Genomic DNA, 127,392 nt, shown 5'->3' on the forward strand with positions numbered 1-127,392 from the left:
CAGATGACATACACACACATAGAAAGTCCTAAAGATGTTACGAGGCAATGACTAGAGCTCATCAATGAGTCTGGTAAAGTTGCAGGATACATAATTAATAACAGAAATCTCTTGAATTCCCATACATTAACAACAAAAGATCAGAAAGAGATTAAGGAATCAATCCCATTTACCATCACGGCAAAAAGAATAAGATACATAGGTATATTCCTACTTAAGGATGGGAACTTTTAAAGGGAAAAACACTTCAAAATTCAGTAACTGAAAACATTGGCTTTGATCATCTTTGGCCAAGGGGGATAGGTCTTAAACAAGATCTGCCTCATGCCTCTCCCACCCACCTTGCTCAGATTTCCAGAAGAGCCTCTGTTGTGTCTGCCTGTTTGGGGCTTCCCTGATGGCTCAGTGGTAAAGAATCTGCCTGAAATGCAGGAGACCTGGGTTCAGTCCTTGGGTCGGGAAGATCCCTTGGAGAAGGGAATGGCAACCCACTCCAGTGTTCCATGGACACAGGAGCCTGGCAAGCTACAGTCCGTGGGTCGCAAAGAGTCAGACACGGCTGAGCACATGCAGCTCTGAGCTGTAGTGTCTTCAGTTCTGTGTGTGGCTGATGCAGTGCTTCTGATGTCTGCATGGGTCCAGATCCAGAGACAGAGGAGAGCCCAGGTGGAGGAAGCTTGCAAAGGCACGTGGCCCTACTGCTCAGGAGAAAAGGATTGTTGCCTCCTGTTTAAACAACCCTGTGCACTATAGTCCTAGCCCACAACTTGGGGACCAGGGTAGTCAAGTTATGAACTGGTATGAAGATGCTTTTGCAGGCATTGATGGTGGAGGAAGCAATGCCATTGTGACAGCTGTTCTTTAGGTCTGTCGTCTGAGAAGTCAATACTGCTTTTTCTGGTTGGGCAATAAGGTAAAGATGAACTTGGCTTTAGGAATGCAAAATGGTTAAGTACATGACCTTGCTGTACTGTGCTCAGCTAAGTTGCTTCAGTCATGTCTGACTCTTTGCAACCCTATGGACTGTAGCCCGCCGGGCTCCTCTATCCATGGGATTATCTAGGCAAGAATACTGGAGTGGGTTGCCATGCCCTCCTCCGGGGGATCTTCCCGACCCAGGGATCCAACTCTTGTCTCTTCTGTCTCCTGCATTGGTAGGTGGATTCTTTACCACTAGCACCACCTCAGGTTCCAATCTGGACTCTTCTTACAGTACGTGACCTTGCATAAATCTTTTCTTGGAGACCCCTGGGGTTCCCAGATATAAAACTCTTGGATCAAAGATAAAGTTTCCTCTCCATTACCATCATTGCTTTTATTATAATTATCATCATCATCACCATCATGATCAAGGGATAGTACTGAGTGAATACCCAGTGGATTCCTGTTGGACACATATCTCATACTGTGAAGGCTTGTAACAATCAGTGGCCAAGCCTTGGAAATCTACTCTCTGAATGGGTGGACACAATATAGTCAAAAACTACTGGCTAGTTTTGAATCCTCTAATAATAAGAAGCATGAGGACAGATTGGTTCATTCATCTGTAAAGGAGTATAACCCACAAGATTGTCATGGGAAGTAAATGCAGAAAACGATGAAATTCCTGGCATATAATAGGCTTTCAGACAATGTTAGACCTTTGATCATCATTATCATGTGTTGTCATTATCATTGTCATCATCATTATCATCAGTTCAGTTCAGTTGCTCAGTCGTGTCCGACTCTTTGCAACCACATGAACTGCAGCATGCCAGGCCTCCCTGTCCATCACCAACTCTCGGAGTATATCCAAATTCATGTCCATTGAGTTGGTGATGCCATCCAACCATCTCATCCTCTGTCGTCTCCTTCTCCTCCTGCCCTCAATCTTTCCCAGCATCAGGGTCTTTTCAAATGAGTCAGCTCTTCGCATGAGGTAGCCAAAGTATTGGAGTTTCAGCTTTAGCATCAGTCCTTCCAATGAACACCCAGGACTGATCTCCTTTAGGATGGACTGGTTGGATCTCCTTGCAGTGCAAGGGACTCTCAAGAGTCTTCTCCAACACCACAGTTCAAAAGCATCAATTCTTCGGCGCTCAGCTTTCTTTACAGTCCAACTCTCAGATCCTTACATGACTACTGGAAAAACCATAGCCTTTACTAAACGGACTTTGGTGACAAAGTAATGTCTCTGCTTTTTAATATGCTGTCTAGGTTGGTCATAACTTTTCTTTCAAGGAGCTAGCGTCTTTTAATTTCATGGCTGCAATCGCCATCTGCTGTGATTTTGGAGCCCAGAAAAATAAAGTCAGCCACTGTTTCCCCACCTATTTGCCATGAAGTGATGGGACCAGATACCATGATCTTCGTTTTCTGAATGTTGAGCTTTAAGTCATCTTTTTCACTCTCCTCTTTCACTTTCATCAAGAGGCTCTTTAGTTCTTCCTCACTTTCTGCCATAAGGGTGGTGTCATCTGCATATCTGAGGTTATTGATATTTCTCCCGGCAATCTTGATTCCAGCTTGTGCTTCCTCCAGCCCAACGTTTCTCATGGTGTACTCTGCATAGAAGTTAAATAAGCAGGGTGACAATATACAGCCTTGACGTACTTCTTTTCCTATTTGGAACCTGTCTGTTGTTCCATGTCCCGTTCTAACTGTTGCTTCCTGGCCTACATATAGATTTCTCAAGAGGCAGGTCAGGTGGTCTGCTATTCCCATCTCCTTCAGAATTTTCCACAGTTATTGTGATCCACACAAAGGCTTTGGCATAGTCAATAAAGCAGAAATAGATGTTTTTCTGGAACTCTCTTGCTTTTTCCATGATCCAGTGGATGCTGGCAATTTGATCTCTGGTTCCTCTGCCTTTTCTAAAACCAGCTTGAACATCTGGAAGTCCACAGTTCACGTATTACTGAACCCTGGTTTGGAGAATTTTGAGCATTACTTTACTAGCGTGTGAGACAGTGCAACTGTGGGGTAGTGAGCATTCTTTGGCATTGCCTTTCTTTGGTTTGGAATGAAAACTGACCTTTTCCAGTCCTGTGGCCACTGCTGAATTTTCCAAATTTGCTGGCATATTGAGTGCAGCACTTTAACAGCATCATCTTTTAGGATTTGAAATAGCTCAACTGGAATTCCATCTCCTCCACTAGCTTTGTTCATAGTGATGCTTTCTAAGGCCCACTTGACTTCACATTCCAGGATGTCTGGCTCTAGGTGAGTGATCACAGGTGATGTTGCTGCTGCTGCTGCTAAGTTGCTTCAGTCATGTCCAACTCTGTGAGACTCCATAGATGGCAGCCCACCAGGCTCCCCTGTCCCAGTAATTCTCCAGGCAAGAACACTGGAGTGGATTACCATTTCCTTCTCCAATGCATGAAAGTGAAAAGTGAAAGTGAAGTCGCCCAGTCGTGTCCAACTCTCCGTGACCGCATGGACTGCAGCCTACCCAGCTCATTTGTCCATGGGATTTTCCAGGCAAGAGTACTGGAGTGGGTTGCCATGGCCTTCTCTGCAGGTGATGTTGAGCAATACTCAAATTGGAACCCAAAACGTCTGTGCTTCCTGGACTCCACAACGTGTTTCTGAAGCAAAAGTCTGTGCTTGTCCCTCTCATCCAACCTTCTCCCTTGCCTAAAGAAACAAATAGTACATAAACTAAATGCAGTAAGTGCCATTCATTTGGAGTTATAAAAGAAATAAATCATTTATAGACTCTGGTGCCATTTCTCTATTGTATGATGAGAAAAAATTCCCTCCACATTTCCATATTTAGTTATGTGCCAGAACATGTGAAATCATCAGGAAAGTCTTATTGTTGTGAATTACAAAATATAATCTAGAAATGCCTCTTTGGCATGAAAAGCTGTTCCTTACATATTGTTTTATGAAAAAGCCAGCTGCAAAACACACACAGGTTAAAGATAAATATCAAGACATTTGAAGTGAGTATTTCTAGATGACGTTAATACTGGAAACTGCAACTTCATCTTTATCCGTCTCTGTATTTCCAATTTTAACTTTTTCAATGAGCATGTGCAGTTTTTATAATTAGAAAAAAAAGTTCGTGAAGGTGAAAATAGTAAAATTATTTTTCTCCTTTCTTTTTAGTTGAGATAGGGGCTATTGGATCTTGAAATTCCTCATTTGCTTTCTGTTCCCTCTTACTTCTGAGAAGTACCTGGTATAAGTGTCAGAACTCCGTGGATCCTGGCTGAGAAGCTTTCCCTCTCTATGCTACCTCCTTGCCACTGTATCTTGTTAGGCAAATTTATGCTGTATTTCTATCTTTGGTCACAGGTGGCATTTCATAATTATTGATGCTTTTTAAATATTCTCCCATGAAAATGATCTTAATTTTTCAAAAACGGCAATAAACAAAACTTTCAAAGAACATTATTAAATGAATTCCTAATTCTGCTTTTAAAATGTACAGGTATAAAAAATATAGGAAGGATATACCCTCAGTTGAATTTGCTGCTGCTGCTGCTAAGTCGCTTCAGTCGTGTCCGACTCTGTGCGACCCCAGAGATGGCAGCCTATCAGGCTCTTCTGTCCCTAGGATTCTCCAGGCAAGAACACTGAAGTGGATTGCCATTTCCTTCTCCAATGCAGGAAAGTGAAAAGTGAAAGTGAAGTCGCTCAGTTGTGTCCAACTCTTCTCAGCCCCATGGACTGCAGCCTACCAGGCTCCTCTGTCCACAGGATTTTCCAGGCAAGAGTACTGGAGTGGGGTGCCATTGCCTTCAGAGACTCACAAATTTACATTTCATTTATTTATTCATTTAACAAATATTTACTGGTTGCCTACTATGTGTCAGCCAAAATCAATTTATCCTTCTCAGCATCTCAGACTTTTCTCCTGAGACTCTATTTTCAATTGCCTGCTGATATTGACCATTTGGACTAAGACAAATCATTGTCCAACCATATGGGCATAACCCTGCATAAACACATACTCATCACTTTTGACCAGTTTATCCTTTAATCCTGGAGGCTCACCATGTAATGTGGAGACAGTATGAAAACACAGGAAAAGTGAAGAATTAAAGTCAGAAAAACTTTTTCAGTAATAGCCCTTTTCTTATTTCAAAACATTTGTAACTGATCAAAAGAACTCTTGGTTAGGTAAGAAGTGGAATAATAATATCGCTTCAAATGCAAGACATACCTATACCAACTAAAGTTGAGAGTCATAATAGCCATTGTGCATTTGACAACCATTGATGTAGGTGATTTCCAAGGCCTGCTCCTTTTTTCCTCAATGTTTATCAAGCTCTTGCTAAGAGCCCTGGCCCTTGGCTAGTTCCTGAGACACAGCAGTGAACAAAAAGTTCCTGTCTTATTGATGCTTATATTCCAATTTACACACTTTAAAAAAATGAGACAAAATTTGTGTACAGAAATTCACAGATCTTAAGTGTGTACAATTGAGTGTAAAATAGGACATTTTCATTACTCCAAAAAGTTTCTTGTTCTCTTCTCAGCCCCCCTCCCACCACAGGTAATCATTCAGCTTATTTCTATCAATTTATATTATTTTTGTCTGTTGTAGAATTTCATATAAATGGAATCATACAGCATGCATTCTTTGGTGTTTAACATCTTTCACTCATTTTACTTGATATAATGTTTTTTAGATTCGTCCTTATAGTTGTGTGTATTGGCAAATGATTCTTTTAAAATCATTGCTGGATAGTATTCTGATTCTTTGTGACCCCCATGGACTGTAGCCCCCCAGGCTCCTCTGTTCATGGGATTCTCCAGGCCAGAATACTGGAGTGGGTTGCCATGCCCTCCTCCTGGGGATCTTCCCAACCCAGGGATCAAACCTATGTATCTTACATGTCCTATATTGGTAGAGGAGTTCTTTACCACTATCTCCACCTGGGAAACTGTCAATGCCTTGGAAGAAGGCTAGATAACTGTTCTCGATTAAAAGAAATTAGAAGACATCACAACTAAATGTGATGCTTGAATAAGGACTATAGTTTAGATAACAGTATTAAAGCAATGCTAAATTTCCTGAATGTGATCATTGTATTGTAGTTGTTTAGGAGACTGTCCTTGTTGTTAGGGGACAAAATGTTGAAGTACTATAAAGTCTGTTAGCTTAGTCTAAGTTAGTCTAGCTTAGTCTATTAGCTTAGAATATTAATAGTTCAGTGTTGAAAAAAAGAAAGAAAAAATATATATTTCTCTCTCAAGAAAGAGAAAGAAAATATGTATTTATATATTTCTCTCTCTTGAGAAAGAGATGGTAGTTAGCCAAATATTAATTGGTGAGTCTAATCTAGATGAAGGATTAAGAGTATAGAGGCATTCACTATATTATTCTTGAAATATTTTACAGGTTTTAATTTTTTAAAATAAGAAGTTGATGGTGGGGCTTTCCTGGTGGTTCAGTGGTTAAGATTCCATGCTTCCGCTGCAGGGGGCATGGATTTCCCTGATGAAGGAACTAAGATCCTGCGAGTCATGTGGCACAGTCACACAAAAAATGTTCTTGGTAGTGGTGGTGGGGGCGGGGGGAAGAAGAGATATCTTGTCAGTCCTCCAGAAGAAAAGGTGGCAGAATGAGAATCTAGAATCGAGACTGACGAATTTAGTCATCTTTAAGCATGAGGTATGTCGATTAAAGAAAAGCAACTTAAAAGTTGTGAGTTTTATTCAGAGCCCTTACTGAGGACAATAGGCCAAAGAGACAGCCTATCAGATAGTTCTGAGGAACCGTCCTGAAGAGGTGAGAGAGGAGCCAGGATATATAGGAGATTTTGCTGAAAAATAAAACATGTAGTCAAACCTCAAAACATTACTGCTAATTGCAACAAGACAAGACAAAACAAATTCAGACATTTCAAGTTAGTGATTTTAGTGCTTTCTTATGTATGGGAAGATGTAAGAATCTGGGCTTGTAGAAATTATTCCGGAGATACAAATCTTAATTATCTAGGGCCTATATCTTGTTATCCTTTTCCATCCTGAATTCCCCTCGGGCTGCACTGTTGAGAGGTGGCTGCACAGGGCTTGTTGGCAGCAACATTCTTTGTTTATTGAAGTGACAGGAGACATTCTTTGTCCACAGGTGTGACAGGTTATTCAAACAACTTTGTGTGAAGTCGCTCAGTCGTGTCCGACTCTTTGTAACCCTGCCAGGCTCCTCTGTCCATGGGATTCTCCAGGCAAGAATACTGGAGTGGGTTGGGTTGCCATTCCCTTCTCCAGGGGATCTTCCCAACCCAGGGATCGAACCAGGGTCTCGTGCATTGCAGGCAGACGCTTTATCCTCTGAGCCACCAGGGAAGCCATAAACACTAATTATAAGAGATACGTGGACCCCAAAGACCCCATGGATTATACACTCCATGGATTTCTTTAGGCCAGAATAGCCTTTCCCTTCTCCAGGGGATCTTCCTAACCCAGGTATTGAACCCAGGTCTCCCACATTGCAGGCAGATTCTTTACCAGCTGAGCCACAATAACTTTGTGGGGAACACAAAGACAGGGATATCAGGTTGAACTCTGCTTCTGCAATAGTATAAGAAATCATTCCATAAGTCAACTTGTTGGGACAGACCACCACATGTCACCAAAACTTTGTGTGAGAGTTAAAATAGCAATATCTATACACCATGGATATGATCACACTCCTCTAGGAGGAAGAGAGCTAGGGACTTGAGAACATTTACGTATCCAGTTAAAGTGGTCTAGGAGCATCTGTAGGCTTAAGACAAAAAGAAGCATGTAGTTGAATAAGAAAAACTTATAGTATTATATCAGATTTTGATGTGGAAAGACCATGTGAGCTGCTTTGCCAGCAATGAAAGTATCAAAAAGAGAGAGAGTCACAGGGATCAAGGTTAGCCCTGTTCCATTAAACCCCCATCCAGTACAGGAGGAAAGCAGTGGTCAGGAACCCCAGAGCAAGTATTCAGAGTGAGTGGAAGGAAATGTAGGGATGCTCAGAATGGAGTAATAGGATATGAGGATGTAGCAAGGATGAGAGTAGAGCAAAAGAATCCAAAGCAAGAGTAACATAATCCGTACTTACACAAGGCCCAAAGGTTCAGACTACAAATATGCCAGAGCTATAGTACAGTAGTTTTTCAGGACATAAAGTTGCCTAGCAAGAGCCACATTTTGCTTTTACTCCAATCTTCTAAACATTACACAAATGGGGCGCATCTCCAATGACAGCTAAAAGTTGCCATGAGAATACATGAAAATGTTCTCTACATGTTAGGTTCTTCTTGCCTTTGAGAATTCTGCAAAAGCAGATTGAGAATTTCCCAAGAATATGCTGACTTCATAGGGTTGTTTTAAGGATTATTTAATGTGACATCTTCCTGTATATATGGAATTCTGGAACCATCCTATTATGGGATGGGGCAATTCTTCAGGTGGGGAGTGTGAAATAAAATTTGTATTTTATGGCAAGACAATAAAAATTTAAACATAATTTTTTTTTTGCCTTTTGGCCTCCTCTTTCCTCACTGCTGTGCCTTGTGTATCTACATTATGGATTGCCCAAACATCCCCATCGACAGAAATACCTGCAAGTCCATAAAGAGCAACATTCTCCTAGAACCAACAAGATAGCTCCTTAAAGGATAACATTCCTTCTTGATCTAATAAAGGGCCATGAAAACGCATGACCCACTACTCACTTTGTACACTTAGATCTGATTTGTGTAAACTGTCAATAATATGTCATCTAATGTACAGCCCTCTGTCTCGAAAACATGTATAACCGCACTTTGACCTCTTAATAGTGAACAGTTCTCAAAGCTTTCTGAGAGGCTGTTCCTGAGTTATAATCCTCAATTTGGCTCAGATAAAAATTTCCGTTCCTTTCTTAGATGGACTGGCTAATTTTTCGTCAACAGGAGGACAGAAAGGAGGCAGTTACATTGGTTTAAAGGAGAATAAGCAGCAGGTGTTGGTGACTGATTGCATGGGGGAGACACTAAGAGAAAGTCTAGCACCCAGAACTGGTTGAATCCTGATGCCATTAATTTAGCTATAGACCCCAGAGACAGATTTGGCTGTGGAGAGAGAAGAACTGAGAAAACACTTAGTTTAGGGTAGGACATTTAGGTGGAAAATCCGAAAGTAAAGTAAAGTAGATAAAATAATGTGGAGCTCAAAAGAGAGATATAGGCTAGAGAAACAGCTTTAAGAGTAAATGCTTATGTGAAAGTAAAAATCATAAGATTATTTGAACATTGTTGTAGGCTGAACAGTGTTCCTCAATGGTATCTAGGTCTTAAATCCCTGAAACATTTGAAATTGATGAAACATGAATTTCACCTTAAATGGTAAAAAGGACTTGGCTGATGTGATTAAGTAATAACCTAAATGGGAAAAGAATTTGAAAAAGAATAGACACATATTTATGTATAGCTGAATCACTTTGCTGTACACCTGAAACTATCACAACATTGTTAATCAACTATGCGTGTGCATGCCAAGTTGCTTCAGTTGTGTCTGACTCTTTGCGGCCCTATGGACTGTAGCCTGCGAGGCTCCTCTGTCCATGGGATTATCTAGGCAAGAATGCTTGAGTGGGTTGCCATGCTCTCCTCCAGGGATCTTTCCGACTCAGGGATCGAACCCGCATCTCTTATGTCTCCTGCGTTGGTAGGCGAGTTCTTTACCACTAATGCCACCTGGGAAGCCATAATCAACTATACTCCAATATAAAGTAAAAAGGTTTTTAAAAGATCTTGAGATGGGGAGATAATCCTGTATTATTCAGGTGGCCCCGAATATGTAATTGCAAGTGTCCTTGTAAAGGGAGGCACAGGGAGAGTTGGCTTTAGAACATGGAAACAGAAAGTGTAGAGGTGCGACTGCAAGCCGAAGGCATCTGGCAGCCTCCAAAAGCCAGAGCCTTCGGAAGGAACCAGTCCTGCCAACACCTTTAGTTTAGTCCTGTAAAACCGAGACTCTGGAGTTCTGCTCTCCAGGACTTAAGGAGAATACACTGCTGTCATTTTAAGTCACTAAGTTTGTGGCAGTTTGTTACAGTAACAATAGGCAACTAATAACATTTAGAGAATAACAAAAAAAGGTCCAGGAAATAACTGTTGTTGTTTAGTCACTCACTCATGTTAGACTCTTGTGCAACCCCATTGACTGTAGCCCACCAGGCTTCTCTGTCCATGGGATTTTCCAGGCGAGGATATTGAAATTGGTTGTCATTTTCTTCTCCAGGGGCATCTTCCTGACCCAGGGATCAAACTCACATCTCCTGCATTGGCAGACAGATTCCTTATCACTGAGCCACCTGGGGAGCCCAAAAGAACTGTAAGGGACACCAGTATTTCAGGGGCCTACATCCAATCAGTCCATTCTGAAGGAGATCAGCCCTGGGATTTCTTTGGAAGGAATGATGCTAAAGCTGAAGCTCCAGTACTTTGGCCACCTCATGCGAAGAGTTGACTCATTGGAAAAGACTCTGATGTTGGGAGGGATAGGGGGCAGGAGGAGAAGGGGACGACCCAGGATGAGATGGCTGGATGGCATCATGGACTCGATGGACGTGAGTCTGAGTGAACTCTGGGAAATGGTGATGAACAGGGAGGCCTGGCATGCTGTGATTCATGGGGTCGCAAAGAGTCGGACACAACTGAGCGACTGAACTGAACTGAACTGAACAATATAACTTATTGGCTATGACCATAAGTGGTGGTGTCAAACAGATCTGGATTCAAATTCACCTCTTCACTTAAAAGCTGTGTGACTCTGGGTGAATTTAAAAAAACTATATACCTAAGTTACACTGTCTGTAAAATTATACAATAATAAACGATGTATTTCAAAGGACATTGTTGAGGATTAGAGGTGAATATCCAGTCAATGTACCTGGTACATTAAATACTTCATAGATAGTAGTTTTCAAGAGCCACATGTATAAGCATGATTTATAGCTATTATTGTGTACTTTATGTTTTTAATGTGAAGATAAGCCAAACCTCGAGAGTTGCATTAGATTGTCCAGCTCAGTTTAGCAATGTAAGGGATTATATGAGGTTTGATGCCAAGGCCTGCACTTTTTAAAAATTTTATTTATTTAATTGGAAGATTACAATATTTTGATGGTTTTTGCCATGCATCAACATGAATTGGCCATTGGTATACATGTGTCCCCCTCAATCCTGAACTTCCTCCCACCTCTTTCCCCACCTGATTCCTCTACAAGGCCGGCACTTTTAATAAAGAATGCATCCATCTGGACTGCTATATGTGTATATGTGTATTGCATACAGGTATATCCAGGTGGCGTTACTGGTAAAGAACCCACCTGCCAATTCAGGAGTCATAAAGAAGTGTGGTTTTAATTCCTGGGTCTGGAAGCTCCCCTGGAGGAAGGCATGGCAACCCACTCCAGTATCCATGCCTGGAGAATCCCATGGAGAGAGGAGTCTGGTGAGCTATAGTCCATGAGTTCTCAAAGAGTGGGACATGACTGAAGCGACTTAGCACAGCACACATACATTGGGAACAAACAGGTAAAAATACAGCTTGTTGAGGATGTGAGATGGCAGAAAAATCTTTTTCTACTTTAATAGTTACTTAATGACTGTGTCAATGACACCACATTCTCTATTAAGGTTGTTCTCTCCTTCCTGATCATTTACATAGAAGTGAATTATGGTTACAAAGTTAATAAATTACCTCTTTGAAGGAACATAAACTTGAAATGGTTTTCAAATCCCTTGGTTCTTTCTGAAGTTTCTAAAGTAAGCTGGTGCAATATTCAGTTCAGTTCAGTTCAGTCACTCAGTCGTGTCCGACTCTTGCGACCCCATGAATCCCAGCACGCCAGGCCTCCCTGTCCATCACCAACTCCTGGAGTTCACTCAAACTCACAGCCATCTCATTGGTGATGCCATCCAGCCATCTCATCCTCGGTCGTCCCCTTCTCCTCCTGCCCCCAATCCCTCCCAGCATCAGAGTCTTTTCCAATGAGTCAACTTTTCGCATGAGGTGGCCAAAGTACTGGAGCTTCAACTTTAGCATCATTCCTTCCAAAGAAATCCCAGGGTTGATCTCCTTTAGAATGGACTGGTTGGATCTCCTTGCAGTCCAAGGGACTCTCAAGAGTCTTCTCCAACACCACAGTTCAAAAGCATCAATTCTTCCACAACTGGGTATTGTTTTGGCTTTGGGTCCATCCCTTCATTCTTTGTGGAGTTATTTCTCCACTGATCTCCAGTAGCATATTGGGCACCTAATGACCTGGGGAGTTCCTCTTTGGTATCCTATCATTTTGCCTTTTCATACTGTTCATGGGGTTCTCAAGGCAAGAATACTGAAGTGGTTTGCCATTCCCTTCTCCAGTGGACCACATTCTGTCAGACCTCTCCACCATGACCCGCCCATCTTGGGTTACCCCACAGGCATGGCTTAGTTTTATTGAGTTAGACAAGGCTGTGGTCCTAGTGTGATTAGATTGACTAGTTTTCTGTGAGTATGGTTTCAGTGCATCTGCCCTCTGATGCCCTCTTGCAACACCTACCATCTTACTTGAGTTTCTCTTACCTTGGGGTTGAGGTAGCGGCTACCCATTCCAATATTCTGCCTGGAGAATTTTGTGGACTGTATAGTCCATGGGGTTGCAAAGAATCGGACATGACTGAGCGACTTTCACTTTATTTTTGGTTGCATTCTCTAGTTATAACTGTGCTTATCTTATTTTTAAAATTCTGATGTTACTGGTTTTATTTTTATTAAAGTATAGTTGAATTACAATGAGTTAATTGTAATTAACTGTACTAATTAACTACTACTTAACTGTAATAAACTGTACTGCTATATGGCAAAGTGACTCAGTTATACATATGTATATATTCTTTTTCATATTATTTTCCATTATGGTTTAACGCAGGATATTGAGTACAGTTCCCTGTGCTATACGGTAGGACCTTGTTGTTTATCCATTCTATATATACCAGTCTGCATCTGCTAATCCCAAACTCCTAATCCAACAGTCTCCCACCATCCCCCTTGGCAACCACCAGTTTATTCTCTATGTCCCTGATTCTGTTTCTGCTCCATAGATAGGGTCATTTGTGTCATATTTTAGATTGCACATATAAGTGATATCATATGGTATTTGTTTTTCTTTTTCTGACTTACTTCACTTAGTCTGATAATCTCTAGTTGTATCCATGTTGCTGCAAATGTCATTATTTTATTCTTTCTAATGGCTGGATAATATTTCATTGTACATATGTACCACATCTTTGTCCATTCACCTGTCAATGGACACTGAGGTTGTTACCATGTCTTGGCTACTGTGAATAGTGCTGCTATGAACATAAGGATGCATGTATTTTTTTTTAATTACAGTTTTTTCTGGATACATGCCCAATAGTGGGATTGCTGGATCATATGTTAAGTCTATTTTCAGTTTTCTGAGGAACATCCATATAGTTTTCCACAGTGACTGCACCAACTTACACTCCCACCATCAGTGTAGGAGAGTTCCCTTTTCTCCACACTCTCTCCAGCATTTGTTATTTGTACATTTTTTAATGATGGCCCTTTCTTGGAGAAAAAGGAACCCTCCTACACTGATGGTGGGAACGTAAGTTGGTGCATCCACTGTGGAAAACAATATGGAGATTCCTCAGAAAACTAAAAATAGAATTAATGTATTATCCAGCAATCCCATTCTCCAGCACCACAGTTCAAAAGCATCAATTCTTCGGTGCTCAGCCCTCTTTATGTTCCAACTCTCTACATCCATACTGGAAAAACCATAGCTTTGACTAGATGGACTTTTGTCGGCAAAGCGATGTCTCTGCTTTTTAATATGCTGTCTAGGTTGGTCATAGTTTTCCTTCCAAGGAGCCAGTGTCTTTTAATTTCATGGCTGCAGTCACCATCAGCAGAGATTTTGGAGCCCAAGAAAATAAAATCTGTCACTCTTTCCACTTGTTCCCTCCATCTTCCTTCCCAGAAGTTCATCCTGTTTGGTGGAACGGTTACAAATGTGCTTGGAAAATTCCCACTTAGAAAAGGATAGAAAAAGGTAATATATAATGACTTTTTATTGGTTCTCAGGTCTGTCCTGATTGAGCACTTCTTACAACTCTAATGCCTAAAGCAGTGCTTTTCATACCTTAGAGCACATCATAATCACCTGGCAGACTTGTAGACACAGATGTTTGAGCCCTAACTTCAGAGCTCTGATTTAGTCTGGAGTGAAGGGTGGAAATTTGCAATTTTAACAGATTACTAGGTGATGCTGCTGCTCTGGCCATTATACTTTAAGAACTACTGACCTACAATAGTAGTTGCTAGCCATTCAATACATTTGTTAAATAAATGAATGAATGAAATTAATCTTAACAACAAGTATTTGAAATACATTAGAATTACTTTTTTACAAACAGAGCATCTGAGGGACAAAGAATTGAAGTGAATTGTGCAAGGTAAGAATTGTACCCAATTTTCTTATATCTTAAGTTCTTCAAACTTAAGGTTGCTAGTGGGGGCGGGAAAGGCATAGTTAGGGAGCTTGGGATGGACATGTATATGCTGCTATGTTTAAAATGGATAACCAACAAGGACCTACTGTATAGCACATTGAGCTCTGCTCATTGTTATGTGGCAGCCTGGATTTGGGGAAGAATGAATACATGTAAATACATGGCTGAGTCTGTTGTCTGTTTACCTGAAACTATCATAACACTGCTAATCAGCTGTGCTGCTGCTGCTGCTAAGTCGCTTCAGTCGTGTCCGACTCTGTGCGACCCCATAGATGGCAGCCCACCAGGCTCCCCTGTCCCAGTGATTCTCCAGGCAAGAACACTGGAGTGGGTTGCCATTTCCTTCTCCAATGCATGAACGTGAAAAGTGAAAGTGAAGTCCCTCAGTCTTGTCCGACTCCTCTCGACCCCATGGACTGCAGCCCACCAGGCTCATTCGTCCATGGGATTTTCCAGGCAAGAGTACTGGAGTGGGGTGCCATTGCCTTCTCCATTAATCAGCTATACCTCAATACAAAATAAAAAGGTTCTTTTTTTTTTAAAGAATGTAAAAAAAAATAAAGTTACGATTCTTAACAATTATGTTTTGCTATGGCCTCTGGGTCAATTTAATGGTTTTAACTTTAAGATATTAGAAAAGTTATTACCACATTCCAGTGTTTGGATGTTTTTCCTAGTAGCATTGTTCAATTGTTTTTTTTTTTCTTTTCTTTTTCTGCTATAAGCATTACTATAACCAGAAAATTCAATAAAAATATTATAAATGCCTTAAAACAAAATAATATCATAAAGTATGTTAAAAATACATATAAACAATGCTATGCAATATTTACAACATGTATTACAGATATGGAGTTTTTCATAATATTTGGGTGGCTCTTACAACTCAATAGCAAAATGGACTTGGATATGAATGGAAAACTCAGAATAAGGGAAACATGAACTCCGGGAGATGGTGATGGACAGGGAGGCCTGGCGTGCTGTGATTCATGGGGTCGCAAAGAGTCGGACACGACTGAGCGACTGAACTGAACTGAACTGAACTGAAAGCGCCAATAAACAAATGGAAACTCAACAACAGAAAAAATACAAATGAAAACAAAAAAATCCTTCCTTTGTTTAATCAAATCATAAAAATTAAAAAGGCTGATAAGATTCTGTGTTTGTCTGGGTGTCAATAAATATAAGTATCATATGCTGTGGGTAGGAATAATATATAAGCACAACCTTTATGAAGTAGGGTTTATATACAGATGTCAATTAGAACAATAAGGATAATATTAAAATTTGGAAACAACACAAATATCCATGAGTAGAGAGGACTGGTTCAATACATTATGATACACATACTGACAAGGAATACAGGCATACTGTGGAGACATTTTTTGGCTTAGTTCCAGACCACCACAATAAAGGGAATATTACATAAAACTCATCACACTGGTTTCCCAGTGCATATAAAAGTTATGTTTACACTATACTGTAGTCTCTTAAGTATGTAATAGTATTATGTCTAAACAAAGTATGTACCTTACTTTACAAATACTTTATTGCTTAAAAAACACAAACTATCATTTCAGCCTTCAGTGGGTCACAGTAGTAACAGCTATGTTACTGCTATGTTACTAACAGTAACAGTAGTAACATAGTAGTAACAGTAGCAAAGATTACTGATCACAAATCACTATAATAAATATAATAATAATGAAAAAGTTTGAACTATTAAGAGTTACTAAAATGTGACACAAAGACATGAAGTGAACAAATGTTAGAAAAGCAGTGCCAACAGACTTGCTTGATGCATGACTGCCTCAAACCTTCAGTTTGTAAAAATACAGTGTCTTCAATACACAGTAAATTGAGGTATGTCCCCTATAGATGTAAATATGTGAATGTATGTATATATATGAATGAGTACCTATGTCTGTGTGTGTACCTATACATATACAAGTATTGCCTAATTTTTTCCACCCTAATTCTAATTCACTCTAGTTTTCCCTCCCAGAGAGCTTGGGAGCCCAGCACCCCAATAGCAATAAGCACAACTAGAGTCCATATCTTGTCTTCTAAATATTGTTATCCAATAAAAAGAACAAGGACTCTTTGGAGAAATGACTGATTACATGGACAGGGCAGATAAAGAATACAGCAGGCCTGGAACATTTTGCTGTGCCAGAAAGTAAAGTGCTCAAAAAATGACGGGAGGGGAGCATACCAAAAGGACAAAAAGGTCAGTCTGAAAAGGCTCTTTAGAAACCTGATAAGATAGAAAACAGAACAGCTACACTTCCGTGATATTCCTGCCAAATATGCATAATCTGAATCCACTTAAGAAATATTAAGCAAAGCCAAATGGAGGGGCAATGTAAAAAATAACTGAGCTACAATGTTGTGAGAGCCAAAGAAAGTTAGGGCATATTTTATACTGAAGGAGAAGAGACATGACAACTAAATGCAACTAGTGATTCTGAACTGGATCCTTTTGCCATTGTTAGAATAACTGCTAAAAACCTACTGGGAAAAAAATTTAAAAAAAATAAATAAAAACCTACTGGAATCTGAGTTTAGATGATAGTAATATATCAATGTTAATTTCTTATTTTGATAATTGTATTTTGGTTGTGCTGGAAAATGTCTGTTTGTGGGAAATGTGCACTGAAGATGCTTGGGGTTATGTTTATTTTCTATTGCTGTGTAATATGTTACCATGAGCTTTGCAGCTTAAAACAATGCTTGTTTATTAGCTCACAGTTCTGTAGGTCAGTAGTCTGGGAGGGCTTGGCTAGTTCTCTGGCTAGGTCTCATGAAGCTGACATCAAGATGCCGGCTGTTCTGTGCTCTTATTTACCTGGGTGATCAGGGGAAGAAGCCCCTTAGAAGCTTATTTGGGTTGGTGGCAGAACTCAATTATTAATATTTTGTACTGATAGGACTTATTTCCCCATCTCCTTGCTGGCTTTTGACAGAGGGTTGCTCTCAACTCCTAGAGGTTTCTCTCTGTCCTTGCATTTGGCTCCTGACATCTTCAGAGCAGCAATAGTGATGCATCCAAGCCTTATCATGTTTCCAAATTCTTTGACTTCCCCTTCTGCCAAAGGCCATATAAAACTTTCTCCTTTTAAAGAGCTTGTGTGATTAAATTAGCCCCACCTGAATAATCTCCATTTTTCCATATATGTAACATAATAGTAAGAGATGAAAGTCATAAGGGCCCTCTTCAAATTTTGTGTACCATGGGGTTAATGGGGTGTCAGGCTGGCATTACTCTCAAATAATTCAGGGAAAAAAATTCTTGGTACAGCTTTTGCAATTTTTCTATAAGTTTGTGATTTTTCTTCAAATTAAAAGTAAACATAAAGATTTATACAGTGAAGTTCTGGTCCCAAGTAACATAGAATAAACACTTTCTAACTCTGCAGCCTTGAACAGAGCTGTGAAAAACCAGAGAGATTGTGTGTTGCAGCTATTTGAATTCTCTGTAAAGGAAATGTTAAATGGCAGATGTCCTGGTGAAGAATACCAGAATCTCAAATGGATAGATGTAAACAAGACCCAAAATTTCATAACATCATATTCAATGTCCAAAATACAAACCAAACTTCTATACTCAGCATAGAAGAAACCATGAAAATCTCCAAAAGTATGGGGAAAGGCAATCAACAGACATCAATGATAGGTTGCTATCTGTAAATATTTGCTAGTCTTTTAAGCAACTATTATAAAAGTGCTCAAAAGAGCCATCACCGTTGAAAAACTAATTAAAATGGAAATTATCAGCAAAGAAATAAATATAAAAAAGAACTTAATGGAAGTTTTAGAACTGCAAAATGCAATAACTAAATTTTAAAACAGACACAATAGATTTAACGCAAATAGGGAGATAACAGAGGAAAGAGATAGCTAATTGGAACATAAATCAATAGACATTGTCCAAATTGAGCAGCACTCAAGATAAAATAGATAAACTCATTAGCCCTACAACTATTAAAGAAATCATGTTCATGGTTTAAAAACACCCAATAACAAAACTCTACACCTAGATGGTTACACTGGCAAATTCTACCAAACATTTAAAGAAGAAACAACACCAAAGGTACACACTCACTTTCAAAAAATAGAATATGTCGCGGGCAGGATGATGATTTCCAAATATCCGCACCCTAATTGCTACATGGCAAATGCTACATGGCAAAAGGGACTTTGCTGATTTGATTAAGAGTTTGGACCTTGAGATGAAGAGATTGCCCTCATTATCCATGTGAGGCAAATCTAATCTTTAAACTCAGAGAACATTTGCTATCTAGGTCAGAGAGATGAGATAGAAGGAGAAAGAGAAATTGAAAACGTGGCAAGCACTTTACCAGTGCTGGTTTTGAAGATGGAGAAAGAGAGTCATGAGCCAAAATATACAGTTGGCTTCTGGAAGCTGGGAATGACCTTTAGTTGACAGTCAATAAGAAAATGGGGATTTCAGTCCTACAATCACAAGGAACTGAATTTTGCCAACAGTCTTTGAGGAAAGAAACAGATATTCCCCTAGAACCTCCAGAAAGGAATACAACTCTGCTGACATCTTGATTTTTGGCAGATGAGGCCTATGAACCAGATAATTGTAAGGTAATATATTTGTATTGTATAAAGCTCTAAATTTGTGGCAATTTCTTATGACAGCAATTGAAAACTAATACAAAAAGGAAAAAATACACTCCAACTCATTTTGCAAAGGCTACATTACTCTGATACCAAGCCAGAGAAATATACTACAAATAAAGAAAAGTAAGACCAATATCTCATATCACCAAATTAAATTTCTCAATATAGAGAAAGAATAATCTACTGCAACCAAGTGGGGTTTATCCCAAAAATGAAAGGTTAATTCAACAGTTGAAAATCAAGCAACACAATCCACTGCATTAAGAACCCAAAGAAGAAAAACCACATGAGCATAACCATAGTTGCAAGAAATTTTTTGACAAAATACAATATCTATTAATGATGAAAATTGTGAATAGAAGTCAACGTCCATAACCTGATAAAAGGCTTCTACAAAATCCTCCAGCTAACATATTTAATGGTGAGGGACCAAATATTTTCTCTCAAGACTGGGAACAAAGCAAGGATATCCATTCTCAGCACTCTTATTCAACATAATAATGGAAAGCTTATTCCGTAAAACAGGAAAAAGGCAAAAAAAAAAAAAAAGAAAAAAGAAAAGAAATAAAAGACATAGAAATTGTAAAATAAATTTTTCTTCCATATTTGTGGATGACATTATTGTCTATGAATAAAACCCCAAGAAATCTATACTGGAAAAGAAGAAACAAAACCAAAATAACTGGACATGAATAACTAAAATATGGACTTCAGCACATACCTCACAACTTATAGAAAAGTAACTCAAAATGTAATGTACTTAAATGGTAATTTACATTTAAATATATAAAAATGAATTAAATATAAATGAAAGCATAATGTAAATCATAAAATGTAGATGAAAGACATAAGAAAATAAAGATGAACTCCCCAGATCGGTAGGTGTCCAACATGCTACTGGAGAAGAGTGGAGAAATAAATCCAGAAGGAATGAAGCGGCTGAGCCAAAGTGGAAGCACTGGCCCAGTTGTGGATGTGTTTGGTGGTGAAAGTAAAGTCCGATGCTGTAAAGAACAATATTGCATAGGAACCTGGAATGTGAGGTCCATGAATCAAGGTAAATTGAAAGTGGTCATACAAGAGATGGCAAGAGGGAACCATCAACAGTTTAGGAATCAGTGAACTAAAATGGATGGGAATGGGCAAATTTAATTCAGACCATTATGTCTATGACTGTGGGCAAGAATCCCTTAGGAGAAATGGAGTAGCCCTCATAGTCAACAAAAGAGTCGAAAATGCAGTATTGGGTGCAATCTCAAAAATGACAGAATGATCTCAATGTGTTCCCAAGGCAAACCATTCAGTATCACAGTAATCCAAGTCTATGCCCCAATTGCTAATGTCAAAGAAGCTGAAGGTGAATGATTCTACAAAGACCTACAATACCTTCTAGAACTAACACCAATAAAAAGATGTCCTTTCATCATAGGGGACTGGAATGCGAAAGAAGGAAGTCAAAATACCAGGAGTAACAGGTAAGTTTGGTCTTAGACTACAAAATGAAGCAGGGCAAAGGCTAACAGAGTTTTGCCAAGAAAAGAACTGGTCATAGCAAACACCCTCTTCCAACAACATAAGAGATGACTCTACACATGGACATCACCAGATGGTCAACACCAAAATCAGATTGACTATATTCTTTGCAGCTACAGGTGAAAAAGCTCTATATAGTCAGCAAAAACAAGACCAGAATCTGACTGTGGCTCAGATCACGAACTCTTTATTGCAAAATTCAGACTTAAATTGAAGAAAGTAGGGAAAACCACTAGACCATTCAGGTATGACCTAAATCAAATCCCTTATGATTTTACAGTGGAAGTGAGAAATAGATTCAAGGGATTAGATCTGATAGACAGAGTCTATCATAGCCTGAACAACTATGGACGGAGAAGAAAAAGAAATGCAAAAAGGCAAAATGGCTGTCTGAGGAGGCCTTACAAATGGCTGAAAAAAGAAGAGAAGTGAAAGGCAAAGGAGAAGAGGAAAGATATAACCATTTGAATGCAGAGTTCTAAAGAATAGCAAGGAGAGATAAGAAAGCCTTCCTCAGTGATCAATGCAAAGAAATAGAGGAAAACAATAGAATGGGAAAGACTAGAGATCTCTTCAAGAAAATTAGAGATACCAAGGGAACATTTCATGCAAAGATGGACGCAATAAAGAACAGAAATGGCATGGACCTAACAGAAGCAGAAGATATCAAGAAGAGGTGGCAAGAACACACAGAAGAACTATACAAAAAAAATTCTTAATGACCCAGATAACTACAGTGGTGTGATCACTCACCTAGAGCCAGACATCCTGGAGTGTGAAGTCAAGTGGGCATTAGGAAGCATCACTACGAGCAAAGCTAGTGGAGGTAATGGGATTCCATCTGAGCTAGTTCAAATCCTAAAAGATGATGCTGTGAAAGTGCTGCACTAAATATGTCTGCAAATTTGGAAAACTCAGCAGTGGCCACACGACTGGAAAAGGTCAGTTTTCATTCTAATAGGAAAGAAAAGCAATGTAAAAGAATGTTCAAACTACCCCACAAATGCACTCATTTCACTTGGTAACAAGGTAATACTCAAAATCCATCAAGCTAGGCTGCAATAGTATGTGAACTGAGAACTTCCAGATATTCACGCTGGATTTAGAAAAGGCAGAGAGGAACCAGAGATCAAATTGCCAACATCAACTGGATCACAGAAAAACCAAAGGAATTCCAGAAAAACATCTATTTCTGCTTCATTGACTATGCTAAAGCCTTCATTGTGTGGATCACAACAAACTGTGGAAAATTCTTAAAGTGATGGGAATACCAGACCACCTTACCTACCTCCTGTGAAATCTGTTTGCAGGTGAAGAAGCAACAGTTAGAACCAGACATGGAACAATGTACTGATTACAAATTGGGAAAGGAGTACGTCAAGGCTGTATATTGTCACCCTGCTTATTAACTTATATGCAGAATACATCATGCAAAATGCCAGGCTGGATGGAACACAAGCTAGAAGCAAGACTCCCAGGAGAAATAACAACCTCAGATATGCAGATGATACCACCCTTATGGCAGAAAGCATAGAGAAACTAAAGAGCCTCTTGATGAAGATGAAAGAAGAGTGAAAAGCTGGCTTAAAGCTCGGCATTAAAAAAACTAAGATCATGGGATCCAGTCCCATCATTTCTTGGCAAATAGATGTGGAAACAGTGCAAACAGTGACAAACTTTATTTTCTTGGGCTCCAAAATCACTGCAGATAGTGACTGCAGCCATGAAATTAAAAGATGCTTGCTCCTTGGAAGAAAGTGAAAGTGAAAGTCACTGAGTCATGTCTAACTTTTCGAGATCCCCATGGGGTATACAGTCCATGGAATTCTCCAGGTCAGAATACTGGAGTGGGTAGCCTTTCCCTTCTCCAGGGGATCTTCACAACCCAGGGATCAAACCCAGGTCTCCCGCATTAGTTATGACAAATCTGCTGCTGCTGCTAAGTCACTTCAGTCGTGTCTGACTCTATGCGACCCCATAGATGGCAGCCCACCAGGCTCCCCTGTCCCTGGGATTCTCCAGGCAAGAACACTGGAGTGAGTTGCCATTTCCTTCTCCAATGCATGAAATTGAGAAGTGAAAGAAGTCGCTCAGTCGTGTCTGACTCTTAGCGACCCCATGGACTGCAGCCCACCAGGCTCCTCCATCCATGGGATTTTCCAGGCAAGAGTACTGAAGTGGGGTGCCATTGCCTTTGCCAACAAAGTTCCATATAGTCAAAGCTATGTTTTTTCCAGTAGACATGTACGGGTGTGAGAGTTGGACCATAAAGAAGGCTGAGCACTGAAGAACCGATCCTTTCCAACTGTGGTGTTGGAGAAGACTCTTGAGAATCCGTTGGACTGCCAGGAGATCAAACCAGTCAATCCTTAAGGAAATCAACTCTAAATATTCATTGGAAGTCCTAATGCTGAAGCTCAAGCTCCAATAATTTGGCCACCTGAGGCAAAGAGTCAACTCACTGGAAAAGAACCTGATGCTGGGAAAGACTGAAGGCAGGAGGAGAAGGGAATGGCAGAGGATGAGATGGCTGGATGGCATCACCGACTCAATGGACATGAGTTTGAGCAAGCTCCAGGAGATGGTGAAGGACAGGGAAGCCTGGAGTGCTGCAGTCTATGGGGTCGCAAAGAGTCGGACAGGACTGAATGACTAAACAACAACAAAGACAGAAGGAAATCTTCATAACTTCCAGGAGAAAATATAGGAGAATATCCGTGATACACAGGTTTTGGCAATGAGTTTTCAGGTATGACACCACAAGAAAATATGTATCAGTATGACACTAGTAAAAAAATGATAAATTGAACTTTATCAAAATGAAAACTTTTGGTCTATGAAAGACACTGTTAAGAGAGTAAAAAGGCAAGCCATACTGTGTGAAAGTATTTGCAGATCACATGTCTTACAGAATACTTATATTCTGAATATTTTAAGAACTCTCAAAACTCAGCAAAAGAAAAAAATTCAATAAAAATTGTCAATATAACTGGACTTCTCTGGTGTTTCAGTTGTTGAAAATTCACCTGCCAATGCAGGGGAGATGGGTTTGATCCCTGGTCCGGGAAGATTTGACATGCCGAGGGGTAACTAAGCCCACTCACCACAATTATTGAGCACACATACTGTGACTACTGAAGTCTGAGTGCCCTGGAGCCCAGGCTCTGCAACCAGAGAAGCCACAGCACTGAGAAGCCCACGCGCCACAACTAGAGAGTGGCCCTTGCTCGCTGCAGCTAGGGAAAGCCTGTGTGCAGCAACCAAGACCCAGCACAGCCAAAAACAGACAGTAAATAAACAGACACCATTCTTAAAAATTGTCAAAATGCCTGAAGAGACTTAACTGAAGGAGATATCCAAATGGAAAAAAAAAATAAATGAAAAAAGGCTCAATATTGAGAGTCATTAAGGAAATCCATATTAAAACCACAATGAGATACTAGTGCATACTTATTAGGATGGATAAAATTTTATTACCCTCCACAATTGCATACGGTGGTGAGAAAGTGAAAGAAGAACTCTCATGCATTGCTTTTGGGAATGCAAAATGATAGAGCTATGTTGTAAAACAAATTGGCACTTTAATATAAAGTTGAATATATATTTACCATATGGCTCAGTGAATTTCAAACTCATATTCACACAAAAACCTGCAAATGAATAATCATAGTAGCATTATTCATAGTCTCCAAAATCTGGGAATAATCCAGATGTTTTTCAACAGTTGAATATATAAATAAATATTGGCACATATATAAAATGGAATACTACTCAGCAGTAAAAAGAAATACACTTTTGTTTCATGCAACAACATGTATTCATGTAAAATTTAAGTGCATTATACTAGTTGAATAAAGTCAGATACTAAGGGAAACATATTGTGTGATTACATTTATATGATGTACTAAAAAAGTTAAAATTATGGAAGTAAAATCAAATCAGTGAGGGAATTCCCTGATGGTCCAGTGGTTAGGACTCAGCACTTTCACTGCTGTGACCGGGGTTCAATTCCTGGTTGGGGAACTAAGGTGCCACAAGCTCTGTGGCCAAAAAAAAAAAAATCAGATCAGTGGGTCACAGGGATTGGAGGTAATGGATGTGTTTGATAGCAAACAGGCTGCAAAAAGGAATTTTTAGGGTGGTAGAACTCTTCTATACATTATTATGGTGATTAACCTGCATATGTAAACCCATAAAACCGTACACCACAGAGTGACTTTTACCTGTGCTAGTGCTTCTAAACTGGGAGTGATTTTGCCCATAAGGGGATATTTAGGAGTACCTGCAGACATTTTTTGTTCTCACACTGGGGAATTTGGTGCTACTGGCACCCTAGTAGGAGACTAGGAATATTGATAAACATCCAACAACTCACAGGACAACCATCCAAACAAAAGATGATCCAGCCCAAAATGTCAACAGTACCAAAGTTGAGAAAGCCTTCTACATGGAAGTTTTAAAAATCAACTAGACTGTCAGGAGAATACAGGAAAGAGTACAGATACATCTAAGTGAAATTACGCATGTCTTAGTCTATTTGGGCTGCTATAATAAAACACCACAGGCTGGGTAGCTTATAAACAAAAGAAATTTATTTCTCACATTTCTGGAGGTTGGAAGTCAAAGATCAAGGTGCCAGCATGGTCGAATTTTAGTGAAGATTGTTTTCTGGGTTGTAGGTTGCCAGTCTCACTGCGTCCTCACATGGTGGAAAGGATTAGGGAGCTCTCTGGGGTCTCTTTTATAAGGACACTAACTCCATCCATGAAAAGTCTGCCTTCATGACTGAGTATCTCCTAGTACAATCACATTGCACATTAACATTTCAACAAATTAACTTTGGGGAGACACAAACATTCATACCATAGCAAAATGTATGAAATCACTTCCTTGAAGTGGATAGGGAATAATGGAGATGACCCAGGTAACTTTAAGAAATGACGTTTGACCGGGTGGTAGTAGTGTTTAGTCACTAAGTCATGTCTGACTCTGTGCAACCCCATGGACTGTAACCTGCCAGGCTCCTCTGTCCATGGGATTTCCCAGGCTAGAATATTGGAGAGAATTGCCATTTTCTTCTCCACCGGATTGTACCAACCCAGCAATTGAACCCACGTGTCCTGCATTGGCAGGCGAATTCTTTACCATTGAGCTACCAGCGAAACCCTTTGACTGGGTACTGCAAAGCAAAAGACAAAATTAACTGTATTCTAGTTGGTATATCCATTTCAGAGTGTAGTATAGCAGTTCATTACATGTATAGCCATACATTGCATGTGTATGAAGGTTAAACAAAGACATTTATATTATATGTTGTAGATAGTGGAAGCCAAGTTTCTCATGTCAGAGAAAGAAGTTGCAAAAAGGAAAGGATTTAGTGTCAGAGACATCAATATGAACTCCTGTGTGTGTGTGTGTGTGTGTGTGTGTGTGTGTGTGCACAATTCGTTCTGTCCACTGAGAGGGCCTAGACACAATGCTGCCCCATTAGCAATGAACACACATAGGGCACAGATCTTGGTTTCTAAATACCATTTTCTAATAAAAGGAACCATGACTCCTTGAAGAAATAGTTGATCCTAGGATCGGGGCAGGGAAAGTACAAGATGAACCTGGAATGTCTTGTAGTACTAGAAGGTAAAGAAGTGTTTTGTAAAGAATATGTAAATGTATTTGTTTTCCTTTGCTGTGTAACAAATAACCACAAAAGTAGTGGCTTAAAACGGAAATCCAGGCGGGCTCAGCTGGATTCCTTGCTTAAGGTCTCAGAATGCTGAAATCAGGGTGGCAGTAAGCTTGGACTCCTATCTGAAGGTTCTGAGTAGGAACCTGCTGCTGGACTCATTCAGGTTGTTGGCTGAATTCAATCTGTGCAGTTAGAGGACTGCGGTCCCTGTTTCCTTCCTGGCTGTTGACTGAGGGTTTTTTTTTTTTCCTCCAGTGTCTAGAGACTCCTTATATTTCTTGGCTCTTGGTCACCTCCATTTTACAAACCCAGCAATGACAAATTGAATTAATCTCTTGCTTTGAATGTCCTAGACATCCTCTCTTTTCTTTTCTGCCTTCCTCTTCTGCCACCAGCTAGAGAAGGTTCTCTCCTTCAACAACTCACGTGATTTTACTCAGCAGATCAGGATAATCCAAGATCATCTCCCACTCTTAAAGTCAACTGATTGAGTGTTAAATTATATCTGAAAAAAATCTCCTTACAGCAATACCAAGATTAGTATTTTATTGAAGGACAGGAATCTTGAGGGGAATATCTTTAAAATTCTGCCTAACACATTGGACATGTCAAAGGGACATGAGCCAATACCAAAGAGCTTCTAAAGGACAAAACTGGATCAATTTGAGAAAATCAGATGCTATTTGATTATATCACAAAGAATAAAACATCTAGGTAGCTCAGTGGTAAGGAATCTGCCTGCAATGCAGGAGACGTGTGTTCAATCCCTGGGTCAGGAAGATCCCCTGGAGAAGGAAATGGCAACTCACTCCATTGTTCTTGCCTGGGGCATCCCATGGACAGAGGAGCCTGGCAGGCTACAGTCCATGGGGTCACAAAATAGCTGGACATGACTTAGCAACTAAACAACAACAGCAATACTGATATAAATTAATGATTAAATAAATAAGGTAAGACTTACTTACAGAATAATTCCAAGTAATAAATGTAGGTGATATGAGGGACATAGAAAATCACCATTAGAACACCAAAGTAGTAATTTGATGCAGGTAAGATGCACTGATGAATGTTTAAACCTAATGGGCAAAACTTTAAGGAAAATCAAGATATTTGCATAGCTTCAAAGTATCTTACCTCCAAATTTTAATTAATAATTGTGTTTATTTTTATACTCACAAATTCTTTGGTACTTCTTCCTCCAAGAGGTGAAGCTTAACCAACCTCCCCATTCTATTGACTATAAGCTGGACTAGATGACTGATTTCTAAGAAATAGAGTATGGAAATGGAGAAATAGAAATTTACAGAGGAAAAGCTTAGCTAAGGGATCAAAGTAAACACCACCACCAATAAGTCATGTTGATATATAATTTATATGAATGATAAAAAGAGCTATCAACTCTGGTCTTATTCCCCAAATCTCATAGTAATCCCAGTTATCATGGGAAAACATCAGACAAGTCCAAATTGAGCGCCATCCTACAAAACAGCTGATAAGTACTCTTCAAAAAGTGTTAAGATTATTAAAAAAAATAAAATAATAAGGAACTGTCAGAGAATGTAGGAGAACGAGGAGACATGATGGCTAAATACAATCAGTATCCTGGATTGAACCTTGGGTGGGGGGAGGACTTGGGGGAAAACTTGTTAACATTTGTATAATGTGTCTAGCTTAGTTAATAGTACTGAACTAATGTTAATTTCTTATTTTAATAGGTGAAATACGTTAACTTAGGGGAATCTAAATGAAAGGTATACAGGAACTCTCCTTACTACCTTTGCAACTCTTCTATAGATGTAAAATTATTCCAAAGTAGAAAGTTAAGAAAGGATTATTAGTTTACTTGGGCTTTCCTTGTGGTTCAGCTGGTAAAGAATCTGCCTACAATGTGGGAGACATGGGTTCAATCCTTGGGTTGGGAAGATACCCTGGAGAAGGGAAAGGCTACCCACTCCAGTATTCTGGTCTAGAGAATTCCATGGACTGTATACCCCATGGGGTTGCAAAGAGTCAGACATGACTGAGCTACTTCCACTTAATTCTTGTGAGATTTCACAAAGAAAGGAAGACAAAAAATCTTGTAGTCAACTTGCAAAATTTAATCAGAAGTCTCCCCTAAGTTTTTGATTTGCTATATACTACAAATCATACCTCATACCTCGAGGCAGACCTCATTTTATTGCACTCTGTTTTATTGTGGTTTTTACAAATAGAAAGTTTGTGGCAATCCTGCCTTGAGTAAAAAGTCTATTGGTGACATTTTTGAAAGAGCTTTTGCTCACTTTGTGTTTCTGTGTTACACCTTGGTAATTTTTGCAATATTTCAAACTTTTTATTGTTACTATATTTGTTACAGTGATTCATGATTGATGATCTTTAATGTTTCTATTGTAATTGTTTTGGTATTTTTATTGATAAGGTATTTTTACATTCAGATATGTATTTTTTAGACATAATGCTATTGCACACTTAATAGACTGCAGTGTAATATAAACATAATATTGTGACTTGCTTTATTGTGATATCCACTTTATTGCTATTCTGGAACTGAACTTGCAATATCTCTGAGGTATGCTTGTAATGCTATTATAAACATTTGTGTACAGGTTTTGCGAACACGTTTTCAATTCTCTTGAGTATATACCTACAAGTGGAATTGCTAGGTCGAATGGTAGCTCTACATAGAACTTTTAGGAGGACTGCCACAATGCTTTCCACGGCAAGTGCATGATTACACTTTTCCACCAGCAATGCTTGAAGGTTATAGTTCTCCACATCCTTGTCAACCCTTGGTACTGATTTTTTTGTTCAAGGTGTCAGCAGGGCTGCATTCATTATGGAGACTCCAGAGAAGAATACATTTCTCTATTTTTTGAGCCTCTCAAGCCTGCCCACATTCCTTTTCTCAGAGCCCCTGTCCTCTATCTTTAAAGCTAACACCACCAAACTGAGTCGTGCTCATGTTCCCACTTCTCTGTTTCTACTGTTCGCTTTTTTTTTTTTTTTTTTTGGATACTAGCCTTGCTAGTGGATGTGAAGTGCTGGAGGGGCACATCCCCAGCGGCTCTGCTCTTCTCTAACCTTTCTGCAGAAATTGGTCCTCCTGACTGATTTACTTCTGGACCAAATTCTGCCATTCACTTGGAAACATTTGGCCTAATGGCATCCTTTTCAGATCTCTATCAGAAAGGATCTCAATAGGTTATTTCCATGAAGCTATACTCAACAAGTTGTGATGAGTGTAGGAAACTTCCAAAAATGAAAACGAGAGAGAAAGTGTCCTATGTGAAAGACTCAAGAGTTTTCAGCTTCTTTCAGTTTACAGAGACCCCAGGGGCTGGTTTAAGATGTTAGAAATACATCTTATAAGGTGACATTATTTCTTATATGTAAAACTAAAACAAGCTTTTCAAAGTAGTAATTCTTAAAACGACTTGTGGGTGATGAACAAATGCATTTCTTTTTAAAAAATTGCTTGTTGTGACCCACAAAACTGATTTCAAGAGCTGTAATTTGCAACAATTCCCACTATGAAGAACACTGGATTGAAGGATATTTGAGATTTCTTTCTGCTCTATTCTAAAAATTAACCACTCTACATTGGAAAGACAAAAAAGCAAAACACAGAAAAACAGCCTCAGTCTTGCTGAGTCTGGTCTTCTTGAGCTTGTTGTCAGCTAAAATAGTCAAATATTCTCCATTTCCAGATGACAAAGTCCTACAGAAAAAGCCCAAGTCAGACCACCGCCCCCCCCCCACCAAAATGTACAGCAGAAGGTAACCTTGGTACTTGGCATCTCAACTTCAGTACCCTCATCTGCCATTGTCCCTACCTTTTTTATAATCAGTCTACTTTAAGGTCTTGTACTTTCCTTTTTTAATGCTTTTGCCCAGTGAATTCAGGAATTATTCATCATGTTATTACACTTACTTCATTTACACTTAATGTGACATGATACACATATGTGTTCATGAAATATACATACAGTGGCTTAGTCAGTGAATAATCTGCCTGCAATGCAGGAGACACAGAAGACACGGGTTTGATCCCTGGGTGGGGAAGATCCCCTCGAGAAGGAAATGGCAACCCACTCCAGTATTCTTGCTTGGACAATTCCATGGACAGAGGAGGTTGGTGAGCTACAGTCTATGTGGTCGCAGAGTCAGACAGGACCAAGCAACTAACACTTCACTTTTCAGACAGGGCTAAGCGACTAACACTTCACTTTCCAACATACACACATACAATAGTGGCCTCTAGTGATATACACTAGAATTACCCGGAAAACGTACTAAAAACGGGATCATTTGGAGTTCCCACTCTGGTTCTGGGCTTCCCTGGTGGCTCAGCTTGTAAAGAATCTGCCTGCAATGTGGGAGACCTGGGTTCAGTCCCTGGGTTGGGAAGATCCCCTGAGGAGGGCATGGCAACCCACTCCAATAGTTTTGTCGAGAATCCTCATGGGCGGAGGAGCCTGTCAGGCTGCAGTCCATAGGGTCGCACATTCACTGAGAGACTAAGTAGTGCTCTTGTTCTAAAGGATAGAAACCAGAGGTCCCACATTCTCAGAGAGCTTCCCCCACTAAGGTATTTTTATGAAGATGGTGGACTCACACTCCTTGAAAACAGTAGGACATGCAAGGAGATCAAACCAGTCAATCCTAAAGAAAATCAACCCTGAATATTCATTGCAAGGACTGGTGCTGAAGCTGAAGCTCCAATACTTTGGCCACCTGATGCAAAGAGCCAACTCATTGGAAAAGACCCTGATGAGAAAGATTGAGGGCAGGAGGAGAAGGGGACAACAGAGAATGAGATGGTTGGATGGCATCACTGACTCAATAGACATGAGTTTGAGCAAACTCAGGGAGATAGTGAAGGACAGGGAGGCCCGGCATGCTGCAGTTTATGGGATCACAAAGAGTTGGACACACTTAGCGACTCAACAACAACAATGCATTCTTAAACTTCTATTAGATATTGAATTATGAATATGACCCTTCCTGGTTGGTTGAGGACAAAAAATAACCAAAGACAATTGATATTTTGTGTCTAGGGAGCTAGAAAAGTAACATTAACAAAAAATAAAACAAGGTGTGTACCAGGAAGATTGCTTTTAAAACTGCTTTATTAATTTCATATTATGAAAAGAATACTTTTTCTTATAACTGAATGAAATTGCCCTGCTGACAGAAAGTTATACAATGAGACAAAATAGTATTCAGTTAGAAACTGGTAAGTGGAAACACCAAAAGATTTACAGAAAAAGTAACTCACAAAAACTACAAGCATGTAGAGCAGAGGCCACATTATTAACCTCAGGAAAACTCTTAATATTCAAGGTATAAGGCAAAACTCATAATGATTGTCAGGTTCAGGAGTTTGGTAGGGCACATGATGTCTCATCTGCTGCTTCTTAGTCTTTCTCTTGATTTCTACCATTTGCCCAATATGCTTTTCTACATTATTTCCCACTTCATTGTGATCAATACGCCTGTTGGGTATAGCCCATCGAAAATTAGGGACAAGCCGTCTAACCCATCCCAGCCTGATATTTCCTCCAGACTTCTGGACTTTGCCCCCTCCCAAGTCGCGTGATTCGTCTCCAGTCTTCAAAGGGGCCTGGTCCCCTCCTTCGTTTTCCTGTTGGGCATCTTCCATGTTGAAACTTTCTATTGCTCGTTCCTCTTTGGACGCCATTGCTCCTAGGAGACAGAAGATGCAACAAGGGGCTATTTTCTGGGTGGAATGATCAGCACTGAGGACAGATGCCCTACTACGCACCTCTCAAGATTCCCAGTCCTGGTGGTCAAAGGCTTTTCAAATTTTCCTTTTCCCACCTGGGAAGCCTCCTATGCCCTCTAGGAAGCCCCCAGTCCGAGCACTAGCCCCGCTCCCGCGCCCCAAACCCCCCCCCCATTTTCCCTGCCGATCCAGGCCCAGGTCTCTGCAGGCACCAAAATGGAGGACGGGGTTGCAGGGAGCATTTGGAGTCTTAGGGTCTTCCCCACGTTCCCCCCACGGGCTCCCACCGCCCAACTGTCCCTCGCACCGACCTGGGCCTATCCTTGCTGTCTCCTGCTCCTCCTGATTCTTGCTGCAAGTGCGCCGCCGCAACACTTCGACTCGCAGACCTGCAGAGGGTCGGGGTGGGGGCAGGGGGCTGCTGCAGCCGGGTGCTCGGCCCCTTCCCGGGCCCAGGTCCCCTACCCCCAGCCACCCCCACCCAGTGTGCCCCGCTCCCACGGTCAACCGCCCGTCTCCCAGTCCCCACACGCCGCGCCGACCAACATTTTACAATCCCAGAAGAACGGGGGCGGGGCAGGGGTGTGGGAAAAGCTCGCTACCGTGCGAGAAGCAGGTGTTAGCAAAGGCCTGCGGCCTTAAGGCCTCCCGGCCCGTCCCCCACCCCAGCCCCCAGGAAGGCCTGCCGCTTTCGGCGGCCAAACGCCGGGTGTCGGGGCGGGGGCGGAGTGGCGTTGGGGCTGCAGTCTCCACTCCGAGGCAGCGGACTCCCGAGGAGAGGTCCTCAGGCTGCGTCCGCTCGCCGGCGCCACCTTTGCGGACCCCGCTCTGGGTCCCTTACCTGCTCCTCTCGCTTCTCCTCTTAGGGGTCGTCCCCGGCCCGCGCTCCCTCAGGGCCACCCGGAGCAGGTACCAAGAGGCGCGGAGGCGACCGCCGGGTCTGACGCGAGAGCAAGCGTGCAAGCAAGACGAGGCACTGGCCGGTTACATGGGCTTGTGTCACCGCGGAAAGCCACGCCCTCGCCCCGCCCTTCCTGCCCCTCGGGGTCTCGCAGAGCCCTTGGTGGTGCACACACACTTTCCGTTGCCCCTCACTCCTCACCACCACCACCCGCCGCCCCGTGACGCTTGTCCAGGAGCCGGCCGCAGAACCCTCCTTTCTTCACGTGTTCCTGGGCCTTTCTCTGCCGGCCACCTAAGGGCAATATCTTCACGGGGCCGATAGCCATTCCCATTTCTTTTCTGAGGACTTCCCTTTTCTCTCCTCTGCACCCAGGATACACCCCTCCCTCTGCTGGAATTTAGGCATAGCATTTTAGGGGAGGCTAAACCCCTCAGCACTGAAGATAATCACACTTTAATGCAGTATTCTAAAAAACAAAATTAATGCAAGAATATCAGTGATGAGCAAGGTGTCCCACCCACTTCACTCCCAAGCTGTTATATTCTCCTTATCATGATTGTCCACCATTTTCTTATTTTCTCTGACCACAAATGCATAGGGGAGAGTGGGGAACAGGAAATGAGTCGAGGAGATGGTGTTGTTTCTAATTATTTTCACACTTTTTTTGGTTCCCATTTTTGATTAAAAATTCCTTCTATTTATAGTTTACATTAACTTTATCTTTTATTATGGAAAATTTCAAACATGCAAAAATAGAACAGTATAATGAAAGGCAATGTACTCATCACTGAGTGTACACCACAACTGAAAATGTATCGGGACAACTCATGGTCAATCTTATTTAATCTATATCCCCTTACCCACTTTCCACCCTTAGAGGTTATCTTTGAAGTAAATCCCAGACATACCACTTTGTGCACTTCTACAAGGACTCTTTTAATGACAACCATTATATCATTAACATGTGCTTAAGTTGCTTCGGTCGTGTACGACTCTTTGCGACCCTATGGATCATAGCCTGCCAGGCTCCTCTGTCCATGGGATTCTCCAGGTGTGAATACTGGAGTGTGTTGTCGTACCCTCCTCCAGGGAATCTTCCTGACCCAGGGATGGAATCCATGTCTCCTTTGTCGCCTCTGCTGCAGGTGGATTCTTTACCAATAAGCCACTGGAGAAACCCCCTGGCTATGACAATTTGATGGCACTGTGTCTTGGTGAGTGTATCCTGCTTTGTTTGTTGAGCTTCTTGGATGTGTGTGTTTGTGATTTTCCTTGAATTTTAAAAATTCTATCCATCATTTCTTCAAATAATCTTTCTTCCTTTTCTCTCTTTTTTCTTTCTGCTCCTCAGACAGAGTAATAGACTTAGCTTAAAGTTTCCTGATTCCTTCTTCTGCCTGTTTACTTTTGATGTTGAACCTTGATATTTAATTTTTCATTTCAGCTACTGTACTTTTCAGCTTCAGGATTTCTGTTGGTTTCTATTTATCATTTTTTTCCTGTTTATTGACATTCTCTATTTGGTGAGACATCATTTCCCTGGTTTATTTTAGTTCTTTATCCTTTACCATTTTGATAATATTAAAGACAGTTGATTTAAAGTTTTTGCCTAATAAGTCCAATCTCTGGGCTTTCTGAGTAATGCGCATGTTAAGTTGCTTCAGTTCAGTTCAGTTCAGTTCATTTCAGTTGCTCAGTCGTGTCCAACTCTTTGCGACCCCATGAATCGCAGTATGCCAGGCCTCCCTGTCCATCACTATCTCCTGGAGTTCACTCAAACTCACGTTCATCGAGTTGGTGATACCATCCAGCCATCTCATCCTCTGTCGTCCCCTTTTCCTCCTGCCCCCAATCCCTCCCAGCATCAGAGTCTTTTCCAATGAGTCAACTCTTCACATGAGGTGGCCAAAGTACTGGAGCTTCAGCTTTAGCATCAGTCCTTCCAAAGAACACCCAGGACTGATCTCCTTCAGAATGGACTGGATAGATCTCCTTGCAGTCCAAGGGACTCTCAAGAGTCTTCTCCAACACCACAGTTCAAAAGCATCAATTCTTCGGTGCTCAGCTTTCTTCACAGTCCAACTCTCACATCCATACATGACCACTGGAAAACCATAGCCTTGACTAGATGGACCTTTGTTGGCAAAGTAATGTCTCTGCTTTTTACTATGCTATCTAGGTTGGTCATAACTTTCCTTCCAAGGAGTAAGCGTCTTTTAATTTCAGTCACCATCTGCACTGATTTTGGAGCCCCCCAAAATAAAGTCTGACACTGTTTCCACTGTTTCTCCATCTATTTCCCATGAAGTGATGGGACCAGATGCCATGACCTTAGTTTTCTGAAGTTGCTTCAGTCATGTCTAATTCTTTGTGACCCCATGAACTGTAGCTCACAAGGCTCTTCTGTCCATGGGATTCTCCAGGCCAGAATACTGGAGTGGGTTGTCATGCCCTCCTCCAGGGGATCTTCCTGACCCAGGGATCGAACCCACATCTCTTATGTCTACCTGCATTGGCAGGCAAGTTCTTTACAACTAGCGCCACCTGGGAAGCCCTTCTGAAGGACAGTTTCTATTAATTTTTTTTTCCTGTGAATAAGCCATATTTTATTTGCATGCCTCATAATCTTTTTCCTGTTGAAACTGGACATTTTGACTATTACTATGTGTTACCTCTGGGAATCATATTCTTCTCTCTCCCCTCGATTTGTTGTTGCTGGCCATTGTGATTTGTAGTTGAATTTTTGTTTAGAGATTTTTCAAAACTGTTTTTGTAAAGTCTTTATCCTTTATCATGTGTGTCCACTGAAATCTCTGTTGCCTAAACTTAGTGGTCAGCTGGTGTTTGGACAGTTTATATAAATACCTGGAGTCAATGAAAGTTAAGAAGAAAAAAGAAGAAACACTCTTCCAAATCTTTGCAGATTGGTCCTTGCTGGGGAACTCATTCAGTGTTTAGCCAGGCAATTTACAACTCTCTTAGTTTTTACTTCCTACTTCAGACTTTCCCTGGGTGGCTCAAATGGTAAAGAACCTGCCTGCAGTGCGGAAGACCTGGTTTCAATCCCTGGGTTGGGAAGATCCCCTGGAGAAGGAAATGGCAACTCACTTCAGTATTCTTGCCTGGAGAATCCCATGGACAGAGGAGCTTGGTGGGCTCCAGTCCATGGGGTGGCAAAAAGTCAGTCACAACTGAGTGACTAACACTTTCTTTTCTCACAACTGAGTGACTAACACTTTCTTTTCTTTCAGAGTCTGAAGGACATCCAGAGGTGAAAGCTTGGGGTCTCCTTAGGCCTGTAAAGCACATTCCCATTCTGGGCATATGTGTGGCCTTCTTGATACCCCTGCATATTTGAGAATTTTTAAAAGCCCTTATTCCCCCATGTGTCTCCTTTCACAACCTCTTCCTCCCAGTTTTTTCATTACATTTATTGCTGATTCTGAGTTTTGTCCTTTGCCCCAGGCAGCTAGGGCAAATATCTGAGCCTTTAAATGCTTTTAGCAAAACCCACTTTACTCCTTGGGAAAGCTCTGAATCAGGCAAAACAAAGATAAACATTCTGCCAGATGAGTTGAGATCCAGAGCCACAATTTACTGAGAATAAACTCCATAATGCTCCTTCTGGTACTAGCAGCCTTCACCAGCTGATCTGGGGTGTTGGGGATGACTACTTGGCAGTTTAAAATACCACAGCACTCTAACTACAATACAGGAGCTTCTCTCTTCAACAGATTTTTCCCTGGTTGCTGACGAATGGCATGTTTCCTGTCATATCAGTAAACAAAGGATGTCACAGTCATCAACAATTGTAGCCACCACTGAAGGTGAGCTGATGAGCCCTGAGGGAACTCAGGGAGGAAAGAATACCTTCCATTTAAAAGCCATCAGACTGCACCACTTCCTACTCTGACCCTGAGGAAACTCAAGATCTGAAAACACAGGATACTGGCCCCAGATAGCTGAGGTGCACATCAAAAGAATGATTACAGTGAGTCCAGACTCTTGCATCTTCCCATACAGAGAAAAGCACTAAATTCTGTAGTTTGACATATCTGGTTTCTCTAATCAGCAGTCTTTTGATGTTCCTGGCTACCTGCTCTTTGTTGCAAAACTCCTATATATCCTAGCTCCTCCCTCACCTCCTTGGAGCAGCAGTTTCTCAGAGCTATCTGGGATGCTGTCTCCCCAGCTGCAGCCCTCATTTTGTCCCAGATAAAACTTAACTCACACCTCCCACATCGTGCATTTTTTCTAAAGCAACACTGCTGTAGTTGTTTGTGTTATTTAAAAATTAGATTCCAGTGTGATGCAAAAGTTTATTCTGACAGTTTTTGGTATGGACTCTGGATTTCTTATTACTCTGCCATTTTTTGAGATGTCTTCTCTCTGTATGTTTTTAAACTCTCTACAATATAATGTCAGCGTGCAGTTATCTTTCAAAATTAACCTACGAAAGCAGTACAAGATTATGCTTGATTGTCAGTAATTTTAAAGTGGAATACTCGGTTAATTATAATGTTTGATACTTTGTCACAAATAAATTTATATATTTTACTTGATTAAAAAACATGCTTTCTTGAATATAGCTATGGAAATTTCATATTTCTAAATATGTTTAAAAGTTATTACAAGGTTAAAAATTATAGATAAATATCAAAAATAAGTTTTGTTACCATTGTGAACAGTAAATATTCAGGTACTGTTTGAGTTCTTCTCAATTTAAAAAATCATATCTAGTCAAAACAAATTTACTTAAGTTTTAAAGGTTACTAGTACATGTTTTCCCCTTTTACCTCATGCTCTTACCATGTCTGGTTACAGGAGCATTCCTTCCTTCAAGTCTCTAAAAAAAATCAGGATAAAAGATGAGTGAAAAAATAACTGCACATGACAAAAGATTCAAAATGATAGTGAAAGTGAAAGTTGCTCAGTCGTGTCTGACCGTTTGACCCCATGAACTATACAGTCCATGAAATTCTCCTGGCCAGAATACTGGAGTGGGTAGCTTTTCTTTTCTCCAGGGGATCTTCCCAACCCAGGGATTGAACCCAGATCTCCAGCATTGCAGGCAGATTCTTTACCAGCTGAGCCACAAGGGAAGCCCAAAAATGATAATAAAACATTATAATGAAATAGAATACGTCCTAGCAGCATTAAAAAAACCCCATTTGTGCAACAACCTATTTCTAGTCACATGGAAATCAGCACAAGATACAACCACACTTGCTCCATGAACCAAACTGTGGAGTTATCCAGAAATTACCAGCCCACAAAATGAAAGAAGGATTTGCATATTAAAACTCAGAGCTCTACTACTTGAAATATACCACATAGACTTGAGATTGAGAATCCATGTTATTAATGGTCAGTTGATTTTGCAAAGGCATCACCCTTATTTTTCAGCCATAATTGCAGAGACTGAAATGGAAGTTTTCTGACTCTGCATTAAGTATATTTCTCATTACACAAGTATACTTCTTTGTTCAATTCTCCACATCAGGGATTTCTGGCATAAAGTTACAATACAATATCCTTTAACATTCTCCCCTCTCCCCTAATAGGCAAGACGTGGCTTGCAAAGTAAACATCCTAGTGGGTTATATGTAGAGGGAAGCAGGCCATTACAAAAGGAGGGATAAGTCTAGTGAAGTGGGGGAGTTACTTGTCCAAAGTGGACAGAACACATAAACAGCCACTCCACAGCTTTCTTTTGGAGCTATCCTAGATAGAAAGACCCATGGCTGGGCCCACTCTAAAGAGGTTCATCCTAGGGGGTAGCGTCTTGTAAAGGAAAGAGCACAGCTGAATTGGGAGATGAACACCTGGGCTCTTAATACTGGTTCTGTCATGTGCTCACTGAAGACTCCTGAAGTTCATATGTTGGGAGTTCCTTGGTGCCCATTTCTGTCCACCTTTCCCTTTCATTCCACATTCTCTCCTTTGGCAGCCATCTCACCTATACTTATATCTTCAATTGCCGTTCATCCACATATGACTCCTGCGTTTCCCTCTCTAGGTCAGTCTCTGATCTAAATATCTTGCTACATTCTTAACATTCCTACTTGGGTATACGAAGGTATTGCAAAATCAAGATGGTTCATCATGTTCCCACCAGAAAGGATCCATTATACATTGCTCATCCCAGTTGATATCACTACCTGTCACACAGATAATCGGGTGAAACAACTGAGAATCACACTAACACCTCCTTCTATATACCCCATCCAGCTCTCAAATCTTTCATGAGTTCACCTGTTTGTTCATTCTTTCATATGTCCTTTTGTCTAGTAGAAAGACTTTTGTCTAGTAGAAGACTGTTGCTGGCTCAAGGGAGAATGGGGAAAATCAATCACACAATCAGAGTCCTAGAGTGATCCATTGAAGTTAGAAGGGGCTACTTCAGGAAGTTTTATCACAGCAGAGAAAGTAGGGAGCATAGGTGGTGAGGCAGGAGGTTCCGTTACCCTCCTGCTCTCTACCCAGGCACCCCTTCCTAATAAAGTCTCTTGTTTCGTAAAAAAAAAAAAAAAAAGAATGTAGGGGGCAAAGTGGGAATCAAAATGGCATCTTCTGAAGTGCCCCACTAGGTGCCCAACATTGGTACTTTAAAAATGAGGAAGGCTGAATGTCAGAGCAGTTAAATATCATTTTCAGGTCCCACAGTTAAAAGGCTAAGATATCTCCATGAGGGTTGTCTGACCCTAGTGACCAAGGTCTTACCACTCTCCCACTTGAACTTCTCTTCTATATGGTGGCCTTGCAAGAATGAGGAATGAGTGAGTTTATGCTTTCTGGGTAGGAAAATCTGTGTTGAGTGGTACAGGTTACCAGGGGATTTGTATTAATATTTATCTTCCTCCAATTGAAGATTTCTGATAGATACACAGGATTAGAGCTCATGTAAGAAGTCTGGGATGAAATGTGGATAGGATCCTAGCAGATACCTACTACATGCATGGTAGCTGTGTTCTATTTTACTCTTTCTTTTCTTTTTTTTTTTAACTTTTAACAGTCAAAAAAACTTTTTAGTTCATTTATTTTAATTGGAGGCTAATTACTTCACAATATTGTAGTGGTTTTGCCATACATTGACATGAATCAGCCATGGGTGTACACGTGTTCCCCATCTTGAACCCCTCTCCCACCTCCCTCCCCATCCCATCCCTCTGGGTAATCCCAGTGCACCAGCCCTGAGCACCCTGTCTCATGCATAGAATCTGGACTGGCGATCTGTTTCACATATGATAATATACATGTTTCCATGCTATTCTCTCAAATCATTCCCCACCTCGCCTTCTCCCACAGAGTCCAAAAGACTGTTCTATACATCTGGTCTCTTTAGCTGTCTTGCATATAGGATTATTGTTACCATCTTTCTAAATTCCATTATATATGCTAGTATACTGTATTGGTGTTTTTCTTTCTGGCTTACTTCATTCTGTATAAAATTCTTGCTGTTTACAGATGACATGATCCTCTACATAGAAAACCCTAAAGACTCCACCAGAAAATTACTAGAGCTAATCAATGAATAGAGTAAAGTTTCAGGATATAAAATTAACACAGAGAAATACTGTGTTCATGGATCAGAAGAATCAATAGAGTGAAAATGAGTATACTACCGAAAGCAATCTATAGATTCAATGCAATCCCTATCAAGTTACCAATGGTATTTTTCACAGAGCTAGAACAAATGACTTCACAATTTGTATGGAAATACAAAAAAATCTCGAATAGCCAAAGCAATCTTGAGAAAGAAGAATGGAACTGGAGGAATCAACCTGCCTGACTTCAGGCTCTACTACAAAGCCACAGTCATCAAGACAGTATGGTACTGGCACAAAGATGGGAATATAGATCAATGGAACAAAATAGAAAGCCCAGAGATAAATCCATGCACCTATGGACACATTATCTTTGACAAAGGAGGCAAGAATATACAGTGGAGAAAAGACAGTCTCTTTAACAAGTGGTGCTGGGAGAACCGGTCAAGCACTTGTAAAAAAATAAAACTAGAGCACTTTCTAACACCATACACAAAAATAAACTCAAAATGGATTAAAGATCTAAATGTAAGACCAGAAACTATAAAACTGCTAGTGGAAAACATAGGCAAAACACTCTCTGACATAAATCACAGCAGGATCCTCTATGACCCACCTCCCAAAATAATGGAAATAAAAGCAAAATTATAAACAAATGGGATCTAATCAAACTTAAAAGCTTTTACACAATGAAGGAAACTATTTTACTCTTTCTGAGTCTGATTATTCTCTCTGTGAACTAAAGTTGCTAGACTAGGTAACTGGTAAGATCCCTTTCTGCTTTGTTTCTATAAGGGTTAAAGATGGCTACTTAGTAGTTTTTGGATGCTACAAAGTGAGTCAGAGTTCCTCATCAACACTCCATCCCTCCTTGTAGGCTGTACTTCAGCCATAGCAGACTGTCTCCTGGTTGTGTACCCCAAGCACATTGGGTACATTTCCTCTTCCATGTTCTTTGCATAGTCAAGAATATCCATATAGGTATTCCACTTCCTCTCAACAATCCTACTCCTGTACGATTTAGCTCAAAACTCATCTCCTTCCCTCATGATTCTGACTGGCCTTGCCTGGCATGCAACATTTTCTCAAGAAGGACAAAACAAAAGAATGAAGCCATTGCAGTGAAGGTTTAATATTCTTAATGCATAAAAGCAATAAATATCAGGAAATGTGGTTAACTGTATTGGTAACTAGGGAAATGGAGGTGAAAACAACAGAAAGCAATATTTCAGAGTAGTCAGTTGAGAAAGACTTATTTTAAAATTCTAACATGAGTTTAGGTGAACTCCAGGAGTTGGTGATGAACAGGGAGGCCTGGCGTGCTGTGATTCATGGGGTCGCAAAGAGTCGGACACGCCTGAGCAACTGAACTGAACTGAACTGAAATACCAAAGTTCTGGGTTGTTTTTGGTTTTATTTTTTGTTTCTATGATACATAAACTGAGAATTTTTACCCATTGTTGGTGGCAGTTTAAAAAGGTAGAAACATTTAGGGGCATAATTTTATAATTTCAAGTAAATCTTATTCATATCCTAAGACTCAGATGTTTCATGCTTAGGCACATAACACCTGGAAACTCATATATACATACATACATATATTCATAAAACACTATACTACTTAAGGAGTGGGGTGAGAATTTTGTAATACTTTTTAAGGTCACGTAGCTTGTTAAGAGGATTACTGGAATTCTAACCCTGATTTTTCTCACCCTACACTAGCATACTGACTCCCCCACAGATAGTCGCCTTTTGAGACTCAGGTTCGGGTTTGTGTAAATTTATTTGATGTGAAAACCTGGGTAGAATCTTGTAGGTGTAAAGGACAGAACCACTAAGTAGGAGGTTGTTAGACAAGTTTAGGGCTGAACAGAGAGAAAGGCGTGAAGTAAGAGTTTGAATTCAGGTTGCCAGTGCCTGGCACATAGAAGTTGCTCATAAATATATAGTGAAAGGAGGAATGAATATTGGAAAGGTCAGCCTTTGACAGTGATCATATTTCTTTCCAACCTTTTCTTAATTGTATACAAGATAAAGGCTTGTTTTATACTTCCAGTTTTAGAATCTGCTTTGTAAAAATTAATTTTTAAAATGTTAATTGCTTTGACAATGTGAAATACGAACTTCGGGTGATAAAGTGTATGTAGGTTTATTGATTGTAACAAATATACCACTCTGAGGTGGAATATTGGTAGTAGTGGTGGGGAGATTGTGTGGGTGTGCAGGAGCATGGGGTGTATGGGAACTCTCTGAACTCTGTACTGCTCAATTTTTCCTTGAACTTAAAGCTGATCTACAAAATAAAGTCTACGTAAACAAACAAAAATGTTTATTGCTTTGGTTTTCTTTCCTTGCTAAAATAAAGTGTTTCTGTTTTGAGAAAATTTAGAAATTAGAGGTCTTCATCAGCTGGTGACAAGAACTGAAATTGCAACTTGAATCTCATGGTTGAGAAGAACAGATTAGGAAGGGATGAGGGAGGACTAGGGTTTCCTTAAACTCATGTAACAGACTTTTCTAGATGTGAAATGCAGCACAAAACCCTGTGCTTCCATTGCTATTACCTATGCATTCTCTAAGCCTCATGACAGACAGATCCTACCTGATCAGTAAAATTTGGGATGATGGTATACATAGTATCTAATTTGCTTCCTCCCCTATTCATGATTAATTATGGAAATATTTTCAGAAAAGTAAATCTCTCATTACAACAACAATTCGCAAATAAATTTAAGACCAGATTCCAGTCTCCTGTTTTAAAATGTTATTTTAATAGCTGTTTCAAATCCTGAAAGATGATGCTGTAAAAGTGCTGCACTCAATATGCTAGCAAATTTGGAAAACTCAGCAGTGGCCACAGGACTGGAAAAGGTCAGTTTTCATTCCAATCCCAAAGAAAAGCAATGCAAAACAATGCTCAAACTACTGCACAATTGCACTCATCTCACATGCTAGTAAAGTAATGCTCAAAATTCTCCAAGCCAAGCTTCAGTAATACATGAACCGTGAACTCCCTGATGTTCAAGCTGGTTTTAGAAAAGGCAGAGGAACCAGAGATCAAATTGCCAACATCTACTGGATCATGGAAAAAGCAAGAGAGTTCCAGAAAAACATTTATTTCTGCTTTATTGACTATGCCAAAGCCTTTGACTGTGTGGATCACAATAAACTGTGGAAAATTCTGAAAGAGATGGGAATACCAGACCAGCTAACCTCCCTCTTGAGAAATCTGTATGCAGGCCAGGAAGCAGCAGTTAAAACTGGCCATGGAACAGACTGGTTCCAAATAGGAAAAGGAGTACGTCAAGGCTGTATATTGTCACCCTGCTTATTTAACTTATATGCAGAATAGATCATGAGAAACACTGGACTGGAAGAAACACAAGCTGGAATCAAGATTGCCAGGAGAAATATCAATAACCTCAGATATGCAGATGACACCACCCTTATGGCAGAAAGTGAAGAGAAGCTAAAAAGCCTCTTGATGAAAGTGAAAAAGGAGAGCGAAAAAGTTGGCTTAAAGCTCAACATTCAGAAAACGAAGATCATGGCATCCGGTCCCATCACTTCATGGGAAATAGATGGGGAAACAGTGGAAACAGTGTCAGACTTTATTTTTGGGGGCTCCAGAATCACTGCAGATGGTGACTGCAGCCATGAAATTAAAAGACGCTTACTCCTTGGAAGAAAAGTTATGACCAACCTAGATAGCATATTCAAAAGCAGAGACATTACTTTGCCAACTAAGGTCCGTCTAGTCAAGGCTATGGTTTTTCCTGTGGTCATGTATGGATGTGAGAGTTGGACTGTGAAGAAGGCTGAGCGCCAAAGAATTGATGCTTTTGAACTGTGGTGTTGGAGAAGACTCTTGAGAGTCCCTTGGACTGCAAGGAGATCCAACCAGTCCATTCTGAAGGAGATCAGCCCTGGGATTTCTTTGGAAGGAATGATGCTAAAGCTGAAACCAGTACTTTGGCCACCTCATGTGAAGAGTTGACTCATTGGAAAAGACTCTGATGCTGGGAGGGATTGGGGGCAGGAGGAAAAGGGGACGATCGAGGATGAGATGGCTGGATGGCATCATGGACTCGATGGACGTGAGTCTGAGTGAACTCTGGGAGTTGGTGATGGACAGGGAGGCCTGGCGTGCTGCGATTCATGGGGTCGCAAAGAGTCGGACACGACTGAGCGACTGAACTGAACTGAACTACATAAGTAGTAAATTTTGGATGTAAGGTAAATTCAAACAACACAGAAATACATATAATGTCTATATTTTGCCACAGCCCTGGAGATATTCATTACTGTAGTTGGTGTATGTATAATTTATATATAATGTACACTATTTGAAGAGCTTTATAGAAATGCCATTTTGTAGAAAATTCTCCACATCCAGGCACCTGTAAATGCTGAATTCAGTGTTTATACATTGTCCTGGCAATGCAGAAGAATCAGAAAAACTAAAGATTGTTTATCATCTTCATCAACTTTTAGGCCTTGAACCCTCTATTTTCTTTACTAGGCCTTACATTTTCAACATTAATACAAACTGGTTTATGATTCTCTTTTCAATGAATAGATTAACATATATACCAAAACCCCCCAAAAACCCTTCCCTACAAATCAATATTCCTGAACTACATCCTCCCATCTCTCTTTTCATTTTCACAAACAACAAAGTTCTCAAAATAGCAGGGAACTATTAATATATTCACAGTCTCCACTTTCCAACCTCCCTGTCATTCCTCAGCCCATCCTTGTCTATTGCCTCTCCATTTAGCTCAATCTGTTCTTAACAAGGCCACCAATGGCATCATTGTTTTAAAATCCAAAGGGGTTCCTTTCAGCCCATATCTATATAGGAGCCCATGTTTCTGATGAAAACAATACATGCTCTTTGTTTCACCTTGTTAAAAAATCACAAACTTACAGAAAAGTTGCTGGTATAAAACAAAGGATCCTCTGCCCCACCTCCTTCTCTCGACCATAAGAGAGAAAGTTGCCAACACAATGCTGATGCCCTATAGCTCCCAAATACTTTAGAGTGTGTGTTTTAAAGACAAGAATATTCTCCTGTGTAACTAGAAGACAACCATCAAAATCAGGGAATTATCATTAATATTTATTACAAGCTAATCCTCAGACCCTGTTCAAGTTTTGCCAGTGGTCTTAACAATATCCTTCATAGCAAAAGGATCCAGGACAAAATCTTATATTGTCATGTCTCTTTAGTTTTCCACAGTCTAGCAAAGCTCCTCAGTTTTTTCTTGACTTTGATGAACTCAACATTTTTGAAGACTGTGAGTCAGTTATTTTAAACCCTTTCCTCCCTCTCTTCCCTCTCCATTGCTTACTGCCTTCAGACTTTCAGAGCTACAATTCTAGATCTGATCACCAGGGGTATTTGTCCACAGAGACTGCATTTTACAGAGGAAAACCTATACTTTTCTTTCTTTCTTTCTTTTTCTTCTACTCTTATTTCAGTGACTCATCAAAACTGTTTAGTATTTCCATTATACTTTTCAAGTCTTGTGTATGACTTCTCTGGCATGTGATTAATTTGAACCAACACTTCACCTAAGGAATTACATAAATGGCAAATAGGTACATGAAAAGATGATCAACATTATTAGTCAATATGGAAATGTAAATTAAAATTACAATGAGATATCACTACACCCCTGTGTGAATGGCCAAAATTAAAAATAATGACTACACTAAGCACTGACAATATTGTGCTTGGAGGATTGAACCCTCATACACTGCTGATGGAAATGAAAAATGGTACAACCACTTCAGAACCAGTTTGGCAACTTCTCACAACATCAATCTTACATCTGCCATATGCTCCAGCCGTTGAACCCCTAAGTATTTACCCTACAGGAAGAAAGCATGTGTCCATCTAAAGACTTAAATACAAATGTTCATACTGGTGTCATTTAAAAGAGCTTCATATTGGAAACAATCTCATATCTATCACCAGATGAATGGATAAAACAAATTGTGATATATCCATATAACAGAATACCATTCAGCAATAAAAAGAAATTACCTATACAGGCAACAAATGAATAAATCTAGAAATAGGCTGAATGAAAGAAGCTAGAAAAAAGTACTCTGTACAATTCTATTTACATAAAATCATATACAATGAAATTAATTGAGACAGAAGTCCAGTGGTTTCCTGGGAATGGAAAAGATCCAGGGGAGGAAGTTTTAGGCCAGAGGCAGGTGGGTGGGGAGGTTACAAAGAGGCAGGAGGAATTCATTGGCTCCTTTGTAGTATTAGTTTCATGATATACACATGAGGTAGGAGGTAGATGGACCCCCACCACCCAGGAAAAGCAATTTAAGTTCCTTCCCTGTGGACAGAAACTCCAAACTATCAATAGCAGAACAACTGAGAGGAGGCTGGGCCCTACCCAGATAAGAAGTAAAAGATCACATATTATTCATTCTTTATCCTTCAGAGGCACAGGTCAGTAGTGGCCTGCCACAGGGACAGGGTTTCTGGCTGCAGCAGACCTGGGAGGTGCAGTGTGTGGCATGAGTCCTCTTCAAGGAGGTCACCATTAGCTCCACTATAGAGCCACCGAGCAGATGACCCATAAACTGGAGACAAATTATACCAAAGAAGTTCTCACACTGTTACAACAGTTCTAGGGCTCATAACAGATTTCCCAAACTGGGGATGCAGCAAAGGGACTGAGAACTCCCAGGGAATTTGACTTTGAAGGCCAGTGGGATTTGATTATGGAACTTCCCTCGGACTGGGGAAACAGACTCTTGGAGGGCACAATGAAACCTTGTGTGCACCAGGACCCAGGAGAAAGGAGCAGTGACCCCACAAGAGACTGAGGCAGACTTGCCTGTGAGTGTCTGGAGTCTCTGGTGGAGGCATGGGTCAACAGTGGCGTGCCGCACAGTCAGGGGCACGGACTACAAGAGTCCTGGGAGCTGTGGTGTGCTGGCATAAGTCCTTTTGAAGGAGGTTGCCATTACAGCCATTACCCCTACCATAGCTTGGCCTCAGGACAAACTACAGGTAGGGAACACAGCCCCACCCAGCAGCAGAAAATTGGATTAAAGATTTACTGAGCATGGCTTTGCCCAACAGAGGAAGACCCAGTATTTCACCTAGCTAGTCCCTCCCATCAGGGAGCTTTCACAAGCCTATTATCCTCATCCATCAGAGGGAAGACAATATAGAAACCACAATCACAGAAAACTAATCAAACTGATCATTTGGATCACAGCCTTGTCTAACTGAATGAAACTATGAGCCATGCCATGTAGAGCCTCAAGACAGACAGGTCACGGTGGAGAGTTCTGACAAAACGTGGTCCACTGGAGAGGGGAATGGCAAACCACTTCAGTATTCTTGCCTTGAGAACCCCATGAACAGTATGAAAAGGAAAAAAAGATATGACCCTGAAGGATGAACTCCCCTAGTCAGTATGTGCCCAACATGCTACTGGAGGAGAGTGGAGAAATAGTTCCAGAAGAAAAGAAGAGGATGAGCCAAAGCAGAAAAAATGCCCTGTTTTGGATGTGTCTGGTGGTGAAAGTAAAGTCTGATGCTGAGAAAACAATATTGTATAGGCCCCGAGAATATGAGGTCCATGAATGAAGGTTAATTGCAAGTGGTCAAACAGGAGATGGGAAGAGTGAACACTGACAGTTTAGGAATCAGTGAACTAAAATGGATGGGAATGGATGAATTTACAAATGGGGATCCCTTATGATTATACAGTGGAAGTGACAAATAGATTCAAGGGATTAGATCTGATAGAGTGCCTGAAGAACTATGGATGGAGGTTTGTGACATTTTATAGGAGGTGGTAATCAAAACCATCCCCAAGATAAAGAAATGCAAAAAGGCAAAACGGTTGTCTGAGAAGGGCTTACAAATCGCTGAGAAAAGAAGAGAAGCGAAAGGCAAAGGAGAAAAGGAAATACACATCCATCTGAATGCAGAGTTCCAAAGAATAGCAAGGAGAGATAAGAAAGCCTTCTTCAGTGATCAGTGTGAAGAAATAGAGGAAAACAATAGAATGGGAAAGACTAGAGATCTCGTCAAGAAAATTAGAGATACCAATGGAACATTTCATGCAAAGACGGACACAATGAAGGCATGGACCTAACAGAAGCAGAAGATATTAAGAAGAGGTGGCAAGAATACACAGATGACCTATACAAAAAAGATCTTAATGATTCAGATAACCATGATGGTGTGATCACTCACCTAGAGCCAGACATCCCAGAGTGTGAAGTTAAGTGGGCCTTAGGAAGTATCACTATGGACAAAGCTGGTGGAGGTAATGTAATTCCAGCAGAGCTGTTTCAAATCCTAAAAGACGATGCTGTGAAAGTGCTACACTCAATATGCCAGCAAATTTGGAAAACTCAGCAGTGGCCACAGGACTGGAAAAGGTCAGCTTTCCCTCCAATCACAAAAAAGGGCAATGTCAAAGGATGTTAGAACTACCACACAATTGCACTCATCTCACATGCTAGCAAAGTTATGCTCAAAATTCTCCAAGTCAGACTTCAACAATTCATGAACCGTGAATTTCAAGATGTTCAAGCTGGATTTAGAAAAGCCACAGGAACCAGATATCAAATTGCCAACATCTGTTGAATCATAGAAAAAGCAAGAGAATTCCAGGAAAACACCTACTTCTGCTTTATTGACTATGCCAAAGCCTTTGACTATGTGGATCACAACAAACTGTGGAAAATTGTTAAAGAGATGGGAATATCAGACCACCTTATTTGCCTCCTGAGAAACCTGTATGCAGGTCAAGAAGCAACAGTTAGAACTGGACATGGAACAATGGACTGGTTCCAAATTGGGAAAGGAGTACATCAAGGCTCTATATTGTCACCCTGTTAATTGAATTTATATGCAGTGTACATCATGCGAAATGCCAGGCTGGATGAAGCACCAGCTGAAATGAAGATTGCTGGGAGAAATATCAATAAACTCAGTTATGCAGATGACACAACCCTTATGGCAGACAGCGAAGAGTAACTAAGGAGCCTCTTGATGAAAATGAAAGAGAAGAGTGAAAAATCTGCCCTAAAACTCAACATTCAAAATACTAAGATCATGGCATCCAGGTCCATCACTTCATGGCAGATATATGGGGAAAGAATGGAAACAGTGACAGACTTTATTTTCTTGGGTTCAAAAATCACTGCAGATGGTGACTATGGCATTAAAAGATGACATTAAAAGATGCTTGTTCCTTGGAAGAAGAGCTTTGACAATCCTAGACAGCATATTAAAAAGCAGCGACATTACTTTGCTGACAAAGGTTCTTATTGTCAAAGCTATGGTTTTTCCAATAGTCATCTGTGGGTGTGAGAGTAGGACCATAAAGAAAGCTGAGTGCCGAAGAATTGATGCTTTTGAACTGCGGTGTTGGAGAAGACTCTTGAGAGTCCCTTGGACTGCAAGGAGGTCAAACCAGTCCATCCTAAAGGAAATCAGTCTTGAATATTCATTGGAAGGACTGGTGCTGAGGCTGAAGCTCCAATACTTTTGCCACCTAATGGGAAGAATGGACTCATTAGAAAAGACCCTGATGCTGGCAAAGAATGAAGACAAGAGGAGAAGGGGATGACAGAGGATGAGATGGTTGGATGGTATCACTGACTCAATGGACATGAGTTTGAGCAAACTCTGGGAGACAGTGATGGACAGGGAAGCCTGGTTTGCTGCAGTCCATGGGGTCGCAAAGAGTTGGACATGACTGAGGGACTGAACTGAACTGAACTGAAATGGGCCTCAGGACTACTACAAAGCAAGTTTGCTGCTAATGGATTGACATTCCACTTGTTAAATCTCTTTCCCATGAGATCAAAGTACCTTCTCTACTTTTAGGGTAGAATCTCACAGGAGTATTTCTTTTTATTTTCTTAAAATATTTATTTATTTTTGGTTGTGTTGGGTCTTCATTGCTTCACTCAGGCTTTCTCTAGCTGCAGAGAACTAGGGCTACTCTTTGTTGCAGTGCATGGACTTCTTCTTATGGTGGCTTCTCTTGCTGTAGCGCACAGGCTGTAGAGTGCACAGACCTGAGTAGTTACTGCACATGTGTTCAGTAATTTTGGCTCCTTGGCTCTATAGCTCAGGCTCAGTAGTTGTGGAACATGGGCCTAGGTGCCCCACAGCATGCGGGATCTTCCCATACCAGGGATCGAACCATTGTCCCTTGCATTGCAAGGCAGATTCTTAACTGCTGGATAATCAGGGAAGCCCAGGAGCCATTTCATAACATGCTTTCATCCAGATCTATGCACTCACTAGAGCCAGATGTCACATTCCACCACGAAGTGAAGTGTTGGGGTCTCCAGAGGACCACTACCCTTGAACCTGGAGTAGACGCTCCATCAGCCATCAGGACACAGGTCCTCAGAACCTGCCTCCTTCAGACACCTGATATGAACAAGGCCATCAGCATGAGGAACCCACTCCAGTACTCTTGCCTGGAATATTCCATGGATGGGGGAGCCTGGTAGGCTACAGTCAATGGGGTTGCAAAGAGTCAGACTTTCTATAGTTCCTTTCGGAGAAGGAAATGGCACCCCTCTCCAGTGTTCTTGCCTGGAGAATCTCATGGACAGGGGAGCCTGGTGGGCTATGGTCTATGGGTTGCAGAGTCGAACACGACTAAGCAACGAACACACACACACACGCACGCACGCACGCACGCACGCACGCACATATCTGCATGAGAGCTGCACAAGGAAAGACACATCCAGCAATCACCATGGTTTACTGGTGTAATTGTGTGCCCTGCACCGTGCTAGGCACTGGGTTAGTTGACAATGACACTGAAACAACTGGGTAGTGATTGTAACAATCAGATGTTACAATGAGCTTCTCACCATGGCCTTTTTCTTCTCCTTTCCTCATCTATCCCTTAACAACAAAGTTGAAAAGGAGTAAGAAGTGGCCTGACTTCATACAGACCTTCATGATCCCGCAATAACCACAGGACCATAGGCTTACTCATGTGTTATCAATGAATGTTCTCAGCGATCCTGTGGGGAAAGCAATCTTATCCCATTTTACAGAGGGAAAAACTGAGGCTCGGAGAGAGTCGCTACCTGTCTCATCTCCCGCGCTCCTGCCTTAAGGAGAAAAGTGGCTCCAGGACACCCCTGGAGCAGGATGCCACACTCACTGGGGCCGGGCGGGACCCCAGAGCTTTACCTACGAGACAGCGGGGCACCGAGACCCAAAGCGGGAAAGCGGCGGCTTTAATGCGGATCCCTTTGTCTCCCCACACCCCAGGGTGATCCAGCCCCCCACCCCCTGCCGGTCCCCATACCCTCAGCAGAGTCCCAAACACCTGAAGATTGAACATGTGGTACTCTCAGGTTACGCGTCTCCCCAGAAAAGCCGTCACGGTCGCCATATTTACGTCAGGTATCCATGGCAACGGCGATACGCAGGCTAGTCCGCCACATCCGGAAATGCCTTTTCACCTTCCTTCACCACCCCGGACTTCGGTGAAAGCTGAGCACATTAGCTTTGGCTGCCAACAGAAAAAGCGTACTAATTAGATGCACTAGACTGGGATCAGGGAAACTGGCAAACTCCAGGAGGAGAGTTTCCCCAGAGAGGTATCCTGGGGTTCTTAGAGATGAGCTATCCCTCAGAAGGCTAACAGCCGTCATCTGTGGTAGAACATTCAGAGAATGCCTATAATCATGTGATTGAACAATCTAGGAACTCGGAAAGACGTCATTTAAAGAGACATTCAGAGGTGCTTCAGGGAGGCAGGCCTAGAATAATATAATCATTTAATAGGCAGAAAGAAACCTGATCGATTCCCTATACAATTGGTTTCTGTTTGGGAAATTCTTATTATCTATTCCTGATACTTTCTTCCATGAGGAGGGACATCTATGACCAAAACATTTCTAGCTTCTTTATAATTCACTTCTCTACTGTGGGAATCAGTTATCTGATTAGTGGCTTTGGAAGGAAGAACACACAGCCCAGACCCTTTCCCTTCAAAACTCTTGAAGCAAGCTGCCCTTATGGAGCACATGTTTGCTTTGCTCTCAGGGCTGTGTCCACAGCTCTTCTTCCCTTCTCTGAGTATTGATGGCTCCCCAACTAGTCCTACAATCTGTTACAGAATGTTTGTGTCTTTAAGGGGTTCCCCAAATACATCCTTTCACCACATCTGGGCTCTGACCCAAGAACTATGACAAAAGGAAAAAAAAAGAACATCAATTCTATTACTTATAAAGGTGATATTGGGGGAAATGGCTTAGATTTGTAGGCAATTGAGCTTCCTTTTAATGAACCCCAGAATCGTACTGACTCGACCAAGTAAAAGTGCTTTCATGAGGACTTCCCTGGTGGTCCAGTAGTTTCCAATCTGCCTGCCAATGCAGGAGACACAGGTACAATCCCTGGTCTGGGAAGACTGCACATGTGACCGGGCAACAAAGCCCAATCTTCACAGCTACTGAGCCCATGTACCAGGGAGCCCTAGAGCCTGAGCTCTGCAACAAGAGAAACCACCATAATGAGAAGACTGTGCACTGCAACTAGAGCAGTCTCCCCTCCCCTCCTGCAAATACAGAAAGTCTGCACACAGCAAGAAAGACCCAGTGCAGCCAAAAAGAAAAATACAACTGTTTCAATTGCAGCAAGTAAGTTTTTTTTTAAGTGCTTCATGAGACAGTCACAAAGGCCAAACGCCACAATGTAGAGCTATCTGCTGCTGGTGAAGAAACTGTCTATATGTGTTCAAGGAAAGTAACTTTTTTGCCAAAGGTCATCCCAGGAGCAAGAGAGTGTTTCAGGAAAAACCGTTGACAATCATTTCTCAAAGTGAATAAATACCCCTAGTTCTGACTGCATACTCACCAAGCAACTTTTTGAGGATATGATGCTCCATGGGTTCATGGAGCCAATTGTAGTAACTATCTCTCAGATCCTTAACACAGGAAATTGCACTGGAGGATCCTCTTGTGGAGGGGGATTGGAATTAGGTTCTAAATCCCAAGAGTAGGGTGAAAAACATGCATCATGAAAATTTCCTGTGGAAATCCCTTCAAGAAGGAATGGAAATATTCAGAGATTGATACCCACATATAGACCAGCATGCAATCTATAGCCAAAACTATAATGAAGTGACAGAGGATGAGATGGCTGGATGGCATCACCAACTCGATGGACGTGAGTTTGAGTGAACTCCGAGAGATGGTGATGGACAGGGAGGCCTGGCGTGCTGTGATTCATAGGGTCGCAAAGAGTTGGACACGACTGAGCGACTGAACTGAACTGAACCGAACCAAGCCTTCAAGAATCAGTGAATCCCTATCCTAGTCAATGATTCCAGACCACAGGAAAAAAGTACACCTGAAATGTATGTTTTGGATATTCATTTTTACTTAATAAATTCCCCCAAATAATAGTCATTTATTATCTCTCAGGATTCAGTATGTTGACTTGGCTCAGTTGAGTGATTTTTGCTCTACATATTTATTGTCTGTCACTCAGGCTCACAGTCATCTGGAGGTGTCATTCAGCTGGGACATCCAAGAAAGGGTACTCACATGGATGATTGGTGCTGATTATATTCTGGGGGGCTCAACGGGGGCTGTTAAATTCACAGTCTCCTTCCCCAATATCAATCTAAAAGGTAAACTAAGGGGCAGTAAAATGACTAGTACATTAAAGAAATAGCTTGATGATCTTCCTTCACTCTGGATTCCTCAGTAAAGCCATCCTGCAACGCAGAAATGGCCTCAGGCTTGCTTTACTATGGAAGTGGTGTTGCTGTTGTTTAGTCACTCAGTCGTGTCTGCCTCTTGGCAACCCATGGACTGCAACATGCCAGGTTTCCCTGTCCTTCGCTATCTCCCAGACTTTGCTCAAACTCAGGTCCATTGAGTCAGTGATGTGATCCAACAATCTCATCCTCTGTCATCCTTATCTCCTGCCCTCAATCTTTCCCAGCATCAAGGTCTTTTCCAGTGAGTTAGCTCTTCGCATCAGGTGGCCAAAGTATTGGAGCTTCAGCCTCTATCAGTCCTTCCAGTGAATATTCAAGGTTGATTTCCTTTAGGATTGACTGGCTTGATCACCTGGCTGTCAAAGGGACTCTCAAGAGTCTTCCCCAGAACCACAATCCAAAAGTGTCAATTCTTCAGTGCTCTGCCTTCTTTATGGTCCAACTCTCTCATCTGTACATGACTACTGGAATAACCATAGCTTTGACTGTATAAACGTTTGTTGGCAAAATAATGTCTCTGCTTTTTAACACACTATCAATGTTTGTCATAGCTTTTCTCCCAAGAAGCAAGCGTCTATTAATTTCACGGGTGAAGTAACAATCCACAGTGATTTTGGAGCCCCTCAAAACAAAGTCTTTTACTGTTTCCACTTTTTCCCCATCTACTTGCCATGAAGTGATGGGACCAGATTCCACGATCTTAGTTTTTTGAATGTTGAGTTTTAAGCCAGCTTTTTCACTCTCCTCTTTCACCTTCATCAAGAGGTTCTTTAGTTCCTCTTCACTTTCTGCTCTTAGGGTGATGTCATCTGCATATCTGAAGTTATTGATGTTTCTTCCAGCAATCGTGATTCCACCATGAGCTTCATCTAGTCTGGCATTTCCATGATGTACTCTGCATATAAGTTAAATAAGCAGGGTGGTAATATATAGCCTTGGGATATTCCTTTCCCAACTTTGAACCAGTTGGTTGTTTCATGTCCGGTTCTAACTGTTGCTTCTTGACTTGCATACAGGTTTCTCAGAAGGCAGGTAAGATGATCTGGCATTTCCATATCTTTAAAAAAATTTCCACAGTTTGTTGTGAGAACAACAATGTGGCAGAATAGAAGGACGTGTGCATCTTCTCCTGTGAGAACTCCAGAATTGCAACTCGCTGCTGAACAACCATTGACAGGAGAATGTTGGTTCCCCCCCACACACAAAAAGATACCTCACATCCAAAGGCAAAAGAGAAGCCCCAACAAGATGGTAGGAGGGGCAAAATTGCATTTAGAATCAAACCCCATACCCACTGGAGAAGTTTGGAGGGCTCAAACAAAACCTTGTGTGCACCAGGTCCCAGGGGCCCCACAGAGACTGAGCCAGACCTGCCTTTGAGTGTATGAGTGTCTCCTGTGGAGGCATGGATCAGCAGTGGCCTGCTGCATGGACAGGGGCTCTGGCTTCAGCAGACCTGGGTCACCCAGTGTTAGCCGCCATAGAGCCACCAAGCAGATGACCCACAAACTGAAGAACAATTATGCCAAAGAAATTCTCACACTGTTAAGAAAGTTCTAGGACCAACAATAGATTTCACAACCTGTGGATCAGGCAAAGGGACTGTGATCCCTCACAGAATTTGAGTTTGAAGGCTAGTGGGATTTGATTACAGAATTTCCACAGGACTCGGGAAACATACTCTTCATGAAAGCAAAAGAGGAAAGTGAAAAATCTGCCTTAAAACTCAACATTCAAAAAACGAAGATCATGGCATCCAGTCCCATCATTTCCTGGCAAATAGATGGGGAAACAACAGAAACAGTGATAGACTTTACTTTTTGGGCTCCAAAATCACTGCAAATGGTGACTGCAGCCATGAAATGCAAAGACTCTTGCTTCTCAGAAAAAAAGCTATGACAAACCTAGACAGCATATAAAAAAGCAGAGACATTACTTTACTGACAATGGTTCATATAGTCAAAGCTATGGTTTTTCCAATAGTCATGTATGGATTTGAGAGTTGGATCATAAAGTAAGCTGAGCACCAAAGAATTGATGCTTTTGAACTGTGGTGTTGAAGATTCTTGAGAGTCCCTTGGACTGCAAGGAGATCAAACCAGTCAATCCTAAAGGATATCCGTCCCAAATATTCATTTGAAGGACTGATGCTGAAGCTGAAGCTCCAATACTTTGGCCACCTGATGCGAAGAACTGACTCATTAGAAAAGACCCTGATACTGGCAAAGACTGAAGGCAGGGGATGACAGAGGATGAGATGGTTGGATGGCATCACCAAACCAACTCGATGGACATGAGTTTGAGCAAGCTGCATGAGTTGGTGATTGTCAGGAAGCCTGGTGTGCTGCAGTCCATGGGGTCGCAAAGAGTCGAACACAACTGGGCGACTGGACAGAACTGAACCGAACTGAACACAGTTAAAGACTTCAGTGTAGTCAGTAAAGCAGACATAGATGTTTTTCAGGAAATCTCTTGCTTTTTTTATGATCCAGTCGATGTTGGCAATTTGATCTCTGGTTCCTCTGCATTTTCTAAATCCATTTTGCACTTCTGGAAGTTCTCAGTTCATGTACTTGAAGCCCAGCTGTTACGATTTTGAGCATTATGTTGCTAGCATGTGAGATGAGCACAGCTGTGTGGTCATTTGAACATTCTTTGGCATTGCCCGTCTTTGGGATTGGAAGGAAAATTGAACTTTTCCTGTCCTGTGGCCATTTTTGAGTTTTCCAAATTAGCTGGCATATTGAGTGGAATACTTTAACAGCAGCATTCTTTATGATTTGAAATATCTTAGCTGGAATTCCATCACCTCCACTAGCTGTGTTCCTAGTAATGCTGCCTGAGACCCACTTGACTTTACCCCAGGATGTCTGGCTCTTGGTGAGTGATCACACTATCGTGGTTATCTCGGTCATTAAGACCTTTTTTTTGTGCAGTTCTGTTGTGCATTCTTTTCAATTCTTCTTAATATATTCTGCTTCTGTTAGTTCCAAACCATTTCTGTCCTTTATTGTGCCCATCTTTGCATGGAATGCTCCCTTGGTATCTTTAGTTTTCTTGAAGTGTTCTCTAGTCTTTTCCATTCTATTGTTTTCCTCTTTTTTCTTTGTTCACTTAAGAAGGCTTTTTTTTTTTTTTTTTAATCACTCCTTGCTATTCTTTGGAACTCTGCATTGAGATGGGTATATCTTCCATTTTCTCCTTTACCTTTTGCTTCTCCTCTTTTCTCAGCTATTTGTAAGGCCTTCTCAGACAACCATTTTGCATTTCTTTTTCTTGGGGAAGGTTTTGATCACAGCCTTCTGTACAATGTTACTAACCGTTGTCTTTAACTTTTCAGGTATTCTACTAGTCTAATCCCTTGAATCTATTTGTCGCTTTCATTGTATTATTAGAAGGGACTTGATTTAGGTCATATCTGAATGGCCTAATGGTTTTCCCTTCTTTATTCAGTTTAAGTCTGAATATAATCCTGAGGAATTGATGCCTTTGAACTGTGGTGCTGGAGAAGACTCCTGAGAGTCCCTTGGAGAGCAAGGAGATCAAACCAGTCAATCTTAAGGGAAATCAACCCTGAATATTCTTTGGAAGGACTGATGCTGAAGCTGAAAATCCAATACTTTGGCCAGTTGATGTGAAGAGCTGACTCATTGGGAAAGACCCTGATGCTGGAAAAGATAGAAGGCAAAAGAAGTTGGTGGCAGAGGATGAGATGGTTGGATTATTTCACCATGACTCAACAGACATGAATTTAAGCAAACTTCATGAGATGGTGAAGAACAGGGAATCTTGGTGTGCTGCAGTCCTTGGGGTCACAAAGAGTCAGACATGACTTAGCAACTGAACAACAAAAACAAGAACAATAGGAAGTTAGGAGAAACTAGATAAAAGGGGAAAACTGCTTTTTAATATGTGCTTAGTCGTGTAAACTATATTTCACTAAAGATTTCCCCGTTGAGTCCTGTAGCCTCCAGAACATGTCTGAATCCTAATTTCTTTCAGTACTCACATTTCATTCTGTCCAGGGTAGCAAATGTCTTAGATGTAATGAGCCATATTATTTTCAAATTATAATTTTTAAAATGTTAAAAACAGTATTACAAAATAATCATTAAATCTTGCTTGACAAGGCGGGAGTAAGTACTTACAAATCATATGGAGTGAGTTCTCATGATATTGAAGCATTCCCAGAGAAGTTCTAGAATAACACATGAAAAAGATGTCCATTTCTTCATAGGGGATTGGAATGCAAAAGGAGGAAGCCAAGAGATACCTGGAGTACCAGGAAAGTTCAGCCTTGGAGTACAAAATGAGGCTGAGCAAAGCCCAATAGAGTTTTGCCAAGAGAATGCCCTAGTCATGGAAAACACCCTCTTCCAACAGTACAAGAGATGACTCTACACATGGACATCACCAGACGGTCAATACCAAAATCAGGTTGATTGTATTCTTTGCAGCCAAAGGCGAGAAGTTCTATAGAGTCAGCAAAACAAGACCAGGAGCTGACTGTGGCTCAGATCATGAGTTCTTTAATGGAAAATCCAGGACTAAATTGAAGAAAGTAGGGAAAACAACTATGCCGTTCAGGTATGATCTAAATCAATTCCTTTATGGTATACAGTGGAAGTGATGAATAGATTCAAGGGATTAGATCTGATAGAATACCTGAAGAACTATGGATGGAGGTTCATGACATTTTACAGGAGACGCTGATTAAAACCATCCCCAAGGTAAAGAAATGCAAAAAGGGAAAATGGTTGTCTGAGTAGGACTTAAAAATAGCTGAGGAAAAAATAGAAGTGAAAGGCAAAATAGAAAAAGAAATGTAGAGTTCCAAAGAATAGCATCTCAATATAGAGTTCCAAAGAATAGCAAGGAGAGATAAGAAAGTGGACAATGCAAAGCAATAGAGGAAAACAATAGAATAGGAAAGACTAGAGATCACTTCAAGAAAACTGGAGATACCAAAGGAACATTTCATGCAAAGATGGGCACAATAAAGGACAGAAATGGCAAGGGCCGAACAGAAGCAGAAGATATTAGGAATACAGAGAAGAACCGTCCAAAAAGGATCTTAATGCCGAATAACCACGATGGTGTGGTCATTCACCTAGACCCAGACATCCTGGAATGTGAAGTCAAGTGGGCCTTAGGAAGCATTACGAAGAACACAGCCAGTGGATGTGATGGGATTCCAGGTAAAGATGAATGCTCTTAAAGTGCTGCACTTAATAGGCCCCAAATTTGGAAAACTCAGCAGTGGCTGCAGGATAGGTTAAGTTTAGTTTTCATTCCAGTCTCAAAGAAGGGCAATGCCAAAGAATGTAGAAACTATGGTACAACTGTGCTCACTTCATATGCTAACAGGTGGCAGTAGTGGTAAAAACCCACCTGCCAGTGCAGGAGACATCAGCAAAACAGGTTCAATCCCGGGATCAGGAAGATCCCCTGGAGGAGGGCATGGCAATCCACTCCAGTATTCTTGGCTGGAGAATCCCTTGGACAGAGGGGCCTGGCAGGCTATGGTCCATAGTGTCGCAAAGAGTCAGACACAGCTGAAGCGACTTAATACAGGTGTTTTTCTGGAATCCCCTTGCTCTTTCTATGACCCAATCGATGCTGGCAATTTGATCTCTGGTTCCTTTGCCATTTCTAAATCCATTTGTACATATGGAAGTTTTCAGTTCACATACTAATGAACCCTAGCTTGATGGATTTTGAGCATGACCTTGCTAGCATGTGAAATGATCTCAATCGTATGGTAGTCTGAACATTCTTTGGCCTTGCCCTTCTTTGGGATTGGAATGAAAACTGACTTTTCCAGTCCTGTGGCCACTGCTGAGTTTTCCAAATTTGCTGATATGTTGCATGCCACACTTTAACAGTGTCATCTTTTAGGATTTAAATAGCTTAGCTGGAATTCCATCACTTCCACTGGCTTTTCATAATCATGTTTCCTAAGGCCCAACTGACTTCACACTGCAGGATGTCTGGCTCTAGGTGAGTAGCCACACCATCGTGGCTTTCTGGGTCACTACTATCTTTTTTGTATAGTTCTTATGGACTTCCCTGGTGGCTCAGACAGTAAAGCGTCTGTCTACAATGTGGGAGACCCCGGTTCGATCCCTGGGTTGGGAAGATCCCCTGGAGAAGGAAATGGCAATCCACTCTAGGACTATTGCCTGGAAAATCCCATGGACAGAGGAGCCTGGTAGGCTACAGTCCATGGGGTCGCAAAGAGTTGGACATGACTGAGCGACTTCACTTCACTTCACTTCACCATGTGTTTTTGCCACTTTTTAAATCTCTTTTGCTTTTGTCAGGCCCTTGCTGTTTCTGTCTTTCATTGTGCCCATCCTTGCATAAAATGTTCCCTTCATATCTTAATTATCTTGAAGACATCTCTAGTTTTTCCCATCCTATTGTTCTCTTCTGTTTTGTGTGTGTTTTTTTTTTTGCATTATTCACTTAAGAAGGGTTGTCCAAGACACTTTAATTTGTAGAAAAAAATGAAAATGCATTTAGGAAAAAATCATTCAAAATCCCTGAAACCATCTTATTCATGAAGAAGAATTCCTAATGGTTGAGTATATATTTGTTTTTGAGACATTTTACTATATAAATATAACTGTTCATCTTAGACCATAGTAATGAGGTGATAGCCTACTTATCATTTTATACAACTGCTTTCTTTGGAGCAACACCAATGTGGGCTTCCTATGTGGTGCTAGTGGTAAAAGAACCCATCTGCCAGTGAAAAAGACCCAAGAGACAGGGATTCGATCCCTGGGTCAGGAAGATGAACTCAGGGAGGTCATGGCAACCCATTTCAGTGTTCTTGCCTGGAGAATCCCATGGACAGAGGACCTTGGTGGGCTAGAGTCCATAGAATCACAAACAGTCATGATATAGGCCCATGTAATCATAAAAATGGGAATAGAAACATGAATGGCCAATTTAGGTATGATAGTTCTAAGAAGTGTTAATTATTATTGCTGACTCCCTTGGTTCCCCACACAGTTGTAAGTACTAAACCTGTAGTTGCTCATTAAACCCTCACCACAGTCTATGAGGAGGAGCTACTCTTGCCCAACGTTAAACATCAGGGAAATGAGGCACATTGAGGGCAGGGCTAAGCAGTCACAAGACTAAGATGTGAACAGATTATAGGTGCCTGCTGAGCCCCACATCTAACTAGTGCCCACTGCTACCTCTCACCTGATAATACTCACTGTCATCAGGTCACACAACGCTTTGGAAAACCATACACAAAAACAAACTCAAAATGGACTAAAGACTTAAGTGTAAGGCCAGAAATTACAAAACTCTTTAATGAAACATAGGCAGAATAGTCTATGCCAAAAATCATAGCAAGATTATCTTGGACCCACCTTCTAGAGTAATGGAAATAAAAGAAAAAATTAGCAAGTGCAATTTAATAAAACTTAAAAGCTTTTGCACAGCAAGGGAATCTATAAACAAAATGAAAAGACAACCCTCAGAATGGCAGAAAACAATTGCAAACGAAAAAACTGACAAAGGATTAATCTCCAAAGCTGCTCAGTCAGCTCAATATGAAAAAAACAAACAACCCAAACAGAAAAATAGGCAGAAGACATAAACAGACACTTCTGCAAAGAAGGCATACAGATGATCAATAAACACATGATGTGATGCTTCAGCACTGCTCATTATTAGAGAAATGTAAATCAAAACTGCAATGAGGTACCAGCACATACTAGTCAGAATGGCTATTATCAAAAAAATCTATAAACAATAAATGCTGGAGAAGATGTGGAGAAAAGGGAACTCTCTTGCACTTTCGGTGGGAATGTAAATTGATACAGCCACTGTGGGGAACAGTATGCAGACTCCCGAAAAAAAAACTAGGAAGAAAACTATCATATGACCCATCAATCCCACTATTGGGCATATATCCTGAGAAACCCACAACTCAAAAAGAAACATGTACTCTAAGGATTATTGCAGTACTATTTACAATAGCCAGGTCACAGAAACAACCTAGATGTGCATATACATATGAATGGACAAATAATTAGTGGTATATATGTACAATGTAATATTACTCAGCCATAAAAAGGAACGAATTTGAGTCAGTCATAATGAGGCGGATGAACTTAGAAACTTATACAGAGTGACGTTAAGTCAGAAAGAGAAAAACAAATATAGTAAATTAAAGCATATCTATGAAATCTAGACAAATGGCACTGATGAACCTATTTGCAGGGAAGGAATGGAGAAACAGAATAGAGAACAGACTTGAGGATATAGCAGGGGAATGAGAGGGTGAGACAAATTGAAAAAGTAGCACTAAACACACACACACACACACACACACACACACACACACACACACTACCATGTGTAGAAGAGACAGCTAGTGAGAAGTTGCTATGTAACACAGGGAACCCAGACTGGAGCTTTGCATGAACTAAAGGTGCAGGATGGGGGGAGGGGAGTGGAGAGGGAGAGGATACATATACATAGTTACAACTGATCTATAATGTTGTATGGCAGAAACCAGCACAACATTGTAATGCAATTATCCTCCATCTAAAAATTTAAAATGTTAAACTGAGGTCCAATATTTTCCTCCAATTTAATTACAAGAAATTTAAAGCACTGATATTCATCATTTTGGTTGTTATTGGAGGGGAATTTTCTTGTTATATGGAGGAAGGGGCTTCCTCAACCTCTAATCTCTCTTCCTGTCCCTGAAAAATATTACCGTTCTAAAGGCTTTTCTGGGGATGTAGTAAGAATGTACTTGATTCCCTGCCATTTTATGTTTTTAACACTTGCAAGAACAACAGACATCTCTTTTAGGTAAAAAATAAATTATATAAAAAAGAGCAGAAAAGCAACCTTTCCCGAAACATACAACCCCCAAACACCTGCTGAATGTTTTTATCTGCATTTCATAGTTCAAGAATATATTATATTCTTTCTTATGCAGGCATTTATATATTTATACATTTAGGCATGTGTTTGTTTACTGATCTACAAAAGGTAACATCTCATTTTAGTTTTCCAACCCTCCTATCACTATAGTGGGTTGACATATGTCTTGAAAAAGACATGTCCAAACCGCAACCCCTGAACCTGTGATGAGACCATTTTGGGGAATAAGGTCTGTGGAATGAAACTACATAAAATCATGAAATTGACATTAAATCATTTTGTATTTAGGGTAGACTCTACATCTAATGATTGGTGTCCTAAAAGAAAAAGGAGAGAGGGAGAGCGTTGTGACCTCACTAGCCCTTTTGAGATTGCTACAGCACCGCCCCCAAGATTAGGCTTTCCTTCTCCGTTAGTAAAAAATCCACCTGCAATGCGGGAGACCTGGCTTCGATCCCTGGATTGGGAAGATCCCCTGGAGAAGGGAAAGGCTACCCACTCCAGCATTCTGGCCTGGAGAATTCCATGGACTGTGTAGTCCATGGCGTCGCAAAGAGTCAGACACACCTGAGTGACTTGCACTGCACAAGAGAGAGGAGTGTCGGCTCAGAGCCCTGAGAAGTGCACAGGCGCGACCCCACAGCAAAGGTCAAACTGAAGTTTCTCTGCTGAGGCGGCATCCCGGAAGAAGCTTTGGTCTTTGTGGAGTGGTGGCCTGGGGCCTGTGCACCTCAGCGGTCTCGGGCTTAGCTGCTCAGAACTAAGGGAGAAGCCTCACCTGGGAACAGGGAGGAATGGAACTTGGCGCCTGCCTTCTCCCTCACTAGAGAGCCCTGCGCCCACCACTGCTGTACTGCAACAGTTGTCAGTGCCTGGGAGCAGCAGTTAAGTTTCGGTTGCTTCCTTTCAGGATACTTGTCTTTAACACGGACAAATACACCACCTTCTGGGGTCGTACTGTTTACCTGGCCCACAGAACCTTTTTACTTAAAGACACTCGATGCTCCCAATCCTGAAATTCTGGTATTGATGTTGAATATAGCTTAGTAGCATATTAAAATGGCTGTACCCAAAGACAGCATCCCTTCCTTGTTGGAATGCCAGTGCCACATCTGTCTGGAAATCCTCAATGAGCCTGTGATGCTTCGTCGCAATCACACGCTCTGTAAAGCATGCTTCAAATCGACTGTAGAGAAGGCAAATTTGCACTGTCCTTTCTGTCACCCCTGGATCTCTTCGTGGACTCGGTACCGCACCTGAAGAAATTCCCTTGTCAATATGGAACTGTGGGAGATAATTCAAAACCACTATCCCGAGGAATGCCAGGTTAAAGTCTCTGGGCAACAATCAAAGGAAATCATTGATGACTATACGCCAGTTCATCTATTAAGTCAACCTGGGGAATTAACAGAATATGAAGAGGAGAGAAGCAAGGTGGAGGCAGAGTGACGAGCCATTCAGGAGGAAGAAAACAAAGCCAATGAAGAATACATAGAGATTACTGGCAGAAGAGGAAGAAGAGGAAAAGAGACAGGCAGAAAAAAGGCACAGAGAGATGGAAGAACAACTGAAGAGTGATGAAGCGCTGGCAAGAAGGCTAAGCCTTAATATTGGCAATGTCTGTGAGGAACGTGTCTCGGCTGTCCACTCGTATTCCAAAAAATCTAATCCAGTCACAACCAAGTCACAAAGGAAAAGGGAGAGCAAACGAAAAAACACTGGCAGTATTCAGAAGTATTTGTCACCGAATTCTCAACTTGAGTCAGCGTCACAGTCTGAAGTTGTAGAAGAAGACAGGAAAACCTCCAGGTCCAAGGACACTGACAGTGGTGATAGGAAGAACCCTACATGGCAAGACACAGAAATTGAGGAAGATATGCCAGCACTTTCTCCTCAAATATGCCTTGAAGTTCAAAAGCAAGATGCAGAAGCTTCAGTGGAGTCACCTAGACCTCAGTTATGTGCCAGTGGTGGAGAATGGCACCTTGAAGGAAAAGTGAAAACAAAACAAAGCAGTCGTGAAAGAGTTATGTGTCATCAGTCATGAAGAACCTAAAGCTGGAGTTTCCTCTTCTGGAGAAACTGCAGTTAAGCCTTATGGCGAAACAGAGGGTGGATGTATAGTGTCAGATGTGACACAGACACTGAAAAATAACACAGATGTGAAAAGACAGAAAATGAGGAGTCTCACCTACTGACCAATAAGGATATCTCCAGAGCAAAAAACCAGGAATCTTTGTCTGAAGCAGTCAGCGATCCATGCTATTCTACAAAAAGAAGAAAAATGTTCCTCAAAGCTTCCTCCGACCAAGAGTAAACAAGTCCACTTAACCCTAAAACTGATAGATTTGGAACGTCTATTTTTTGAGAGATATAAACAAGAAGGACAGGATACGTTATTAGCATTGCAGCTTCAGAAAGAGGTGAATCAAGAACAAATGAGGCCAACCTGGCTAAAAGGATCCCCAGATGAATATCAGTTACATGCTACGTCTTCACCTCCAGGCAAATTACTAAATGGACAGAGGAAGAATGCCAAAGAGAGAAGCTTCAAAAAAACAAACTGAAATAGAGCATCCAGTACCTCACAGAGCCTCAAAAAGTGAATATTTTCAACCTTCTTTTAAGTTCCAGTTGTAACATTGTTCAGTTAATGCAAGGAAGTACCAAGTTCTACTATAGATCCTTGTACATAAAATGACTCATTCCCTACAGCCTGGTAAGTCAAAGAAAAGTATTTTTCAGATGTTTCACAGATACACAAAGTAATGCTTGGGTAAGAAGAGTGTGTGCTGCTACTGCTGCTGCTGCTAAGTCACTTCAGTCATGTCCAACTCTGTGGAACCCCATAGATGGCAGCCCAGCAGGCTCCCCTGTCCATGGGATTCTCCAGGCAAGAACACTGGAGTGGGTTGCCATTTCCTTCTCCAATGCATGAAAGTGAAAAAGTGAAAGTGAAGTCGCTCAGTTATGTCTGACTCTTAGCGACTCCAGGGACTGCAGCCTACCAGGCTCCTCCGTCCATGGGATTTTCCAGGCAAGAGTACTAGAGTGGGGTGCCATTGCCTTCTCTGAAGAAGAGTGTTTACAACCTAGTAAAGCTCGACTGTGAAGCTCTAGCATAGATTATAAATTTTTCATTAGTGCTGCTCTATGGGATTTTATATACAATAAAATGTCCTAGAGTTAATAATTCTAGGTTAAGTTTGTCAATGATTTTATACATTATTACATTTTTTGTCTGCAAATTACAAAACTAAAATCTGTAATCTTTGCATACTTGATGACATATACTTCAAAATTAATTGATAATGGGTAGAATTCTGAAGGTAATTTAAACTTTAATTTCCCCTTTCTCATAAATGATTGTCCCCTGAGTGATGATTGTGCTGAAATGAAGTGTAGTTAGAAACTCACCAAATTTGTCTAAAATAGACTAAAATCTCTCTTTTCATGAAACCAGTATTTTTTAAGACCTGTTTTGCTTTACATTTTAGGGATTCCTTGAATGAAAGTTTTGTAATTACATCTTCCTGGAATAGTCCATAACCAAAATGTATCTAAAATAGTGTAATGTATTTAGAATTTACATAGATAGTCACTTATTTGTCTGTGTAAAGTTTTCCTGACATCTTTTTTAAGGTAAATTTTCATTTTTCAGTTACTCTTTCCGATATTCCTACCATAAATGCATTTTTGTGATAAACTAGTAAATGTTTTGTGTCAGTCATTAGTATATACTGATGCTTTTTCTCCTATTTTTATGGAAGGGATATGACAGTGTGTAATTTCTCAGTGAGTACTAAAACTGTGCAGAGCTTGAGAATCTGGAAATGAAAATAATTGTTTAAAAGAAAAAGAAGAGAAGGAGAGAGAGATGTCACACAGGCAAGAAGGCCATGTGAAGATGGAGGAGGAGATTGGGGCCCTGCTGCCACAAACCAAGGAGCTCCAGAAGCATTCAGACCCGAGAAGAGGCAAGAATGGATTCTACCCCAGAACATTTGGAAGAAGCATGGTCATGCCCAACACATTGATTTTGGGCTTTATGTCTCCAGAGTTATGAGAGAATACATTTTTTATATTTCAGACAACATAGTTTGTGGAGTTTTGTTAAGCAGTCTTCAGTAGCTAATATGCTCAGTAACAGCATCCCCAAATGTTCTTGTAAATAATCAACACACTACATTCTGTATTTTTGATGCCTACTGTGGGAGAAATTGCAATAAAGATTTATAAATAGAAATAAATATAGGTAATGTTTCTCATTACCAAGGTTTTTAAAATGTATTGTCACTTTCAGTGCTCACAGCATCCCTGTCATGTAGTCATTGTTACTAATTCCCATTTTATAATAGGAAAATAAAAAAGGATAACCAAGGGACAGGGAGAAGAAGAACTTGGGGGAGAGGAAAGAGGTTACCCAAGAAAAATATAAAAAGTACAAAAGAGGCAGAAGTGTGTGTTGTTTAGTCGCTCAGTCGTGTCTGACTCTTTCGTGGCCTTGTGGAATGTAGCCCGTCAGGCTCCTCTTTCCATGGGATTTCCCAGCCAAGAATGCTGGAGTGAGTGGGTTGCCATTTTCTTCTCCAGTGTCACCTCTATAGAACCCCCTTAATTTAAAAAGAGGAGGAAGGGCTCACTGGAGTCAGAAATTCCTGAGAAGAGCTGGGCCTGGGATAGTGGGCAGGACCTAAGGGGGCTAGATGGAAAGGAGGGGATGGGGAGTCCATCCTGACTGGAGTGAAGAGTGGGGGTGCCAGGTGAGCAGACAGGGCTCAGAGGTAACTGATGGGGCACTCCAGGGATCTGAGGCCATCCAGATGCAGGACTGATTGGGGAAGGACCATAGCTGCTTCCATGGGACACTACACAGCCCCTTTATACACTGATATGGTGTACAAAGTTGGTAAGGAGTAAAGTGCCCCGTGCTTCTGTCACCGGTCTACAGGGCAGAGAAGGACCAGGTCCATTGAGAGCAGGGAAGCTGAGCTAATACTCAGTTCCCAGAGCCTCCTTTAAAGTAGGAAGCAGACATAAAGGGGAAGGATTCATGACTAAGGGGTCCCCCACCCCCCGTGGAGACCATACACCCTCTTTAGTTTCTCTCTGACCCCAGGTCCTATGGACTCCATCTGCCAGGGAGGTCCTGTCTGCCTCCTGGGGTCACATTCCTAACCAGAGCACTCTGTCCACTCGTTAGCTCTCCCCACGTTCTGGTTTGTTCCATCTCTGCATACTGCAGTCCATGGGGTCACAAAGAGTCAGACAGGACTGAGCCATTAACACAGAAGTCTGGTAACGGAGGTATGTTGGTTCCACCTTGTGACAAAAGCCTGAACTGCAGTTTAAATATTTGGGAATAGGAAAGTGGGACAGAGGGGCAAACTCACCAGACAGAGCTTTCTAGAAGTCTGGATGGAAAGCGGGGAATTGCTTCGGTATGGCTATACTGATGGCTTCTTTCTGGCCACTTCATATAAAGGGAATCATATAATACATGATCTTTTGCATATTCGGGTTTTCTCTTGGCATAAATTTTTCAAGGTTCCCCTAAGCTGTAGTGTGTATCAGTACTTCATTCCTTTTTATTGCCAAATAACATATCACGTTTTATTTATTCATTTACAAATTGGTGGATATTTAGGTTATTTACACTTTTGGCTATTATTAACCATGATTTCTGTTCATATGTTAATATTTAAATGTCTTATTCAATTTTAAAAGGTTACTTTCCATTTATAGTTATTATGAAATATTGGCTATATTCCCCATGATGTACAGTACATCTTTGAGTCTATCTTATATCCAATAGTTTGTACCTCCCACTCCTACTCCTCCACCCCTCTTTTGTTCCTTCCCACCCACCACTGCTAGCCATGAGCTTGTTCTCTACATCTGTGAGCCTATTTCTGTTATATTTGCTAGTTTGTTTTATTTTTTACAGTACACATGTGATATCATATAATATTTGTCTGACATTTCACTTAGCATAATACCCTCCAAGTCAATCCATCTCCGTTGCTTGTTGCAGGCATTATTTCATTCTTTCTTATGGCTGAGTAGTAACCATTCTCTCTCTCTCTCTCTCTCTCTCTCTCTCCATATATATATACCACATCTTCTCTTTCTCTCTATATATATCCATCTTCTTTATCCATTCATCTGTTGATAGACACTTAAGTTGCTTCCATATCCTGGCAATTATAAATAATGCCACGAACATTAATGCACATGTATCTCTTCACGTTAGTGTTTTTGTTTTGGTTATATACCCAGAAGGGGAAATGCTGGGTCATTCAGTAGTTCTGTATTTTAGTTTTTAAGAAACCTCCATGCTGTTTTCCACAGTGGCTGCACCAGTTTACACTCCCATCAACAGTGTACCAGGGTTCGTAAATCTCCACGTCCTAGGCAACATTTGTTATTTGTGGGGCTTTCATTAATGATAGCCATCTGACAGGTGTGAAGTGATATCTCACTGTAGTTTTGATTTGCATTTCTCTTATCATTAGCAATGTTGAACATCTTTTCATGCACCTATTGGCCATTTGCATTTCTTCTTTGGAAAAATGTCCCTTCAGTTCTTATGCCCACTTTTTCATTGGTGTGGGGCTGGTTTTTTTATGTTGATTTGCATGAGCTGTTTATGTAAGCAGAATATTAATCCCTTATCAATCATATCATTTGCAAATATTTTGTCCCATTCAGTAGGTTGTCTTTTCATTTTGTCAGTGGTTCCCTTTGCTGTGCAAAATCTTTCAAGTTTAATTAGGCCATATTTGTTTAGTTTTGCCTTTACTTTAGGAGATGGATCAAAAAACAAACAAACAAACAAAAAACATTGCTGCAATTTATACCCAAGGGTGGTCTGCCTATGATTTCCTCTAGGAGTTATATAGTATGCAGCCTTACATTTAGGTCTTTAGTCTATTTTGAGTTTATTTTTCTGTATGTTAGGGAATGCTTCAATTTTATTCGTTTGTAGTTGTCCAGTTTTCCCATGAGCCATTTATTGAAGAGACTGTCTTTTCTCCGTTGAAAGAACTCTCTGTTTAACTGTCTGAGGATTTGTCACACTGTTTTCATGACTCTGACAACCCTGAAGAGTACAGGCATATTTTGTTTTGTTTTGTTTTGTTTTTCTTCTCATGATTAGACTGTGGTTATGGATTTAGGGGGGGGAAATACCATAGAGTTGAAGTGCCCTTCTCATCACATCATATCTGGGAGGACATGGTACCCACATGACATCACTGAATCATTGGGAAGGTTGGCCTTCATCACTGGGTTAAGATGCTATTTGCTGAGTTTCTCCACTGTACAATAGCAGTTTTACGTCCACCCGCTCTATTCTTTATAAGTGAATCACTAAGTCAGCTCTGCCTTCAGGGATAGAAGGGGGAAGGTTCACCTCATGGAGGGAAGTTATCTATTTGTATTATTTTGAATTGTTTAATCAAGAAAATTTATTTCCTCTTTTTATTAATTCATTTATTTATATTAGTATGGATTTGTATATATTTTTATTATAAGGTTTGTGTTATTTTACTGAATGGATACATCCTAAAAATGTGATTTCTGTAATGCAGTACAAGTATTTTGACTTAAGAGCCAGGAACCTGCCAAAGACTTATCACCACCATTACACTGGTATTTCAAAACTAGTATATTGCTTAATTGTGGTATAACAGACAATGCTTTAGGTGACACATTTAACTGTGGCAAATTTTAGACATAATTTTAGATGATTTCATTGCATACTTGGAAATCTTTAAGAAAGAAATGAAAACAGGTACATTAGAGTTTATTTAAATGACCATAAAAAATTGCTAACATGCCTTAAATTTATTTATAAAATCCTTTTCAATGAAGCAAGAATATGGGATGTAAAAGGGAAAGTGTAGATTTCCCTGGTGGCTCAGATGGTAAAAGCGTCTGCCTACAATGCAGGAGACCTGGGTTTGAGTCCGGGTTGGGAAGATCCCCTGGAGAAGGAAATGGCAACCCACTCCAGTGTTCTTGCCTGGAAAATTCCATGGACAGAGAGCCCGGTAGGCTACAGTCCAGGGGGTCACAGAGTCAGACACGACTGAACGACTTCAGTTCACTTGTCTAAGGCACAGCCTTCACATTGTCTGACTGATTCTATGGAAGGTATTTTACAATTTGAGCTTTTTGGTAACTGATAGCATGACAATGGCAACCCACTCCAGCGTTCTTGCCTGGAGAATCCCAGGGACGGTGGAGCCAGGTGGGCTGCTGTCTATGGGGTCGCACAGAGTCGGACATGACTGAAGTGACTTAGCAGCAGCAGCAGCATGACAATATAATCTTTGTCTATATACAGCAAATGAATTCTGTCCTGGGGACAGACATACCTCCTGAAGAAATGTCTATTTGTCTACATTTGACTCATGATCTATAAATGTGACAAAGAGGTGAATATTGACACTGTCATGGTAAATTTAAAAGTGTGGGAGAACACAGCCCGTTAGATAAGGGATGAAGATTGAGTCAGAGGGCAGGTGCAAGGAGATGTGAGTTGAGTATCAAGAACTCTTTGTAAAATTTTGGTGCAAAGGGAAGAATATACATCAAGAGGACCATAACTAGAGATGTGGACAGATGCTCACAGCAGTAAATGAAGTTGTAAAAAATCACCATTTATAGAACACTTGAGCAGGTTGAGATCTTAATGAGAAGGATCCATCTCTTCTTAGATGTAACATCTCAAGGTACCACACCAGCCTTCCCATGCCTTACTGCCTTGTTTCCGTTCTGGAGACACCTAAGATTTATCCAAAGAGTGATGTAGAGTTTCTTCCTAATGCCTGTCAAATATATGAATGGAAGAATAGATGGATGTACAGTGTGTCAACGATGTGATAAGAATTTAAGGATCTTTATCCATGAGTGTGGAACTCCTCAGGGAGATGACTGAACCTGTGTGGTGGGTGGTTGAGAGGATATAACTCCTCAGGACTCTTCAACTGAGGCTGCAAGATAGGAGCCCTCTATTTCACAGCTAGGCAGCAGATTTAGTCAGACTGCCATACTTTACATCCTAGAGCGGTCTTTCCCTGACCTGAGCAGGTGAGTGAAGACAGGCTTGCCTTGCATCTGGGGAAAGGGACTACTGTCTGCTCAGACGCACGTTGTGGTCTAGCTGTGTGCCATTCAGAAAGACTTGGGAATGAGCAGATCAAGCTCCTCTCTAATCCTGAACTCAACATACATCACAGAGATATTCTCCACCTCTTTCCAGGGATACACACTGTCATTGGGAGCCCCCAGAGTCCACACACATACACACACACGTGCACACACAGCTGGAGCTTACAAGCAGGCAGTAGCATTAGGAGAACCTGCAGGCTTATGTGACTGTCACTCGTTGTTAGGCTTCCTATGTAAGTAGACTCATTTGCAGTTAAAAAAAAATGACAGTTATGACTGACAGTCTTGTATGGGAGGAAAGATTTATTTTCAATAACCTTGATATGCAGTTAAAAATGATGGCAAAAAAAAAAAGTGATGGCAATAGATTTTGCATTCATCACATCGGAAAGTAAAACAACAGACTATGGAGTATTTCCAGTGGGTGAGCATGAGGGGAAACCTACACGTTCTGATACTGCTGGTGGGGTCCTCAATCAGTCAGTGTCCATTAGAGTCTGTGCACTCCCTATCTGTATGTATTTGGGGACTGCTCCTTCAAGTAGTAATCCTCAACAGGAGAATTGTCCCTCTATTAGAGAGTGCATATTCCTTATGACATATAGGTTGTCTGGGGACTCTGCTTTCAAAAATACCTATAATAGTTTAAACATAGTCCCTTGTTTCTTTGTTTTAGCTTTACCAAGGTATAATTGATATGCCAAAAAATTATACATGTTTAACATATATATAATCTTGAATTTGGACGTATGCATAAACCTATAATAATCACCAAACCAAAGTCCTAAATGTATCCATCACCTCCAAAATTTTGCTTGTTTTCTTTTAATACTCCCCAGGTTTTACAGAATAGGAAATTGAGGTCGAATCAGGTTTACTGACTTGGAAAAATATAGGCAGACCTGGCATCCTGAAATCAGAAATGAAGATACAGATTACAGAAGTGACACAGGTCAGCAGGAAAGCAAAATTTACTTGATTTTGGCCTGACGTGTGGCTGAGTCTCATGTAGTCTCTGTGTGGACATGTAAGGTCTCTGCTTTTCTTAGTAGTAGGATGACCCCCAGCCAGGTTACCTAATCTCTCTATATCACTTCACCAGCTACAAAATGGTGTAGAAATCATATTCTCTACCTCCCTGGAATGTTGTGCAAAATACATGAGATTAGAAATAGTACACATTCAGGAAAGCTGAGTTCTTCATCGTTTCCTGAGGTCAAGGATCCTGCTTTTTGCAAGTTTTAAGTTCCAATCATCCTATGACCATGCATAAGTGGTCATTCAATTATGAAACAGTATGAGGACTTATTGAGTTCATCTGATACAGAGTGTGATAGGAGCTGGAGATTGGAAAGTGATTATTTGGAAATTACCACTTCTTCCTTCCCAACTAAGGTCTCCAAAGGAAAGGCTCTTTCCCATATGGGATCTCATTTACCTCTATATCTATCTCACAAATTTTATCTGAAAAACAACCAGCACAGGGGAAATGACTTACCCAAAGGTGGATGATGTAACTGGCGCCAGTATCCTATTGCAATGTTCCTTTGCAAACCTCCTGTTTCTGGATAATCTTGCATATATCATTCTGGAGAAATTAACACAGAAGATAAAAAGTGAAATGGGAAAGTATACGCAATAAAGTGACGTGGGGTGATGGTTTTGGTGGTTTCTTTCTCAAACCATATGGAGTTGGTCCAGTGATTGTTTCTTTCTTCCTAAACTAATTGGCAAGTTACGCCAGTGAAGAGATAGAACACAGAAGTTAATACATAATGGAAACTTACACATTTCTCTTCTGCTTAATATTTCCAGTTGTCATCATAGAGTAATGCTATTTGGATTATGTCAAGTGACGCTCCTATAAAGGAAAGATGGTATGGGATAGGAGGGGAACTAATATCTATTGAGTGTCCTATGTACAATATGCTGTGTATGACACTCGACATATTTTGTTCTTTTGCTCCTCAGAACAATTGTTTCCATTTTATAAATTAGAAAAGTCACACTCAGAAGTATTATATAATATCTAAGAATTATATGTGTGTATGTGTATATATATGAAAGTGAAAGTGAAGTCGCTCAGTCGTGTCTGACTCTTAGCGACCCCATGGACTGTAGCCTATCAGGCTCCTCCGTCCATAGGATTTTCCAGGCAAGAGTGCTGGAGTGGATTGCCACTTCCTTCTCCAGGGGATCTTTCCGACCTAGGAATTGAACTTGGGTCTCCCGCATTGCAGGCAGATGCTTTACCGTCTGAGCCACCAGGGAAGCCCAGCTTGTATATATATATACATATAAAAGCTGTGTGTGTGTGTGTATATCTATATCTATATATAATACCCTACCATAACTGCAGATATCACAGAAAAGCTAATCCTGAGGTAGTGCTCTCCTCATGTAAAACACTGCCTCCTTTTTACTTTGTGGTGATTCAGGGCTTAGAGATAAGTATTTTGAATTGAGTATGTTTTCCTTGACAATCATGCATGTATGGATGGATACTAATACTTTTCTTTCTCCAAGTGGACACTCTCAGTAAATATAAGCATCTAGATCGCAGAAGAGACATCTTCTAGGACGTGGATTTTCACTGGAGTGTCTGGCAAATAATATTCACCCAATAAAAATGCATTGAAATCACAAGTCCATGGATCAATGAATGTACGTAGAGCTCCTACGACAAAATACCAAAGTGGACAAAATGTGTAAATAGTTCACAGATGAAGAAATTAAAATGGCCAATAATCATAAAAATATGTTCTAACTCACTAATAATTTAAAGAATGCTACTGAAAGCATCTAAATATTCTTTCATTATCTATCATCTGACAAAATTCACAAACATTTGAAAACTGGCTTGTGTGTTGGGGGTGCAGGTTGGGGAGGCTCAACTTCAGAATAAGTCAAGGAAACAGAACACAGTCAGAAATAAATGTAAATATTATGAACACAAGTTTAGAGGTGGGTAAGAAATGAGAACACTCTGACACCTTGTGAGAGAATTTAAACTATTGAAATCACATCCCAGGGAACATGGCAGGGAAATTTTTAAACATGTTCAAAAGTAAGCTGGTAAGAGGATATTTGCTGGAGCATTGCATGAAATAGAAAAGAAAAATGGAAATATAGGAAGCTTTCCAAATGTCCATAACTATGTGAGTAAAGGCTAACAAAACCATTTATACTTCTCTATGGGCTTCAAGGCAAAATGGAAAAAAACGCCTAAAATTCCAGAGTTAGCTACTGATCAGGAAGAAAACAAACCTGTGTTCCTGATTAACTGAAATCCCCTAAAGTCAGTCCTGGAGGAAGGCATAGAAGCCCACTCCAGTATTCTTGTTTTTGCTTATCTGGTGGCTCAGCAGTAAAGCATCCACCTGCAATGCAGGAGATGTGGGAGACGTGGGTTCCATCCCTGGCTTGGCAAGATTCCCCTGGAGGAGAGAAATGGCAACCCACTCTACTTCTCCATTCTTGCATGGAGAATACCATGGACAGAGGTGGGTTACAGTTCATAGGGCCGCAAAGAATCAGACACGACTGAAGCAACTTAGCACACACGCATGCAAAGTTAGTACTGTGTTCTGAATAACGGTCATAATGATGGGTAACTTGAATAGCTGCTAGGATTAAAGGACATGAAATATAAAATGCAATTCCTTAAAACACTTCTGCACATATCACTTGCCCTCCCTCCAGATCACCTGTCTCAAGGGCAGTACCTGAGCTTCTGCCTGAGCCCCACCCCTCTCTTCAGGGATGAGCCAATGCATGTGGCCGACACTGAGGTCAGCTGGCAGAAGGGGCAGGATTTCATCTTCTCTGTCCTCTTCCTCTCCCAATAGGGTAGATGAGTGAGTACTGTGGGACAACAGCAGGGGTGTGTGACCATTTCTCCAGCCCTGAAAGCCCATCTTCTGAAAGAATGGCTGCTCTGTGTCCTCAGGGAGGGTGAGGGATGGGACCTCATCCCATCCTGATACCTGCAGAGGTGATCCAGGCTCTGTCACCATGATCTTGGGCATCTGTGACTGGGACTCATGGTCCCTTTGTCACAAAGCTGTCTTGATGAATGAATGAATGAGGAAATCTGCCCAAAGGGTACAGCGCATGGTCAGACTTCAGGGCCCTTTAAGTGTTGGGGAAAGAAGTAGGGTCTGTCTGAGCCTTTGTCCTAAAGAAGGCACTGTGAAAAGTCATTTCTCATTTTTTTCTCCTATGACAATATACAAATCTTTATGAAGGAAGCAAGTATCTCTCTGTTATACCATGAGACAAACTTCTGAGATGAGATGGCTCTTTCATATTAACTGGTAATCTTTCAAAGAACTAATCCTTTTAGAGAGAGAATAGCATTGAAACATATACATTATCCATATGTAAACTAGATAGCCAGTGGGAGTTTGATGTATGATGCTGTCCTGCTCCCTAATTGTGCAGTGCTGGGCCATGTCTTTATGTCCCTGTCACTCAGCGTTTCCTCTATAAAATGGGGATGAGCACAGCAACAGTATCTACCTCATAGGGTGCTACAAGGACTGATGGAGATGATACATAAAAAGTACTTAGCACATTAGTAAGTTTTAGCCATATTTCTTCCTTCTTATATGTCTTTATTGGCAATACTATCCCCACAGGCATAAAAAATAGGATATAGGCTGATGGTTCATTCATAACAGTCTCCTAGGGCCACCTTGGGGCTTCCCTGATGGCTCAAGTGGTAAAGAATCTGCCTACAATGCAGGAGACTTGGTTTCAATCCTTGCATCAGGAAAATCCCCTGGAAGAAGGGAATGGTTACCCACTCCAGTATTCTTGCCTGGAAAATCCTACTGACAGAGGATACAGTCTAGGGATCGCCAAGAGTGGGACACAACTGGGTCACCATAACAATTTATTATGAGCTTCATGGCTTAAAACGTCAGAAACTTCAGAGACAAGCTCTCATAGTTCTAGAGACCAGAAGTCTGAGATCAAGGTGTCAGCAGGGCCAGGTTCCTGCCAAAGGCTCCAGGGAAGCATCCATCCTTACAGCTGGTAGTGTCCAGTGGCTTCTGGAGCCCCTTGGTTTGTGGCAGCACAGCTGCAATCTCCGCCTCTCACTATCTGTTCACATGACTTTCTTCCCTGTGTGTGTGAAATCTCCCCTCCTTTCTCCTATAAGAACACTAGCCTTTGTCGATTTCACCTCAGTATCCTTAACTGGGGCTTCCCTGGTGGCTCAGAAGTAACGCCTCTGCCCGGAAATGGCAGCCCACTCCAGTACTCTTGCCTGGAAAATTCCATGGGTTACAATCCACGGGGTCGTAAAGAGTCAAACACGACTGAGCCACTTCACTTTTCACTTTCAATCCTTAACTGAATCAAGTCTCTCAAGGCTAGTTTTTATTAAGGTCACATTAACTTGTATGAGGGTGTTAAGATTGGACACATCTTTTCAGGGAACCCACTTAACCAACTTCAGTGAGGTATGTAGGTTCCCAAAGTACATGTAGATGAGATCTTATCCACTGTAGATAAATATACAAATATACACATAAATGGGGGCTCCCCTGGTGGCTCAGTTGCTAAAGAATCTGCCTGCAATGAAGGAGACCTGGGTTCAACCCTGGGTCAGGAAGATCCCCTGGAGAAGGGAATGGAAACCCACTCTAGTATTCTTGCTTGGAGAATCCCATAGAGAGAGGAGCCTGGTAGGCTACTGTCCATGGCATCTCAGAGTCAGACACAACTGAGCAACTAACACTAAACACACAAATATATAAATATCTATGGGGAATTCCCTGCTGCCCAGTGGCTAAGACTCCAAGCTGCCAATACAGGGTGCCCAGATTTCACCCCTGGTCAGGGAACTAGATCGCACATGCCACAACTAAGAGTTCCCATGCCAGAACTAAAGGTCCCACATGCTGCAATGATGATCAAAGATCCCGTGTATTGCAACTAAGACCCAGTGTAGCCAAATAAATAGTAATCAATTAAAATTAAATAACTATCGATTGTTAGGTTATTAAAAAGATTAATATCTACATTAGAAAATTCTGGAGGAATATAATATAGAGGAAAATGCAGTTTAATTGGGTGGTATGTTTTGGGGTAATGCTTTTTTCACCTCTTTTCTATGGCATCTGTCTTTACCTAAAATGAATACCAATTGCTCTTGTACCTATATAAAAACAAAACAAAATGGAGCGGAGCAAGAGGGTTCCTAGCTCAAACATAGGAAAGCCTTTGGAATGGGAATGCCCTAGAGGCACAGGAAGGGAGATGAGATATCGGGGAACCCTTCTAGATCATAACAGGACACATTCCACCCAATTCCAAACTATAGTGGTCACTATCACTATTTTAAATTCCTGTGTATTGAAGTGGGAAAAACAACTGTACATCAGTTTGGTTGATTATGCTTTGCAGATCTTATCAGATGAGAAGGAGTAGTGTCCACTGGTTAGATGTGGATCTCAGCAGCCACCCAGAATCTGTTCACACCTTAGTCTTGTGACTGGCGAGCCCTGTCCTCACTCTGTCTCACTTGTTGATGTTTAAATTCAGACAACAGAAGCTCCTCCTTGTGGGTTGCGATGAGGACTAAATGAGCAAGTACACGTTTAGCACTTACAATAGCGTAGGCAGAGGGGAAATCAGCAATAACATTAAGTATTCTTATCACTACTATGACATACAAATTGACTATTAATGTTACCACTGCCATTTTTATTATTATGTGCATTTCTACTGATTGGCATAGACTGACCTTCACAATACATTTATATTAAAAAGTATTCTATAGTTTTCATTTGTATTCATTTTATTTTTTACTTGGAGGATAATTGTTCTACAATGTTGTGCTGGTTTCTGCTGTACAACAATGTGAATCAGCTGTAATTATACATATATCCTCTCCTTCTTGAGCCTCCCTCCCACCCATCTCACCCTTCTAGGTCCTCACAGAGCACCAGGCTGGGCTCTCTGTATTATATAGGAGCTTCCCACTAGTTATCTGGCTTACACCTGATAGGCGTGTGTGTGTGTGTGTGTGTGTGTATACATATGTCTATGCTACTTCTCAATTCATCCTACCCTCTTCTCTCCCATATTATTTTTTAAAACTCCACATATAATCAATATGATATAATATTTGTCTTTCTCTGTCTGAGTTACTTCACATACTGTAAATGAACTATACTTAAATAAAAAAAACTTACCAATTGCATAATAAAATTTATAAAAATGTATTCAAATGATAACAGTGCTTATCCACTGTAAGAATCTCTAATTTTTTTTCCTCTCCTATATTTCCCATTTTTTATTTATAACAAAAGTGTCTTGGTTTTTTGGTAGTAAAAAAAATAGTATTTTTAGCCCTTCCCAAAGGAAACTGTTCAGCAGCAAAATGAGGAACATCTCCAAGCCAAGGGAATGAGGTAACAGCATGGTCCAAGGTAGTTCATGAATCTACCACGTGACAGTCCCAACTGGGCAACTTTAGGGACAGGACAGAGGCTCAGGGGCGGGGCAAGCCTGTCTCTCAAATAAGCCTTCCAGTCAGCATTCAGATGATGTTGCCAATTCCCAGAATTTTAGTGATGTCAAGAGATGAAAGCGAGTCACAACATGCTTCTTTCTGTCCCCTCCAAATCAGGCCCCCTGAACTGAAACCAGGTTCACTGGTTTAACCACACAGTTAGCCAAGTTTAACTTGCAGCTGCTCCCTCAGGAGGAAAAGGCAAGAGTGATTCCCCTCTTCTTTTGCTCCAGGAAAATGTCTAGTAGACTCAATATCACACTTGGTCCTTCTCTACTGGATCTCGTTTCTGAGGCTCAGAGTCCATACCTTCTCTAATGTTCCACTGTAAGGAAGAGTAAGGAGATAAACACATGGAATAGAGAGGAAAATGAGAGGAAGGGAAAGCCCGTGAAAAGCAGGGGAAGGGGCTCAGGATCTGCTTGCCTGCCCCCTCTCATTTCCCTGGAAGCTGTGCAATGATGCCTTTCCTCTTCCCCAGCTCCATCACACAGCCCCCTCCACACACAGCAGTGACACTGAGGCTCTCACATCATGGACTTGCTCCCTTATCCCTGCTTATGCTACATGTCCAGTATTCTCTCCCGTAGACATGCTATTATGGAAATGAGGCATCACATTGACAGAGTCAAGGAGGTAATGTTGGAATGGGAACTAACATTGCTGAAAGGTTACTAGATGCCACACACGTTGGTTATCTACATTTCCTCTTCATATGCTCAAAGTAATGCCTTGAAGTGAACATCATCACTTCCTTCCCGCAGACTGGCATATACTCACGCTCAGAGAGCAAAGCACATGTTCAGAGAATCCTAGGAAGGCATAAAATGGACAGAGAGACAACTTTGTAGGGCTGACAGGCCAATTTTGTGACAGTTTGATCATTAAAAAAAATAATTCTGTCAGATGGTAACCCTTTGAAAAAATAAGAATCTATGAGTCATACTAATAAAGGAAATATATGAATAAATAAATAAATAATAAGGGAGAAGGGAAAGCTCAACCCAACATCTGAATGTCAATTAACATCAATAAATCTAGAAGAAATGACAAAATTATAAAAGCAGCACTTAACAACTAACATAGTCATGACAGATTCAGATAAGAGTCACAAATGGATTTCAGTCTGTAATAAATCCCACAGCAGTCACTGAGTCACCATGGTAACCATGCTGACCAAGGAAATCTGTGATAAAACAAATAGCAACGATCTTGATACATTTCCTAATATGTGCTAGGAACTGAGCAAGGCTGACATAACACACAGAAATTAACCTCAAATATTCCTGACACAAATATTTCTCACAACTTTACCAATACACACACACAAACACACACATCCCCACCTAAATACATGGATACCCACATTCATAATGCTCTCTCCCACTTTTTCTTACCACCCAAGAACCCAGGAATTCATCAAGGTAGATTTGTTTGAGGATAATGAAGATAACTCCACAATTCAATCCTAACCACACAAATGTTAAAGCCGTAAAACTATTTCATTTCAGTGAATGATTTTCTGGAGATGACCTATAGAATTATCTCTATGATATTTTTGTCCTTTGTTTTGGTACATTGCCAATGACATCTAAAAGCTGATATGAGCATCTAGGCAAATGAATATTGTGATGGTAATTTTATGTATCAACTTGCTGGGACCACAGTGCCCAGATATTTGATCAAACATTATTCTAGATGTTTCTGTGAGAGTGTTTTTGAATGAGAATCACATTTAAATAGGTAGAATTTGGGTAAAGCACTAAGCCCTCGATAATGTGGATGGGCCTCATCCAATCAGTTGGAGGCATGGATAGACCAAAAGGCTGACCTTCTCTGAACAGAAGGAATTCTGCCAGCAGACTGCCTTTAAACTTCATCTACAACACAGGCTCTTTGTGGTTTGCTAGCAGGCTGCCTTCAGACTCCAGCTATAACTCTTTCCTGAGCCTCCAGCCTGTTGGCCTCCTACATTAGACTTTGGACTCACCAAGCCTATTCAATTTCATTGGTCAACTCCTCAAAATACATCCTATTGTTTCTGTTTCTCTGGGAACCTAAATAATACACATAGTAAGCATCAAGAATCTTTTCTATTCTATTCTGTGGTGCTTTCAACCCAAAAGATTTCCCAGCAACATCTGGTTACTGACAGTTCAGTGAAAATATATCTGAGATTTGTATTTTAAAAAAAGTGCCATTCATGGAAGCAATTTAAATATCCATCAACGGCTGAATGGATAAAGATGGTGTGCTACATATATACAATGGAATATTACTCAGCCATGTAAAGTAACAAAGTTGAATCATTTGCAGAGATGTAGATAGAACTACAGTTTGTCATACAGAGGCAAGTAAGTTAGAAAGAGAAAAACAAATATGGTATATTAAAGTATACATGTAGCATCAAGAAAAATGGTACCAATAAACCTATTTGCAGGGCATGAACAGACATGCATAGAGAGTGAACTGTGGATATGGGGAGGGGGAAACAGGGGTGGGATGAATTGTGAGATTGGGATTGACATATACACATTACCATGTGTAAAACAGATAGCTACTAGGAACCTGCTGTATAGCACATGGAGCTCAGCTTGGTGATTTGTGGTGGCCCAGATGTGTGTGGGGGAGATCCAAGAAGGAGAAGATATATGGAGAGCTGATACACTACATTCTACAGCAGAAACTAACACATTGTAAAGCACTATTATCCCAATTTTTAAAAATGCCATCAATAATAGCATCATAAAGCATGAATATATAGAGATAATCTATGTAGCACACCTATGTCCATAGATGTGTATGACCTGTAATCTGAATCTGCAGAACCTTGCTGAGAGAAATTAAAGAAGCTCTAATAAATAGACTGACTACAACAGTCCTGAGCATGGCCCCACCCACTAGAGCAAGACCCAGTTTCCCCCACATCCAGTCCGCCCATCAGGAAGCTTCCACAATTCTCTTATCCTCATCCATCAGAGGGCAGATAGAATGAAAACCAGTCACAGAAAACTAACCAAACTAATCACAAGGATCACAGTCTTGTCTAATTCAATGAAACTATGAACCATTCTGTGTAGGGCCATCCAAGATGGATGGGTCATGGTGGAAAGTTCTGACAAAACGTGGTCCATTGGAGAAGGGAATGGCAAACCACTTCACTATTCTTGCCTTGAGAATCCCATGAACACTATGAGAAGGCAAAAAGATATGACACAGAAAGATGAACTCCCCATTTTCATAAGTTCCATTTTCATAATGGAAATCTTATTGGTACAAGAAGGCAAAGTAAAAAGAGTAGAAATAAAAGACACACAAATTATAAAGTAAAAAGATTTCTTTCATCTTTGTGGATGACATTATTGTCTATGAAGAAAATCCCAAGAAAAGTATATTGCAAAAGAAGAAATAAAACCAAAACAACTGGACAGTTCAGTTCAGTCGCTCAGTCGTGTCCGACTCTTTGCGACCCCATGAATCGCGGCACGCTAGGCCTCCCTGTCCATCACCATCTCCCGGAGTTCACTCAGACTCACGTCCATCGAGTCAGTGATGCCATCCAGCCATCTCATCCTCTGTCGTCCCCTTCTCCTCCTGCCCACAATCCCTCCCACCATCAGAGTCTTTTCCAGTGAGTCAACTCTTCCCATGAGGTGGCCAAAGTACTGGAGCTTCAGCTTTAGCATCATTCCTTCCAAAGAAATCCCAGCGTTGATCTCCTTCAGAATGGACTGGTTGGATCTCCTTGCAGTCCAAGGGACTCTCAAGAGTCTTCTCCAACACCACAGTTCAAAAGCATCAATTCTTTGGTGCTCAGCCTTCTTCACAGTCCAACTCTCACATCCATACATGACCATAGGAAAAACCATTGCCTTGACTAGATGGACCTTAGTTGGCAAAGTAATGTCTCTGCTTTTGAATATGCTATCTAGGTTGGTCATAACTTTTCTTCCAAGGAGTAAGCATCTTTTAATTTGATGGCTGCAATCACTATCTGCAGTGGTTTTGGAGCCCCAAAAAATAAAGTCTGACATCGTTTCTACTGTTTCCCCATCTATTTCCCATGAAGTGATGGGACCAGATGCCATGATCTTTGTTTGCTGAATGTTGAGCTTTAAGACAACTTTTTCACTCTCCACTTTCACTTTCATCAAGAGGCTTTTTAGTTCCTCTTCACTTTCTGCCATCAGGGTGGTGTCATCTGCATATCTAAGGTTATTAATATTTCTCCCAGCAATCTTGATTCCAGCTTGTGTTTCTTCCAGTCCAGCGTTTCTTACTCTGCATATAAGTTAAATAAGCAGGGTGACAATATACAGCCTTGACGTACTCCTTTTCCTATTTGGAACCAGTCTGTTGTTCCATGTCCAGTTCTAACTGTTGCTTCCTGACCTGCATACAGGTTTCTCAAGAGGCAGGTCAGGTGGTCTGGTATTCCCATCTCTTTCAAAATTTTCCACAGTTTATTGTGATCCACACAGTCAAAGGCTTTGGCATAGTCAATAAAGCAGAAACAGATGTTTTTCTGGAACTCTCTTGCTTTTTCCATGATCCAGTGGATGTTGGCAATTTGATCTCTGGTTCCTCTGCCTTTTCTAAAACCAGCTTGAACATCAGGAAGTTCATGGTTCACGTATTGCTGAAGCCTGGCTTGGAGAATTTTGAGCATTACTTTACTAGCATGTGAGATGAGTGCAATTGTGCAGTAGTTTGAGCATTCTTTGGCATTGCCTTTCTTTGGTTTGGAATGAAAACTGACCTTTTCCAGTCCTGTGGCCACTGCTGAGTTTTCCAAATTTGCTGGCATATTGAGTGCAGCACTTTCACAGCATCATCTTTCAGGATTTGAAATAGCTCAACTGAAATTCCATCACCTCCACTAGCTTTATTCATAGTGATGCTTTCTAAGGCCCACTTGACTTCACATTCTGGGATGTCTGGCTCTGAATGAGTGATCACACCATCATGATTATCTGGGTCATGAAGATCTTTTTTGTACAGTTTGCATAACTAAAAAAATGGACTCTAACACATACCTCACAACTTATAGAAAAAACAAGTCAAAGTGTAGTATACCTAAATATTAATTTACATTTAAACATATTTAAATATATTAAAAATAAAAGTAAAGCATGCCATAAGTCATGAAATGTAGATCTAAGACCTAAGAAAATAAAGATGAACTCCCTAGGTCGGCAGGTGTCCAATATGCTACTGGAGAAGAGCAGAGAAATAGGTCCAGAAGGAAAGAAGAGCGTGAGACAAAGTGGAAACAATGCACAGTTGTGGATGTGTCTGGTTGTGAAAGTGAAGACAAAAGCTCACCCAGAAGTCTCCAAATCTACACTGAAACTAAGTTCCACTCAAGAGCCAACAAGTTCCATTGCAAGATACACCACGCTAATTCTCCAGCAAAACAGGAACACAATACTGAACATTAAAAGATGGGCTGCCCAAAGCTATGCAGCCCATAGAAACCCCAAAACTCACTCCTGGACACTTCATTGCACTCCAGAGAGAAAAGATCCCGCTCCACCCACCAGAACACAGAACACAAGTTCCTGCAACCAGGAAACCTTGACAAGCCACTGGTCCAACCCCACCCACAGATAGCAGTCTCCACAATTAAGAGGACCATGAACTTCCAGCCTGCAGAAAGGGCACCCCAAACACAGCAATTTAAACAAAATGAAAAGGCAGAGAAATATTTAGCAGGTGAAGGAACATGATAAAAAACCACCAAACCAAACTGAAGAGGAGGAAATAGGGAGTCTACCTGAAAAAGAATTCAGAATGACAGTAAAGATGATTCAAAATCTTGAAAACAAAATGGAGTTATGGAAAAATAGACTAGAGACAAGGGTTGAGAAGATAGAAGAAATGTTTAACAAGGACCTAGAAGGAAAAAAGAAGAGTCAATCAATAATAAACAATGCAATAACTGAGATTTAAAGTACTCTGGAGGAAACCAACAGTAGAATAACTGAGGCAGAAGAGAGGATAAGTGAGGTGGAAGATACAATGGTAGAAATAAGTGAAGCAGAGAGGAAAAGAGAAAAAAAAAGAATTAAAAGACGTGAGGACAACCTCAGAGAACTCTGGGACAATGTTAAATGCCCCAACATTCAAATCATAGGTGTCCCATAAGAAGAACATGAAAAGAAAGGGCATGAGAAAATATTTCAGGAGATAATAGTTGAAAACTTCCCTAAAATGGAGAAGGAAATAGCCACCCAAGTCCAAGTAACCCAGAGAGTCCCAAACAGGATAAACCCAAGGTGAAACACCCCAAGACACATATTAATCAAACTAACAAAGATCAAACACAAACAGCAAATATTAAAACCAGTAAGGGAAAAGCAACAAATAACACACAAGGGGATTCCCATAAGGATAACAGTTAATCTTTCAATAGAAACTCTTCAGGACAGGAGGGAATGGCAGGAAATACTTAAAGTGATGAAAGAGAAAAGTCTACAACCAAGATTCCTCTACCCAGCAACTATCCCATTCAAATATGAAGGAGAAATCAAAAACTTTACAGACAAGCAAAAGCTGAGAGAATTCAGTACCACCAAACCAGCTCTTCAATAAATGCTAAAGGATCTTCTGTAGATAGGAAACACAGAAAAGGTTTATAAAAACGAACTCAAAACAATAAAGTAAATGGTAATGGGATCATATTCATCAATAATTACAGTAATTGTAAGTGGGTTGAATACCCTAACCGAAAGACAAAGACTGGCTGAATGGATACAAAAATAAAACCCCTGTATATGCTGCCTACAAGAGACCCACCTCAAAACAGGGGACACATACAGACTGAAAGTGAGGGGCTGGAAAAAGATATTTCACACAAATAAAGACCAAAAGAAAGCAGGAGTAGCAATACCCATATGAGGTAAAATAGACTTTAAAATGAAGACCATGATAAGAGACAAAGAAGAAACCAAAGAATCAATTGAAGAAGACACAACAATTACATATATATATATATATATATATATATATATATATATATATATATATATGCAGCCAACACAGGAGCACCTTAATATGTAAGTCAAATGCTCACAAGTATGAAAGGGAAAATTAACAGTAACACAATGATAGTGGGGGACTTTAATACCCCACTCACACTGATGGATAGATCAACCAGTTAGACCTAATTGATATCTACAGGGCATTTTGCCCCCAAACAATGGATTTCATGATTTTCTTAAGTGTACATGGAACATTCTCCAGGAAAGATCACACCCTGGGCCATAAATCTATCTTTGGCAAATTTTTAAAACTTGAAATCATTTCAAGCATCTTTTCTGATAACAATGAGGTAACATTAGATGTCAACCACAGGAAAAACACTATGAAAAACACAAATATATGGAGGGTAAACAACACCCCTCCTGAATAACCAACAGATCATGGAAAAAACCAATCAGGAAATCAAAATATACATTGAAACAAGTGAAAAGGAAAACACGACAACCCAAAACCTATGGGATTCAGTAAAAGCAGTGCTAAGAGGGAGGTTCATAACTATACAAGCCTACCTCAAGAAACAAGAGAAACATCAAATGAACAACCTAGATTTACACCTAAAGCAATGAGAAAAAGAAAAGTAGAAGAACCCCAAGGTTAGTAGAAGGAAAGAAATCATAAAAATCAGAGCAGAAATGAATGAAAAAGAAATGAAAGAGACTAGAGCAAAGATCAACAAAACTAAAAGCTGGTTCTTTGAGAAGATAAATAAAATAGACAAACCATTAGCCAGACTCATCAAGAAAAAAGGGAGAAGAAGCAAATCAAGAAAATTAGAAATCAAAATGGAGAAATCACAATAGAAAACCCAGAAAAACAAAAGATCTTAGGAGAATACTATGAGTAATATGCCAATAAAATGGACAACTTGGAAGAAATGGACAAATTCTTAGAAAAGAGTACCCTTTCAAAACTGAACCAGGAAGAAACAGAAAATCTTAACAGACCCATCACAAGCACAGAAATCAAAGCTGTAATCAAAAATCTTCCAACAAAAATAAGCCTAGGGCCAGATGGCTTCACAGCTGAATTCTACCAAAACTTTAGAGAAGAGCTAACACCTATCCTAATCAAACTCTTTCAGAAAATTGCAGAGAAAGGTAAACTCCCAAACTCATTCTATGAGGCCACCATCACCCTAATACCACAACCAGACAAATGTGCCACCAAAAAAAAAAAAACAACCACAAAAAAAACAACCCTACTGAGCAATGTCACTGATGAATATAGATGCAAAAATCCTCAAAAAAATTCTAGCAAACAGAATCTAACAACATATTACAAAGATCATATATCATGACCAAGTGGGCTTTATCCCAGGGATGCAAAGATTCTTCCCTATTCATAAATCAATCAATGTGCTATACCATATTAATAAATTGAAAGATACTCTCCAGAAAGCAGGCACAGAATAAATAATAAAAGCCATATATGACAAACCCACAGCAAATATTATTCTCAATGGCAAAAAATTGCAAGCATTTTCTCTAAAATCAGGAAGAGACAAGGGTGCCAACTCTCACCACTACTATTCAACATAGTTTTGGAAGTCCTAGCCACAGCAGTTAGAGAAGAAAAAGAAATAAAAGGAATCCAGATTGGAAAAGAAGTAAAAATCTCACTGTTTACAGATGACATGATCTTCTACATAGAAAACCTTTTAAAGATACCACCAGAAAATGACTAGAGCTAATCAATGAATATAGTAAATTTGAAGGATATAAAATTAATACACAGAAATCCTTTGCATTTCTATATACTAACAATGAAAAGGAGAAGGCAATGGCACCCCACTCCAGTACCCTTGCCTGGAAAATCCCATGGACGGAGGAGCCTGGTAGGCTGCAGTCCATGGGGTCGCTAAGAGTCAGACACAACTGAGTGACTTCACTTTCACTTTTCACCTTCATGCATTGGAGAAGGAAATGGCAACTCACTCCATTGTTCTTGCCTGGAGAATCCCAGGGACGGGGGAGCCTGGTGAGCTGCTGTCTATGGGGTCACACAGAGTCGGACATGACTAATGCGACTTAGCAGCAGCAGCAACAATGAAAAACAAAGAAATTAAGGAAATAATTCCATTCACCATTGCAATGAAAAGAATAAAAAACTTAAAAATAAATTTACCTAAAAAAACAAAAGACCTATATATAGAAAAATATAAAACACTGATGAAAAAAATCAAAGATGACACAAATAGATATAAAAATATACCATATTCATGGATTGAAAAAAAATCAATAAAGTTAAAATGAGTATATTACCCAAAGCAATCTACAGATTGAATGCTATCCCTATCAAGCTACCAATGGTATTCTTCACAGAACTAGAACAAATAATTTCACAATTAGTATGGAAACATAACAAAACTTGAATAGCCAAAGGATTCTTGAGAAAGAAGAATCGAACTAGAGTAATCAACCTTCCTGACTTCAGACTATACTACAAAGCAACAGTCATCAAGAGAGTATGGTACTGGCACAAAGACAGAATTATAGGTCAATGGAACACTATAGAAAGCTCAGAGATAAATCCATGCACCTATGGACACCTAATATTTGACAAATGAGGTACAAATATACAATGGAGAAGACAATCTCTTTAACAAGTGGTGCTGGGAAAACTGGTCAACCACGTGTAAAAGATTGAAATTAGAACACTATATGACAACATTTCAAAAGGTTCTAAATTAGAACACTTTCTAATACACTTTCTAACACCTTTCTAAATTCAGACTTAAATTGAAATAGAGAAAACGACTAGACCATTCAGGTATGGACTAAATCAAATCCCTTACAATTATACAGTTCAGTCAGTTCAGTTGGTCAGTCATGTCAGACTCTCTTCAAGTCCATGGACTGCAGCACACCAGGCCTCCCTGTCCATCAAAAACTCCTAGAGATTACTCAAAATCATGTCCATTGAGTCAATGATGCCATCCAACCATCTCATCCTCTGTTGTCTCCTTCTCCTCCTGCCTTCAATTTTTCCCAGCATTAGGGGCTTTTCAAATGAGTCAGTTCCTCACATGAGTTGGCTAAAGTATTGGAGTTTCAGCTTCAGGTTCAGTCCTTCCAATGAATAATCAGGAATGATTTCCTTTAGGATTGACTGGTTGGATCTCTTTGCTGTCCAAGGGACTCTCAAGAGTCTTCTACAACACCACAGTTCAAACGCATCAATTCTTTAGCACTCAGCTTTCTTTATAGTCCAACTCTAACATTCATACATGACTACTGGAAAACCCATAGCTTTGACTAGATGGATCTTTGTCGACAAAGTAATATCTCTGCTTTTTAATATGCTGTCTAGGTTGCTCATAACTTTTCTTCCAAGAAGCAAACATCTTTTAATTTCATGGCTGCAGTCACCATCTGCAGTGACTTTGGAGTCCCCCAAAATTAAATCTGGCACTCTTTCCCAATCTATTTGCCATGAAGTGATGGGACCATATGCCATGATCTTAGTTTTCTGAATGTTGAGTTTTAAACCAACCTTTTCACTCTCTTTCATCAAAAGGTTCTTTAGTTCTTGGCTTTCTGACATAAGTGTAGTGTCATCTGCATATCTGAGGTTATTGATATAACTCCTGGCAATCTTGATTCCAGCTTGTGCTTCATTCAGCCCAGCATTTCTCATGATGTACTCTGCACATAAGTTAAATAAGCAGGGTGACAATATACAGCCTTGATGTACTCCTTTCCCAATTTGAAACCAGTCTGTTTTCCCATGTCCAGTTCTAACTGGTGCTTCTTGACCTGCATACAGATTTCTCAGGAGGCAGGTCAGGTGGTCTGGTAATCTCATCTCTTTAAGAATTTTCCACAGTTTTTTGTGATCCACACAAACAAAGGCTTTGGCATAGTCAATAAAGCAGTGGAAGTGAAAAACAGATTAAAGGGATTAGATCTGATAGAGTACCTAAAGAACTATGGATGGAGGTTAGTGACACTGTACAGGAGGCAGTGATCAAGACCATCCCCAAGGATAAGAAATGCAAAAAGGCAAAATCATTGTCTGAGGAGGCCTTATGAATAGCTGAGAAAAGAAGAGAAATGAAAAGGAAAGATATACCCATTTGAATGCAGAGTTCCAAAGAATACCAAGCAGAGATAAGAAAGCCTTCCTCAGTTATCAATGCAAAGAAACAGAGGAAAACAATAGAATGGGAAAGACTAGAGATCTCTGCAAGAAAATTAGATACCAAGGGAACATTTCATGCAAAGATGGGCTCAATAAAGGACAGAAATGGTATGGACCTAACAGAAGCAGAAGATATTAAGAAGAGGTGGCAAGAAAATACAGAAGAACTATACAAAAAAGATCTTCATGACCCAGATAATCACGATGGTGTAATCACTCACCTAGAGCCAGACATTCTGGAATGTGAAGTCAAGTGGGCCTTAGGAAGCATTACTACAAACAAAGCTAGTGGAGGTGATGGAATTTCAGTTGAGCTATTTCGTATGATAAAAGATGATGCTGTTAAAGGGTCACACTCAATATGCCAACAAATTGGGAAAACATAGCAGTGGTTACAGAACTGGAAAGGGTCAGTTTTCATTGCAATCCCAAAGAAAGGCAATGCCAAAAAATGTTCAAACTACCGCACAATTACACTCATCTCACATACTAGCAAATAATGCTCAAAATTCTCCAAGCCAGGCTTCAACTGTACATGAACTGTGAATTTCCAGATGTTCAAGCTGGAATTAGAAAAGGCAGAGGAACCAGAGATCAGATTGCTAACATCCGTTGGAACATAGAAAAAGCAAGAGAGTTCCAGAAAAACATCAACTTCTGCTTTATTCACTACGCCAAAGCCTTTGACTGTGTGGATCACAACAAACTGTGGAAAATTCTTAGAGAGATGGGAATGCCAGATCACCTTACCTGCCTCCTGAGAAATCTGTATGCAGGTCAAGAAGCACCAGTTAGAACTGGACATGGAACAACAGACTGATTTCTGATTTTCCAAATCAGAAAAGGAGAACGTCAAGGTTGTATATTGTCACCCTGCTTATTTAACTTATATGCAGAGTACAAATTATGTGAAATGCCAGGCTGAATGAAGCACAAGCTGGAATCAAGATTGCCGGGAAAAATATCAATAACCGCAGAGATTCAGATGACACCACCCTTATGGCAGAAAGTGAAGAGGAACTGAAGAGCCTCTTGATGAAAGTGAAAGAAGAGAGTGAAAAAGCTGGCTTAACACTCAAAAAATGAAGATCATGGCATCTGGTCCAACCACTTCATGGCAAATAGATGGGTAAACAATGGAAACAGTGACAGACTATTTCCTTGGGCTCCAAAATCACTGCAGATGGTAACTGCAGCCATGAAATCAAAAGACACTTACTCCTTGGAAAAAAATCCATGACAAAACTAGACAGAGACATTACTTTGCCGACAAATGTCCATGTAGTCAAAGCTATGGTTTTCCCAGTAGTCTTGTATGGATATGAGAGTTGGACTATAGAGAAAGCTGAGCATCAAAGAATTAATAATTTTGAACTGTAGTGTTGGAGAAGATTCTTGAGAGTCCCTTGGACTGCAAGGAGATCCAACCAGTTAATCCTAAAGGAAATCAGTCCTGAATATTCATTGGAAGGACTGATGCTGAAGCTCCAATACCTTGGCTACCTGATGCAAAGAAGTGACTCATTTGGAAAGACCCTGTTGCTGGGAAAGATTGAAGGCAGGAGGAGAAGGGGACAACAGAGGATGAGATGGTTGGATGGCATCACTGACTCGATGGACATGAGTTTGAGCATGTTCTGGGAGATGGTGATGGACATGGAAGCCTGGCGTGCTGTGTAGCCAATGGGGTCGCAAAGAGTCAGACAGGACTAAGTGACTGATATGAACTGAACAAAACATTAACTCTAAAGAGGAAATAAGAGGAAAATATGAGAAAAGTCAGTGGTTACTCTGAGGTGACATGGCCCCAGCAAATTAACTTCGTACTTTTAAGAAGTGAAAAAATATTTTTTAAAATCTGTTTGTACCTCTCATCCCCATAGAATCACAGGCCTTCTTTCTCTCTCTTTTTTCCTTTCTCCCCCACCCTTCAACATCAAAGCTCCAGAAAGCATTTCTGCATTCGGTTTTTAATATGTTTCTCTTCCTACCGACCCCTTACCTTACCGCACTGTAGTTTCTGTCCCCATAATTGCAATGAATATGCTCTCACCAAGGTCACAAGTCTCCTTTTTGTCTCTAGCTTCAGATATTTTGTATAAATATGTTAACATCCTGAAAATTATTTTAATAACCATATAAAATATGCATGTTTGTACACATTGCTGCTATTGCTTAATATCAAATCTTCAACAGTTTCCTAGGCTGTGGAGCAGGACGTGCTGGGTTCAAACCCAAGCTGACCTGCTGCCTAACTGTGCAGTCCTGGGCCAAATCCTTATTTTTCTGTCCCACAGTTTTTTAATCTATAAAATGAGTATAAAAAATAAAATAAAATAAAATGAGTATAAACAATTGTATCTACCTCATAGAGGTGCTGTGAGCGCTGAAGAACTGATACAGGAATAGGACTTGGCATATGATATATAAAAAGGACTTGGCACAAATACAATTTTAGCCAATTTTGTATCTTGTTTTCTCTATCTTTATTGATACTACTATCCTGGAAGTTGTGAAAAATAGGGTTTACACTGATTTTTATTCATATTCAGTGACATCTGAGGGATGTTTTTACTGAGTGTGTTAGTTTCCTATCTCTTTGTATCACTCATTCATACACTAATTATAAATACATATTGAGCTTGAAACCCATACTATTCCATTAACACTTACTCACTAACTCTGAAGCGGAAATAAGAGGAAAATATGGGGAAAGTCAATGGTTAAACCTGAGATGACATGGTTCCTGCACATTAACTTTTATATTTTTCTGAACTGGCAATAAAAAACAAACAAACAAACATGAAATTCATTGCTTAAAACAACAGAACTTTTTTCCTCTTTCACTTCTGGAGACCAGAGTCCAAAAGTAGGGTGTTGACAGGGCCATACTAGAGCGGCAGACTCGTCTTTGCCTCCATCTTTCTTTACATGGCCTTCTTCCTTGTGTGTGTGAAATCACCCTGTCCTTTTTCTCATAAGGACACCAGTCATTGGTTTTAGGGGCCACCCTAAATTCAGTATGAACTCATCTCAATTGCATATGCTCAGACCATATGTCTAAATATGGTTGCATTCACAGATATGGGTTAAGGCTTGGACATATCTTGTTGGGGAATATAATTCAACCCACTACAGTGATATAAGCAGATTAAAAATCTAAAATGAGGTCTTACCTTTTGTACAGAGCATATGAATGCATCTGTACATGCATGAATACACATATTTGAAAGCTTTGAGGACCATATAACCCAGATGAAAACATTAGCAAGGATTATCTTTGAGTGCTATATTTAGGGTATTTTTATTTTATTTCCATTTGCTGCTGCTGCTAAGTCACTTCAGTTGTGTCTGACTCTGTGCGACCCCATAGATGGCAGCCCACCAGGCTCCCCCATCCCTGGGATTCTCTAGCCAAGAACACTGGAGTGGGTTGCCATTTCCTTCTCCATTATTTCCATTTATATGTTCCATTTTTTAACCTATAAACCTGTGTTACTCTTGTAAATACAGAAAATAATAAAAATCACTGAGAAACACAAGCAATCTCTGCTCTGCTTAAAAGACTGTCATAAATTTAGAACAGGACCATCCCTGAGACACAGGAAGGGAGAATAAGATGTTGGGGAGCCCATTCCACAGGATAACAGGACACAATTCCCAAATTCCAAACCATACTACTTACTATCAATATTTTAAATTCCTACCTATTTAGGTGGGGAAAAGGTGTTGTACCTCAGTTTGAATAGTTTTGCTGTGCCCTGATGAACAGTAAGGCTGAGGGTCTTATCAGGAGAGAAGCAGTAGTGTGTACTGGTTACATGTGGGGCTCAGAGACCACACAGAATCTGGGACATCTTAGTCTTGTGACTGGCTAGCCCTGCCCTCAACTGCCTCACTCCCCTGATGGTTGAAGTCCAGCAACATGGGCTTCCCTAGTGGTCCTCCATATTTTGCAGGTCTCATCCCTGGTCTGGGAACTAAGGATCCCGCATGCCCCATGGTACAGCCAAAAGAAAAGAGAAAACATTAAGTCGGGCAACAGTATCTCCTCCTCCTAGGCTGTGGTGAGGAGGAAAAGACTAAGTGTAGGTTGAACATGCACAAAAGTGTTAGGTAGTGAAGAGGTCAGGAATAAATATGAATGATTCTTATCATCATACTGAAATGGATCATTAGAAATTATAGGATCATTTTTATTATTCTGTGAGCTTATACTGGTTGGCTTGAATTGACCTATGGTGTTTGTCATTAAAAAGTAGCTTATAAAACCGTAAGAAGAATTTTACATCATCGTTATTCTTAAAAATGCATAATTATACTGGCATAGTACAATTTCTGAAAAAAAATATAGACAGTTCTTATCCATAAGAAATAGACCTTTCAGGTTTGGGAACGCATGTAAGAATTAAAGATATTAAAATTAAAAAAAAAAAGAATTTTAATGACTTTCTTTCCCTTCGTGAGTTGTCTACCCAGTTTTATCTACAACAAAAGTGCTTGGTTTTGGAAGTGCAAAATGTAGTAAGAACAAATATCCCTAGCCCTTCCTATAGGAAAGTGGGTCAGTGTCAAAATGGGGAATCCCTAAGCCATAGGAATTAGGTAACAGGTGGTCTCAGAACTAATTTTTGAATCTACCACATGACATTCCCAGTTGGGCAATGTCAAGAGAATTAGAAATGACTTAAAGGAAGGGCAATCATGTCTCTCAAATAGAGCTTCCATTAGGCAATCGAATGACATCTACACTTCCCAGGATTTTAGTAAAGGTTTTGAGATGAAAGCAGCTTCACAAGATGCTTCCTTCTGTACTCTCACAGTTAAAGCCCCTTGAGCTAACAGCAAGCCATGGTTTTAACCACCAGTTATCCAAGGAATGAGCTCCAAGGGAAAGGCAAACGTGACGGTCTGCATGATACTGCCCAGCCCCACAGCAAACCTAGAGGAGAATGCTTAAACAGCAGCATTCAGGGGGAAAGTTTAGTCACAGTTTCAATCAGACAAAGTCCCCAGGCACAATCAACATGTGAGAATGAAATAAACTTTAAAGTATCTTCCTGGGATGTCCCTGATGACCCATTGGTTAAGAATCCACCTTCTAATGCAGAGGACATGGGTCTAATCCGTGGTCAGGAAACTAAGATCCCACATGCCGTGGGGGCAACTAAGCCTGCATGCCACAACTAGAGAGAAGCCGCAATGAAGAGCCCACATGTCACAATAAAGATCCCACATGCCACATCTGAGACCCAACACAGCCAAATAAATGAATAAATATTAAAAATAAAATTGCAACCTCATCGCTAGAAAAAAGGAAAAGAGAAGAAAAGGAAAGGAAAAGAAAAAAGTACCTTCCTTATGCAACTAAAAATAATAAAAGAAAAGGAAAATATACAAAAGCCCAGCATTTCAAAAAAATTCAAAATGGGATACATGCTCAAGCCAACTGAGGGATCTGAGTGTTAGTCTGAACACAGGAGGTGAGGTGAGGTGAAGTCGCTCAGTCGTGTCCGACTCTTGCGACCCCGTGGACTACAGCCTACCAGGCTTCTCCGTCCATGGGATTCTCCAGGCAAGAATACTGGAGTGGGTTACCAGTTCCTTCTCCAGGGGATCTTCCCGACCCAGGGATCGAACCCAGGTCTCCCGCATCGGAGGCAGATGCTTTAACCTCTGAGCCACCAGGAACTACCTCTAATCATGTCACCTTTTACCTAGGTTCTGGATGTACAGGTCTAGCTGAGCAACAGTGGGAATGAAAGATAGAAAACTAGGCCTGGGCAAAGAGAAGAAGTTTCATATTCAGAAGGTACCGAGACACTGTTTAGAGCTAGGTGAGACCTGGCAACTCTTAAGACTTTGAACATGACGGATAAAAAGTGACTAAAAATAGTATCTGCTGATTCCCTTAGTGCCTCCTACAGCACAGAAACTGAGAAAATGGGTGTGTCCACCTTATCTTTGATAAAGGAGGCAAGAATATACAATGGAGTAAAGACAATCTCTTTAATAAGTGGTGCTGGGAAAACTGGTCAACCACTTATAAAAGAATGAAACTAGATCACTTTCTAACACCGCACACAAAAATAAACTCAAAATGGATTAAAGATCTAAACATAAGACCAGAAACTATAAAACTCCTAGAGGAGAACATAGGCAAAACACTCTCAGACATAAATCACAGCAGGATCCTCTATGATCCACCTCCCAGAATTCTGGAAATAAAAGCAAAAATAAACAAATCGGATCTAATTAAAATTAAAAGCTTCTGCACAACAAAGGAAAAATAAGCAAGGTGAAAAGACAGCCCTCTGAATGGGAGAAAATAATAGCAAATGAAGCAACTGACAAACAACTAATCTCAAAAATATACAAGCAACTTCTGCAGCTCAATTCCAGAAAAATAAACGATCCAATCAAAAAAAGGGCCAAAGAACTAAATAGACATTTCTCCAAAGAAGACATACGGATGGCTAACAAACACATGAAAAGATGCTCAACATCACTCATTATTAGAGAAATGCAAATCAAAACCACAATGAGGTACCACTTCACACCAGTCAGAATGTCTGCGATCTAAAAATCTGCAAGCAATAAATGCTGGAGAGGGTGTGGAGAAAGGGAACCCTCCTACACTGTTGGTGGGAATGCAAACTAGTACAGCCACTATGGAGAACAGTGTGGAGATTCCTTAAAAATTGCAAATAGAACTGCCTTATGACCCAGCAATCCCACTGCTGGGCATACACACTGAGGAAACGAGAATTGAAAGAGACACGTGTACCCCAGGTGTTCATCGCAGCACTGTTTACAATAGCCAGGACATAGAAACAACCTAGATGTCCATCAGCAGATGAATGGATAAGAAAGCTATGGTACATATACACAATGGAGTATTACTCAGCCATTAAAAAGAATACATTTGAATCAGTTCTGATGAGATGGATGAAACTGGAGCCAATTATACACAGTGAAGTAAGCCAGAAAGAAAAACACCAATACAGTATACTAACACATATATATGGAATTTAGAAAGATGGCAATGACGACCCTGTATGCAAGACAGCAAAAAAGACACAGATGTGTATAACAGACTTTTGGACTCAGAGGGAGAGGGAGAGGGTGGGATGATTTGGGCGAATGGCATTGAAACATGTATACTATCATGTAAGAATCGAATCGCCAGTCTATGTCCGATGCAGGATACAGCATGCTCGGGGCTAGTGCACGGTGATGACCCAGAGAGATGTTATGGGGAGGAGGTGGGAGGGGGATTCATGTTTGGGAGTGCATATACACCCGTGGTGGATTCATGTCAATGTATGGCAAAACCAATACAGTATTGTAAAGTAAAATAAAGTTAAAAAAAAATTAAAAAAAGACCTTAAAGATAAAAAAAAAAGCTGAAACTCCAATTAAAAAAAAAAGAAAGAAAGAAAATGGGTGTGTCCATTTCAGAACCTATAGAAGCTCTGAAAGAGAAGATACATGGCATAACATTCATAACATACATTTCCTTTCTGCTCCTTCAAATCCAAATGATCTCTATGAGCTCATCTTATTCAAGTCATCTCTTTTCTTGGGGGAGAACACAGGAGAAATGATACATATATTTGTTGAGCTTTTACAATATTGAAAAACTGATATCTTCTATCGCTTTGTTCATTATTCCTCACAACAGATCTGTGAGGCAGGTATCAATTTGCCACTTCCTAAATGACCCACTATATAGTCACACACATCTACTTAGAGGCATCTCTCCTCATTTTCCATGGGTTATTTTTTCCAATGAAGAGACAATTTTTAGAAATAGAAACAAAAAGTTTCCTTTAAAGAAGATTATAAAAATTAACTATTGTATGATCCCAATGCCCTTTAAAGAATTCGTAGTGTGTATGTGAGTGTGTGAGTGATAGTTGCTTAGTCATGTCTGACTCTTTGCAACCCCATGGACTATAGTCTGCTGGCTCCTTTGTCCATGGAATGCTCCAGGCAAGAAAACTGGAGTGGACTGCCATTTCCTTCTCCATCATACATGTATAAAGAGAATGAAAGGACATATAGGTAGTTTTAATTTCCTGCTTACTCCTGAATCTACATCACATTTCTTTATTAACTGTGAGTTATGGACTTCTCTGGTGGCCCAGTGGTTAAGAACCCACCTTGCAATGTGGGGAGAAATAAATATATATATATATATTGTAATTGACTATATTTTTTAAAATTGAAAGTTAAAACTCAAATTCATAAAAGTGATTACCCATAAGATGACAGAGCAGCAGCTCAGGATGGAAGATGATATATATTCTCATTAAAAATACAATACATAATTACTGACTCCAGGTACTAAAAAGGACAACAAACAATGACCAACCCAGCAGTAAAGAGCAACTCTACTTGCTCAGATTGAATTAGACACATTTCACACTAAAAGGAACTGGCATTCTTTGGAGAAAAAGATGATTCCGGGACTAAGGGGATTGTAGCAGATGAGTCTGAACCAAACTCTCATACTAGAACACATGTCAAGGAGACAATAGCTACCCTAAAGACTCAGAAGCCAACCAAAAGGCTCTCACAGTCCAAAAATAGAACAATTTGAACATCGAAAATGTTAATACCTGCAATGGATTAAACATCAAGTATATAAACATCTAGAGCATATGATGACACTCTAAAAGAAAAAAAAAAAAACAACTCAATTTTCACCTTTGGAGGATCCCACAGAAAAAACTCACCATCTGGAAAAGTAGAAATACTGCAAAAGAATTAAGCATTAATTCCTCTCTTCTGTGTCAACCAGACATCAATGTAACCTCATATTGATGAGAGGAAGTTTGTCTTATAGAAGAAATCCAGCTAATAAATGGAAAAGAAATTATAGAATTAAAATATTACCATTTGCAACCATTAATGAAATACAGATCGAGGTCATCATCTTAAGAGGCTAAGAAAACATGAGTTAAAAGGCAGATGGGAAATGTCATAATAGATGGATCAGATAACACCTGGACCCAGTGATCAGTCTCAAGGACAGAAGAGGAAGGACAGAAATGAAGAGGCTCCTGATATAGGGCTATAGGAAGTACACCACCACATCTCAGGTACTTTTTCCACAAATCTGAATCTGAGCAAGCCTCTATATGTACAGTAATCACTAATTTAAAGGAAATAGGATGAGCCAGAACAATAGAACCAACAGCACAATAGAGACATAATCAGCGTAATCCAGAATGCAGACTCCACAGGAAAAAGACCAGCTTGATAAGTAAATAAATAGAGATTTTAAAAAGGACATTTGGATGAAAAGAGATCAAGATTTCAGAGAAATTAAGCTTAAAACCACCATGAGCTGCTACCACATATCTATAAGAACAACAAAAGGAGAAAGATGGAAAATACCACATTGTCTAATGCGTAGAAATTGTGATGAATATTATCTTCTAATTTTTACAATCATTATCTTCACATTTTTGTTAAATAAATACACTCTGTATATGCAAAAATGCCTACCAAAACATAGTTTTCACCTAACAACAACTAACAGGGGCTGACATAGTTCAACAAATGTCTCTTTCTTCTTCCTAAGTATAATGGCGAGGAGTGTGGGCTCTGGAGACAGACCACGTCCAAGCCATCATTCTACCACTTACAAAATGGTATGAATTCGAACACTTTTACTTCACCTCATAGTCACTCAAGTGCCTCATCTGCAAAACAGCAATTATACAGAACTGATCATAGAAGAAAGAAGTTCAAAGTAAAAAATATTGCCTTGTGTTTTGGTTTCTACAAGGATAAATGGTGAGGGATTACATAATTTTAAAAATTCAACTGCAAAAACCTTGGGATAGCTGGCTCTCTCTGTACTATAGGAGAATGAAAGAACCTCTCTGGGCCTCAGTTTTCTCTTTTAAGAAGAACTGTCTTTACCTCATGGGTTGTTGCTTTGAGAATTAATTAATACATGCAAATACTTAGAGTGGCATGAGGCACACAATATCAGCTCAATAAATGGTACAATTTTCATAAGGACATTCGAGTTTTGATATTTTTACAAAAAGTTTCCATTTGTCTGCAATCAAGCTTGTCATTTGGACTCAACTCGAATATCACATCCCAAGAAAGAGCTTCACTGACAACTGTGTCTACAACGATCCCTGTCCTTGTAATTTTCTACTAATGGATTTTATTTTGTTGCAAGCATTTATTCCCATACAAATTAGTCCAGCTTATTGATTTGTTTCCTTGCTGATTGCCAGTTTCTCAAACTAGAGTAAAAGCTCAAGGGATACTGCCCTTTCTTATTCACTGTGTCGCATCCCCAGAAACTAGTTTCAGTGAATGTGATGGGTTGAAATGTCAACCCAAAAAGATATGTTGAAGTCTTAATTCCCAGTGCCCCTGAACATAACCTTACTTGGAACTATGGCTGCTGCAGATGTAGTTAGTTAAGATGAGGTCATACTGGAGTAGGGTGGTCCCTAAAACAATGTGAGTAGTGTCCTTATAAGACAGCCCCATGAAGACAGAAGAACAGGGATAACACCATATGATGATGCAAGCAGAGGTTGGAGTTATACAGCGCCAAGCCAAGAAGTGCAAAGATCGCCATCAGAAGCTAGGAAGAAGCTTAGACAGATTCCCCAACTGGTTTCAGAGGGTGCATGGCCCTTTTAACACATTGATTTCAGGCTTCTCGCCTCCAGAACTGTGAGACGATACATTTCTATTGTTTAAGCCACCCAGCTTGTGGTACTTTGTCATGGCAGCCTTGGGAAACTACTGCAGTCCCTCCCATATAAAATGCTGAATAAGCATTACTGAAAAGAAAGAAGTGTTTCCTTTTTTACCCTTGTTGTTGTTGTTCAGTCGCTCCGTCATGTCCAACTCTTTGTGACCCCACGGACTGCAGCACACCAGGCTTCCCTGTGTGCCATCTCCAGAGTTTGCTCAAACTCATGTCCATTGAGTCGATGATGCCATCCAACCATTTTCATCCTCTGTCACCTCTTTCTCCTCCTGACCTCAGTCTTTCCCAGCATCAGGGTCTTTTCCAATGAATCAGCTCTTTGCACCATGTTGCCAGAGTACTGGAGCTTCAACTTCAGCATCAGTCTTTCCAATAAATACTCAGGGTTACTTTCCTTTAGGATTGACTGGTTTGATCTCTTTGCTGTCCAAGGGACTCTCAAGAGTCTTATCCAGCACCACAGTTCGAAAGCATCAATTCTTCAGCACTCAGCTGTCTCACATCCATACATGACTATCGGAAAAACCATAGCTTTGAATATATGGACCTTTGTCGGACTTTTCTACCTACCAGGATCAAATGCAGATATTTAAATTTGAGTTGTAGGAGGGAGAAGTTGACACCAAAATTATACATTAAAGGATTAAAACTTGTAAAACCACCTTCTTGCAAAGCCACAGCAGTGCTTTGCCAACTTGAATAATATCACAACCAACAGGAGAAATTATTCAACACATACACACCCTCCCAATCCACCTCCTTAATTTAGATACAGCAGACCCAAGGTGAGTCTAGAAATTGGCTGTTTCAACAGGCACCCCTGAACAGTTTTGATGAAGTTGTCTATGGACCACCCTTGGAAAAATCCTGACCTACACATCTGACATTAGTGTACTATTCCCTGGTGGCTCAGAGGATAAAGCATCTGCCTGCAATGCAGGAGACCCAGGTTCGATCCCTGGGTTGGGAAGATCCCCTGGAGAAGGAAATGGCAACCCACTCCAGTATTCTTGTCTGGAAAATCCCATGGACAAAGGAGCCTGGCGAGCTATAGTCCATGGGGCCGCAAAGAGTCGGACATGACTGAGCGACTTCACTTCATACAGAGGTCTCTCATAGCTGGTGTGTCTCTGTTAATGTAATTGCTCAAAAAATACACTGGTCCTCCCTTCCCACCTGCAACCACAGGCTGCTTTCCCACATGGGTTCACAATTAAGCTCCTTTGGATTTTTTTCTTCTTTTTGGCCATGCTGCCACGTGACTCGTGAGATTTTAGTTCCCTGACCAGGGATTGAACGTAGGCCCTCAGCAGTCAAAGTGCAGAGTCCTAACCCTGGACTGCGAGGGAATCCCCTGCTTTGGACTCCATCTACAACACCAGCTCCTCATGGCTTACCAGCAGACTACCTCCAGATTTCAACTAAAACTCTTTCCTGAGTTTCCCCCATCAGACTCCACAAACTAATGTCTCCTTAAAATAAATCTCTCTATATATACATCCTATTGGTTCTCTTTGAGAACTCTGACTAATACAGGTATTAAAACTCAAGTATCTTTTCCATCCTAGTGTAACTTGTGCTTTCAACCAAAAAGATTTCCCAGCAATAGTCAGCTACTGACACATTCAGTGAAAATATAATACCTGGAAATTATAATAAAAAATATTCCCATGACAGTATCATCAAAAAGTATTATCTACATAAAGATAACCTATATTGTACATCTGTGTCCACAAATGTGCAAGGCCTAAACTCTGAACACTATAAAACATTGCTGAGAAAATTAAAGTGGACCTAAATAAATCAAGGGATATGTCATCCTCCTGGGTCAGAGGACTCAGTATTGTGAAGATGTCTATTCTTCTGATCTATAGATTCCTTGTAACCCCAATAAAAATCAAAGTGTTCATTTTTTTAAAAGAAATTGACAAGATTATTCTAAACAGTAATTGAAATGCAAAGGGCTTAGTCTACAAAAAGGAACTTTGAAAACAAAAGGCTGGAGGATAAGCACTATCTTATTTCAAAACTCATAAATCTATAGTCATCAAGGCATTGTGGTATTGGGATGAAGGTAGGAATGTGTATCAAAGGAATAAAATTAAAATTCTAGAAACAGACCCACATATATATGGGCAACTGATTTTCAACAAAGCTACAAAGGCAATTCAGCAGAAAAAGGAGTCTTTTCAACAAATGGTGCTGGGACAAGTAGATAGCCATATGCACCATAAACTGTGATCGATGGGGCTTCCCAGGTGGCAGTAGTGGTGAAGAATCCACCTGCCAATGCAGGAGATGCAAGAGACGCGGGATAGATCCCTGTGTAGGAAAGATTCCCTGAGAGGGAAATTGGCACCCCACTCCATATTCTTGCCTGGGAAATCCCATGAACAGAGGAGCCTGGCAGGCTATGGTCCATTGGGGTCACAAAGAGATGGACATGACTGAGCATCTGAGTGTGAACTTTGATCCATATAATGCACTACATACAAAAGTTAACTCAAAAAGAATGACTGATGTAAACATTAAAGCTAAAGCTATTTTAAAACTCTAGAAAAATTACAGTAGAAAATTCTTGTGACCTTAGGTTTTGCAAAGATTTCTTATATATGACATCAAAAGCAAGTTCAAAACCATAAATGAACAAATTGATGCACTGAATTTCCACAAAATTAAAACTTATGTTCTTCTAAGAACACTGTTGAGAGAATAAAAAGACAAGCCATTGAGTGAATGAGAGAAAATATTTGTAATTCACAGATCTGTTATTCAGAATTAAAAATCTCACAGAGGTCAGTAAAAAACAGACACTTCAATAAATAAGTGGACAAAATATTTGAACAGATACTTCACCTAAGATATACACCTGTCAAACAAGCACATGAAAAGATGCTCACCATCATTAGTCATTAGGAAAATATAATGAAAACTATGAGAAATCACTATACCCCTCTGTGAAAGTCCAATCCAAAATTAAAAAGAACAACCATACCAAATACTGGTAAGGCTGTGGAGGATGGAACTCTCATATCTCATACACTGCTGGTGGCAATGAAAAATGCTCTGACTACTCAGGAAAAAAGTTTAGCAGTTTCTTACATATTTAATTTTACAACTACCATATGACCCAACCATTTCTCTTATAAGTATTTATACAGAAAGAGAAAATACATGTCCTGGGAAAGAATTATATACAAATGTTCATAGAAGGTTTATTTCCAAGAGCCCCAAATTGGAAACAACCTAAATATCCATTAACAGGTGAATGGACAGAACAAATTGTTATATATCCAAATAATGGGATAGTTCCACATTATAGGAAAGGAAAGCTAACCTACAGTGACAAAAGTTAGTGGAAGCCTATGAATGAGGTAGGTTGAAGTAGGGAGAGAGGTAGAGGAGAGCTTGGTGGGCCAGTTACCTAAGAGCACAAGGAAGCTTTTTGAGATGATAGATATGTTTAGTATCTTGACTGTAGTATTAGATTCACAGGTACATGCATATATCAAAACTTAGACCATATACTTTAAATATGCACAGTATATTGCATGTTGACCATACCTCAATAAAATATTTGAAATATATTTATATATTCATAATACTGATGCAATTAAATAAATCAGGTGAAAAATTCTTACAGTTAGGCTCTTGTAGTATTAACAGATCCACATTATATCTTATCAAATTGGTCATGCTCCATATAACCAAAATAATCATGTGCAATAAAATATACCCAAATATGAGGGTAAACTAAATGTTCATTTCTTTCTGAAGTACAGAAATAAAAATATTACATCCCAGGGAAATCATAATGATATTTAACAGGAATTGGTTATTTCAGGGAATGTGGCTGAGTATTATTATGTTAGGACAAACTCTAAAGTAAAAGTGCTTGTTTTTAAATAATAAATTCTATGGCTGACATTTTAAACTAGCACTTGGAAATTGTCTGTTTTTTTAAAAGACACGTCATTATAAAAAGGAAAAAAAATCTATCTGCAGCAGAGAACAATCTACATTTCAATGTCAAATTATTAGAAAGTCCTAACTACTGCATATTTGCATACCGATATGAGAGACACAGGGAATCACTGATTATTGTTATTTATAATGTGTCTTTATTTAACCCTATTTACTACAAATGAATGTTAAAGACCAACTGCCTTCCCAGATGGACAAACAATTGCTTTAAAGCACAAAAAAGAAAAAAAAGGCTTCTCTCAGATGGGCCTCAAGGGTGACTGAAAAGCATGTAGCAGCTGATGGAATGTATTCCCACTTTCCAACTCTTTCCCATGAGATCAAAGTAGCTACTTTTAGGCTAGTTTGTGAACCTTACAGAGATATCCCACAACATACTTTTATCATAGGTATGAACTCATTTGAATCAGGCGTCATATCCAACTGAAGATGTGAAATGTTGAGGTCTCCGGAGGACCGCTGGCCTTTAACCTGCAGTAGAAGTTTCATCAGCCACCAGGAAACTGATCTTCAGAAGCTGTCTCCTTCAGACACTTAACATGAGCAAGGCGATCAGCATGAGGGCTGCACAGGGAAGACACATCCAGCAGTCACCATGGTTTACTGGTGTAACTGTGTGCCCCTCACCATGCTAGGCACGTGCTAGGCACCGTGCTAGGTTATGACAATGACACTAAAACCATTGGGTAGTGATCATAACAACCAGATGTTACAACGAGTTTCCCACCACGGACTTTTTCTTCTCCTTTTCTCATCTATCCCTTAACAACAAAGCGGAAACGGAATAAAAAGTGGCCAGAATTCATAAAGACGTCCATGATCCCACAACCAGAGGGCCATCGGCTTACTCATGCGTTATCACTGAACGTTCTCAGCGATCCTGTGGGGAAAACATTCTTATCCCCATGTTACAGAGGGGAAAGCTGAGGCTCAGAGAGAGTCGCTACCTGTCTCACCTCCCGCGCTCCTGCATTTAGGAGGAAAGTGGCTCCAGGACACCCCTGGCGCAGGACACCGCACTCACAGGGGCCGGGCGGGACCCCAGTGCTTTACCTACGAGACAGCGGGGCCCCGAGACCCAAAGTGGGAAAGCGGCCACTTGAATGTGGATCCCTTTGTTTCCCCAGGGCGGTCCAGCGCCCCCCACAGGAACTCACTCTCCCAAATCAGTTCCAAACAACCGAAGGCGAAATCTTCTCTCCTCGCCAGGCGCTTGTCTCCATTAAAAAGTCGTCAAGGTCGCCTTGCTGACGTCACGTTTCTATGGTAACCGCCAGGCGCCTGGAGATCCTCTACCACCTTAAATACCAATACCCTCCCACCCTCCTGCGCTCCCTTATCTTTAGCTTAAAGTAAAAAGCCTCAGCTCTTCAGGCTGCAACCGAGAAAACATACTCATTAGGGCCGCTAGACTGGGACCCCGGCAACTAACAAAAATCTGTCCAATTTGGAGAGACAAAATACGTGCTTGTGGTTAGAAACTGCGTTTGCTTTAAAGAGACTGTTGCGGTTGTCCGTCTAGTTATGGTTTTTTCAGTAGTCATGTATGGATGTGAGAGTTGGACTATAAAAAAAAACTGGGCGCCGAAGAATTAATGCTTTTGAGCTGTGGTATTGGAGAAGACTCTTGAGAGTCCCTTGGACTGCAAGGAGATCCAACCAGTCAATCCTAAAGGAAATCAGTCCTGAATATTCATTGGAAGGGCTGGTGCTGAAGCTGAAACTCCAATTCTTCGGCCACCTGATGCGAAGAACTGACTCATTTGAAAAGACCCTGATGCTGGGAAAGATTGGGGGCGGGAGGAGAACGGGACGACAGAGGATAAGATGGTTGGATGGCATCACCGACTCAATGGACTTGAATTTGAGCAAGTTCCGGGAGATGGTGTTGGACAGGGAGGCCTGGCGTGCTGCAGTCCATGGGATCACAAAGAGTCGGATAAGACTGAGCGACTTAACTGAATTGAACTAAAGAGGCAGTAGGGGATTCCCTGGTGGCTCAGAGGGTAAAGAGTCGGCCCGCAATGCGATAGACCTGGGCTCGATCCCTAGGTTGGGAAGATCCCTCGGAGAAGGAAATGGCAACCCACTCCAGTATTCTTGCCTGGGAAATCCCACGGACAGAGGAACCTGGCAGGCTACAGTCCATGGGGTCGCAAAGAATCGGAAAAGACTGAGCGACTTCAATTTCACTCTCTGCTACGATTCATGGGGTCGCAAAGAGTCTGACACGACTGAGCGACTGAACTGAACTGAACTGAAAGAGACAGTATAGGGCTTCCCAGGTGGTACAAGAATGTAGGGGAGGGGTGGAGGGTCTCGATTCCTATGTCAGGAAGATCCCCTGGAGATGGACATCTGCTCCAGTATTCTAGCATGGGAAATCCATGGACAAAGGAGCCTTTGGACAAATCCATGGACAAAGGCAGGCTACAGACAATGGGGTCGCAAGAGTCGGATACGACTTAGTGACTAAACCACCACCAGGGACATATTATCAGAACAGAGAGACCCAGGGAAATACCCTAGGGGTCTGGGAGATGAGTTACCCTCCCTCTGAGGGTGAATGTGTACTATCACAGTCCATGCTAAGCAGTTAGCCATCTGCAAAGAAATAACCTGTCTCTGGTCATGTGACTGATGTAGATGCATACAGAAAAATGTCAATGAGGAAATCTCAGAGCGATTTCAGGCAAGCAAACCTGGAACATTTAATAGGCAGAAAACTAAGTCATTTAAACCATACATTGGTTTTTCTTGGGAAATTTTTATCCTCCATTCCTGATATTTTCTTTCACCATAGAGGAACAGGCCAGACCAAACCCATGTGACCTCTCCACACATTCACTCCTCTACCTAGAGAATCATTTCCCTGATTAGTGAGGTTGTATGAACAAACAAGTTGCACAGCAGAGGCCCTCTCCCATCAAAGCTCTTGAAGCAAGCTGCCCTTATAGAGCACGTTTGCTCTGCCCTCAGGCGTGGCTGCTAAGTCACTTCAGTCGTGTCCCACTCTGTGTGACCCCATAGACAGCAGCCCACCAGGCTCCCCCGTCCCTGGGATTCTCCAGGCAAGAACACTGGAGTGGGTTGCCATTTCTTTCTCCAATGCATGAAAGTAAAAAGTCAAAGTGAAGTTGCTCAGTCATGTCCAACTCTTCGAGACCCCATGGACTACAGCCAACCAGGTTCCTCCATCCCTGGGATTTTCCAGGCAAGAGTACTGGAGTGGGGTGCCATCGCCTTCTCCATCTACAAACAAATCCACAGCTCTTCTCCTCTTTTCTGTCTCACTGACTCCCAAACTATTCCTACGATTTTGCTCCAAAATGGTTGAGTTTTTAAGAGACCCTGAAAATACACTCTTTCATGTCTTGACTCTAAACCAATTAGGAAATATGAAAAATAAGAAAAATACATCAACTTTGTTCCTTATAAAGCTGATAGTGTAGAATGTGCCTTAGATTTCACACAAGGCAAGTGGGCTTCATATTCATGAACCCCAGAACTGCACAGATTTATCTACCCTGCACTGATGTACCAGGACAGTCCTAAAGGACCAGAACTGCAATGCATATCTCTCTGCGTTCTAGTGAAGGTATCCTATGTGTACTCAAGAAGAGTGGCTTCCTTGCAAGTCTATCCTTGTAGCAGGAGAAAGTGTTTCAGGACACCATCTTTGAGAAACTCTTGTCAAAATGGGTAAACACTGCTTGTTCTGACTGTGTACTCACAAAGCCATCTTCTGAGGACATGGCTTTCTATGCATCTCAGGGAGCAGTTTGCAACAATACCCTCTTCTTCCTTTCACAAACAGCAAAGACTTGTCTGGGCAACGGGATTGAAAAGAATTTCTAAAATTCCAAGAGTATGATGAAAGTCATACATCATGAAAATTTATCCTGGGAATCCAAAAAGGAATTGAGGAAATGTTCAAAACCTATCCCCACATATAAACCCACACACAGACTGTAGCCAAAATTATGAAATCCTACCAAACCTTCAAAGATCAGCAAATCCCTGTCTTATCCAATGGTTACAAACTGGAGAAAAAGAAAAATCACCAAAACCATATGGTTCAGATATCCATTTCTGTTTGACAAACACCACCAAGACAATAGCCATATTTTAATCTCTCAGGATACTGTGGGTGGTTTTCTGCTCCATGTAGAGTCTCACCTGTGGCTGTTGTCAGCTGGAGGCTCCACTAGGCTAGTACATCCAAGAAAGCTCATTCACGTGGATGAGCATTGGTGCTGGCTTCTGCTGGGGACTCAGCTGGTGCTGTTGACAAGAGCATCTTGGTTCTCCTCCTGATCACTCCATTTGTAGGGTTACTGGATTATACTTAAACCATTTAAATTTGAATTTGAAATAACAAATATTTTTGGTGTAGATTTTTTGCATGAAATATTTCTTTGTTCATCTGAAGTTCAAGTACAACTGGGCATCCTGTGTGTTTACTTGCTAAATCTGGCAACCCTAGCAAAGAAGTGTGTGAATCTATAAGTTTAAGGACACAGCTTCTGAGGTGACTCTTCCACTGGGACTTGTCTGGGGAAAATGAAGAGATCCTATATGGAAATAAAGACAAAAGCTGCTAATGACTGATGCTGGTAGAATGAAGGGGAAATGGACAATGCCATACACTATTGGTGCCAAATGGGCATATGTATTTCTTAAGGCCCATGTCATTATGCCTAAATAAGTTGAATGCCTTTTGATACAGAAGCCCTATTTCCACCAACAAGGGAAATTAATATGAGGGTTTAGAAAAAGATCCCCAAGGTGATTCTGACCTGCAATCTGGGTAAGGCACCCAGACTGAAGGGGCAGGTCAGGACCACATAAGTTCTCTAATCAACAAAGGAAAGAGCTACTACTATTTATGAGGCAGATTATTTAGAGGGGCCCAAATCTAGCTTCTTCATGTTAGTGACTGGATTTCATATCACAACATCACAGGTGTCATTATCATCTCTTCGTGGATGTGTGCAACTCCAAAGCATGTGCTCCTGAGCACAGAGAAAAATGGACAAGAAGTTGCTCCCCATGCAAATTGCCAGAGCCAGGATTGGGACCTGGCAGCCTGGGCACCTTTGGTTGCTGGTGGCAGAGCTTTAGCAAAGGTATCAGGACATGTACTTCCGAATTGGTTAATCTTTGCTCTCCCTGTGTTTATCCTCCTGCAGCAGGAAACCAGGCCTTGGGCTCCTGCCCCCTGCTACATGGGAGATTTATAACAGAGCAGGAAGCAGAAGTTGTCTGAAGCCAGTGTTTCTTCTGTCCTTTGTGAAAACTTATGGAAATGACTGGGCTTCCCTGGTGGCTCAGCCAGTAATGAATCCAACTGCAATGCAAGAGACACAGGAGATGCAGGTTTGATCCCTGGGTCAGGAAGATCCCCTGGAGGAGGATCTTCCCTCCACTCCAGTATTCTTGCTTGAATAATCCCTTTGATAGAGGAGTCTGGCAGGCTACCTAGTTGGGAGAATGGATATCTCAGGTAATAGAGAAGGAAGTGAGATTTCTCCCAGAGAGGGATGAGGTTGGAGGTCTACAGGTCCCTCCAAGTGTAGGGACTTGAGCATGGCTCCATATCAATGCTTTGAGTGGATCCATGGATGGTCCATCGAGGCCTGGTATCTGATTACGACATTTTTTGAATGTGGATCATGGGATGGATGTAGAAGGAATGGGATTCCAGTTTTTGCCTTAATCACAATATACCATGCACTCTCAACAGATGACACCATGCCCAAGGGATCAAAGATGGGTTCTTGAGGATCAGATTTCCTAGGTATTGCAATGGCTTGTGAGGGGATTCCTTGGAAGTCCAGTGGTTAAGACTTTGCCCTCTTACTGCTGAGGGCCTGGGTTCCATCCCTCAAACCATGTGGTGCAGACCATAAAACAAAACAAAACCCACAATGGTCTGTGAACCTCCAAAGGACCACAGCCACAGTACACAAACAGATCAACTACGTCTGGAGTATTAGAAATTTCACATTCTGCTGGGGAGTCGGGTTAGAGGTGATTAGGCAAAAAAAGGCTCCTGATAATGAAAGAAAATTGACAAACACTACATATACCCAGTGACCTCTTATGTAGGTGATAGGTCACCAGGAGTTAAGGACAGGTCATTTTTTTTCACTTTATTTATTTATATTTTTGGAGGCTTATTACTATACAACTTGTATTGGTTTTGTCATACATTGACATGAATCCACCATGGATGTACATGGAACCCCCCTCCCACCTCCCTCCCTATCCCATCCCTCTGGGTCACCCCAGTGCACCAGCCCCAAGCACCTTGTATCATGCATCGAACCTGGACTGGCGATCCGTTTCACATATGATAACATACAAGTTTCAATGCCATTCTCCCAAACCATCCCACTCTCACCCTCTCCCACAGAGTCCAAAAGACTGTTCTATACATCTGTGTCTCTTTTGCTGTCTCCCATACAGGGTTATCAAAGGACAGGTCATTTAAAATCCCCCATAGGACAACTGCTCTTGGTGATGGTGATGATGATGGTAATGATGATTGATGACGATGAAAGCAATGAAATCCTACCCCTAGGTTCAAGAGAATTGAGTATGGGGATTATGTGAATTAATAACAGATGTTTCCCCTATGAAACACGATATGGAGGGTAAAGAAAATTAATATTTATAAAATTAATGTAGACAAGTGGTACTCTAAATTGTATTTACTTTAAACTTAACACTTATTCAGTTACCTGTTTAATCCTATACTTCAGATAAGGGTAAGAAGTTAGGAGAGGTGAAGTAGACCAGGGAAACTGCTTTGAATGCCTGCACAGTACTTAAACTTGAAATAACCCCAAAACTTGTCCCATTATATCCTGAAGCTACCAGGGTTCTAAATACTCTAATCTCGCTGAACACTGGCATTCAGTGCTGCCCAAATTATTGCTTGATTGGACATGAGTCTGAATGAACTCCGGGAGTTGGTGATGGACAGGGAGGCTTGGCGTGCTGTTGGTGATGGACAGGGAGGCTTGGCGTGCTGTTATTCACAGGGTCACAAAGAGTTGGACACGACTGAGCAACTGAACTGATATTGCTTTTTAATTGAAGTATAGTTGATTTACAATGTGTTAGTTTCTAGTATAGAGCAAAGTGATTCAGTTATACATCAATTCAGTTCAGCTCAGTTGCTCAGTCGTGTCCAACTCTTTGTGACCCCATGAATCACAGTTATACATATATATACATATATCATTTTTAATATTCTTTTTGATTATGATTTACTATAAGATATTGAATATAGTTCCCTGTGTTATACAGTAGCACCTTGTTGTATTGATGTTAGTGTGTATCTGCTAATTCCCAACTCCTAATTTGTCCCTCCCTGCTCCCCTTTCCCCCATTGGTAACTGTAAGAGTGTTTTCTAACCATGTGAGTCTGTATCTGTTTTGTAAATAAGTTCACTTGTATATTTTAGATTCCACATATAAGTGATAGCATATGATATTTGCCTTTCTCTTTCTGACTTACTTTGCTTAGTATGATGATCTCTAGGTTCATCTATGCTGCTGCAAATGGCATTGATTTTATTCTTTTTTAAGGCCAAATAATATTCCTATCTATATATAGGAATATTATATATATATCCTCTTTATCCATTCATCTGCTGATGGACATTTAGGTTGCTTCCAAGTCTTGGCTACTGTAAAAAGTGTTGCTATGAATATTGGGGTGCATGTATCTTTTCAAATTAGAGTTTTTTTCAGATATATGCCCAGGAGTGGAGTTGCTGAATAATATGACAACTCTATTATTAGTTTTTTAAAGAGATTCCAGTATGTCAGCAAATTTGGAAAACTCAGCAGTGGCCACAGGACTGGAAAATGTCAGTTTTCATTCCAATTCCAAAGAAAGGCAATGCCAAAGAATGTTCAAACTATGACACAACTTCACTCATTTCACATGCTAGCAAGATAATGCTCAAAATACTTCAGGCTAGCCTTCAACACAACCCAGTCCAGTACCCTTGCCTGGAAAATCCCATGGACGGAGGAGCCTGGAAGGTTGCAGTCCATGGGGGTGCTGAGGGTTGGATACGACTGGGCAACTTCACTTTCACTTTTCACTTTCATGCATTGGAGAAGGCAATGGCAACCCACTCCAGTGTTCTTGCCTGGAGAATCCCAGGGACAGGGGAGCCTGGTGGGCTACCATCTATGGGGTTGCACAGAGTCGGACACGACTGAAGTGATGAAGCAGCAGCAGCAGCAGCAGCAGCAGCAGGCTTCATCAGTATGTGAACCAAGAACTTCCAGATGTACAAGCTGGATTTAGAAAAAGCAGATGAACCAGAGATCAAATTGGTAATATCCATTGGATCATAGAAATAGCAAGGGAATCCCCCCCACACACACACAAACACATCTGCTTCATTGACTATGCTAAAGCCTTTGACTATGTGGCTCACAACAAAATGTGGAAAATTCTTAGAGATGGGGGTACCGGACCCCCTTATCCATCTCTTGAGAAACCTGTGTGCAGGACAAGAAGTAATAGAACCAGATATGGAATAACAGACTGTTTCCAAATTGGGAAAGGAGTACAAAAAGGCGGTATGTTGTCACCCTGCTTATTTCACTTCTATGCAGAATACATCATATGAGATGCCAGGGCTGGATGAAGCTCAAGCTGGGATGAAGATTGCTGTGAGAAATATCAACAGCCTCAGATATGCAGATAATAACACTCTAATGGCAGAAAGTGATAAGGAACTAAAGAGCCTCTTGATGAAGGTGAAAGAGGAGAATGAAAAAGCTGGTTTAAAACTCAACATTCAAAAAACGAAGATGGGACTGGCATCCAGTCCCTTCACTTCATGGCAAATAGATAGGGAAACAATGGAAACAGTGACAGAATTCATCAAAATCACTACAGATGGTGAAAATAGCCATGAAATTAGAGATGCTTGCTCCTTGGAAGAAAAGCTATGATGAATCTAGACAGTATATTAAAGAGCAGAGACATCACTTTGTTGACAAAGGTCCATATCGTCGAAGCTATACTTTTTTCACTAGTCATGTACAGATGTGTGAGAGTTGGACCCTGAAGTGGAAAACCGCAGCGAAATATAATGTTGACTGATGGAGTTTTCAATAAATTAGCTATAGTAGATACCTATGTACATTTCAATATAGATATAATGCATAAGGCAAATATAGCATAAGGGGGGTGGTAACAGGACATATTAAGGTGAGGTTTCTATTTATCAATTGAAGTGGTAACATACTGATTCTAAATAGACTGTGAAAAGTTCAGTAGTAGTTTATAATCCACAGAGCAACCACAAAAATGTTGCTCTACAAAGAGAGATATTCAAAATCAGAGTAAAAAAATTAAAATGAGATACTCAAAGGCATTCAAATAACGCAGAGGAAAGCAAGAAAGGGGAAAGAGGGTAGTGAAAAACAGAGAGGACCAACAAAACATGGAAAATAAAGTGGTAGATCTAAGTCAAAACATACCACCAATAATTAATTGTCAATGGCCTAACTGCATAACTATATGAACTAGATTGTCAGAATGGATTTAAAAAACAACAATGTGAAACACAAATAATGCTCCAACTATATATTGTCTACAAGAAACTCACTTCAAATATAATGATAGGTAGCTTAAGAGTAAAATGATGAATAAAAATACACCAGGCAAACACTGATCAGAAGAAAGCAGGAGAATCTATAGATTATATTATCAGATAATATCAACTTGAAAACATAGTTTAAAGAGGATCAGTCAATTCACCAGGAAGATACAATAATTATAAATATGTATTATAGCTAACAACAGTCTTAAAATACATGAAGCGAAACTGAAGGAACTGAAAGGGGAATAGACAAATCCACAATTATAATTGGGATCTTCAATATTCCTCTCTCACTAATAGATAGAATCAGCAAAGTTATAGATGAACTGAACACCACCATCAACCAACTAGATTTAATTGACATTTATAGAGTGGTCCACCCAAAAACAGCAGAATGCACATTCTTTTCAAATGCATACAGAACACTCAGCAAGACAGACTATATCATGAGTCAAGAACCAAATCTTAATAAATTAAAAAAAACTGAAACCAAACAAATTGTGTTATCTGACAATAGTGGAATAAAACTCTAGAAATCAATAATAGAAAGATAACATGAAATCTCCAAGAACTGGGAAACTGAACAATACATATTTAGTTCATGGGTCAAAGAGGAAGTCTCCAGGGAAATGAAAAATACATAGAACATTATTAAAATAAAAATAAAAGCAAAAATCTAGAGCTATAAAAATTGGGGAGTCAGAAAACACATAGGTCATTTTCAGGTTAACTACAAAAAGGCACAGGAGATTTTTTTTGACATAGTGGAACTCTTGCATATCCTGATTGTGTAGTGGTTATATGATTGTATGTACCTTTCAAGGCTTACAGAACTGGACACTAAAAGGAGTGAATTTTATTTTCTCTAAATTATACCTTAATGAAAACAATTTAAAAGCACGCATCTTGTTAAGTGAAGAATGTGAGTAGCAGATCAGTGTTATTCTGTGATTCCAATTTCATATCTAACAAATTAGTAAATCAGCTGATGAGTAGACCAATGTATCTATTTATGTATGTGTATTTCAATATACATAGAAAATTGTATGCCAAGTACCAATCAAACAGTAGCAGTGGCTACCTTTGGGGAGTGGAATGCAAAGGATTTCGCTTTGTCCGGCTGTGAGGCATATTAAACCGCACATAAATAATTTATATTGATAATCCATCATGAAACACTATATATGGAAGATATTCTAATAAACAGTGAGAGTACTGAGGAGCATAAAAGTAATATTCAATATATACTTAAAACACATTTGCCTAACTCTTTGATCCCCTGAAATTAATGTGGGAATGATAAGTAGCTCCGTATGGTTTATAATCCAAAAAGGCAAAAAATAAAATCAAGTTCAGTGACTACAGCTAAAACTTTAAATAAATGTAATCTGTGTTCCTTTAGAATTATAGTTCATTTCAACCTTGAGTATCCATTGGAAGGACTGATACTGAAGCTGAAGCTCAAATACTTTGGCCACTTGATGAAGAAGAGTGAATCATTAGAAAAGACCCTGATGCTGGGAATGATTGAAGGCAGGAGGAGAAGGGGATGATAGAGGACAAGATGGCTGGATGGCATCACCAACTCAATGAACATGAGTTTGAACATGCCCCCTGACATGGTGAAGGACAGGGAAGCCTGTTGTGCTGCAGACCATGGGGTTGCAAAGAGTGGAACATGACTGAGCAACTGAACCACAACAAATGAAAATAAGGCCTTGTGTAGAGGTAATATTTCATTAGATGAAATGCAGCACAAGAAACCCTGTCACAAAAGCTGACAAAGTTATATGTGCTTGCAATAGTTCCTGGACTATCTCAATCCATCTATTCTTCCCTGTTTTGGAAATAACTTTCTTGCCACCCTTCTGGGCAAAGATAGACTTAGAGGAATGCTCAGTTAAGAAGGACAGACCTTTACAGTATCTTGAAATGAAAAAGTAAGGCAATGGAGATCTATAGGGTCTGTTTATATATGCTGTATTTAAGTAAGGCCTTGCATACAATTCAGTTCAGTTCAGTTCAGTCGCTCAGTCATGTCTGACTCTTTGCGACCCCATGGACTGCAGCACACCAGGCCTCCCTGTCCATCACCTACTCCCAGAGCTTACTCATGTCCATCGAGTCCGTGATGCCATCTAGCCATCTCATCCTCGGTCGTCCCCTTCTCCTCCTGCCCCCAATCCCTCCCACCATCAGAGTCTTTTCCAGTGAGTCAACTCTTCGCATGAGGTGGCCAAAGTACTGGAGCTTCAGCTTTAGCATCATTCCTTCCAAAGAAATCCCAGGGCTGATCTCCTTCAGAATGCACTGGTTGGATCTCCTTGCAGTCCAAGGGACTCTCAAGAGTCTTCTCCAACATTACAGTTCAAAAGCATCAATTCTTCGGTGCTCAGCCTTCTTCACAGTCCAACTCTCATATCCATACATGACCACAGGAAAAACCATAGCCTTGCATTACAAGCTACGTCTAATTTCATGCAATGCAAATAAAACTTGTCAAAACGTTCTAGGGAGTTATATGTGCTTGCAATTGTTACTGTGCTATCTCTGTTCATCTATCCCTGTCTGTGTTAGAAGTGGCTTTCTTGCCAGCCTTCTGGGCAAAGATAGACAGAGAGGAAAGCTCAGCTGGGAAGGACAGAAATTTAGAGAATCTAGGATAGAAAGAGAAAGGCAGTGGCAAGCGTATTTTCCATATTTAATATTGTATGCAAATTAAGCCTTGTGTAGATGCAACATCTGACTGGATGAAATGAAGTACAGAAAACCAAGTCACAAAACCCTAGGGAGTTATCTGTGCTTGCGATATCTACTATACTATCTCTATGTGTTCGTCATAGTCTGTTTTCAAAGTGACTTGCGATGCTCTCCTCGAGGGGATCTTCCCAACCCAGGAATCGAACCCAGGTCTCACCAACTGCAGGTGGATTCTTTACCATCTGAACCACCAGGGAAGTTCAAGGTAGCCTCAGACAACAATTTTGTCTTGCTTTTCTTTTTCTTTGGGATGTTTTGGTCACTGTCTCCTGTACAATGTTATGAACTTCCATCCATAGTTCTTTAGACACTCTGTATCAGATAATCCCTTCAATCTATTTGTCACTTCCACTGTATAATTGTAAGGGATTAGATTTAGATCATAACTGAATGGCCTAGTGTTTTCCCTACTTTCTTCAATTTAAGTCTGAATTTTGCAATAAGGAGCTAGCTCAGACGGTAAAGAATCCGCCTGCAATGTGGAAGACCCAGGTTTGATCCCTGGGTCACAAAGGTCCCCTAGGGAAGGGAAACTACCCTCTCCAGTATTCTTGCCTGGAGAATTCCATAGACAGAGGAACCAGGGGGGCTACAGTCCATGGGGTCACCAAGAGTCGGAGACAACTGAGCAACTAACATCTGATTGAATGAAATGTAATGCAGGAAACCCTGTCAATAACCTAATGTAGTTATATGTGATAGTGTAGTTCTACCTGGCAAGAGCCAAATGAAAGGTGTGGAATAATCAGACTATCTAAAATCTTCTGTAGCCTTCACCTAGCCCTAGAGAGCACTTTGCAGGCGCCATCTACAGCACCTAAGTTGAAAAAAATTCAGTTTCCGGGCTTTGAGAGTCTGACTTCTGTAAACCAGGTCCATAATGCCAGAGGAAGGATGCAGGCCTTGTTTGGGCCGTTTGTGCACCAGCTGAGTATTTAAAAGCCTGGCTAAGCAACCCTGGCTTGAAGGGTAACTCTCCAACCTAGGGAAGGAGCTCCTGGAAAATGGGACCAGTCTGGCAAGCCACTGCCTCCAATTCTGAACAAAAACCTCAGTGAATTGCAATAAAAAGGAAAACAGCAAAACCAGTTTCCAAATACAAAACACAAACAGAAGTAAACATATTTATAAAAAAGTAAAATATCCTTAAAAGTCAATCAAGATAAATGTTTTTTTCTTGACAATGCTTTAATCCCAGAAAAACAGCCTTAAATGTAAACTTGGGGAATAAATATGAGAGCTGTTGCCTGGGGGGAAGAGATTACACATCTGAGTAACCTCCTTAGTGAGAAAAAAGGAATAATACAGAAAGTATTATTCTGTACAAAGGATATTTCTTTCAAGCATTTGTGATGATACATTGAAAAATTTTCTTAATTAATTTAATTAATTAAATTTAATTATTTTAATTGGAGAATTTTGATAAAACGTGTGGCTATGTGGAAAGTATAAATCACAGAAATTAAACCTTCTCTCCTCCCCACAAAAAGACTTAAGGATTAAGGAAATGAAAAAAATTGAGGCCACCAAGGAACTGCCATCCCAAATGGCCAAGTTTCCAAATGTACTTAATGTCAGACCATTTCTTAATGGTCCAATACTTAACAAGTATTTTTGTGGTTAGGCTTCCCTGGTGGCCCACATGGTAAAGAACCACACCGCCCCTCACTACCACCAATGCAGGAGACATAAGAGATGTGGGTTCGATCCCTGGGTTGGGAAGATCCCCTAGAGGAGGGCATGGCAACCCACTCCATATTCTTGCCTGGAGAATCCCCATGGACAGAGGAGACTGGCGGGCTACACTCCGTAGGGTCACAAAGAGGGACACAACTGAAGAGACTTGGCACAGACACAAACACTTTTGTTGTTATTAATGAAGCAGTGTCAGATAATGAAGAACATTACATTTTTATTTAAAAGAAACAGAATATGAAAGGGGCTTCCCGGGTGGCACTAGTGTTAAAGAATCTGCCTGCTGATGCAGGAAACATAAGAGACATGGGTTCAATCCCTGGGTCGGGAAGATCCCCAGGAGGAGGGCATGGCAACCCACTCCAGTATTCTTGCCTGGAGAATCCCATGGACAGAGGAGCCTGGTGGACTATGGTCCATTAGGGCTGCAAAAAGTTAGACATGACTGAAACAACTTAGCATAGCATACTATGAAAAGAGCACACTAAAAAGAGTTTTGAGTGGTCACATTTATAAATAAGGATATAAAAATTCTGTATAAATGATTAGCAATTATATCTGGTATGGGAAAAGATGAAACAAACAGACAAAATATTTCAAATTGAGTAAAATACAAATTATCCACTTTACAATGTTAAAGGGAAAAAACCTTAATTAATCTCCTTTTCTAACATGATGTTTGTTTCATGGTCAGATACAAAAATTACCATCTTTAGAGACCAGATGCACAAAAATTGACTTTCTCATCAGGAATAATTTATCATTATTTGACATATTAGAAAAACATTAGAAATATTAGAAAAATCTTATTAAAGGACTTGAAAAAAGGATTTTACTGCAAAGACCTAGACAAACTATCGCAAACTCAGCAACAAGTAAATCCACCTGGCAGGGTGGGATGCCATGTGACTGACCTACACATCAAAATAAATTTGGGAAAATGAAGGTTCTTTTCAGAGCTGTGTGTCAGGGAAAGAGCTATGGATATTTTCAAAAAAAAAATTCACTAAGTCACTTTGTATCATGCTAATTGTTGTTGAGCCAATATTTGTCACTATGCCATATAGATGTTTTCACTAAAGTTATTGTAGCACATTGGTCTCATACATATTGTGTTAGAATGCATTTTGATATATCGAATCCATTAGGACAGTTTTATGTTTTGGCTGTTTTGCACTTGTAAATTCAGGAAATAAACAGAAGCATTAATAAAATAATATTTAAATGCCCGATAATTCAGCTGAGAGTGCAGGGTTGATTGAAACAGGTGAATCTGGTGAATAGAGAGACAAACCTGGCTTGATGTTAAAGACTGAAGGGGAGGGGATAATAAGTACATCTGACTTTTAACCTGATGGGCAAATAAGGAAAAATCATGCTCTGATGCTGTGTTTTTGGAAAAGGCTAAATAAGGGAAGTGAAGTTGCTCAGTCATGTATGACTCTTTGTGATCCCATTGACTGTAGCCTACCAGGCTCCTCCGCCCATGGAATTTTCCAGGCAAGAGTACTGGAGAGGGTTGCCATTTCCTTCTCCAGGGGATCTTCCTGACTCAGGGATTGAACCCAGGTTTCCCGCATTGCAGGCAGATGCTTTACCCTCAGCCACCAGCTGCAACTACAGTAAATACCATATTGCAAGTGTGAATCAGGGAGAAACAGTGTTAACAGAATAAAAATACCATAAACTTCTTTTGAATTCATTTTAATAAATAACAGCAACAAAATGCCCAGAAAGAGACAAATCAAATTTTCAAAAAATAATATCTTTGTCAAGTCTCCAAGATTCTGAAATTATATTTCATTCAGATTTGTTTTTGTTCTTTTCTGGCCTATAATCTTTCATTTTAAAAAATATAAGCCTTAATGATCTGCAATTATGCGTCATTCTGAGAATGAGAGCATCCAGTGAGAGTAGTTCATGTCCCATTCTCCACTAGCTCAGCCAGTGAAGGACCTGCCTCTTGATTATATTAATATAATGGTATTAATTATATTAATAGGTGGTAATAGAGCAAGAGAAATATGACTCTCCCCCACCATCTTTTTTGTCAATCTATCTGAATATTAAAGTTATTTTATTTTTTTCATCACCCAGCATGTATACCTGACAAAATAAAACCCAAAATATTAACTTGACAGGATGAAAACCTCATCCGAAGACAGAGACCAGTAAGATGGGGTTGGCCCTGATTCCTAACCTATCATCGGCCTCCTCCTTTTTGATCATGACCAGTCACTCCTGAATAAGAAGAAGATGAAATGAGTGTTGGGTGGAGGGGAAGAAAGCTTGAAAAAGTGGACATTTATGCTTTCTTCTTAATAAGAAGGACTTTAAAAGCAATCTAGGATTATTGGTGAGCACGAGCGGAGCATGAAGCTCTATAATCCCCTCTAGCAGGTTGTCAATCCAGTCCTTGCCATGCTGCCTAGCGTCCCTCTAGGGTTTGTGACTCGGCCAGTCCTGCTGCTCACCACCTCTGCTGGTGCCCTAGAATTCTTCTGAAATCTGGAAACCTGTCTATGATGTAACTAAGTCTTCCTTAAAAATGTTCCTTACACAGAGGTAAGTGTGAAAAATGTCAGCTCTTGGGAACTGGAGTTAGGTGGGGACCATATAACTGTGGGAAGACATGATGTTTGACCAGCTATTTTGTCATACACTACTGGGAATTTTGTTGTAAGAAATCATAAGACTCACAGTTATTGCTCTTGCTAAAATAATTTGACTGGCATAGTGAATTCTATCCCATTTAGGAACACAATGTCTTTTCCCAGATGGGATCTTCACAGAGAGGTAAAGGGCATTACCCAAGGTCACATAGCTACTGGGTAAGAACCGACACCAGGACCTAGGTGATCTCCCAAATCTCACTCTAGTGTCTGGTCTATCAGACATGGTATTAGCCTTTGAGTGTTTGGACCTATCAGAAGCTTATAGAAACTGTTTCTCTGCATTAATCTGCTTGACAGGAAATAATTTAAAAGAAAAGCTATTTGTTCAGTCACTAAGTCATTTCCCACTCTTTGTGACCCCATGGACTGCAGCATGCCAGGTTCCTCTGTCTTCCACTATTTCCTGGAGTTTGCTCAAACTCATGTCCATTGCATTGGTGATGCCATCCAACCATCTTATCCTCTGTCACTCCCTTTTCCTTTTGCTTTCAATCTTTCCCAGCATCAGGGTCTTTTCTAATGAGTCAACCCTCCATATCAGGTGGCCAAAGTATTGGACCTTCAGCTTCAGCAATAGTCCTTCCAATGAATATTCAGGGTTGGTTTCCTTTAGGGTTTACTGGTTTGATCTCCTTGCAGTCCAAGGGACTCTCAAGAGTCTTCTCAAGCACCACAATTTGAAAGCGTCAATTCTTCGGTGTTCAGCCTTCTTTATGGTCCAGCTTTCACATCTGTACATGACTACTGATGTAGTCTACCATAGATCTGACTATATGGACCTTTGTCGGCAAAGTGATGTTTGTGTGCTTTTTAATATGCTGTCTAGATTTGCCTTAACTTCCCTTCTAAGGAGCAAGCATCTTTTAATTTCATGGCTGCAGTCACCATCTGCAGTGATTTTGGAGCCCAAGAAAATAAAATCTGCCACTGTTTCCACTTTTCCCCCATCTATTTGCCATGAAGTGATGGGACTGGATGCCATGATCTTAGCTTTTTAAATGTTGAGTTTTGAGCAAGCTGTTCACTCTCCTCTTTTGCCTTCATCAAAAGGCTCTTTAATTCTTAACTTTCTGCCATTAGAGTGGTATCATCTGCATATTTGAGGTTATTGGTATTTCTCCTGGCAATCTTGATTCTAGCTTGTGCTTCATCCAGCCTGGCATTCCATGTGATGTTCTCTGCATAGAATTTAAATAAGCAGGATGACAATACACAGCCTTGTTGTACTCCTTTCCCAATTTGGAATCAGCTCGTTCTTCCAAGTCCAGTTCTAACTGTTGCTTCTTGACCCAAATACAGGTTTCTCGGGAGGCAGGTATGTGGTCTGGTATTCCCATCTCTTCAAGAATTTTCCACAGTTTGTTGTGATCCACACAGTCAAAGGCTTTAGGGTAGTCAAAGAATCAGAAGTAGATGTTTTTCTGGAATTCCTTTGCTTACTCCATGATTCAACAAATAATAAATAAAATAATAAAAATAAATAAAAGCTGATACAGTGTTCATTTCTTTGACCCATCTCAGCCTCCACTTGGGGAATTAATCCAAATTAAAATATATAAGCATAAAATGCATAATGTTTTTCCCTTAATAAACTCCAACAGCTGGGAATGTCACACGTCAGGTTGAGTTCCAGGGTCTGCTTCTGCTTTTCCCTCTCCTAAATTCTTTCTTGTGACCACAAATCTGCCCCCATTTGTGACTCCACTGATAAGTGTTTTTGTAGGCAGGAGAGAGAGAAGGATTTACAATTGAAGTATCAGTGTTATATTTGTGATGTTTACCCCATGTTGTTTGTGTTTGTAGTTTGCTTATTTTCACGTCTGTATTATAACGCGTTATAGGATTATAACACTCTTTTTTGCTTGATGGACATTTGCATTGCTATAAGTTTTAAGCTTACTAATCAGTCTTCTTCATATCTTTTGGTGGACACAAGGACATGTTTCTGTGGAAATATACCAAGACTGCAACTGCTGAGTCAAAATGTACATGAATGTTTAGCCTTAGTAGATGTTGTTTTCCAAAGTGGCTATATCAATTTATACTTCCACCTAGAGTACCTATGTGTTTTTAAAATAATTTATCTATTTTTGGCTGTGCCGGGTCTCTTTTGCTATGAGCGGGCTTTCTCCAGTTGTGACGAGCAGGGGCCACTCTCTAGTTGCAGTATGAGGGCTTCTCATTGCAGTGGCCCCCTCTTTCTGTGGAAAGGGCATGCAGGCTCAGTAGTTGTGGTCCACAGGCTTAGTTGCTCCAAGGTATGTGGGATCTTCCCAGACCAGGGATCAAACCTGCATCCTCTGCACTGGCAGGTGGATTCTTAACACCTAGACCTCCAGGGAAGTCCACCGCCAGTCTTTTGACTGCTATCCATTCTCCCATTTGACAGATGGATGGGCAAACCAACTGGGCCTAAGAGAAGTTAAATATTTTTTTTTTAAGTTCCAAGTCTGAATTCTAGGCTCTTCCTACTAGGCCATCAACTTTTACTGCATGGGTTTTCAATACTCAAGAATTAGTCATTTCAAAAATACATGGAATGATTTTTTATAAGATTAAAATTGTGTTAAAGTTACCCTCTTAAATGAATGAAATGTTACCTGAAATTTACCCTGAAATGCATGAATATTAGTACTTAATCAACATCATATCTTAATAGTAATGGTTGTGGCGGTAGTGGAGGTTTAGTTATTCCCTTTGGTCTAGGACCTGGGTTGACAAAATTTCTTTGTAAAGGACCAAATAGTAAATATTTTAAGCTTTGTGCACTATCTATTATCAAACCTAGTATTTTCATATCCTTTATATTGTTCTGGTTACTATTGGTGCATAACAAATTACTCCAAAAATTAAAAGATTAAAATAATCATTTATATTCAGAAAGTATTCAGCTGCTAGGTTCCTTATTATTGTTATTCCACTATTATTTTCTTCCAGTTTTGCTGAGATATAATTGACATATAATACTGTATAAGTTTCAGATGGTAAAGAATCTGCCTGTAACGAAAGAGACCTGGGTTCGATCCCTGGGTCGGAAGGGAAGATCCTCTGTTGAAGGAAATGGCAATCCACTCCAGTATTCCTGCCTGGGGAATCCTGTGGACAGAGGAGCCTGGTGGGCTGCTGTCCATGGGGTCACACAGAATCAGACATGACTGAAGCAGCTTAGCATAACATGCATCATCTTACATAGATACAAGATCAAAGAAATAGAAAAAAAAATTTGTGATGAGAATTCAAGATTTACTCTCTTATTATTCATGTGTAACATATGGCAGTGTTAAATATATTATCTTGTACATTACATCCCTACTACTTATTTATCTTGGGCTTCCCCGGTGGCTCAATAAAGAATTCACCTGCCAAGGCAGGAGACAAGAAACACAGGTTGGATCCCTGGGTCGGGAAGATCCCCTGGAGAAGGAAATGGCAACCCACTCCAGTATTCTTGCCAGGGAAATCCCATGGACAGAGGAGCCTGGTGGGTTACAGTCTGTGGGGTCAAAAAAAAAAAAAAAGTCAGACATGACTTAGCGACTAAACAACAACAGCTTATGTATCTTATCATTGGAAGTTGTACCTTTTGTCTGCCTTCATCCAATTCTCTTTTCTTCCCCACTCTGGTTACCACAAATCTGATCTCTTTTTCTTTATTTGTTTTTGAAGTTTAATTGACCTACAACACTAAGTTAGTTCCTGTTACACAACATAGTGCTTTGGACTTTCTAAACATTTCAAAATGACCACTGCAATAAGTCAAGTCACAATATGTCACTATACCAATATATTACATAGTTGTTGATTATATTCCACACTGCATATTTCATACTGGTGACATTTATTTTGCAACATGAAGTTTGTACTTCTTTATCTCTCTCACTTCTTTCTTTCCTCCCGCAACTCCCCTCTCCTTTGGCAATCACCTGTTTGTCCTCTGTGTATGTAACTGTTTCTGTTTTGTTATGTTTATTCATTTGTTTTGGTTTTTAGATTCCACATATGAGTGAAATCATACAGCATTTGTCTTTGATTTATTTAATTCAGCATAATACCATCTAGATCAAATCATGTTGCTATAAATGGTAAGAATTCATTCTTTTTATGGCTAATATTCCATTATATATCACATCTTCTTTATCCATTCATCCATTGATGGGCACTTTGGTTGCCTCCCTATCTTGCCTATTGTAAAGAATGTTGCAATGAACATATGGGTGCATATATTTTTCCTAATTGATGTTTTTGTTTTCTTCAGATTAATACCCAGAAGTGGAATTGCTGGATCATATGGTAGTTCTATTTTTAATTTTTTGAGGAATCTCTATAGTGTTTTCCACAGTGGATGCATGCTCAGCTGTGTCTGATTCTTTGAGACCTCAGGGACTGTAGCCCACCAGGCTCCTCTGTCCATGGGATTTCCCAGGCAAGAGTACTGGAGGGGGTTGCCATTTCCTCCTTCACGGGATCTTCCTGAACCAGAGATTGAATCCACATCTGCATCTCTTGCATTGGCAGGCAAATTATTTACCACTGAGCCACCTGGGAAGCCCTTTTCATAGTGGCTGCACCAATTTACATCCCCACCAACAGTGCATGAGGGCTCCCTTTTCTTCACACCCTCGCCAACACTTGTTATTTGTTGTCTTTTTAATAATAGCCATTCTGACAGGTGAGATGATACCTCATTGTTGTTTTGACTTGTAATTCTCTGATTAGTGAGAGTAAGTATTTTTTCATGTGCCTGTT

At 40.5% G+C, this 127,392-nt stretch overlaps 1 protein-coding gene, 1 non-coding gene and 1 pseudogene across 10 annotated transcripts; 2 read left to right on the plus strand and 1 right to left on the minus strand.

Moving 5' to 3' along the window:
- The first annotated feature begins 24,623 nt into the window (after positions 1–24,623).
- On the plus strand, positions 24,624–24,695 carry TRNAE-UUC (transfer RNA glutamic acid (anticodon UUC)). The gene has a single exon. It is a non-coding gene; the product is annotated as a tRNA-Glu (tRNA).
- Positions 24,696–31,469: 6,774 nt separating this feature from the next.
- BEX4 (brain expressed X-linked 4) lies at positions 31,470–107,110 on the minus strand. 9 transcript variants are annotated; one of them, XM_060408108.1, is made up of 6 exons: positions 107,033–107,110; positions 106,254–106,439; positions 73,922–74,011; positions 37,818–37,854; positions 32,416–32,493; positions 31,470–32,064 (listed from the first exon to the last, which is right to left on the minus strand). In XM_060408108.1, the coding sequence occupies exon 6, from the start codon at positions 32,057–32,059 to the stop codon at positions 31,697–31,699; it is 363 nt and encodes a 120-aa protein (XP_060264091.1). In that variant the 5' UTR covers positions 32,060–32,064; positions 32,416–32,493; positions 37,818–37,854; positions 73,922–74,011; positions 106,254–106,439; positions 107,033–107,110; the 3' UTR covers positions 31,470–31,696. The 9 variants fall into 9 exon arrangements, with proteins under 9 accessions (XP_060264091.1, XP_042098210.1, XP_042098211.1 ...); XM_042242276.1 differs by lacking the exon at positions 37,818–37,854; XM_042242277.1 differs by lacking the exon at positions 37,818–37,854 and having other exon boundaries at positions 106,929–107,110.
- On the plus strand, positions 64,306–69,288 carry LOC132658816 (E3 ubiquitin-protein ligase RNF168-like; annotated as a pseudogene).
- Positions 107,111–127,392: the final 20,282 nt, after the last annotated feature.

This window comes from Ovis aries, chromosome X (genome assembly GCF_016772045.2).
Source record: "Ovis aries strain OAR_USU_Benz2616 breed Rambouillet chromosome X, ARS-UI_Ramb_v3.0, whole genome shotgun sequence".
In the NCBI taxonomy this organism is placed as follows: domain Eukaryota; kingdom Metazoa; phylum Chordata; class Mammalia; order Artiodactyla; family Bovidae; genus Ovis; species Ovis aries.

What these genes read in the sequence shown, in the direction of transcription:
- BEX4 (XM_042242278.1), bottom strand. Translation starts at nt 74,003, where the DNA reads ATGCAAGATTATCCAGAAACAGGAGGTTTGCAAAGGAACATTGCAATA. An exon ending in GTTACATCATCCACCTTTGG is followed by an intron (nt 32,494 to 73,921) that starts GTAAGTCATTTC and finishes GACCCTCTGCAG; the next exon opens with GTCTGCGAGTCGAAGTGTTG. An exon ending in GACAGCAAGGATAGGCCCAG is followed by an intron (nt 32,065 to 32,415) that starts GTCGGTGCGAGG and finishes TCTGTCTCCTAG; the next exon opens with GAGCAATGGCGTCCAAAGAG.